At 45.6% G+C, this 144179-nt stretch overlaps 1 protein-coding gene across 1 annotated transcript; it reads left to right on the forward strand.

Moving 5' to 3' along the window:
* The first annotated feature begins 15012 nt into the window (after positions 1 to 15012).
* HSPB8 (heat shock protein family B (small) member 8) lies at positions 15013 to 88706 on the forward strand. Its single transcript, XM_075341854.1, has 3 exons — positions 15013 to 15804; positions 33279 to 33342; positions 87693 to 88706. Exons 1-3 carry the CDS (start codon positions 15426 to 15428, stop codon positions 87850 to 87852), a joined length of 603 nt encoding a protein of 200 aa, XP_075197969.1. The 5' UTR covers positions 15013 to 15425; the 3' UTR covers positions 87853 to 88706.
* Positions 88707 to 144179: the final 55473 nt, after the last annotated feature.

Consider the following 144179-nt stretch of genomic DNA (forward strand, 5'->3'; position numbering starts at 1 on the left):
GAAGGTAACACCAAGGAGTGTGGGTTAGCAGCCAGTAGCTGCTCGGATTACCCTTAGCTAGCAATACTGTAGAAAATGCAGTGGGAGCCCATGCATTTTTTTTAAATTATTTTTTTAAAACAACTAAAACAAAATAAAAAATGGGATTCTTTGTATGTTGATTGCCAGCCAAGGTAAAGATAGGCAGATGTGGGTGGCAGCCCATAGCCATCTGCTTTATATGCGCTGAGAACCAAAAATACAGAGGAGCACTATGTCATTTTATTTAAATATCTATTCATTTTTATACAATTATATATTGTGTGTGAATATATATACAGTTCAGACCAATTGTTTGGACACACCTTCTCATCTCTAGAACAACTATTAAGAGGAGACTTTGTGCAGCAGACCTTCATGGTAAAATAGCTGCTAGGAAACCACTGCTAAGGACAGGCAACAAGCAGAAGAGACTTGTTTGGGCTAAAGAACACAAGGAATGGACATTAGACCAGTGGAAATCTGTGCTTTGGTCTGATGAGTCCAAATTTGAGATCTTTGGATCCAACCACCGCGTCTTTGTAGAAAAGGTGAACGGATGGACTCTAGATGCCTGGTTCCCACCATGAAGCATGGAGGAGGAGGTGTGACAGTGTGGGGGTGCTTTGCTAGTGACACTGTTGGGGATTTTTTCAAAATTGAAGGCATACTAAACCAGCATGGCTACCACAGCATCTTGCAGCAGCATGCTATTCCATCCGGTTTGCGTTTGGTTGGTCCATCATTTATTTTGCAACAGGACAATGACCCCAAACACACCTCCAGGCTGTGTAAGGACTATTTGACTAAGAAGGAGAGTGATGGGATGCTACGCCAGATAACCTGGCCTCCACAGTCACCAGACCTGAACCCAATCGAGATGATTAGGGGTGAGCTGGACCGCAGAATGAAGGCAAAAGGCAAACAAGTGCTAAGAATTTCTGGGAACTCCTTCAAAGACTGTTGAAAAACCATTTCCGGTGACTACCTCTTGAAGCTCATCAAGAGAATGCCAAGAGTGTGCAAAGCAGTAATCAAAGCAAAAGGTGGCTACTTTGAAGAACCTAGAATATAAGACATAGTTTCAGTTGTTTCACACTTTTTTAAGTATTTCTTTCCACATGCTTTCGGTCATAGTTTTGATGTCTTCAATGTGAATCTACAATTTTTAGAGTCATGAAAATAATGAAAACTCTTTGAATGAGAAGGTGTGTCCAAACTTTTGGTCGGTACTGTATATATACTGTATATATACGGCTCTGGCAAGAATTAAGAGACCACTGCAAAATTTTCAGTTTTTCTGATTTTTCTCTTTATATTTTTGAGTAAAATGTAAATCGTTCTTTTATTCTATTATGTCGCCCAATTTCCAAGCAATACATTTTGGATTTATTTTATCAAAATATATATATATATATATATATATATATATATATATACATATATACATATATAACACACAATATGTAGTTGTTTAAAAATAAATAATTAAAAAAAATAATGTTCCGCGGTATTTTTCATTCTCAGCGCAGATAAAGCAGACAGCTATGGGCTGTAAACCTCACCCCAATCTTCCTGGCTTTACCTTGGCTGGCAATCAAAATATAGGGAAGCCCATTAATTTTTTTTTATTTAGAAAAATAATTAAAAAAAATATGCCTGGGCTCCTGCTGTATTTTGATCGCCAGTTAGGTAAAGCGAGGCAGCTGGGGGCTGGGAATCTCGTCAGCTGCCCCTGGAAATGGTGCATTGTTTCTTAGCGCCATTTCTAGGCGCTTTACTCGGCTTGTCCAGCGGCCCTGATAGTGGTGGCACGCTGGGTAATAAAGGGGTTAATACCAGCTTTGTATTCTCATATGGTACTAAGCCTAAAATTCATTGTGTCACACTAAATTAGACATGGCTACCATGAATTTCTAGTAAACAGTAAAAGAAAAACACAACAAAGAGAATTTTTTTTATTACAAATAAAACAAAAAAACATTTAGAGACTCCATCTTTATTAAAAAAAATCCGTAGTCCACAGGTACAGCAATATAATTTCTGCTTTCTGCTTCATCACACTGTACAGACAGTCTATACAGTGTGAGAAGCAGAGAGAGCAATGAGCAATGTCAACTCTGCTGCATCACTCTGTACAGCAGTGGCTATACAGAGTGAGATGCAGGCTGACACTGAGGCCGGAGTTCCATTTACATGTGACTTATGCAGTCTCGCATGGGCATCTTCCCGAACGGACTGACACTCTCCAGACACGAGCGCCGACCACTTCTGTCAGGAGAGTGTACGTGCATGCCAGGTGATGTCGATGTGACACTAGCACAGTGACAGTCAAGGTTCAGATACCAGGACCTTCGAGACGTCATAGTCATGTGACAATTGCTATTGAGAAAAAAGACTGACTGGAACACCTATATGTGTGAAGTAGGTGCTAGCCTAAAAATAAATGACTAGAATAAGGATAATAAGCTGCACAGTAAACACTATCAAAATATAAACATGAAAAATGTTAAAGCATTACTGCTATAGGGATACTATAAACAATGAAAAATACATTTAGCTATCTGGAAAAAATGAAATACATGAAAAATGGTATTGTAAAATATTTGAAAATAATCGAGATGTTTAGCAAATGTATTGATGAATGCAAATGAGCCCGAAAACCAAAGACAAGGTAATCTCTAATTTTTCGAGAACCCACAACCCTGCTGAATTACCAGACTCTATTCATGATCCTATATAGCCAGGAGCCTGTCTGCCCATACTTGCAGATTTTTAATAGCACATAGAGGCATTAAGGTTAGGTTCCCGAAAAATTAAAGATTACCTTGTCACTGGTTCGGGCTAAACATCTCTATTACTATCACCTGATTCCTGACACCACTATTCATCACCGGCTGTGGCATTACAGTGTGTGGCACCCAATCCCTGCATGTGAGCTGACTCTGTAAAAAGCGCCAACATGCAGGGAGGGGGAGCCGAGCATGTGCCAAAGCATCTCGCCGCTACACGGTGCTCACCGAGTATACCGAGAGTACTGAGATGCTCGGGCGAGCACCGAGTACCGGCGAGCATGCTGACACTACAGGACTTTGCATGACGTCATAGTCATGTGACTAGTCTGTAGCCAATGACATAATACAACATTCACATGTGACTAGTCACATGCTATGACATCTCGGAAGGTCCATCGGTTACCGAGCGGCACAGCGATGATCGTACTCAGAAGCAGAGTCTGCAGGACGCGTTGCGGGACCTTTAAGTCTAATTACAATGTTTATTATTAACTATATTCTTTATTTTACAGCCCCCGCCCCATCACATAACTGTAAAGTCCAAGATCGGTAATAGGACGCAAGATTGTATTATTTCGATCCCGATCTCGATCTTTACAAAATTATTGGGCGAGTCTCCCCGATCCCGACCATTGGGGGGGATCGCCCATCACTATTCCTTTGGTCTTCATGATGCTATCTGCATTTTAAACAGAACACTGAGACTATCACAGAGCAGGTGCCTTTATACGGAGACTTGATTACACACAGGTGGATAAAATTTATCATCATCAGTGATTTAGGACAACATTGGATCATTCAGAGATCCTCAATGAACTTCTGGAGTGAGTTTGCTGCACTGAAAGTAAAGGGGACGAATAATATTGCACGCCCAACTTTTCAGTTATTTAGTTTTTTAAAAAAGTTTAAAATAAGCATGACAAAGATTGTATGTGATTTGACTGTTCTTGATTTCAATAAAAATTGATTTTCCTAAAATAAGCAATACATTTAATTCAACTTCACAATTGTGTCCCACTTGTTGATTCCTCACCATAACATTAACATTTTTATCTTTATGTTTGAATCCTGAAATGTGGGTAAAGGTTGAAAAATTTAAGGGGGCTGAATACTTTCACAAGGCACTGTACATACTATTATTGTACAGTATATAGTTGCATAATTATATAGGTTAAAAAATGGATACCTAAGCAGCAATGCCCTGCACATGAGGTAAGAGACATAGTTAATCAGACATTTCTAATTGGAGGTATTTGCTATTATTATTATTACACCTACTACATATTGGCAAGGGATCTTGTAGAGGGTAATACCCCCTTTAAGTACAATGATAGACAGACCGTTATTTCTATTCTATGCAAGGATTCTATAATACGAAGGTCTGTACCACAGGACTGGTGCAGAGCAATGTGGTGCCAATACTCTCAAAGGTGACAAAAACTGACTTAGGAAACTATAGGACTGTAAGTTTAACCTCTGCTGTGGGTATAATCGTTTTCTAAGAGGTGCTATCCTGGAGAATCTCAATAAGGGCAGAGTCACACTGGCGTATGACTCATACAAGTGCAGTGTGAAAATCTCACATTGCACTTGGCCCCATGTAAGACAATGCTGCAGCTCAGATCTGCAAGTTTTTCCTCAGACTAAGGAAAAATTGCAGCATGCTGTGATTGTCTGCGAGAGCCGTGTCACTCGCACCCATTCAAGTCTATGGGTTCGAGTGAAACATCGGACTGCACTCAAATGACATCCAAGTGCAGTGTGATATACGCATAGGATGACAATGGACAGCTGTGATCCAATCTCAAGATCACAGTCACAACAGAGCAGGAGCCGAGGGTCATCAGTATATAACAACCAATGCTCTCGCATCGGATGCCATATGCTAATGTGATTCCAGCCTAAGAATAACCTTATGATCTACCATCAACATGTTAATGAGGATTATGAGGTATTGGTATTGAAAGACTAATCTAATTATCTTTTACAAAGTGGTACAGTGTTATGAAAAAGTATTCATATCCCATGAACTTTTTTTTTCACTTTACACCCACAATCTTGTGGGGTTTTTTTTGAGATTGCATGTGCTATACCAACATAAAGTAGCAAGTATTTGTGGAGTGTAAAGGAAATTATACATGGTTTTCAAATATTGTAAATGTAAAAATTGTGATGTGCATTCAGCTTCCTTGAGTCAGTACTTTATGGGACCACCTTGTACTGTAATTACTGTTGCAGGTCTTTTGGGGGATGTCTCTACCGACTTTGCACATCTAGACACTGACATTTTTGCCCATTCTTCTTTGCAAAATAGCTATAGCTCAGTAAGATTGGATGTAGAACGTTTGTAAACTGCACTTTTCAAGTCTTGCCACAGATTCTCAATGGGATTTAGGTCTGGGCATTTACTGGGCCATTTACACACATGAATATCCTGCTAAACCAGAGGTGTCCAACTTTTGACCCAAGGGCCACATGTAGCCCAGAATGGCTATGAATGGCTATGAATGCGGCCCAACACAAAATAGTGAGCTAAAAATATTATGAGCTTGTTTTTGTCATTATGTATCGCAATGTTGTATACACACATATGCTCTCACTGCTTTTATGTATGCCGCAGGAATACAGCTTCCAGTGTGTTATCTTTCAAGGTCATATAATTACATGTGGTCATGGTAACTTCGCCATGAGGCAGCAATTATCAAAAATATTTCACCTTACCACTGTGACATTTTATGTTATTTAGAAGTCAAGTACACATTCTTTTTTGTTTATTAAGGATACTTCCACACACTGGTGGACACAGACAGAAAAGAGTCCCTGTGTAAGAACAATATATGGGCCCTTTAAAGCCCAAGAACTCATAAAAATACACAATACATCCTGATTTGGAGGTTGAAATTCCCCCCCCCCCCTTACCTTTTGGGCCCCTGCGCCAATGATATCTCTGCCCCTGCTTCCACACTTCGACAGCACCTCACACATTTCCGTTACACTTTACAATCGTCGCACTGACTGCACAGTGGCGTCGCTAAGCACTTTGATTCTGGGTCATGGCCCTGATTGATAAGTCCATCACCCAAAATCTTACTAATACCACAATTTTTCATCATGATGTGGTCCCTCTTATTCATTTGGATCCACATCCTCCATACAGCCAATAACACTTGGTAACTATACTTAGACTGATATTGGCTGATGATCAGCTCAGACAGCTTTATATTATAACCCATATTTATTATACTGGTGGCTGGATCATTCATGACAATCATGTTGTACCTATTGTATCCACCCCATTCCTTATAGCTTGAAAGTTTGTGAGCAGAGACCAACTCTTCTTGTAACGGTTGAACTATCGTGTTTTTCCAAAAAAAAGACACTGTCTTATAAATTTTCTGCCCCCTAAAAAGCACTAGGGCTTATTTTTGGAGGAGGTCTTATTCTTGGAGAAACACGGTTGGGGGGTACGTTTACCCCCCAAAAAAGCAGACCCCCCACTTCCCAGGAAACTCATACTCACCAGACCCAGATGTCTGTGTGGCTCCCAGGTCCTCCTGTGATCTTTGGTGGGTGCTGCACACCATCCTCCCCTGCTGCTCGCTGACAGGCTGACCCACACACACAGCAGATCGCAAACACACACAGCAGATCGCAGACACACAGCCGATCGCAGACACACATAGCAGATCACACACACAGCCGATCATGCAAACGCGCACACAGGTGTGCGCGCACACACACACACACAGCACACACACACACAGCAGATCGCTCACACAGCAGATCGCACACATCATATCACATGCAGTGCTTCCGGCCGAAGGTAATGATGGGAGTAAGTCACGTGGCCGGCCGCAAGTCCTGTTCTGCAGGTCCTTGCGCTCCACCGCACTGCCTCTCAGGATTCTGCCGGTGAGAAGAGATCGATGTCGCTGGATGTTGTGAGTGTGTATTCGATCCGATGTGTGTGCTATCCGATGTTTGTGTGTGTGATTTGATGTTGCATGTGATCTGATTGTGTGTGTGAGATCTGCTTGTGGGTGTGAGATCTGATTGTGTGTGTGTGTGTGTGTCTGTGTGTGTGTGTGTGTGTATGAGATTGGATGTGTGCGGGTGTGTGATCACTGCAGGTCCTGCCGCTCAGCGTCGGGTGAGTGTGATTGCGGGTGCCCGCTGTCTGTAATGAAGTATTCTGCAGTATCTGTATCTTTTTTAGCTGCATGGACATTTCATTATTGGTTCGCGTCTAGGGCTTATTTTCGAGGGAGGGCTTATATTTAAGCCTTGCTCCGAAAATGCTGAAAATCCTTGCTAGGGCTTATTTTGGGGGGAGGTCTTACTTTTGGAAAAACACGGTACTAAAATAAAAGTGGTGTCAAACCCTGTTTTCTTTTAGGGCTGAAAGACATTCCAACATCTTTGTCGACTCCTCCAAGTGGTACTTTGTCCAATAAAGGTACCTTGTGATTTTTAGACTTACAGAAACAGCTATCATGGGAAACTATTAACACAAGTTTAACAACCTGGCATCAGTGTTGTTCCACTGCCTATACAAAAGGTCATGTTACAGTAGTCACCTTCAAATAATCAAACCAAAAAAAAATGGGAAAAAGAGGCGGTAAGGGCCGTGGACGAGGTGGTAGTGACAGTGGTGGTCGCCCATGCAGTGTGACCGAGCCAAAGAAAAAGGTTCATGCTTTATCTATTTCTGCCTTGCTATTCCAATTTTCTTGTCCACGTGGGAAACCACTCTTGCACCCTGAACAGTGCGAACAGGTAATGAGCTGGCTAGCAGAAAATGCTTCCAGTTACTTGTCGAGTAGCAAATCTCAAGGGTCCACACAGACAGACTTGAGTAGCCCAGAGGCTGGGCCATCAAATCCTCAGCCTGGTCCTCCTTCCTCACAGCATCAGTATTCTAAGGAAACATATGACCTCAAAGCAGGTTACTCTGAGGAACTGTTTGCGGGACCCTTTGACCTTTCTTGCCTCTCACCGCGTAACACCACCAACGCAGGTGATGCCGTGGTGTGTAGTGATGCACAGATCTTTGAGTACCTAAGGCCACAAGAAAGCCATGTTGTTGGCTGTGACATGCTGGGCAATCAGGTGGAAGTGTTGGAGGATGATGAGACATAATTGCCCTTAGGTCAGCCTGAAACCTCCATTACAGAAGATGTTGACCTTCAGGAATTTGAAGATGACCTGGTCGATGATGAGGTGACTGATTCAACATGGACGGATGGCATGGATTGCGAGAGCAGCAGTGCAGAGGAACATGTGCCCACAGTCCGCAAAAAGGCTGTAAGAGATAGGGTTTTGACCACTGCCAGAGATCAACCAACTGTGCACATGACACCACCTGTGGCATCTCAGAGTCCAAGGGTATGTGTACCACCTGTGTCATCTCAGAGTCTAAGGGTCCATGCACCACCTGTGCCATCTCAGAGTCCAAGGGTCCGTGCTGCGATTGTGTGGGAGTTTTTTTCCAAGAGTCCTTCGGACCAAACGGTTGCAATTTGTCAAATCTGTCAGACCAAGCTTAGCAGAGGCAGAAATACTTCCAGCTTGGGCACCTCCAGCATGAGAAACCATATGGTAGCCAAGCACACCACTGGGTGGTTGAAAGCTCTAGGTGAAAAACACGATTTCCAGACTCAAAACACGGGCACTTTCCCTGGGCTGCCTGCTTCCCAAACTGGTGTGCAAGAAGGTGGAGCTGATGCCTCCTTCTCCCAGCCTGATGCTGGCCAAACTCAATCATCAATGACCACATCCGCTTCGGTGTCCCAGCATTCCGTTCAGTTGTCCATACCGTAGACCTTCGAAAAGAAGCGAAAATACCACGTTTTTGCACCCAAGGGCAGAAACCATAACTGCACACATTGCACGATTGAGAGCCCTTGAGATGTTTCCGTATTGGCTTGTGGGAACAGAGGCTTTCCGCGACCTTTTGGAGGTGTTAGAACATCGGTACTCTGTGCCTAGCCGCAACTATTTTTTTCGTTGTGCCGTCCCCGTGCTCCACAATCACGTGTCCATAAACATCAAATGGGCTCTGACCAACGCCATAACAGGGAAGGTCCACTTAACCGCAGACACGTGGATAAGCGGAAGTGGACAGTCACGCTACATCTCACTGACGGCACACTGGGTGTACTTGGTGGCGGCTGGTACAGAGTCTGAGCCGGAAACATCCCATATAGTTACATAGTTACTTAGGTTGAAAAAAGACCTAGGTCCATCTAGTTCAAACTTCCCACACCCAGAATAGCGGGCCTCACTTCAATCACATTTTTAGTAGCCTCCTATACAGCAACAACTCCCTCCTCCTCCTACTCTTCATCTGGCTCCTGTCCATCCTCCTCAACATCCGCCGGTGTCCAACCGTCAACATCATTCCCCAGCTGGGATCTCTGCAGCACTGCCTCGGCTAAGTGCCAACACACTCTACTGAAGCTCATATGTATCGGTGACAAATTGCACATGGCACCTGAGCTTTTGAAAGCAATACCGTATTTTTCGGACTATAAGACGCACCGGACCATAAGACGCACCCTGGTTTTAGAGGAGGAAAATAGGAAAAAAAAATTTAAGCAAAAAATGTGGTCATGACACACTGTTATGGGGCGAGGATCTGCTGCTGACACTATTATGGGGGTAATGTCCCCAAATTCTCTGCTAAGGTACCCCATCCTGGTATATGCCCTCATCCTGCTATATACTGCCATCCTGGTATATACCCCCATCCTGCTATATACCCTCATCCTGGAATATGCCCTCATCCTGCTATATACCCCCATCCTGCTATATACTGCCATCCTGCTATATGGCCCCATGCTGCAATATACCCTCATCCTGCTATATTACCCCATGCTCCTATATTACCCCATGCTCCTATATGGCCACGTGCTGCTATATTACCTCATGCTCCTATATGGCCCCATGCTCCTATATGGCACCATGCTCCTATATAGCCCCGTGCTCCTATATAGCCCCGTGCTCCTATATGGCCCCGTGCTCCTATATGGCCCTGTGCTCCTATATGGCCCCGTGCTCCTATATTACCCCATGCTCCTATATGGCATGTATCCTGTATCATACAAAAAACAATAAACATTTATACTCACCTTTCCTCACTCCATGCAGCATCGCTCCTCCTTACCTGTGTGGAGCCATCACCGGTCACTTCCGTGCAGCATCACTCGTCCTCCAGTCTGTGGCGGCAGCAGCACCGCTTACCAGCGTGGAGCCATCACCGGTCACTTCCGTGCAGCACGCGATCTCCTCCAGTCTGCCGGTCAGCTGACCTGCGTGACTAGCGGCGCACAGCGATGACGTCATCGCTGTGCTCACTGCTTTCTACACAGATCAGCTGACTGGCAGACTGGAGGAGATTGCGGTGCTGCACGGAAGTGTCCGGTGAGTATGCCGTACTTATTCACTGCTCCCCGCGCTGATGATGATCATCATCAGCGCGGGGGGCAGTGAATACAGCCGCACATGATCACTCCAGGCTGTAGTTGCCAGGGGTGATCACGGCCGGCTGTTAATTATGCGCGCACCCCCCGCCCATCACCCCGCCCACCTGTCAGTGCCAGCTTCAGAGCTGAGAGATGGGCGGGAGGATGGGCGTGCCTATGAAATGAGCGGGCCCACGTGGTCACGGCAGGCTGCTACAGCCTGCTTGTGCCCCCGATGGCCCGCTCCACCGCAGCCCCCTCATTCCTGGCCGCAGCCCTATAGTCAGACCATAAGACGCACCCCCAACTTTCCCCCAACATTTGGGGGAAAAAAAGTGCGTCTTATGGTCCGAAAAATACGGTAACTTAGCAGACAGATGAGTGGCTTGCGCCGTTGGACCTCCGTCCAGGGATGGTAGTGTGCAATAATGGTTGTAATCTGGTGGCGGCTTTAAAGCTTGGAAAGCTTGTACACATTCCTTGTATGGCTCACGTTATAAATTTAGTAGTTCAGCACTTTCTCAAAAAATACCCTGGGATACCAGACCTACTTACCAAGGTACGACGTATTAGCGCCCATTTCCACAAGTCATCTCCCTCTTTTGCTGGCCTGGCAGTGCTGTAGCAACTCTTAAGGGGGCTTTACACTTACACGGTAGCGATATCGCTAGCAATTTCTAGCGATAGCGACCGTGTAAGTACCCGCCCCCGTCGCGCATGCGATTGTTTGTGATCGCTGCCGTAGCGAACATTATCGCTATGCAGCGTCACACATACTTACCTGGTCGGCGGCGTCGCTGTGACTGCCAAACAATCCCTCCTTCAAGGGGGAGGGATGTTGGGCATCACAGCGACGTCACCGCAACGTCACTAAGCGGCCGGCCAATCAAAGTGGAGGGGCGGAGATGAGCAGGACGTAACATCCCGCCCACCTCCTTCCTTCCTCATTGCGGCCGGCGGCAGGTAAGGAGACGTTCCTCGCTCATGCGGTGTCACACATAGCGATGTGTTCTGCCGCATTAGTGATGAACCACAACGCTAAACAACCCTTACCGATTTTTGACTTTGGGACGACCTCTCCATGGTGAACGATTTTCACCATTTTTGAGGTCGCCTAAGGTCGCTGGTAAGTATTACACGCTATGATATCGTTAATGACGCCGGATGTGCGTCACTAACAACTTGACCCTGGCGACCAAACATTAACGATATCGTAGCGTGTAAAGCCCCCTTTACACTTGCCTCGTCACAGACTAATATGTGCCTCCCTACAACATAGAATTACACCTATCATATGTTTACCTCCAGTAAACAGGAGGAGCTGGTACGTACAGGAAGGAAACACATCATTCATGTTTTTGTGACAGATTGCCCTGTCTGTTCCATTAATATTTGAATCCATCACTTCCAGCACCTCTCTGGCCTGCCCTGGATTTCTATTTCCATTCTTACTGGAGCAGTCACTACCTTGCTTTAAAGGGAACCTGTCACCAGATTTGGGGCCTATAAGCTGCGGCCACCACCAGTGGGCTCTTATATACAGCATTCTAACATGCTGTATATAAGATCACCGGCCGCTGTGTAGAACATAAAAATCACTTCATAATATTCACCTAAGGTGCAGTGCGGTGCAGACTGGTCGGATGGGTGTCTCCGTTATCAGGTACCGGCGCCTCCTCTTTCGGCCATCTTTGTCCTTCTTCTTCTGAAGCCTGGGTGCATGACGCATACTATGTCATACACACTAGCCGGCATTGAGTTCCTGTGCAGGTACACTACAATACTTTGATCTGCCCTGCCCTCCACGACTCAAATACCTGGTCCTGGCTGGGTGTGTGAACTTCAGCTGTGTGGGTTGGGAACTCATGTAGGCCGCATGCTGCCGCTGGTGTCAGCTGGTTAGGACAAGATGACGACTCACACATACAAGGAGAACAACTGTTCATTTTAAACCACAACTCTTTACTGGATGGTTCATTGTTGTTCACAAACTTACACTCCAGAAAATGGGCATATATCTTCCAGTAAGTTAAATTTTTACTTTGCATTAGCAGACACCATTCAACTTCCCTGTGGGTTGTATCTAATCTAACTGGGCCAGTGAGTCCAAACCCAATGGTACATTACAGTGTACACCATGACAGTCAAATTCCCTTACTGTAGTCCCTTGTCCAGTCTCCTCAGGGGTCCCATAATGACTGGAGTAAAGCTTTACACACCCAGACGTCTAGTGGGACACCATTTGGTTAGTTGACTACGTCACACACCAGTAGAGGTTAAGTTGGTACTTTGATGGTTAAGGGGCCTAGCCACTATAGTCCTGCACCAATAGAAGTCACACGATACCTTGATGGTTGAAGAACTTGGATCTTAAGGTGCATGCCCACGATCAGTGTTTGCAGCGTTTTAGATGCAGCATGCTTCAGCTGCATCCAAAATGCTGCGTTGTACAGTACAAGCATAGTCAACTGTATTTCTAGAAATCCTGTGGCCACTGTGCTTCTTTTTAATGCAGCAAACACTGACTTGCGGAGCGTCTTTCCAGACCGCAGCATGTCAATTGTTTGCTGCTGATTCGCATGTGTGACGCCCCAGGGCTCTGGGGTACTCGGTCCCAGGCGTGCGGTGCGCAGGGGGGAACAGTTGTGATCGCGGCCGATGCCCGGTTCCATGACCCCGTTGGTCGGTCTGACAAAAAAGGGCGGAAAAACAGAAGAAAAATAAAATAAAACAAAATATAAGAGTTCCCGACTACGCCACTTGTGGTGTGCGGCCACGTTACTGAAGCCACCGCTGCAGGGTCCTGCTGGGGCTGGTGGAGTAGTGCAGCTTAGGTGGTTTGGGCTCTCCGCAAGCAGGGCTAGGCCACAGTAGTGGATAATGAGGGGGCAATGGTAGGAGACAGTCAGTGTACGGGTACGAAGGTGAGAAGGAAACAGTCCACACCGGTACTACCGGTTTCAACTTGCCTTTTACTTGTGGCTGGTACCTGGACCCGCTGTTCCCACTCCCCTTGTTCTCCGTGCCAGCTGTGACCTGGGTTAGCTGTCCTCTGTGCACACTTGTTTGTATTGGGCTACCGTGGCCTAGAGCTTCTGGGGTACCCCTCTGTTTCAGTCTTGGTTCTATTGTAGGCAGCCTGGACTATTTAAGGGGTTCAATTCCTGGGCCCCTCTTCGCTGCTGATGCTTCAGACTCTTTAGGTTGGTGAGGGACCCTGGAGATCTCCTCACCTGGCAGAATTAACAGTTGACCATAAAGTGTCCCACTGTCCTAGGGTCTACACCCCAACTTGTACTAAGTCCTGTGAGGTTTGGTTCCAGACTTCCACAGGTGTCCCATGGTTCCTGGAGTATTACACTTCCACAGGTAACCCACGGTTCCTGGAGTCCTGGTTCCTTACTCCACAGTCCCAGAACACTTACAGTGTTCCATTGTTACTTCAGGTCTTTTCCATTCTTTCTGTACTTTCACTCTCATCTCTCTACTTCCACCTCTCCTTGACGTCTTCCTCCACACTCCTTCCTTCCAACTGACCACACACCCCTTCCCTTGCTGGGTCTCTCCCTACAGATTGGGTGGCAATTAGCCAATAAGTGCCCACCACTTTTACCTGTTGCTAGGCAGTCTCCTAGTCTGGAATTGGTGTTATGTATGTGGCTTGAGGGTGCTGGTGTGTTAACTGGCATGGATATTCCGGGGTTTGGGTTTCTACGGGTTACAATTTGTGGCACCTGATACCTCAGGGGTGCTACACATGCGTCCTCCATAGAACACAAGTGAGAGACTCCAGTGCACTGAACCCTGGTATGGGTACGAGCAGCTGCGGTCTCCTGCATTCTCCTGCGGAGGAGACTCCTGGACCCACAAGTCAGGACCCGCTGCGTCCATGACGCAGGGAGTCCTGATCGTGGGCACATACCCTTAGGGTTTTGTCCTCTGGCTCCCTTTATATAGGGACTCTCCATTTGACGATCGGTCTCTAGTTAGAATGCTGTTAGCACTCTATGTCTCCGGCTTCTCTCGAGATTCATATTATCTTGCCTTCGATCTCCTTTGCTCCATTGTGACAAACCACCCACTGTATGCGACCTTCACAACAAACCAACTATACTTCTGTCGCATTAGCTTACTAGGCCTTCACTGACTATTTCTACAATGAACCTTCCTTTTCCTCTCAGCTGACCCCTCCCAGGGTGGGCTAGTCCCAACACTTAACTGTTTCTGTCCTTGTGATCTGTTGCTGGTCAGACTTAACCTTCTACCTACATAAACATTCTAATATAAAGACTATACATTTCACATTCATTACATTATACACTACGCATTATACCTTACATTACACAGGAACATATCACATTGCAATACAATACAATAAACTTCACAAGACACAATCATTACAAAAGGCGCAATACTTTATTTACATTAAGCAACATTGACACGATTGGTGTCTTCAGGGTCAGTGATGCAGCCACCATTGTCCACCACTCTCAAAGATATAAAACATCAGATCAGATAATGATTCTGGAAATTTAATTGAAGTTGGATTAGAATAAATCTTTTTAATTCCACTAAGGTACAGTCACACAAATGTGTTCAACTTCAGACTCAGCCCTGCCTAGCAGAAAAAGGGTGGATGACAAAGAAGAGGGGGTTGTAAAAAGGAGAGTGGTAAAGGAGGGACCAGCAAGAGAAGGCAGTCTAAAATTGGACACCCTGAGTAACAAGTTCAGTGTCTTTTGGGAGTCATCAGCTGTTAGAGAAGCAGATTCTTAGAGGGTGTTTCATAGGCTCCAAATACCCAGCTGACAGGCCACAGGCTGCAAGAATGAACAGGGAGATATAAATAGGAGCCATTCACTGCAGCACAGAAGTTTACAGAACTTTCTCGGCTGAAGGTAGTGATGTTTATTACTGCTGGTGCAGGCCATTTGCAGACTGAATCCGCAGGATTAAGACGCTGCTCTCACTCCCAATGACTCTGCTTAATTCCCCGAAGAATTTATAATACTTGTTTTTCTTGGCTCAGCTTCATTCTCTTTGCATATCCTTTGCTTGGACGTAACTGATCAGAGCTACGTACTTTATCAGAAAAACTATTCATTTCAATTGGAATTAATTCTTTTTTTCTTTTATTCTTTGTGCGGATATGGCTGACAGTCAATTGCCCTTCCCTTGTCATTATCCTGCAAGTAGACTTAGCAGACCCCGGGATCCTTTTCGAGAACAAGGCCTTCCTACGCGTATGCTGGATGATGACTTTGGATTTCCAGATGAGTTAACTATGGACTGGCCAGACTGGGCAAGACCCAGGCTAACTGCCTCTTGGTCAGGGCCTTTAAGATCAGGCCTGGCACGGACATCTGGTATATCCCCTCCTGGATATAGTGCTAGATACACTGGATACCCTGAACCTCGTAATACTGTGGTCACCCCAAGCCAGCCCTGGAAGGTGTGTGTTAATGTACAAAGTTTCAAGCCAGAAGAACTGACAGTAAAAACCAAAGATGGATATGTAGAAGTGTCAGGTGAGTGAATGGTAAACTAACCTTGACATAAAAAAATCATATGGCTGCCCAGACCATGTCACATTCTTTAGGACCATAATTTAGATTGACACTGATAGCTGTGGATGCCTATCATACCGGATCAGTGCTGTTATCCGTATACAGCAGTTTATAGTAATAGGAGTGTTTGAGAGTACACATGAAGTACAGAAGTGTATGTATATGTATGTGTTTAATTTGGCCATTCTCAAACCAAAATAATCTTAACTATTTCAAAGCCTAGAGCATTTTATCTTTAGTTACTGACCTTCACACACAGTCACAAACCATTAAATGTTTTACTTCAGTTAACAGCCCTGTAAATGTGATCATAGGAAGGGATTCTTAAAGATATAGCACAATAATTCAGATTAGATACAATGTTATATTGTAAGGGGTCTTTTAAGTCATAGGAAATCTCATTCCAAATTATTGGCTTGTGTAAACATGGAGATCACCTGACAAATGTGCAAAATGCTCGATCATCTGGTGATCATATCATTTATATCAGCAAAAATGCTAATTGTTATGAACAGCGCAACACCCCATGTTACCAGACAATGTGCAGCCCATAACATGGCACTGTAGATGGACAGGACAATCCCCATATTGCGATCATTCTGTCTTCATCTTTGTTCTTGAGTCTGGGTAAACAGCAAGTCAACAAGCACTGTTGATCTTATATAGTTGATCGTCAGTTATGAGAAGAGCATTGACGAGTAGAGATGAGCGGACCCGTAGAAGTTCAGCTTCAGCAGGTTCAGTCGGACTTTAAATAAAGTTCTGACCTGGACCCGGACTTGACCTGATCCCCAATAAAAGTCACTATTGGGCAGTTCAGCTCTACTCCCACATGAAGCCAATCATAAACAGTTCACTTCCGAGGGAGGGGGGGTTTTCACATTTTTTTTGGAGCACACTATATTCAATAACACTGATCTTACCCACAGCGCGGGCTGTGCTGATCACTGAGCATACCCGAGCACAGCAATGCTCACGCGAGTGTTTAGCACAAAATAAAGCAAACAATGTCAAATACTTTTTTTTGTAAAGTCTGTGTTTGATACGAGCACCGAACTTTACTGTTCGGGTTCGTTCATCTTTATTGACAAGGCAAAATTGGCACATCTAATGGCTGGGGGGAGGGGGGGGGGTCACATACAGATGTAGCAAAAGTTACCTTGACTCGCCACATCATTGAGAAATTACAGTACAAAAATAAGTGTAATTTAACACCTAACTTCTATGACAAGTTATCAAGATGTTTTTTGAGGCCTGGTAGGCTTTACTACATTTGTATATCAGTTGCATAAGGCTCTATCTAAGGCCAGAGTCACACTTACTTGTGACTTGTGTGTGACTCACGTGAGGATCGAGTCGCATCACCCGGCATGGCTGCCTGCTTTCTGGGCAAGGAGCATGCAGCTGCACACTCCTGTGTGGAGAGTGGAAGGCCGTGCCAGGTGATGATGAGTCTTGATCCTTACGCAAGTGTGACTCTGGCCTAATGCAACTTTTCAAATCACAACTGATACCATAACGCCAGGGCCACACGGGGATCTACTGCGATCCTTTCATGACACTTGGCTCACGCTGGCAGCACAGCAAGAGCCGAGTGTCATGCAAGTGTCACTGCGACTGAGGTCCAATAATGCGATCGGACCTCAGTTCCGGGGGGCGGGCCAGCAATGAGGAGGGTAGGGCTGGCACTGCAAAGGGGAGGGATTTCTCTCCCTCTCTCCTCCGTTGCCGGCTAATGCCATTCTCGCCCTGCACTCGTGGTACACTGGTGTACTGCGAGTGCAGTGCGATTTTTCTCTCACCCCATAGACTTGAATGGGTGCGAGATAAACAATGATCGCATTACACTCGCAGCATGCTGCGATTGTTTTCTCGGTCCGATTAGGGCTGAGAAAATAATTGCTCATGGGTGCTGGGACATAGGCTAATATTGGTTAGAGTGGAATGCGATAAAACATTGCATTCCACTCGCTCCGATTGTCATGCCATGTGGCTTAGGCCTAATACCGTACATTGGTTGTCATCAGTATTTTTCAAGATGTTCTAGTAAGTGCTGGTCCAGGGCCAGATTTTGCTTCAAACATTGCGATAAGCCTCCAGATCGGTGCCTGCTCCCATCTGATTCAGCATCTGATGTGCAGTTCAGGTGGAAAGCTTCCCCCATGCAAAGAATGGGATCAGATCCACCATCAGTTTCCAATTGGTTTAGTTAATAAATGATAACACTATGCCAGTTATAAATGCAGGTCACCATTAAGGGAAAATGTATGTATTAAGGTTTTGGGGTAAAAGGGCTGAGTACCCCTAGGGTTTTCTGCATGCTGTGTCTATATACATAGCTGTAAGGATGAATGGCGTACATACAGTTGAATATACCCAGTAATCTTAAGAAGCCCTGTTCTCTCCTTCGCCATATTCTAAAGCCTGCTTTACACCAGGCAATCTATCGTGCGATAGATCGTCGGGGTCACGGTTTTTGTGACGCACATCCGGCATCGCTGGCGATGCCGGCCTGTGTGACACCTCCTAGCGACGCAGTATCACTCACAAATCGTGAGTCGGGTACTGCTCGTTAGGTTCCATAATATCGGTTACTTTAGTCACCCATCGTTTCCGTGGTAGCACACGTCGCTCCGTGTGACACCACGGGAACGATGAGCAGCTCACCTGCCTCCCGCGGCCGCCGCCAGCTCTATGTGGAAGGAAGGAGGTGGGCGGGATGTTTACGTCCCGCTCATCTCCGCCCCTCCGCTTCTATTGGCCGGCGCCCGTGTGACGTCGCTGTGACGCCGAACGTCCCTCCCACTCCAGGAAGTGGACGTTCGCCGCCCACAGCGAGGTCGCACGAGAGGTAAGTATGTGTGACGGGGTTTAGTAACTTTGTGCGACACGGGCAGCGATTTGCCCGTGACGCAAAAAGGACGGGGGCGGGTACGATCGATTGTGAAATCGCACAATCGGTCGTACCGTGTAAAGCAGGCTTAAGTCACAAGGCCCCTGCATTTATACTGGTTTTAGAGCATTGCATACTGTATATTCTGCAAATCCTATATGTGTGACCTTAGCACTAATAACTTTAAATGCACAGTGGATTTTTTGTAATTATTTTTCAAATTAACAAAAAGAAACTGACCGTTTTAGCAGATATATTATGTTTTCAGTACACAACTTGAGGTAAGAAGCTATATAACTAATGCTGTTATACAGGTGACTTTTTCAGACTTGTCACCACCAGCACAATTAAGGCCGCTTTACACGCTGCAACATTGCTCAAGCGATCTCTTTGGGGTCACGGAATTGGTGACGCACATCCGGCCGCTTTAGCGATGCTGTTGCGTGTGACACCTATGAGCGATTTTTGCATCATTGCAAGAACGTGCAAAATCGCTCATCGGTGACATGGGGGTCCATTCTCAAATATCGTTGCTGCAGCAGTAACAAAGTTGTTCCTCGTTCCTGCGGCAGTACACATCGGTACGTGTGACACCGCAGGAACGAGGAAGCTCTCCTTACCTGCCTCCCGGCCACAATGCGGAAGGAAGGAGGTGGGCGGGATGTTATGTCCCGCTCATCTCCGCCCCTCCGCTTCTATTGGGCGGCGATTCAGTGACGCAGCTGTGACGTCGCTGTGGCGCTGAACGAACCGCCCGCTTAGAAACGAGGGGTTTCGCCGGTCACAGTGACGTCGCAGGGCAGGTAAGTAGTGTGACGGGTCTGGGCGATGTTGTGCGCCACGGGCAGCGATTTGCCCGTGTCGCACAACCGATGGGGGTGGGTACCCACGCTAGCGATATCGGTACCGATATCGCAGCGTGTAAATTGGCCTTTACTCTGAATTAGCTAAACTATTCTATCATTTTTGCTTTCTACTTTTGCAGTCACTGCTCATACATTTATTGAATACCTACAGGAGCTCTGATCACTGTTTTACAGTTGGTATAGTTTCAGGTGAGGCCTGTATGATAGTTTTCTTTATTATTCTTTATGCAAGTGTTAAAGCGGTATTCCCATCTCAAAAATCCTATCCCAATATATAGTAGATGTAATAATAATAATAATATAAGCAAATACCTCCAATTAGAAATGTAGTATAGTTCTGATATAGCCATGTCTCTTACCTCATGTGCAGAGCATTGCAGCTTAGGCATCCATGGTTACAACCAGAGCAACTAGCTGTCACTATATGAGAGGATGTAACCATGGATACCTAAGCTGCAATGCCCTGCACATGAGATAAGTGACATGGCTATATCAGAAGAACGATATTACATTTCTAATTGGACGTATTTGCTCATTTTATTATTATTACACTTACTACACGTTAGGATAGGATAGGAGATGGAAATAACCCTTTAAGGTTCTTTCACACACACAGTTGGTTTCCATTTACAACAAAGAGTTTTTCTTTTAGATATTTTTAATAACTGCACTTTTTTTTTTTTTTTTTTTTTTTTAAATAAAACCACTGCAGTTTATTATTTTTTCTGCCAAACCCAGAGGTGGATGAAAACATATGGGGAAATATAAGTCTTTCCTTTTTATCTCACTTTTTGTTTATCCACTTCTGGCTTTGCCTCAAAACCCTACATAAGAAAACCACAGAGGCTTCTTTTCCCAAAATACCAATGTCAATGATTCAAGAACGTATAGTGCCGTCCATGTATCTTTATAAAAAGTACAAGTCATCATAGTTATAATCATTCCTTACTTATCACATTAAGATGTCCGCATTTCTTTTATTTTTAAATAGATTATTCTGTATAAGATAGTTTAAAATAAAATCTGCTTTTTTATAATAAATTATATATTTTCATACTTCGGGAACTGTCCTATCTGCAGAATTCATATGAAAGACGCATGATGAAATCCGCAGCAATCAGCTGATATTATATCACACAAACTGAACCCCCATTAAAATATAGAATTTTATTAGTTATGCATTAAAAACAAAGAGGAAATGTGTTACAGGCAGCAAATGAAAAATAAGGGGAGTTTTTAAAGATGCCCACTTTCAAACAGAAGCATGTATAGGGGAACTAGTAGGACATTGAAACACGAATATTAGAACTGGTCAATCTGTGAACTTTCATTAACCCAGCATAAACAAAATTACCCAAAATAACAGCATGCCAAGGGTAAAAGGGAAACCTCAAACATAAGTCCAAAAATGGTCAAACTACACAAAGCAACATTGCCTTGAAAAGGGTAGACATAGGTAGTCCAGCCATTGGAAAATCATAACTCCTACCTGACTGTGGAGGTTGGCACCCAAAGATGATAAAACGGGTGTGTCACGATTGACAGTCATATGGTTTCTGCCAGTAGAAGGTCATACCATTTGGCAAAATGCTCCCTGACTTTCTGTTGTTCCTGCTGTTAGTATTCATTGTACTAGGTAGATTTCCTGCTGGATTTTCATCTATTCCCCTTTAGGACCCAGGGGAGCTCTCCTTCTGTCCAGCTGCTGATTATTAGTATTCCCCTTGTGCTTAAATACTCCCATTTTCCCTGAACTGGTCCTGGTGATATTATTCAGTTCATTCAAGCTATAGTTGAAAGCAGGTGGCTTGTACTCATCTGTGAGATCGTTGCTGAAGCTTTGCTTAACTTCTACTAGTATGATCTGTGGATAAGTATTTCATGCATTTTTCCCCATGTGTCCTCTTTGTGTCTTCCTTTAGCATTTAGTGGGGTTGACGAAAAGCTCATCCCACCCATTCCCTAGGGTCAGGTATCCGGCTCGGTGCATACGTGAGGAACCTATCTTCCCCTTCCCTTGATGCAGTGGTCCCCTTCCCTTACCTTTCGCCGCTTGCTTGGTACTTCCCCATACATAGCGTGTCAGTTGAGTATATGATATGGCGCCCCCGCTTGGACATCGACTTACCCTATATGCACACCTATGCTCAAAATAGAGGAACTGCTGCTGGCAAATATATAGCAAGTGTAAATACAAGATAGCAGCTCATGAACATCACAACAAACGAACAACAGCTTAAGGTCCTGGATCCAGTGAAAAAGGGAAGTATAAGTCCTTGATTTATATCTTACATTTATTTTACAACTATTTTTTGGCTTTGGCTCAAAAACCTGCACAAAAAACCACAGAATTTAAAAAAAAAAAACAAACAAAACCTACACCATGTCAAAGATTCAAGAACCTATAATGCTGTCACTGAACCTTTAGGCTATGTGCGCACGTTGCGTTTTTTTCTGCGTTTTGGCTGCGTTTACAACTGCACTGTGTCATTGACAAAATGCATGCATTGTGCTTCCCCAGCAAAGTCTATGAGAATCATACAAAATCTGTGCACACGATGCTTTTTGAAACACAGCGTTTTGATTGTCAAAAATTTGTCTCTGCGTTTGAAGAAGCAATATGTCAATTGTTTTTGCCATTTTGCCTGCGTTTTACACTCATTGAAATCAATGAGTTGTAGAAAAACACTGCCAAAATGTGAAGCAGTGCGTTTGCATTGCATTATTGTTGCGATTCGCATGTTTTTTTTAACATAACTAAGGCAGGTCTTTCGTCTTTCTCTCTCTTTCGGTCTCTCTGTCGGTCGGTCGGTCTGTCGGTCTCTCTCTCTATGTCTCTATCTCTCTCTCTGTCCATGTCGGTCTCTACCTCCCACCCCCTCTCTCATACTCACCGATCCATGATCACCGGCGTGGCGCTGCACGGCATTCACACTGTGGCGGCTTCTCTTCTTTTGAAAATGCCGGCCGCTCCTTAATCCATCATGTATACCCTGCTTCCCCCGCCCACCGGCGCCTATGATTGTTTGCAGTCAGACCCGCCCCCACGCTGAGTGACAGTTGTCTCACTGCAACCAATCACTGCCGCCGGTGGGTGTGTCTATATCGAGCAGTAAAAAAATAAATAAATAATTGAAAAAAACCACATGCGGTCCTTCCCAATTTGGATACCAGCCAGGGTAAAGCCACATGGCTGAAGGCTGGTATTCTCAGGATGGAGAGCACCACATTATTGGGAGCCCCCCAGCCTAACAATATCAGCCAGCAGCCGCCCGGAATTGCCACATCCATTAGATGCGAGAGTCCCGGGACTTTACCCGACTCATCCCGAATTCCCCTGGTGCGGTGGCAAACAGGGTAATAAGAAGTTAATGGCAGCAGCCCATAGCTGCCACTAAGTCCTAGGTTAATCATGGCAGGTGTCTCCCCGAGATACCTTCCATGATTAACCTGTAAGTTAAAGAAAATAAACACACATCCAAAAAATCCTTTATTTGGAATGAAAGACAAACACCCTCTTTCACCACTTTATTAACCCATCAAAAAAACCTCCAGGTCCGACGTAATCCACAGAAGGTCCCACGATGCTTTCTGCTCTGCTACATCGGAAGCTGACAGGAGCGGCAGTAGAACACCGCCGCTTCTGTGAGTTCCATGCAGCAACTGAAGTGAGTCGCGCGATGAGCTGTGCTGTCACTGAGGTTACTCGCGGCCACCGCTCTCAGGTAAAGGACTGCAGCTGAGGCCGCGAGTAATCTGAGTGAAAGCACAGCTGATTGCGCGGCTCACTGCAGTCACTCAGGGGATTTACGATCACAGGTGAGTCCTTCACCTGTGATCGCAAATCAAGCCACGGCACACGCACAGAGCCGCGTGATCACAATGAAGTCGGGTGAAGTTCATCCGAGTTTAGTCTGATCTCTCAAAGCCAGCCATACTCTTTTTGACAGTGCGGTCCCAATCGACTCTGCTGCAAGTCTATGGGGATGCTGCAGAGCCGAGTGGGACCGCACTGTGAAAAATGTGTGTTCTGGATGCTTTTCCCACTCTGTCTATGGCAAAGCAAGCATCCAGAACGCATGATTTTTCCAGGAATGTGCGCACGTTGCGTTCTGCCGAATGCGTCTCAGAACGCAGCTTTTTCAGCTGTGTTCTGAGACGCACAGGCAGTGACTTACATGCTGCAGGCTTGTTTTACGAGTTGTACTTTTAAATAAAACCATAAGTTTTACCATTAAGTGTACTGGAAAACAGCAAAAAAATAGTTTTTGGGATATTTTATTCACCGTGTTCACTATATGGTAAAACTGATGTGTCATTGGGATGTCTGAGGTCGGTGCGAGTTTGCAGACACCAAACATGTATAGGTTTACTCGTATCTAAGAGGTTAAAAAATTCACAAGCTTGTCCAATAAAAGTGGCGCACGTTTTGCGCCATTTTCCGAAACCTGTAGCGTTCACATTTTTTGGGCTCTATAGCTCAGTTATGGCTTATTTTTTGTGTCTCGAGCTGACGTTTCTAATGGCACCATTTTGTGCAGATTGTACGTTTTGATCGCCTGTTATTGCATTTTGCGCAAAACTTGCGGTGACCAAAAAAACTAAATTTTGGCTGTTGGAATTTTTTTGCCGCTACGCCATTTACTGATCAGATTAATTGATTTTACAGTTTGATAGAGCGGGCATTTCTGAACCTGGCGATATCAAATATGTGTATATTTTTTATTTTTTTATCCTTTTAATTTTCAATGGGGCGAAAGGGGGGTGATTTGAACTTTTAGGTTTTTTTTAATTTTATTTTTTAAAACTTTTTTAACTTTTTTTTTAATTTACTAGTCCCCCTAGCGGGCTATATAGATCGATAATCCAATTACTCTGCCTGCCCTATCTGCTGATCACAGCTATACAGCTGTAAACAGCAGATATAATCACTTTCTGCTTCACTCGGCTCCGGGCCGAGTGAAACAGAAAGTGACTCATGTTACCTACAGGCGTCATCACATGACCCTGTGCTACCATGGCAACCACCGAAAGTCACGTGATCACGCATGTAACTTCCGGTGGGGTCGGTGGTAAGTAAAAGTAATGGCCGCGTGCATATACATCTCGCTGCCAGACTTTGGCAGCGAGATGTATGGGGTTAAATGTTACAGGTGAAATGCGATTCCACTCGTAACATGCAGGCACACATGTCAGCTGTTGAAAACAGCTGATATGTGCACGGATCGCCCCAACCTGCCCACGACAGGGGGTAGGGATTAACGTCACATGATCCATGACGGATAGATCCGTCATTGGTCATGAAGGGGTTAAAGAAGCACTCCCATGTAAAGTTTTTATTAAATGTGTGTATGTGTGCATATAATGTTTTGTGTGTTTATATTATATGTATCTATCACTGCTCTCTTCAGTGTCCAGCGCTGTTCTGCTCCTCTTCTCAGTGACGCCACCTCTCTCCAGACTGTAGATCACACTGCGCTCTGCGTGACCTGGAAGTAACTTTTACAATGTTACTATGTATCATCAGAACAAGGCTCTATAGACTTTCATTGTAAAAGAGACTTCTGGCTTACGCATAGAGCAAACTCAGAAGCAAAGCAGAAACGGGTCTGGACACTGGAGAGAGCAGCGGTAGGTGATAATATTAATACACTCATACAACACTACTTGCACACATGCACACATTTAATTAAAAAAATATATACATAGGAGTGCTTCTTTAATAATTCCCTAGTAATCACACTAAGATGTTTGCATTTATTTTATTTTTAAAGAGCATCAAACAGCAGGATTTTCCTATATAAACTAAAGCCAGTGCTATACTGGCGCTATCATGCTAATTCTATACATACCTTACCCTACCCTACCAGTTGTTTGATTGGATGCAGAGTTTCTGAAATATAGGCAAGTAAAGTTTGTGAAATTCACTGTTACTTGATTGATAGAAGCTCCAGAATACCTAATAGGTGGGTCGGATTTGCTACATATTCCCACCCTCATCTGCCTGCCTGTCATTCCTCACCCTGTCTCTGTTATTACAGGAGGAGGAGGAAGGAGGAAGGAAGGTCAGGGGGAGGAAGGACAGGCAGCAGACAGGGACGGGAATAACTAGCTCTGGTTTTCAGCCTTTCTTACCTTGGCCATGTCTTTGAGCACTGAATACCTGGTACTTCTGGGCACACCAGGAAGGGTAGAGTTGTGGAATTTGACACCACTGGAGGATAGTGGAATTCTGGTCACTTCACATTTGATTCTTCCAAAATCTTTGGCAGTTAATGAACAGTTATTTTCTCCACACATTCTTTGCAACCGTGTTCACTATTTGCAACAAATCTTTTGATGGTTCTGGGATTACGATCCAATATCTTGCATACAAATCAGAGTGAAGAGGGGGTTAATGCCGCGCATCAGCCAAAATGAAGATGTAGCACATTGATGTTATAAACGTATTCTTTTATTCCATCGGTCTACGCGTTTCGAGGACATACCTCTTCTTCAGGACCAGTGCATCAACATAGTATATCAACATAGATATACTATGTTGATGCACTGGTCCGGAAGAAGAGGTATATCCTCGAAACGCGTAGACCGATGGAATAAAAGAATACGTTTATAACATCAACGTGCTACATCTTCATTTTGGCAGATGCGCGGCATTAACCCCCTCTTCACTCTGATTTGTATGCACATCCACGTGGGGCTGCAGCAGACGCCATCATCCTATGCTCTATCAGTGGTTGTGACTATCACAACCTTTTCAGGTGAGTGTATTTTTCCTGATCTACCTCACTGATCTGTTGGTATTACACTATCAGCGCTCCTTATTTTTCAGTTTATAGATCCAATATCTTGGCATTTTCAAGAATGCTGCCTCCCCTGTAACACTTAACACATTTTCACATTTCACTGTCAGATAAATCTCTTTTTTGGCCCATTTTGCCTGAAGAAAACAATTTGCCTAATGATTTTTATCACATTGATAAATGGTATTGATATCCTTAGGCTACCCTATCCTCATTACACAAATACAAATCACTTGACTTTCTTCACCCAATAAGCATTCAAGTTTATACATCTTGGAGATGGAAAATCTGCATACAAATGTCAATATGGTCAAAATATTCACATGCTTTAGAATTGTGCATAGTGTAATGGATGCGTGTCCTATCTGTGAAAAAACACATACATAAGAATGTAGGCTTAAATGAGGCCTTGGAACAATAACTAAACTCAAACGTTCAAGAACTTACATAGTTACTGTGAAGACAAGAGGGTCAGTGGGTGCTTTCCTCCACATGGACCAGGGATCATCTAACTGAAGGCTTGCACTCCTTCCCCATGGGCAGAACACTACTCAGACAACACAGGGTGAGGGAACCACACATTGGTAAGACTCTATTTGTTCACCAGCAAGCAAAAAAATATTGTACATTTCCATCAGGAACAAGTACCAAAATATGTATCCAGGCAACTGAGTTGTCCCAACCTGGGTTCTCTATTCATGTGTTCAGCATTGAGCAGTGAAATAGTTCTGTGATCCTCCAGCTGGAACCGTGGATTCTACGCTGAAGTCCTGTAGAATATGGCTGCACGAACAAGGCCTTTTCATACACCTCAATTCTTATTTTAGGGTATTGTGTCTTACAGGATTTATGGGAGATGCCTGTTCTCTCATTGGTCACTATTTCAATCCGACTGCATAATTTCCCTCTAATTGATGTAGCTAAAGGAGCTGAAGCAATAGACATTTAACAGGCAGAAGGGCTCCGCTCAGTCTGACATTAAACAATGGCAAACGTCTCTTGATTTACCGAACAAAAAAGCAATATGCCTGGCCTAATTAAGAACAGATCACCCTCCACACAAGTGGCCAGACACTGAGTCATCACAATTACTATGTACAGTAAAGGTCCAGTCACACTAAACAACTTACCAGCGATCCCAACAACGATAGGGATCGCTGGTAAGTTGCTAGGAGGTCGCTGGTGAGATGTCACACTGCGACGCTCCAGCGATCCCACCAGCAACCTGACCTGGCAGGGATCACTGGAACGTCGCTGCACGAGTTGCTGGTGAGCTCACCAGCAACCAGTGACCAGCGCCGCGTGGAAGATGCTGCGCTTGGTAACTAAGGTAAATATCGGGTAACCAACCCGATATTTACCTTTGTTACCAACGCAAGCAGCTACACGTGCAGAGAGCAGGGAGCAGCGCACACTGAGCGCTGGCTCCCTGCTCTCCTAGTTACAGCACACATCGGGTTAATTACCAGATGCGTGCTGCAGCTAAATGTGCACAGAGCAGGGAGCAGTGCACACTGCTTAGCGTTGGCTCCCTGCTCTCCTAGCTACAGCACACATCGGGTTAATTAACCCGATGTGTCCTGCAGCTACATGTGCACAGAGCAGGAGCCGGCACTGACAGTGAGAGCGGCGGAGGCTGGTAACAAAGGTAAATATCGGGTAACCAAGGACAGGGCTTCTTGGTTACCCGATGTTTACTGTGGTTACCAGCCTCCGCAGAAGCCGGCTCCTGCTGCCTGCACATTTAGTTGTTGCTGTCTCGCTGTCACACACAGCGATGTGTGCTTCACAGCGGGAGAGCAACAACTAAAAAATGGCCCAGGACATTCAGCAACAACCAGCGACCTCACAGCAGGGGCCAGGTTGTTGCTGGATGTCACACACAACAACATCGCTAGCAACGTCACAAAAGTTGTTCGTTAGCAGCGATGTTGCTAGCGATGTTGCTTAGTGTGACGGGGCCTTAAGTTCAAGACTTTAAAATGATGAGCGCAAAAAGGTTCTGTTATTAATATTTTATATAATAAGGGTGGATAAACAAAAACATTTTTTGGGTGAAAATATTGTAGGTGAGATACTTTGTGGCATTTGCACAGTAATGGCTTTCTTCTGGCGACTCGACCATGCAGCCCATTTTTTTTTCAAGTGCCTCCTTATTCTGCGACCTGAACCAGCCACACCGCTAGTTTTCAGTGAGTCCTGTATGTCAGCTGATGTTATGTATGGGTTTTTCTTTGCATCCCAAACAAACTTTTTTTGGTCTACGTGATAGTGGTTTGGTTTTTACAGAGCCCCTGATTTTCCATTTGTTAATCACAGTTTGAACACTGCTGAATGGCATTATCAATTTCTTGGATATCGTTTTGTATCCCCTTCCTGTTTTATACAGTTGAACTCTCTTTTCCTGTAGATCCACTGACAATTCTTTTGCTTTCACCATGACTCACAATCCAGAAACGTCAGTCATTGGATGAAAGATGCAAGAGTCTGTCTGGATCCCAGACACTCACTCAGCTTTTATGCACACACTGATTACAAGCGAACAGATCATAGGTGAGGATGTTACCTTTATTAGCCATTCAAACCCATTTGTGTAAACTTCTGTGCATGTTATCAGGTCAAAATCACCAGGGTATGTCAACTTTTGATCAGGGTCATTTGGATGTTTTTGGTTGTCATTATGATTTAAAAAGATAAAACATAGTAGTTTGACATTAAATGGCTTCACCCAACCACTAACCATGAGTGGAAAAAAAGATTTTGTGTTATCATTCATATTCTCTGAAAAAAGGCCAAGAAAGCAAAAAATCTGCCAGTGTATGTAAACTTTTGAGCACCATTGTACGTCTTTGGCCGTATCACTGCCTTTGAAGTAAGCTCACACAATAAACTCACATCTTTCCTGACACTTGATAGCTGATTTAATCAGCCATCAAGTGCCTCTAACAGCCATTGATGGATCAGAGAGATCTACCCGTGGCTGTTAACCAGATAAATGCTGCTGTCAATCTTTGACACCTACATTTAACATGGGCAGAATTACATCACTGGTCCAGCCCATGTGATGGCAGGGCACCAATTGGTTGCCATCACATCCAGCAGTTCCTGATTTTCTCCACACATACCGCTTAGAATTATCACCAAAATGTTTTATCTTCATCTCATCAGACCAGAGAATCTTATTTCTCATAGTCTGGGAGTCCTTTCTGTGTTTTTTTGCAAACTTTGTGCAGGCTTTTATATGTCTAGCACTGAGGAGAGGCTTCCATTGGGCCACTGCGCCATAAAGATCCGACTGATGGAGGGCTGCAGTGATAGTTGACTTTGTGGAACTTTCCCCCATCTCCCTACTGCATCTCTGGAGCTCAACCACAGTGATCTAGGGGTTCATCTTTACTTCTCTCACCAAGGCTCTTCTCCCACGATAGCTCGGTTTGGCTTCTTCCATTTATGGATTATGGAAGCCACCGTGCTTGTTCCGGGGGGACCGGCAGATTAGGACCAGGGAGTATATATCCCAATCGCCAGTTGGGGCCTACCGTGCTCCAGATGGCAATGGAGCTGCTGGCACCCTGTGGGTTAGGTGGAGACTATAGAGCTGATGACTCAGAGATAACCCAGGAGACCTGGGAACCGGTCACGTGTCTAGGGACACATCAGACCGGATGACAACCCAGTTAGCGTTTGGGTGGAACGAGCGCTACTCCGACCACGTGTGCAAGGAACATGTCAGGCCAGATGGTGACCAGGTAGCGTTGACCGAGAAGACCGTCGCAACAGCGCCCTGTCGGCCACATGTGTAAGACACGAGAGACTGAGCGGTCCTCCGGTTAGCGTTTCTGGTCACCACTTGACTGGGCACGTGTGTGAAGGACACGTCAGACCAGGTAGTCACACCAGTAACATTTGACTGGGAAGCCGAGGAGGGAAAAAGGGTTCACACACCCAATCCAGGAACACCCTGTTAACTCCACAAGGGTTCTGGGATACGCTGTCCATGCGCGTAGAGGGCACAACCGGACAGGTGGCGCAGCAGGTATGCTGTCCGTGTGGGTAGAGGACAACCGGACAAGTAACGCAGCAGCCGCAGCCCAGTTAACGCCACTGAACTGCTATAGCACAACTGGAACAGCAGCAAGAAAGCATGGTGCCTGACCCTGATGTGCTGAGCCACGAATCTTGGCGTAACAGGCACCGTTCGCCTAGCCCTACCTACCTCTTCCAACAAAGCTTATGCCACCATGAACTCTAAGTGAAGACTGCGCCCCTCCATCTTGTCTCCAGCCCCTTTTATAACCTGGGTAGGCCCCAAACTCAGGGTGGAACCACCAAGGTCCAATAGCAGAGTGCCATGTCATCAGCGACGTCACCAGCAGCCTATCCGGAACCGCCACATCATTGATGACATCATGGCAGCCACGCCCCAAACACTTCACCAGTCATCGTCTGATGACCAATGGTGAGGTGCCAGATCATTGGGGCGGGCCTCTGGAAGCCAGTCCGGAGTGGTCACGTCATCAGGACACCTGACACTCTCTGCCCTATCAGGGCCTGCCATCTCATGGACCTGCTCAGTGAGGTCCTTACTGGACCTAGCCTCTGATGCACTAAGTGCTTGAGCATGCTCAGCAGCTTGCACAACAGACTCAGAAATCAGACTATCTGCCTGAGCATGCTCCGAAGGCACATGCTAGAACTTAGACACAGCACGAAGTCCAAGTACCTGTGCAAAGAGGCTGTTAGGATTAATTCTGGGAGCATGCTCAGTAGCCTGAACTGAGGACTTAGTCTCAGAAATGACACCATCAGGCCGAGCATGCTCACTAGGCAAAACACCGGACTTAAGCTCTGGCTGGGGTGAATCGGCGCGTGCATATGCACTAGACGCCTCTCCACACCCAGACGTGGTGGAAGGAGCAGCCAGCTAGACGACCCGAGGCACGGCCAAAAACTACAGCCGGCGCCTGGGCGCAACAGGAACCTCAGCAGGCTGCTTGTGGCTATGACAGCACCAGTTCGTAACAGTGCTCTTAGGAACCTTAAGTACTGCAGAAATTATTTTGTAACCTTGGCCAGATCTGTGCCTTGCCACAATTCTGTCTCTGAGTTCCTTTGGCAGTTCCTTTGACCTCATAATTCTCATTTGTTGTTACATGCACTGTGAGCTGTGAGGTCTTATATAGACATATGTGTGCCTTTCCAAATCAAGTCCTATCAGTTTAATTAAACACAGCGGGACTCCAATGAAAGAGTACAACCAACTCAAGGAGGATCATGGACAGCATGTGACTTAAATATAAATGTCTGAGCAAAGGGTCCGAATACTTATGACCATGTGATATTTCAGTTTTTCTTGTTTAATAAATTTGCAAAAATTTCTACATTTCTGGTTTCGTTATGTCAAGATGGGGTGCAGAGTGTACAATAATGAGAAAAAAAATGAACTTTTTTGAAATTACTAAATGGTTGCAAAGAAACAAAGAGTGAATACTTTCCGTACCCACTGTAATTTGGTGACAGAGGTGATGTTATGCAGCAGAGACTTTATGCTGTCCGTACCCACAAGACCAGCCTAACAAAAATGCAGGAACTGTACTCAACTACGGTATACATTTTTGTCAATGGTCAAGAACCAGTTAATGTGTCAAACTTACTAGGCCCATGATATCGACTAGACATACGGTGAACATTTCATTCTTACTGACTAACATAGGCTGCATTATGTTGATGTATCTGAACAGTTAGTTTATTTTTAGATCCTTGGAGAATAATACTATTTGTAAGTATATTCAGACAACTGGAGTGTGAATATTTCAGAGCTGCAAATGACCCTTTTGACATCTCCAGTAACAGCTGCACCAAAGGGCCATGTGCATGAGAATAAATTAAGGAACAGCTGATAGGGAGGGTTGAAAGAAAGCACAAAGTAACAGCTCAGATCATTTTTATAATTAATATGCATTAAAGAACCTAAGTAGCTTATTGCCATATCATTGACTCTTACTTGTAACTTTTTAATCCAATTAAAGAATTACGGTTCAAAAGTGTGTAGGCAAATAACGCAGATAATTTCCAGTAACGATTGAATCTACTCACAGATTTAATTGCTGGCTCCAAAGTAAAAAATATTAACATAAAAATGACTTATGATTAACAAAAAAGCTAATAAAAGCCTCAGATTTCTCAGTTGTCATGAAATATGTTATAAGGTCAGGCTGAAGAATAAGATAGTTAAAATATGTAAATGAAATCAATATTTCCCTATTACATTTGAGTAATATAATAAATAGGCCCCTTGTTCTGAAAATTAATTTCCTGTTTCTACATAGAGCTTAGAAGGATTCAGCTAGTCAGTTTTTAATCTCATGATGTCATAGACCTAATGGGAAAGAGAAGAATTAACTGGGAACAAATTAAAAATTGTAAGTACACAGTGCTATATAATATGATGATTGCAATATATTAAGAGGATAAAAACTTTGCTGGGAGTAATTCTTTAAATACACAAAACTTTTCTGGAAAGCGACGATCAGTCATATATAATTCATTGTTATTGTTTTCTGCTTTCCACACCAAGGATGCTGGTTCTGATTTAGACATGGAGTCATATTTTTTTGGTTTTAAATAATTTGATCGAGTCATATAGAATTTTTAATCCATGTTACAATACTGACGGACATAATATCTGTTTTGGACAGATATTTCAGCGTTTACAATACTTACATCAGAATTTGCATGTTTTGGTAGAATTTACCATACCTGGGTTATAATATTGCTACATGTGTAGCTTGAGTTTAGGGATTATGTACCTGTACAATACATTGGGCGTGGATTTGTATCTTATTGTGTGTTCTCTGTTGTCTCTAATTGTAGGGAATCACGAAGAACAGCAGAAGGAGGGGGGAATCGTCTCCAAAAACTTTACCAAGAAGATTCAGTAAGTGCTCTTCACTGCTGATCACAGCTGCTGACCCAAGACTCGGTGTCATTTAGAAAATTCCAGCAATGATCACTATCTGAATGTTGCTAGTAAAGCTGCCATGGCAATTATTAGGGACAGTAAGCCAGGTTGTAGGAAAACGATACAAGAGTTAGTGTATTCAATCCATTAACATGCTGGTAAAATTCACATTGCCTGTATGTTAGACAATTGCATGATAAAGAATATTTTCCTGTTTATAAAAATGATTGGCTTTACAAGCAGCAGCAATGCAATTATAAGGCAGGTTATCAAATTTATCATTTTTATTTTGTAAACCAATTAGGATGCCATATAAGGATGATATACATATAATAGCTGTAAAAGAGCTGCCACTAGCCCCTTTCTGCTTGTAGGTTCCTTAGAAGCTTTGCAACCTGACACGTAATCCCACTCATAAAGGCAGCGACTCCGAAAATAGCAGTAAAATGTATTATAAAATTGCCATGAAGATAATTGCCTTACATACACACTTGGCTTAGGACAGGTAAACTTATGCTTTATCCCTAGGAAGAATACACTTATTGATTTCAATGCAAAAATGAGCTGCGCATTTCCTCATTTTTATATTCACTCACAATAGAAGAGAAGATTTTCAGATATGTTCTCTGCTCATCAGATCTCCACACTGGCGTTGTACAAATGCTAGGCTTAGCACAAAGTAGAAATGTAGTTTTCATTGTAAAGACTTAGAAGAAAAGTGAAGCATACAGACAAGACAGCTATGATAGTTATGAGACTAATGGGCCTGGAATAGTGATGAGTGAACTCGTGGAAGTTCGGGTTCGGCTGGTTGAGCCAGACTTTAGATAAAATTTGGTTTGGGACCTGGACTTGACCCAAACCCTATTGGAAGTCACTGATTGGGCAGTTTGGGTCTCCGCCCACATACAGCCAACCATAAACAGTTCACTTTCGGTGGAAAGAAGGCGGGGTGGTCTCTTTTTTTTTTGTACACACCACATCCAATTACGCTGCTATTACCCCCAATGTGAGCCGATCAAAGACTGCAAGTTGCTCAGCTCACACTGGATCGAGCATCGAGCGTACCCGAGCACAGTGATGCTCGCGCGAGTGGATTGCATACCTAAAGCACCCAAACTCGAACACCAATTTTTTTAGTAAAGTCTGTGTTCGGCCTCACTCATCTCTAGTCATGATGTTGCTATATATATATATATATATATATATATATAACTTGTATTAAGTTTTTCTTCCTGCATAATGACAATGACCCGATTCATTAACAATGTTTTTGTAGATGCCAGCCTTAATGAAATTAGTCTGGAGCATCATATCAATGGTGTATCATCAGCAGTTTGTCGCATCATATTAGTGTCTTGAGCCTCTTTGTAAAGGTCATACATCAGGGACTGGAGTAATATTTCTGTCATGAAAATGCCGCCACCATTGATAAACTTGCTTTGCAGGCGGGGCCATACACCCCCCCCCAGATCCTCTTCCATTCCACCATTATGGTGGAGCTGAACAAAACTGTTATGACGACGACAAGTTACACAAAAATTGTGCAACTTTACAAAGCATTTTATGCATAGAACCTTTGAGGAATTGCCCCCCAAAGAGTAAAAAGTTGCAAAGTGCAAGCATAAAAGTCATACGTATAATCCCTGCTAAAAGGTGAGAAGACAATAGCAATGTATGTAAAAACAGAAAGGAGAGAAGTCGTGGCCAGAAATGATGGGCGTATTACCATGGAGGGGTGAACATTCATGAATCTAATGATTATATACAGAATAAAAAGGTGAAACGTTAGGTCACTTCATAAAACAAAACAATAATTTTTGGTTTAAAGCACCAAATATATTATATAAAACACATTTTTCTGCATTTTCAAGGGATAAATATTTAGTTGTGTTGTAATATCGGAGGCAAAATACATGTTCAAAGCCTCCAGTTTCTTCCTTCTGGGACAATTTTTTATCAACTTGTATTTTAAAGCTTCACTCCAGCATCTTTTTTATTTTACCATTGGAGTGGTGCTTCTAAGATAACTTCCCTGCATTTAGTCTGATAATTACCCGCCACAATCTTTACATTCTATAACCGCCGCTCCTGTCAGTCTCCAGCAATTTGTGACCTGCCGGCTGCTTCAGTGTTTGCTGCAGCGAGCCTGAGGTCACTTTTTAATGCAAGTCTATGAGAGCCTCGTTCTTGCTCGCATAGACTAACACTGAGAGCTTGTGATCATTTCCTCTGACTTCTAGCAGTCAGAAGTTACGGTCACAAGATGGTGTCACAGAACCAGCGCGCCCACCGCTTTTATAAGCTTAAGATGTCAGTGGTGAGTATAATACTAGGGTCAGGAACATTAGATTAAAAGCACCACTCCAGCTGAAATAAAAACCAAAACAAAACACTGGAGAGGTGCTTTAAGAATACTTTTAGTTTTTAGTAAATTAGTACATCTGAAATTTACATAGGTTTCTTTAAATCCTCACCTGTTGGGTGTCCTTGGGGTCTGGAGTTGAGAAATGCTGGTCTAATGGCCCCTTGGCAGCACTCTTTGTACTGCGTATTGGCTGCACATCTTTATCATAAGCACACTAAGTCATACGGACACTAGTTTGGGATTTTATTGCACTGTGTGTCATTTTCCTCAACACTTGTTTTTTAAGTAATAAAGTGCAGCTACTGAGATATAAAGCAGAAAGGTGGAGGACGTGGATACTAAATACAGTGCACATATTATATTAATATGTGTGGATCCAAATCACCACCCACAACAATGACCATATGGAGCAATCCACATGGCAGAAGTCAACTAACAAAGTATTGGAAAACAGGTTTGTCATAATACAGCTAGGACCATTTATTAATGAACACTTAATGGGATATTCCAGTTTCCAAAAATTATCATCTGTCCACTAGATTTTCTGTGACTTCCACTGATCACAAGAATAAGGGAATTATGTTCCTCAAGTCTCCCCTAGTTCTTTCTTGGCTCCAAAACTGTGACCAAGAGAAGTGGAATGAAACACTCATCCACATGTGCACCCTTCTGCTCCATTCCTTGTCTATGTGACTGCGGTACACAGTGAACCCACACTGATCTGACAATTATCACCTATCCATTGGATAGGCCATCATTTTGGAAAGTGGATTACCACTTTAAATTACATTTTGAAGCTTCTCCTTAGGATAATGACATTAAACGAGACTAGTTTTGCAAGACAATTTTGACATCTAGACCTAGTATTAAAGTGAAGTATTAAAACAATATTACAACACCCCTACATGTTAAAGGGAATCTGTCAGCAGGCTTTTGCTATGTAATCTGAGGACAGCATGCCGTAGGGGTTAAACAACAGAAATCAACTGTGCCTCTATTATAAATCTGTGTGATGTTGTTTACTTAAATTAAAGGCTTTATCACCTAGTGATTGCTAGACAACATTAACGCCTACGTGGCAGTCCACATGCCCCTACTGTGATTGACACCTCAGTGTCAATGTAAAATCTCTGTAGAGAGCCTGGTGTGGGCAGGGTAGTGCTTTCCGCTCTGCCGTTTGCTAAATCTAAAAGCTCTGATTGTATCAGAAGGGCTGCAGCCAGTAATCTAAGTGATACACTGTTGGATTCAGATTACTCAGCCTACATCATGCTGCTTTCAGATGAAGTAGTAAAAACCTGCTGACAGATACCCTTTAATTGCACATCTGAGTATTAGACAAAAGCTAAATCAATATAAACAGAAAAAACAAACCGAAGAAGTAAATCTCAATGTTTATGTCACTGATTTTGATTTAGATATATAGATAGTTTTATTAGTTATATTTAGTAATTATCCACAGCACCTTTAATTTGTTACTAATTGCAGCTTGTCAAGAATTTTGCTCACATGCTATGACTGATAATGTATTATTTTTGCACTGTGCAAAATTTTAAACTGTTTACTGGCTTAAGGCCTCTGAAAGAACTTATAGATTATGGGAGTAAAGGCCCTGTTACACGCAACGACGTATCTAACGATATATCGCCAGGGTCACGGATTCCGTGACGCACATCCGGCATCGGTAGGGATGTCATTGCGTGTGACACCAATGAGCGGGCATTAACAATGGAAAATACTCACCAAATAGTCCATCGTTGACACGTTATTCATTTTCAAAAAAATCGTTGATTGTTGAGGATGCAGGTTGTTCATCGTTCCCGAGGCAGCACACATCACTATGTGTGACACCCCGGGAACGACAAACTACAGCTTTCCTGCAGCCGCCGGCAATGAGGAAGGAAGGAGGTGGGCGGGATGTGACGCCGCATGAACCGCCCCCTTAGAAATGAGTCGGTACGCCGGCCACAGCGACGTCGCTATGCAGGTAAGTCCGTGTGACGGCTCTTAATGATATTGTGTGCCACGGGCAGCAATTTGCCCATGATGCACAAACAACGGGGGTGGGTACGCTCGCTAGCGATATCGCTAGCGATATCGCTGCGTGTAAAGCCCCCTTTATGGTCTTGAATCTTTCACCGATCACCCAAGCCCCGATGCAGAAAAACACACTGCACAATAGAGACCCATAGGCTTTATATTATGTTAAAGCAGATCTGTACCCAAATTTCCCAATACAAACTACAGACATTATTAAACAGATCTAGTAAACCTGATGAGTCTGGTGTACTTACTTTGAAAATCCATTTCAGAATAGCCATATAATTCTGCAAATTAAAATAAGCATTTTAATATTAAGCACTAAGGAATTATTGATCCATTCTTGCATTAAGTAGATGAGATCTTTTTATAATGTACTAGCTGTAGTACCCGGGCATTGCCCGGGATAGTAACTGTCTCTCTGTCTCTGTCTGTGTGTCGCTGTCTGTCTGTCTGTCTCTTTCCTTGTCTGTCTGTGTCTATGTCTCTGTCTGACTATTTCTATCTATGTCTGTATTTGTATCAGTCTATCGGTCTCCGTCTCTGTGTCTGTCTGTCTGTCTCTATCTCTGTGTCTGTCTCTATGTGTGTGTGTCTGTCTGTCTCTTTCCCCGTCTGTCTCTTTTCCGTCTGTCTTGGTCTGTCTCCTTCCAGGTCTGTCTCCTTCCAGGTCTGTCTCTTTGCCCATCTGTCTCTTTGCCCGTCTGTCTCTTTCCCCGTTTGTCTCTTTCCCCGTCTGTCTCTTTCCAGGGCTGTCTCTTTCCAGGGCTGTTTCTTTCCCCGTCTGTCTGTTTCCAGGGCTGTCTCTTTCCCCGGCTGTCTCTTTCCCCGGCTGTCTCTTTCCCGGTCTCTTTGCCCAGCTGACTCTTTCCAGGACTGTCTCTTTTCAGGGCTGTCTCTTTCCCCGTCTGTCTCTTTCCCCGTCTATCTTTTTCCAGGGCTGTCTCTTTTCAAAGCTGTCTCTTTCCCCGTCTGTCTCTTTCCAGGACTGTCTCTTTCCCCGTCTGTCTCTTTCCAGGGCTGTCTCTTTCCAGGGCTGTCTCTTTGCCCGAATGACTCTTTCTAGAACTGTCTCTTTTCAGGGCTGTCTCTTTCCCCGTCTGTCTCTTTCCAGGTCTGTCTCTTTCCAGGTCTGTCTCTTTCCCGGTCTGTCTCTTTCCCCGGATGTCTCTTTCCCCGGATGTCTCTTTCCCCAGCTGTCTCTTTGACTATCTGTCTCTTTGACCGTCTGTCTCTTTCCAGGGTTGTCTCTTTCCAGATCTGTCTCTTTGCCCGTCTGTGTCTTTGCCCGTCTGTGTCTTTGCCCGTCTGTGTCTTTCCAGGGCTGTCTCTTTCCAGGGATGTCTCTTTCCCCGTCTATCTGTCTGTCTCTTTCCCCATCTGTCTCTGTCTGTGTCTCTGTCTGTCTGTCTTTTTTTTGTCTCTCTATCCATCTCTCCACCGACATCATATAACCTCACGCATAAGCTTCAACCAACAGTTTATTTTGTTCCTATAGCAACCACTGACAGTTGCTATTAATAACCTATAGCTCCCACCTCCATTCAGTTTAATGGCGGCAAGATTTTAGAGACTAACTGTAAAGCACAGGGTTAAATTTTTCTGTCAAACCATAGTCTACCACGCTTCCTGGGTCACATGAGGCGTCTGTGCAAAATTTCCTGATTGTAAATGCGACGGTTCGGATTCCTTTAGCGGACATGCATACACACACACACACACACACACTCAGCTTTATATATTAGATGTAATTTGTATTGTGAACACTGGTGACAAATCTGCTTTAACAGTGGGTTCATCTGTAGATTTCATGTTGGTATTCATGTCACATTGTATTAGGCCATGATGTTAGAAATCCCTCGTGACTTGCCGTTAATGTGGTTTCATAATTTACTTTGGAATGGATTCATTCTCCTTAGACAAGGTGAAGAGCCTCTGTGATCTCACATTCTCTGCCATACGTGCTATTGTAAAGCCTGTGGAAGGCCTTTCCAAAAGTCCTTGTATGGATGAAAACTTATCGTTACATAGAACTGGCTGCGTGCCATAATTGCTGCTGATTCCCGTCTTCCGCTCGCAGAAACTTTAAGAAGTTTCACGACATGCACTTGTGAACGTAGTCCAAGCTCTGCAAATTAAACAGAAAGTTCCAATGAGGTGGAAGGCAAACACTTTGTCAGCTTATTTATACACGGCGTCCTGGAAGAACTTGTGCTGGGATCATTTGTTCCCAAAGATATCGTAGACTGCTCAGATGAGATGTGGCTATGGTCATACAATCCATCCATGCGCCATAAACCCAATCATGTATCCTTAGAATGCCAGACTATGGATTTGGTGAACGTTGTCTGAGTATTTTAGTTTGTCTTTTATCATTTTCTTGTTACAGTAACATTTTTCAGACATCAAAACCTGAAGGAAAGCGTTTACAGATTCATAGCTGTAGTGATCCAGGCGCCCTTTGCTGAGAATTTCCAGAGACTGTTATTTTTACTTGTCTCTGGATAAAATACAAGTTACGTGTTATTTATTCTGATTATATTAAAAGGAGCTTGAGCTTTGATTAGTTACAGAGAAGGATTATGAAGATCTGCGAAAAACAGGTTTAGTAGGCGGTGAGGTCAGAGCGAGGCTTGCGAATAAGTAAATCTTAGTCTCTCAGCGTAAAGATTAGTCAAATAATGAAGGGTGTGGTGGAGATTTGCCGGGATTGGATTTCATCACTGGAGCCAAAGCTCCGTGAAGGTTCTACAAGTGGCTGTAATCACTAGTTACGATCATAGTAATCCTTGCTTGGTTCAGTAATATAGATTGTAGAAGTTACAGGATGTATCCAGCACTTTTACTTTGATGACCTATGGCTGGGGTAGGTCATCAATATCTGTTCGGTGGCGGTATGACATCCAACATTTCCACTGATTAGGCTGGTTTCACACTACGTTTATTTAACATCCGTCCATAACGTTATTTTAGCGGAAATACAGATCCAGTGCAAATGCGTTTTCACTTCAATGCATTTGCAATGGACTCGCGTCCACCTGCGTTCGCATGCGTTTGCGTGCGTTAGACACAGGATCCGTACTTTTGCGTTATTTTAACATGTTTCAAAAACGCTACTTGTAGCGTTTTTTACCTTTGTCAAAATAACGCATCTCACAGGATCCTTCACATTGCGCCGCGAGCTGCAATGCATTTCAATGAGCGCTGGATCCTGCCTAGCAGAATGCGTTGAGTTGCGTTGTAACAGGATCCTGCTTTTGTACTGAGCATGCCCAGAAAGTACTGAGCATGCCCAGAACCAGTCTCCCGTGATCTGTCTCCCTCACCCTCTCTATCTCTGTCTCTCCCCCTCCCTCTCCTCCCTCTCTCTCCCACCTGAGAGCTGCGGACACTCGTAACCAAGGTAAATATCGGGTAACCACTTCTCTTAGTTACCCGATGTTTACGTTGGTAACATGTGCAGGCAGCCCTGCTCCTAGCAGCTGCAGACACTCGTAAAGATAAATATCGGGTATCCAAGGCCGATGTTTACCTTGGTTACGAGCGTCTGCAGCTGTCAGAAGCCGGCTCCCAGTCTGGCACGTTTAGTTCCCCTCACTCCCGATCACATGACTCCAATGCCAGCCCCTAAACAGCCAGTGACAGGATCCTGCAAAGTAACACATGCGTTTGCATGCGTTTTTTGCTGTAAAAGCAGGATCCGCTTTTGCAGCAAAAAAACGTTATGTTCGGATGTTAAATAAACGTAGTGTGAAACCAGCCTTAGCTGTTCCTATTTCTGGCTGAAACTGATCAGTTGTGGAGCTGCACAGCCAAGTTCCATCAACCATATGGTGGCCGCGGCCGGGTACAGCCCATACACCACCTATTGATTTGAATAGGAGTGGACATGCAGTACCCGGCCTCGGCCTCTACACCATTAAAGGTGTTATCCCACAAAATTAATTTTAATAAATAACAATTTATTAATAATAATAATAAAAACAATTTCCAGAATTGGATGTGTTTAAGAAAAATGTTTCTGTGCTGAGATAATCTTATATATGTGTTCCTGCTATGTACTGTGTAATGGATGTGTCTGACTGTAAAGGGACATGGTCTGATCATACTCCAGCTCCAGTACAGGGGAGGTAGTAAAAAACTATACAGACATTACAGCATGCAATAGCAAAAAAATCTTTCTTTGAGGTGTAACATTTTTAAAAAAACAGGCAAGGAAATGTTTTACTTCACAAAAAGATTCAGCCGTGATCCCATGCTGTCCTGTCTGTATACTTCTCTTATGCATCCTCCGCTGCCCAGGAGATGTGGTATAATGAGACCATGTTCCTATACAGTCACTCTAAAATTTATTTTGTTGGAGGAAAACCAAATTAACGGAGCTGTGCAGCTCAAAACTGAGCAGTTCTAGCCACTGCTGACACCAGGAATAGCTGATCAGTGACAGTGATGGGTGATGCACCCACACCGATCAAATATTGATGAACTATTCTAAGGGGTACTTTGCACGCTGCAACATTGCTAGCCGATGCTAGCGATGCCGAGTGCAATAGTCCCCGCCCCCGTCGCACATGCGATATCTTGTGATAGCTGCAGTAGCGAACATTATCGCTACGGCAGCTTCACACGGACTTACCTGCCCTGCGACGTCGCTCTGGCCAGCGATCTGCCTCCTTCCTAAGCGTCACAGCGACGTAACACGGCAGGCAGCCAATAGAAGCGGAGGGGCGGAGATGAGCGGGACGTAAACATCCCGCCCACCCTCTTCCTTCCGCATTGCCGTCGGGACGCAGGTAAGGAGATATTCCTCGCTCCTGCGGCTTCACACATAGCGATGTGTGCTGCCGCAGGAACGAGGAACAACATCGTATTTCCTATTGGTGCGACATTATGAAAATGTCCTACGCTACACAGATCACCGATTTACGACGCTTTTGCGATCGTTTATCGGTGCTTCTAGGCTTTACACGTTGCGACGTCGTTACCGGCGCCGGATGTGCATCACTTTCGATTTGACCCTGACGATATCGCAGTAGCGATGTCGCAACGTGCAAAGTACCACTAAGGATAGGCCATCAATTTAAAAGCCCTGGACAACGCCTCTAACATTGCTGGCTACCTGCATTTACCAGTAGAGATGATCCATACTGTCTTATTATTACATTCAATATACAGTTACTGCTACAGGCCGCCTGTATTTTATATTATAATATTAATAGTCACACTTCATGTTGATTGGCCATGTCAGAACAAAAAGGAAAACATTAAAAAGTATCTAAATGTATCCTAACAAATTCAATGGACAACATAGTCATTCAAGGACCACTACTAGTAATAACTGATATGGTGCCATCAAGAACCTTACCAATCACAGCACACATGTGCAAACAATCTCATCAGACAGTACATCATAATATGATTCTACAATTCCAGAAAGAAAAGCAAGGGTCCTGCTCAAAAGCTTAACTAAGTGGTAAAAAATGCTTGTATTCTACGCTGCAGCCATGTGTATAATAAATATGATAATTAATTAAAGCTGCATGAACCAATCTCTGGAGAGTATCTTTACATGTACAGATAAAAATCGATAGTGATTGCATTTGAAAAATAAATTTAGAAAAAGGGAAGTGTAATAAAAAGAAACACACCACACCATACTCTACATTGCATATAAAATGTTTTTGCGTATTAAAGAGATTGGCCACTATAATAATAATAATAATATTAATTCACTTACATAGCGCCATTAATTCCACAGCGCTTTATGTCGCGGGCGGAGGGGCCGTGCTCGCTACGCTCGGGTCCAGGGCTGCTGCTGCTTGGTGGCTCGAGCGGTGGGCCGGACCCGGGGGACTCGAGCAGCACTCCTCGCCCACGAGTGAAAAGGGATAGTTTGTTTGGAAAGATAGTTTGTGACGCCACCCATGGGTCGTGGTGATAATGGGCACCACCACTGCTGGTGACGGGGATCCCGGGAGCGATGGCAGGGAGCAGCTAGGATGTTGGTTCCCCCTCCGTGGGTAGGGGTTGGTGATCCTGGGGCCCGATGGTGGTAGGGGGAGGCAGGGTAGCTGGGGTGCAGGGTTGCGGAGGCAGCGCGGCGCGGTGTCGGATGGCACTGTTGTACTCACTCAGGCATAGATTTACAGAGTCTCTGGTAAACGAAACAGCTGGATGGACGGGTCCCGCAGCCGGCTGCAGTGTCTTTGCTCTCCCCGGACAGGTTGATGGTGGCTGTCTTTCCCTGCACCGCTGTACAATGTATTGACTCCGATGGTTTCCCACTGGTAGTCCGCTCCCCGGCGTGTATGTACCGAAGGAGCCCCTTTTGCACGCAGGCGCTGGCCCTTGGATCTCTAGGCTATGGCGGTGGCTTGTTATCCTCACTGTGTGGACGGTTACCTTCTGTCGGGTCTTGGGTGTGAGGGAACCCCTGAGGTCCCAGTCACTATTTGATTTGACCGTTGTCGGCGGCTCCTAGCCTGGTCGGGGTCTGATGGCCCTGCCTTTGTGCTTGGTTCAGATCTGCTCCCCGGCTCGGTACCGGCGGGCCACCGCCCGTCCCCGGTCCTACGGTTCCGCTGACCTGCGCCAACTCCTGCAGACGGCCACCACCGTCTGCCGACCTTGCTGACAGTGCCTGGGCTCCGACCCAGACACTAACAGTTTCTCTCCTGTCACTTTCAACTCCAAAACTGCACTAATTGCTTTTCCTGCCTCCAGGCCTGTGAACTCCTCGGTGGGTGGGGTCAACCGCCTGGCTCCGCCCCACCTGGTGTGGACATCAGACCCTGGAGGAGGCAACAAGAATTTTGTTTGACTGTTGTTGACTATCCAGGGGAGGGGGTGTGTGTGATGTTGTGTTTGTGACTACCTGGCTAGTCCAGGGCGTCACATTTACATACAATGGCAACTCTGTCCCCATTGGGGCTCACAATCTAGGTTTCCTATCAGTATGTTTCTGCAGTGTGGGAGGAAACTGGAGAACCTGGAGGAAACCCACGCAAACACGGGGAGAACATACTTGCATATGTTGTCTTTGGTGGGATTTGAACCAGGACCCCAGCGCTGCAAGACTAACCACTGAGCCACACTTTTACTTAGAATAGGTCATCAATGTCTGATTAGCAGGGGTCCAACGCCCGATACTCTTGCTGATCAGCTGCTCTTGGTGCCACCGCTGGCGGTAGTAGGCGGCTGGAAATGCTCAGTTCCAGAGTTGCCCCATCAAGTGATAGCAGCCGCTGCCAGGTACTGCATGTCCCCCTCCTGTTTATATCAATAGGAGGCGGATGTACTGTAATCGTCCGCTATCAGAATACGGCGCAGCTTCGGAAATGAGCATTTCTGTCTGCCTGATGCCGCCGGCACCAAGGACGGGTGATCGACGAGGATGCCAGGTGTCGGACCCAGAACGATCAGACATTGATGACATATCCTAAGGTTAAGCTATCAACATAAAAGTTGTGGATGACCTCTTTAAGTATTCAATTGCACATTACCAGATGTAAACACTTTTACAACAAATATTTTCACCACCCATGGTGCATGGCAGTCCAAATCCAAGGAATGAGCTGGAGTTCCATAATATAATAATACAAACTCTAACATGTTTACCATGCTGTGTCACTGCAAGGTGGATCAGAGGTCCTGAACACAGGAAACCCGGCTCTTACCTTCCACCTGGATTGCCATATACTGTGGGCGAATATTGTAAAAGTATCTGTTGTAAAGGTGTTTACATTTTCTATTCTAACAATATTACAAAAAGATCTGGATAAGATGTCAGAATGGGCAGATACTTGGCAAATGAGATTTAATGTTGATAAATGTAAAGTAATGCACCTAGGACGGAGTAATCCTATAACTGTGCATACATTAAATGGAAGTAAACTCGGGACTACAGAACAGGAGAAGGACTTGGGTATTCTCATTACAAATAAGCTGAGCAGCAGCACTCAATGTCAAGCAGCAGCTGCTAAAGCAAACAAGATTTTAGGGTGTATAAAAAGAGAGATTAGATCCCGTGATCCCAACGTATTGTTACCCCTCTATAAATCACTTATAAGGCCACATCTGGAATACGGGATCCAGTTTTGGGCTCCACATTTTAAAAAGGACATTCAGAAGTTAGAGTCAGTTCAAAGGCGGGCAACTAGACTATTACCAGGAATGGAAGGCCTCCCATATGATGACAGGTTGAAAAAGTTAGATATGTTTAGCTTAGAAAAAAGACGTCTCAGAGGAGATCTCATTCATATGTATAAATACATGTGTGGTCAATATAAAGGACTGGCACATGACTTATTTCTTCCAAAGACAGTACTAAGGACCAGGGGGCACTCACTGCGAGTGGAAGAAAAGTGATTCCGACACCTAAATAGGAAAGGGTTCTTTACAGTTAGAGCGGTCAGACTGTGGAATGCCCTACCACAAGAGGTAGTAATGACAGATACTATAACAGCTTTTAAAAAAGGGCTGGATGATTTCCTCAGTACACAAAATATTGTTGGTTATAAATGACTTAGTGACTAAATGTAGAACTGGTGGAGGAAGGTTGAACTAGATGGACCTAGGTCTTTTTTCAACCTAAGTAACTATGTAACTATGTAACTATGTAACTGAATACTTAATACACCGAATGCACAGAAGGGCATTGTGTGACATGTTTCTTTTTATTATGGTCTGTTACAAGAAATGACAAAACCCAAGTTTACGCGCATTACATGGCTGGTGCTAAAAGTTGCATTTTGTAAGAAAAGGAGAATTAAGCAGCATTGGATTAGTGAGGTGATGTGATAATCCTCCCTAAATATATGTGTTTTCGGGACATGTTTAGAACTGTGGACACTGATATTAGCCTTATTGATTGCATTCCAGAGGATTGATGCAGCACAAGAGAATTCTTGAAGATGAGAATGGGAGATAAGGATTATGGGCAATGTTTCTTTTAGATCATTAGCAGAGCAGAGAGCACAGATACGGTGGTAGACACAAATAGGGGAACAGATGTAGTCTGATGCAGCACTATATGAGTGTATTAAGTATATGATGTATTTTTTAGCAGATGGACAACCAGTGTAATAGCTGGAACAGGGTAAAGCATTTGTTTGTTTCATGTATGCTTCAAATGTATGCCTATAGCGGCATAATTGTATTAGCATCCATATTATAAATTTTATCTTAAAGTGAATCTGTCAGCATTTTTTTGCTATATAATCTAAGGACAGCATGCTGTAAGGGTTAAACACATATTTCAGCTAGGTCTTGTGCTGTTGTTTACTTAATAATTGTTTTAACACCAAGACCTTAGTAATGCTTGGACTACATCAGCCACACCAAACTTAGCCCGACCACAGCTTGTCCTGTGATAAGCATCTCACTGTCAATGGACATTGTATAAAGAAAACCTGGCTTGGGTGGAGGCAGCTGTCTCAGCTCTCCTCCAAACTACATCTAAGAATGCTGTTAATGTCAAAACTGCTGCACCCAGCAAACTAAGTGACACATCATTGGAATTATGCTCTATTTTCCTACATCATGTTCATCTCAGATGATCTGTCAGCTGACAGATTCCCTTTAGGCCTCTGCCACACTTCCGCAAAAAACATGTACGTGTCTCACGTTCCGTTTTTCGGGTCCGTGTTCCGTTTTTAATGGGCGTTTCTCCGGTACGTGTGACATCCGTGTGATGGCATATGCTCGCCGTGTGTGCGTGTGGAATGTCTGTGTATGCGTGAGATACGTATGTGTAATATCCGTGTGGTGTCCATTTGAAATGATCCGTGTGTGTGGCAAAATGTCATTGATACATACCCGCTGACAGCAGACACAGACAGAGACGTGCGATGAAAATGAACTCGGATGAACTTCACCGACTTCATTGTCATACCATGGCTCTGTCTGTGTGTGGCATCCTGATTAGCGGTCACCCATGAAGGACTCACCGGTGACCGGTAATCCCCTGAGTGACAGAAGTTAGCGGCGTGATTATCGCTGCCGCCACTCAGGCTACCCGTGGCTAGCTGGAGTCCTCCACCTGAGACCGCAACTCACCTGTGACTTTTTTGCAGATTGCTCAGCTCACTTCAGTCACTTGGGCGACTTGCTGTCACAGTTAGAGGATCCAGCGATGGCCGCGAGTAACCTGAGTGACGTCATAGCTGATTGCGCGGCTCACCTCAGTTGGTGCGTGGAGTTGACAGAGAGCGATCATGGTATGTGGCTGCTCATGTCACCTTCATGTAGCAGAGCTGAGAGCGTCGTGGGACCATTGTGGATTACGCCGGACCTGGATGGGTATTTGTGGCTTAATAAAGTGGTGAAAGAGGGTGTTTGTTTTTGTGTATTATTCAAAATAAAGGATTTTTCGTTGTGTGTGTTTATTTTCTTTAACTTGTAGGTTAATCATGGAAGGTATCTCAGGGAGACGCCTGCCATGATTAACCCCTTATTATCTTGATTGCCACCGCACCAGGGCAATTCGGGATGAGCTGGGTAGAGTCCCGGAAATGTCGCATCTAATGGATGCGGCAATTCTGGGTGGCTGCTGGCTGATATTGTTAGGCTGGGTGGCTCCCCATAACATGAGAATACGAGCCTTCAGCCGTGTGGCTTTACCCTGGCTGGTATCAAATTTGGGGGGGGGCCCGCACGTCGTTTTTGCTTATTTATTTATTCATTTTACTGCATGATATAGACCCGCCCGCTGGCGGCTGTGATTGGTTGCAGTGAGACAGCTGTCACTCAGCGTGGAGGCGTGTCTGACTACAACCAATCATAGGCGCCATTGGGCGGAGGAAGCAGTGAATACGAGATTGAATAATGAGCGTCCGGCATTTTCAAAAAAGTAAAAGCCGCCGGAGGTTTTTGACAGCTGTGCAGCGCCGCACCAGTGATCGGGGATTGGTGACTATGCGAGAGGGGAATAGACCGACCGACGGACAGAGAGAGGGACAGACAGAAAGAGAGACAGACAGACAGAGCTACCATCTGACAGCGAAAGATACCGACCGACAGAGGGAGATTGACCGACATCGCATCCAGAATTCACCAAAAAAATGCACACGGACGGTACGGGTAGAACACAGACATGCTACGTGTCACATACGTGCAGACACGGACCCATTGACTTTAGCGGGTCCATGCCTGCGTGATGCCGGAGAAAAGCGGACATGTTGAGCGTGTGGAAAAATGCACACACGTACAAACGACACGGACACATGTTCCGTGTGTTTTTACGTGTGTGTGCATGTTACCATAGGGTAACATTGGTGTACGTGTCTCCGTGCCGCCGGTACGTGCAAAAACGTACCAAACACCTACCGGCGGCACTGATGTGTGTCGGAGGCCTTAAATGGAGTTCTAACATATAAGCAACAATATAATCAACAACCAGCTACATGTTCATGTGTATGTGGCATAATAGAGATTGCTATTGGCTGGATAGCTGTCTGAGATGTATGTCACTTTTACACACACTTTCCCACAAATGTACATCTTATAAGCAAAAGGGTAACAATATTTTGAAGTTTTGAATTTGAGACTCCATATTTCACCATACACTAAATTTCGAACATGAGACTACCATAATTTTATAGACAATCATCTTGGCTATCTCGAGTCATATATAAATTTGTCTGGCAACTATTTAGCACATGATTGGTTATGCAGATTCTTATCATGTCACTACATTGCTAATGTTTTGCTCCTAGTGGTTGAAACATCTTTTTCCTCCAGTATACTACAAATTACAAACTGTTCTTACATTCCCTAATAGCTCAGTTTGTTATTAGATCGATTCCCAAGAGAAAGGTCACTAGTTCAAATCAATGAGCAGCCATGAAGATTTCCCCAGAAACGAAAAACTGCATCATACAGCTCATCGATAGCGATCTCTCGTCAAAGAAAATAGCCAAACTGCATCTTCTTCCCACCATAGCATCCAAGATTTCTCCTGTGCCTCCCCCATACTCTGGAATGCTCTGCCACAACATATCAGACTCTCGCCTACCTTGAAAAGCTTCAAAAAGAACCTGAAGACCCACCTTTCCAACAAGCCTACAACCTGCCGTAACCCTAGGTCCACTATACTGCCGCACGACCATCTTTACCCTCACCTACTGTATCCTCACCCATCCCTTGTAGACTGTGAGCCCTCGTGGGCAGGGACCACTATCCTCCTGCACCAGTCTGTGCCTTGTTTTGTTTATGATTATTGTACTTGTCCCTACTATGTATACCCCTTTTCACTAGTAAAGCGTCATGGAATAAATAGCACCATAATAATAAATAATAATAATGAGAGTGCCATCACAGTTGGAAGAATACAAAATGAAGTCTGTCCATCCATTTAAAAGTCAAGAGGTGACGTCCAGACAAAAAATCGGAGTCAACAAGTCAGCTCATCAAAAGGTACATCAGTTCTGGCGACAAACAGGGCAGTGGAGGTGGCTAATATGCTTTGTAATATTGGTAACATTGAGATCACAGATATCCATGCAAGCACCATGCGATGCACATTAGATAAGTCTGGAATGATGGCCCGAAAAAAGTGAAAAAGCCTCTACTTTAGTATTATCATTAGAAGTGTCAGCTTGCGTTTTCAAAAAAAGTACTAAGAATTAAACAGTAGTATATTGGAAACAGGTGTCTTGGAGCGATGAGATAAAGTCAATAGACTAGGCTCTGATCGGTGCAATTGGATCTGGAAGAAATAAGGGGAAAAGGAGCTAACGGATCAAGAAATTGATGGAACTGTCAAGCTTGGAGAAGGAAGCCTGATAATATTGAGTTGTTTCACAGCCAAGTGCATTGGATACTTGACCAAGGTCAATGGTGGTCTCAATGCTGAGCTATATGTCAGTATCCTACAAGACGAGTTACTTCATACACTCGAGTACTGTGGGTATGAAAAGTATGATATAGTGTTCCAGCAGGAAAACAACCCAAAGCATTTGTTGAGGGTGGCACAAAAATTGTTCAATGAAGTAGAAATGCTAGATTTGACCCTGCAGTACCCAGACCTCAACCCAATGGAACACTTGTGGGTAGAGTTGAAGAAAAAGCTGTATATATAACCAAGTGAGTCGATCAGTATGCACCAACATTGGGAACATGTAGAAGAGACCTGGGATCAGATTTCGGTCAAGTAATGCTTGAATCTGATCAAGAGCATGAGAATTTATGCAGAGTGGAAAGCCAAAGGTGGATTTACAAAACACTAACAATATAATAAAAAATAAAATTTAGATTATTTTTTTTTTGGAGCAAAACAGTAGCAATGCAGTGAATGACAAGAATCTGCATAATGAATGGATGGTGAGTAATGAAGCTTGAAAATCAAAAGTTCAAAACATTGCTACCCTTTTCCTTTTAAGTGTATATATGTGTAGGCCCTGATTGATCAAAGTGTTTAAGGCAGATTTCTAGCTTAAACACTTTGAAAAGTCGCAAAACATTTGCGCAGCTTGAAGTTGCGCAAAAATGTTATGACTTTTGGCATTTTCACATCAGTTTCGGACAGAGCCACCAAAATGGGTGGAGCATTGTTGGGACTGGGTTAAAACAAAGTTTGCCAGACAAATTCGTGAAAAGTTACAGCACTTTATTGTCATAACTTACAAAAACAAATTAACTCCAGTCCCATGTCAGTGCTTACATGTGCCTAATTAATTAAAAGGGTTGACCACTAAAAGGACATCCCCTTCTCATTTCCCGTGTTTTTCCCCGTTAAAATAAAAAAAGGCTTATACTCACCTCCTGTTTTGCCACTGTTACAGCGGAGCTGGGACTCGCCCTCCCATGGCTCAAATGAGATTGTCACATGAGCCCATGGCCCAATCACTGCTGCCTTCACGGTCCCACCTTTGGATGTACAGTCATATGAAAAAGTTTAGGCACCCCTATTAATGTTAACTTTTTTTCTTTATAACAATTTTGGTTTTTGCAACAGCTATTTCAGTTTCATATATCTAATAACTGATGGACTCAGTAATATTTCTGGATTGAAATGAGGTTTATTGTACTATCAGAAAATGTGCAATCTGCATTTAAACAAAATTTGACAGGTGCAAAAGTATGGGCACCTCAACATAAAAGTGACATTAATATTTTGTAGATCCTCCTTTTGCAAAAATAACAGCCTCTAGTCACTTCCTGTAGCTTTTAATGAGTTCCTGGATCCTGGATGAAGGTATATTTGACCATTCCTGTTTACAAAACAATTCCAGTTCAGTTAAGTTTGATGGTCGCCGAGCATGGACAGCACGCTTCAAATCATCCCACAGATGTTCAATGATATTCAGGTCTGGGGACTGGGATGGCCATTCCAGAACATTGTAATTGTTCCTCTGCATGAATGCCTGAGTAGATTTGCTGCGGTGTTTTGCATCATTGTCTTGCTGAAATATCCATCCCCTGCGTAACTTCAACTTAGTCACTGATTCTTGCACATTATTGTCAAGAATCTGCTGATACTGAGTTGAATCCATGCAACCCTCAACTTTAACAAGATACCTGGTGCCGGCATTGGCCACACAGCCCCAAAACATGATGGAACCTCCACCAAATTTTACTGTGGGTAGCAAGTGCTTCTCTTGGAATGCCGTGTTTTTTTGCCTCCATGCATAACGCCTCTTTGTATGACCAAACAACTCTTTGTATGACCAAACAACTCAATCTTTGTTTCATCAGTCCACAGGACCTTCTTCCAAAATGTAACTGGCTTGTCCAAATGTGCTTTTGCATACCTCAGGCGACTCAGTTTGTGGTGTGCTTGCAGAAACGGCTTCTTTCGCATCACTCTCCCATATAGCTTCTCCTTGTGCAAAGTGCGCTGTATTATTGACCGATGCACATTGACACCATCTGCAGCAAGATGATGCTGCAGGTCTTTGGAGGAAGTCTGTGGATTGTCCTTGACTGTTCTCACCATTCTTCTTCTCTGCCTTTCTGATATTTTTCTTGGCCTGCCACTTCTGGGCTTAACAAGAACTGTACCTATGTTCTTCCATTTCCTTACTATTTTCCTCACAGTGGAAACTGACAGTTTAAATCTCTGAGACAACTTTTTGTATCCTTCCCCTGAACAACTATGTTGAATAATCTTTCTTTTCAGATCATTTGAGAGTTGTTTTGAGGAGCCCATGATGCCACTCTTCATAGGAGATTCAAATAGGAGAACAACTTACAAGTGGCCACCTTAAATACCTTTTCTCATGATTGGATACACCTGCCTATGAAGTTCAAAGCTCAATGAGGTTAGAAAACCAATTTAGTACTTCAGTAAGTGAGTAAAAAGTAGTTAGAAGTATTCAAATCAAGAAATTGATAAGGGTGCCCATACTTTTGCACCTGTCGAATTTTGTTTAAATGCAGATTGCACATTTTCTGTTAGTACAATAAACCTCATTTCAATCCAGAAATATTAATGAGTCCATCAGTTATTAGATATATGAAACTGAAATAGCTGTTGCAAAAACCAAAATTGTTATAAAGAAAAATGGTTAACATTAATAGGGGTGCCCAAACTTTTCATATGACTGTATGAGTAATCAACAGGCAGTGAGCGACCAGCTGCAGTTCTCACTTCCTGTTGATTACTTATACGTCTGAAGGCAAGTACAGTGAAGCCGGCAGCAAATGGACGTAAGGCTTGCCAGTAAGGCACCGCTGGAACAGTGCTAATCCAAACCAGGAGGTGAGTATAAGCTTTTTAGGGGGGCAAACACATGGGGAATAAGAAGAGGTTGTCTTAGTAGTGGACAACCCCTTTAAATGGAGTACGAAATGCCAGTCTTAATGAATCAGGCTAATAGAGCCTATAGATAGTGCTGTATTAATGAGTATCTATGAAAAAAATATACACAACACAATTCTTGAATTCAGTGATCATAATAAGTAAATGGTAATTTTAACGTGGTGGATGGTCAGACACTGGAGTAGACATAATTGTGTAAGCTTGATTGCACTACTCACTTTGTGTTAAAATCTAATTACATAGTCCACACAGTCTCTGAAGGTGATTAGAGAGCTCATTTGGTCATCGGCTATCTCTTCAGATTCACTAAAACACCTAAACAATCTTTTTGGCTGAACATTCATGTGTTTTCAAAGGGGAGAATTAAGAAAGATACTGTCAGATGTCTACTGAAAAACAAAAGAATTAGGCATTGAAACTGCTGGATTCATCTTGCACGACATCATCTCTCTTGGGAAAGTCAGAAGGCCCCATACACGTCAGATTGTCAGCTGATCCCACTGATATCACCTGATTCTGTTAGTCTAAAGTGTATGGGGGTCTTGACCACCTATATCCTTATGTTGCCACAAAGAAGAAGTGATAGTCTTATTTTACCGTATAAATCTTCACTAAAAACTTTAACTTTAATAAACAATATATATATATATATATACAGTTAGGTCCAGAAATATTTGGACAGTGACACAAGTTTTGTTATTTTAGCTGTTTACAAAAACATGTTCAGAAATACAATTATATATATAACATGGGCTGAAAGTGCACACTCCCAGCTGCAATATGAGAGTTTTCACATCCAAATCGGAGAAAGGGTTTAGGAATCATAGCTCTGTAATGCATAGCCTCCTCTTTTTCAAGGGACCAAAAGTAATTGGACAAGGGACTCTAAGGGCTGCAATTAACTCTGAAGGCGTCTCCCTCGTTAACCTGTAATCAATGAAGTAGTTAAAAGGTCTGGAGTTGATTACAGGTGTGTGGTTTTGCATTTGGAAGCTGTTGCTGTGACCAGACAACATGCGGTCTAAGGAACTCTCAATTGAGGTGAAGCAGAACATCCTGAGGCTGAAAAAAAAGAAAAAATCCATCAGAGAGATAGCAGACATGCTTGGAGTAGCAAAATCAACAGTCGGGTACATTCTGAGAAAAAAGGAATTGACTGGTGAGCTTGGAAACTCAAAAAGGCCTGGGCGTCCACGGATGACAACAGTTGTGGATGATTGCCGCATACTTTCTTTGGTGAAGAAGAACCCGTTCACAACATCAACTGAAGTCCAGAACACTCTCAGTCAAGTAGGTGTATCTGTCTCTAAGTCAACAGTAAAGAGAAGACTCCATGAAAGTAAATACAAAGGGTTCACATCTAGATGCAAACCATTCATCAATTCCAAAAATAGACAGGCCAGAGTTAAATTTGCTGAAAAACACCTCATGAAGCCAGTTCAGTTCTGGAAAAGTATTCTATGGACAGATGAGACAAAGATCAACCTGTACCAGAATGATGGGAAGAAAAAAGTTTGGAGAAGAAAGGGAACGGCACATGATCCAAGGCACACCACATTCTCTGTAAAACATGGTGGAGGCAACGTGATGGCATGGGCATGCATGGCTTTCAATGGCACTGGGTCACTTGTGTTTATTGATGACATAACAGCAGAGAAGAGTAGCCGGATGAATTCTGAAGTGTACCGGGATATACTTTCAGCCCAGATTCAGCCAAATGCCGCAAAGTTGATCGGACGGCGCTTCATAGTACAGATGGACAATGACCCCAAGCATACAGCCAAAGCTACCCAGGAGTTCATGAGTGCAAAAAAGTGGAACATTCTGCAATGGCCAAGTCAATCACCAGATCTTAACCCAATTGAGCATGCATTTCACTTGCTCAAATCCAGACTTAAGACGGAAAGACCCACAAACAAGCAAGACCCGAAGGCTGCGGCTGTAAAGGCCTGGCAAAGCATTAAGAAGGAGGAAACCCAGCGTTTGGTGATGTCCATGGGTTCCAGACTTAAGGCAGTGATTGCCTCTAAAGGATTCGCAACAAAATATTGAAAATAAAAATATTTTGTTTGGGTTTGGTTTATTTGTCCAATTACTTTTGACCTCCTAAAATGTGGAGTGTTTGTAAAGAAATGTGTACAATTCCTACAATTTCTATCAGATATTTTTGTTCAAACCTTCAAATTAAACGTTACAATCTGCACTTGAATTCTGTTGTAGAGGTTTCATTTCAAATCCAATGTGGTGGCATGCAGAGCCCAACTCGCGAAAATTGTGTCACTGTCCAAATATTTCTGGACCTAACTGTATATATATATTTACTAGAAGGTGGCCCGATTCTAACGCATCGGGTATTCTAGAATTTATTGTGTAGTTAATGTATGTTTTTTGTTATATATATCGATGTTGTTGTGTGTAGTTGCCAGTGTTTGTGTAGGGCGCTGTGTGTCTGCAGTGTTGTCTGTGTGTGGTGCTGTGTGTGTTGCGTGGTTTGTGTGGGTGTGGAGTGCGTGTGTGTGTTTTGGGGGAGGTATGTTTTGTGCAGTGTGTGTGTTGCGCGGTATGTGCGTACATTTGTGTATGCCGCGGTGTTTGTGTGTTGGGTGTTGTGTGTGTGCGGCGTTGTCTGTGTGTAAGTGTCTGTGTAGGGTGGTGTTTGTAGTTCCCAGTGTGTGTGTGGTGTGTTGTTCGGTGTGCGTGTGGCGCTGTGTGTGTGTTTTGGGGGGAGGTGTGCACCCCAATCGTGCTCCATCCCCCATGCTGCGCACCCCCCATCGTGCTCCATCCCCCATGTTGCGCACCCCCCATCTTGCTCCATCCCCCATGCTGCGCACCCCCCATCGTGCTCCATCCCCCATGCTGCGCACCCCTCATCGTGCTCCATCCCCCATGCTGCGCACCCCCCATGCTGCGCACCCTCATCGTACTCCATCCCCCATGCTGCGCACCCCCCATCGTGCTCCATCCCCCAACGTGCTCCATCCCCCATGCTGCGCACCCCCCATCATGCTCCATCCCCCATCGTGCTCCATCCCCCATGCTGCGCACCCCCCATCGTGCTCCATCCCCCATCGTGCTCCATGCCCCATGCTGTGCACCCCCCATCATGCTCCATCCCCCATCGTGCTCCATCCCACATGCTGCGCACCCTCCATCGTGCTCCATCCCCCATGCTCCGCACCCCCCATCGTGCTCCATCCCCCATGCTGCGCACTCCCCATCGTGCGCCACAGTCACACATCAGACAGTATACACGCACACATCTGATCGCATACACTCACACCCCTCTTCTCCCTGTGCCCTCCGGTGGGCGGTCCCAGCAGCTATGCTGCACGCCGTGCTCCTCTGCCTTCTGCCGTCACTCACAGATCCGATCGCATACACTCACACATCAGAACACACGCACACATCCGATCGCATACACGCACGCACGCACGCACACTCACAACATCCGGAGATACCACATGCTTCCGGCCATGTGATCCTCCGGCAGGTCCTGGAAGGTCACTGCACGCACAGTATCGCCGCCGAGAAGTAAGCGATATCACTGGATGTTGTGAGTGTGTGGATGCGATCTGATGTGTGTGTGAGAGTGAGTGAGTGTGATCTGATGTGTGTGTGTGTGTGTTCCGCCGCTGCAGGACCTTGATGCGCTCACCTGCTCCCGGTCGGCATCTGGTGAGTATGACTGCGGGGTCTTCTTTCTTCTGTCTTCTCTCTTCTGGGGATGCCCGCTGCCTATAATGAAGTGTCTTGCAGTGTCTCTAACTCTTTCACCGCTGCATGACACTTTATTATTGACCGCAGCGTATGCCGGCTCCCTGCACATGTGTACCGGGAGCCGGTGTTCACTGGTAACTATGATACACATCGGGTAACTAAGGGAAGCGCTTCCTATAGTTACCCGATGTGTATTATGGTTACCAGCATAAACCGGCTCCGTCACGATCCCAGCATCGCAAGGTTATGTCCGCCGGGGGCGGGGCCGAGTATGCCAACGTGTGGCCGGGGCGAGCGGGCGAGGCGTCAGCGTATGCCGGCTCCCTGCACATGTGTACCCAGAGCCGGTGTACGCTGGAGCGGGCTATGCGTGCGGAGGGCCGGGGCGAGCGGCTAATCCATGCGGGGGGCGGGGCCAGGCCAAGGCGAGCAGCCAATCCGGGTAGTGCGGGGCCAGGCCGAGCCCAGCGGCCAATCCGACAGTTGTCACGCTAACGACACTGTCACGGTGACACTGGACAGACAGACAGACAGACAGAATAAGGCAATTATATATCTATATATATATATATATATGTCACCTTCTCATTGTGATGACATTAGCATCATACTATAAACAGTTGTGTACATAATTATGTACACTGTGTGAGTAAGAGCAAGAACTGTCATCTGTATATCAAACCACTCCGGGTTCTTCTAATCATCATATATTCCTGCAATATAATTGATGAGCAAAGAAGCATACCCTCCCATATTCTTTAATGGATCAAGATAATTAGTTTAAATTTTTGATATAAATGATAATTACTTATCACTTATGACATATAGTTGGGTGGGGCTACAAATATGAATTCTTGTCACCTTCAGTTTTACAAAAACTTTATAACTTGTTTGCTTTTTTGTCTATTTCTTGTAATTTATATAAACAGAATAGACAGTAATTGTTCTATGTGAATATCCAACCTCTAACAACATTGTGTTCTTTTTTAGCCTCAGTAGGTCCATATTCTGTTCTGTTTTATTTCCTAATATATTATTTAAAGCGATTCAAGCTCCGTTTTTCTACTATTGACCTCCAAATCCTCGGCATAGATTATACATGTCTGGCTACCGGCAGTAGATGCTCTCAAGACTCTAGGAGATTACTCCACAGTTTTTTTTAAGCACAATATACTGTATATGCAACACGCAGTAGGCTCCTAGACTTACTTTAGACGATGCAGCCAAAAGTTGAACAATTAACTCTAAGCAGGGGATTTCAATCTCTGTATAACAAAAAGAAAGAAAAACTAAATCGATCTACAAACCTTCACAGTTGTTGTCCCCGATTCGTCAAATACGTTTCACCTGAATTCTGTCTTAAAATTGAAGTGTTCCAAAATTTTTGAACAACATTCGAAAAAAACTGTCCAAGTTTCATCACAGATTGTGGTCAGAGTTTCATCAGATTTTCTCGTATGTGTAAAAAATAATGAGGTTTTTCCACCTTCTCCTAACGGTCTGTGAAAATCGGACTACAGACCAATATCATTAGAATGTTGCCCAATTTTTTCACAGACCCATTGGCTTGCACTGATGATTTTTTAAACCCAGCACCATTTATTGTTGGAAGTACGAGTGCTATCAGTTAAGATCACGAATACCACTCATATGAGAAAAACGGATGTGTCAATGAAGCATAAGGATGGGTGCACATAACATTCTTGTTCTGCAGGCAGAACACGACTCCTAGACATAATTACAAATACACCCCCTTCCCCATATTTACACTATATCATTAGACATAATATTTTTTCTTTATTTCCTGACCCCTGAGTATTTCTATTCTTTAGCTACTTGATCTACACTCCAATGCATCTAGTTTTTATTGTACACTGTTTTTAACATATATTTAATAATGCTATTGTTATTATATTTTTATTTTTTTAGGTTGGTAATTGTAGTAGGACTACTTATATAGATCCATGTTTATAGGGTTTTTTTTCTAAATGAGTATGAGCTTGCCAGCTGTTTGTTATACAGCTTTCAAGCACCGTTCGGAAGATGTGCAGATTAGTGGATCCAACAATCTGCAATATCCCTGAGCTCTTCTGATGCTGCAGAGCCAAAGCTGGGAGAGCGCACAATTCATGTGATGGTTCAGCCTGAACTCCTCAAGCTTCAAGAGTGCACCACCCTGAAAGTAGGAAAACAGGAGGTAAAGGAATATATTTCAGCCAAACTATCTCACAGTATGAGTTTCGAGGATTCCCAAGTTTCCCGATTAGGCTTAGGCACTCCTTTTGATCTTGGGGAAACAAACAGCCCTCAATGAAGTTTACCAGCACTAGAGTTGAGCGCGGTTCGTGGTTCATGGTTCTCCAGTTCGCGGCTCGAGTGATTTTGGGGCATGTTCTAGATCGAACTAGAACTCGAGCTTTTTGCAAAAGCTCGATAGTTCTAGAAACGTTCGAGAACGGTTCTAGCAGCCAAAAAACAGCTAAATCCTAGCTTGGTTTCTGCTGTAATAGTGTAAGTCACTCTGTGAATCAAACTATTATCACATTTCAGTGTATAGTGTGCGTGAACAGCGCCTTCAGATCACTGCTGTTTCTATAATGGCGATCGCCATTTTTTTTTTTTTTTTTCTTGTCTTCCTTCCCTAAGCGCGCGCGTCTTGTGGGGCGGGCCAGCATGTCAGCCAATCACAGACACACACACACCTAAGTGGACTTTGAGCCAGAGAAGCAACGGCATGTGTGATAGGATCTGCATGTCACATGTCCCTGCATTATAAAACCGGACATTTTCTTCACGAACGCCATTATCTGCCTTCTGCGTCTTTGGTGTCAGACATCAGTGTCGCAGCTCCGTCCTCCTGAGTCCTATAGCCGATACAGCTGTATGCGCTGCATACACAGCGTTAGACAGCTTAGGGAGAGCACATTCTAGCAGTCCTTTTAAGGGCTCAAAGCGGCAGGGTCAGAGAGCCATAAGTGACAGGTCCTGCAAACAGCAACAGCGTCTGTGTAGCCCAGGTCAGGGATTTCCTCCCTGCATTTCACCATTAGGAGGGAATAGAAAGGCAGGCTTCCATTCCTCTACCAAGAGCACCACAATCCTGCCACTGTACCCTCTTGTCCTCTGCACACTCCAACTCATTATAACTAAGCCATTATACTAGCAAACATTCAGTGTACCTAGTGGCATCCTATACGTGGCTATTGGACTTTGCTATAGTCCCACTAGTGCAAAGACATTAGCAGAGCACATCTGCCTGCATTGCACACTCCAAGTTTTTTAAACTAAGCAATTTTACTAGCAAACACTCAGTGTACCTAGTGGCATCCTATACGTGGCTATTGGACTTTGCTATAGTCCCACTAGTGCAAAGACATTAGCAGAGCACATCTGCCTGCATTGCACACTCCAAGTTTTTTAAACTAAGCAATTTTACTAGCAAACACTCAGTGTACCTAGTGGCATCCTATACGTGGCTATTGGACTTTGCTATAGTCCCACTAGTGCAAAGACATTTGCAGAGCACGTCTGCCTGCATTGCACACTACAACTTTTTTAAACTAAGCAATTTTACTAGCAAACACTCAGTGTACCTAGTGGCATCCTATACGTGGCTATTGGACTTTGCTATAGTCCCACTAGTGCAAAGACATTTGCAGAGCACGTCTGCCTGCATTGCACACTACAACTTTTTTAAACTAAGCAATTTTACTAGCAAACACTCAGTGTACCTAGTGGCATCCTATACGTGGCTATTGGACTTTGCTATAGTCCCACTAGTGCAAAGACATTTGCAGAGCACGTCTGCCTGCATTGCACACTCCAACTAATTATAACGAAGCCATTATACTAGCAAACACTCAGTGTACCTAGTGGCATCCTATACGTGGCTATTGGACTTTTGTCAATTCACAGTATTGGAACGTTATTTGCATGACATCTGCCTGCATTGCACACTCTAACTTTTTTAAACTCAGCCATTATACTAGCAAACACTCACTGTACCTAGTTGTATCCTAAACGTGGCTATTGTACTTTTGTCAATTCACAGTATTGGAACGTTATTTGCAGGACGTCTGCCTGCATTGCACACTCAAACTTTTTTAAACTCAGCCATTATACTAGCAAACACTCACTGTACCTAGTTGTATCCTAAACGTGGCTATTGTACTTTTGTCAATTCACAGTATTGGAACGTTATTTGCAGGACGTCTGCCTGCATTGCACACTCAAACTTTTTTAAACTCAGCCATTATACTAGCAAACACTCACTGTACCTAGTTGTATCCTAAACGTGGCTATTGTACTTTTGTCAATTCACAGTATTGGAACGTTATTTGCAGGACGTCTGCCTGCATTGCACACTCAAACTTTTTTAAACTCAGCCATTATACTAGCAAACACTCACTGTACCTAGTTGTATCCTAAACGTGGCTATTGTACTTTTGTCAATTCACAGTATTGGAACGTTATTTGCAGGACGTCTGCCTGCATTGCACACTCAAACTTTTTTAAACTCAGCCATTATACTAGCAAGCACTCACTGTACCTAGTTGTATCCTAAACGTGGCTATTGTACTTTTGTCAATTCACAGTATTGGAACGTTATTTGCAGGACATCTGCCTGCCTTGCACACTCAAACTTTTTTAAACTCAGCCATTATACTAGCAAACACTCACTGTACCTAGTTGTATCCTAAACGTGGCTATTGTACTTTTGTCAATTCACAGTATTGGAACGTTATTTGCAGGACATCTGCCTGCCTTGCACACTCAAACTTTTTTAAACTCAGCCATTATACTAGCAAACACTCACTGTACCTAGTTGTATCCTAAACGTGGCTATTGTACTTTTGTCAATTCACAGTATTGGAACGTTATTTGCAGGACGTCTGCCTGCATTGCACACTCAAACTTTTTTAAACTCAGCCATTATACTAGCAAACACTCACTGTACCTAGTTGTATCCTAAACGTGGCTATTGTACTTTTGTCAATTCACAGTATTGGAACGTTATTTGCAGCACGTCTGCCTGCATTGCACACTCAAACTTTTTTAAACTCAGCCATTATACTAGCAAACACTCACTGTACCTAGTTGTATCCTAAACGTGGCTATTGTACTTTTGTCAATTCACAGTATTGGAACGTTATTTGCAGGACATCTGCCTGCCTTGCACACTCAAACTTTTTTAAACTCAGCCATTATACTAGCAAACACTCACTGTACCTAGTTGTATCCTAAACGTGGCTATTGTACTTTTGTCAATTCACAGTATTGGAACGTTATTTGCAGGACGTCTGCCTGCATTGCACACTCAAACTTTTTTAAACTCAGCCATTATACTAGCAAACACTCACTGTACCTAGTTGTATCCTAAACGTGGCTATTGTACTTTTGTCAATTCACAGTATTGGAACGTTATTTGCAGCACGTCTGCCTGCATTGCACACTCAAACTTTTTTAAACTCAGCCATTATACTAGCAAACACTCACTGTACCTAGTTGTATCCTAAACGTGGCTATTGTACTTTTGTCAATTCACAGTATTGGAACGTTATTTGCAGGACATCTGCCTGCCTTGCACACTCAAACTTTTTTAAACTCAGCCATTATACTAGCAAACACTCACTGTACCTAGTTGTATCCTAAACGTGGCTATTGTACTTTTGTCAATTCACAGTATTGGAACGTTATTAGCAGCACGTCTGCCTGCATTGCACACTCAAACTTTTTTAAACTCAGCCATTATACTAGCAAACACTCACTGTACCTAGTTGTATCCTAAACGTGGCTATTGTACTTTTGTCAATTCACACTACTGCAAATCTATGTGCAGCACCTCTGCATGACAACCTCGTGCTCTGTTTTTAATAAGCTATAATGATAGCACAAAATACTGCCATTTTGTGGCATCATAGAACTGGCTGTTGTATTCCATTAGTGCCCCACTGGTGACAAGCTATTTCTAGCACCTCTACATCACACCCTCATGCACATTTTGCTACGCTATTGTTATAGCAAACTCATGGAATTCATTGCTGCATTTCATAATTCGGAGGGATAGAAAGTCAGGCTTCCTTTAGCTTTTCCTTCTGTTCATAGACAGCATCTCCAAGACAAATTTCCCCTCCACGTCTAAGTGTGGAGAGGCAGCTAGTGCGCATGCGTGTGCCGATGTACCCCAGCTGCAGCATAATTACAGTGTTTCGCCTAGTGAGTATGCTCAGCCTGACTGTGCCATTCCTGACGCTAAGTTTTCATTTCGGGATACAGCGCATGCTCCCACACTAAGTGTGAAAAGCCTCTTTGCACAGGTGCTTGCATTCCGTGCCGGGTATAAGTCCTGTTTTGGGCATAGACACCATGCTAAAGCTGATAGTCTTTTTTCAGAGACTGTATTTCATGCTACTGAGCATGCTCAGGCACTTCCTGCATCAGAGACTAGGTCCGGTAATGAACTCTTTGGCCCTGGCCCTGATGTGGGGGTCCCATATAGACCACAGGGCATCAGGTGTCCTCCCAAATGGCTTGCAGAGGCCCACACCTATGACTTGTCACCGCATTATTGATGCTCAGACGATGACTGGTGAGGTGTTTGGGTCATGGCAGCCATGAGGTCATCATTGAAGTTGCGTTTCCAAATAGGACGCTAGTTATGCCACTCATGACGTGTCACTCTACTTTTGTCTCCAGGAGGTGCATTGTGGTTCACCCTGGTTTGGGGCGGACCCAGGTTATAAAAGGGGCTGGAGCCAACAAGGAGGTGCGCAGTCTTCTATTATGCTCCGAAAGAGCACACCTCCATGTGTTGAACCCATTGCGGCTTTAGGCCAGAGGTAGGCAGGGATCGGGTGGTGGATGCAGGCCACCACCACAGTTGGTAACGCAGAACGGTTAAGACCAGCTCCTGTCCTAACAGTCCTGCTTGTGCAGCCCAGTGGCATTAACAGGCCTGCTGCTGCTGATGCGCCTGCTGTCCACAGGTGTGGCCCCTACGCACACGGTCAGCGTACTCAATGGCCCCTGTGTTGTTAACAGGGAGTTCCTGGGCTGGGTGGGCATGTGGACCCTGTGACGCTAACAGGGCTCACAGTCTCCAGATCCGAATGGCGTCTAACTCGGTTCAGGCTACTATTAGTTTCATAGCCACACAGCTCTGTATCCTCCACCAAACCTTCAAGTTGCCAACCTCTCCTTTTCCAACTGGGAGCACGGTGGACACTGACTGCTGATGGGGATATATACCTTTCTCTTTCTTTTCTTATTAATTTTCGTTATATAGCGGTCACAGATTATATACCACTTTATCCAAATCTGCCAGTCCCACTGTAACAGATGTTGTTTCTTCAGCAAATGTTACAGTTGCTTAACCACCAAATCCACGGACCAAAACTTTTTTCCCCTTTCCAACACACCTGTTCCCCTTTCCAACAGCATCTGTCCTTTTTCAACTCATTTTGGGATATGACCAAAAGTGCAACTGTGCAGGGACACCGTACTCAACGCCATCTCAGCACAGCAGCCATCCCTCGGTCCCTCCGATGTGGACAAGTAAAAGACCATTTCCTCCTATCCATGACAAAGCGTTGAGATTCACTCTGTGCAGCACTGGTGTTTAGTGGACAAGTAGATCTAAGATTGCGTACCACATTCTGCAGATACTCCTGTATACGTGCGTCTATTTCTATGGCAGGAATTAGTTCGCCAAATTTTGTCTTGTACCGGGGATCTAACAGTGTGGCAACCCAGTATTCAGGATTAGTTCAAATTCATACAATCCGAGGGTCATGTAGGTAGTGCAGCAAGAAGGCGCTCATGTGTCTTGTGCATCCAGGAGGACCAAGTCCTTGGTGTGTTGGTGGCAGAGAGGTGAGAATCGTGCATCCTTCCTCTGCCCTCTCCCCCCAACCTCGCACAACCGAAATGTGAGCAAGCTCTCACTCATCTGCTGAGTCTTCCATGCCCATCGCCAGTTCGTCCTCCATTTCCTCATGGGCTCCTGCACTTTCATCAACACTTTTTGCTGATACTATGCGCCCTTGTTAATCCCTCTCCCTCACCATGACTGCCGCATAGGTGCCGCTGACCATCTGGACCTCGTAGATCTTGTTATCCCTTCCGCATATGACTCCTCCTGTACTTCCTCCCCTTCCTCTTGTCCCAACACCTGACTCCGAATAATAATTACAGTGTGCTCCATCATGTAGATGACCAGAATTGTCACGCTGAGAATGACATTGCCAGTGCTAAACATCTTCGTCGACATTTGGAAACTGTGTAGCAGGGTGCATAGGTCCTTGATCTGACACCACTCCAGCAGCGTGATCTGCACCACCTCTGGATCAAGTTATCCCAGGCTATATGTCTTACCGTATTTCAGCAGGGCTCTGCGGTGCTGCCACACACGCTGCAACATGTGCAGATTCCAATTCCTGCGTGTCGAAACATCGCATTTACGGCGTTTAACTGCCAGACCCTAAGACTTCCGGAGTGATGAAAGTTGTTGAGCTGCTGTGTGCGCACGATGGAAGTGAGCACATAGCGAGCGTGCCCACTGCACAAGGCCATGTAGGCCGTGATGGTGTTTTAAAAATTGCTGGCGAATTCGGTTCAACACGTGAGCCCTAAAAGGCACGTGTGTCACATTGCCCTGAGGATGGCCCGCAGCCAGGTTTGCATCATTGCCGCACACGGCTGTTAAGTCACCAACGGAGTCCGCTCCGTCAATTTGTACTCCGGTCGCCAGGTGACAACGTGTTCCTTTCATGAATAGTGCTGATGATGGGAGAGTAGTCGATGCCAGCGGCGCAGGTGGACGCAGGTTATGCTCACCCACTGGGCTGCATTACCTTGACAGATGCAGAATCTCTGGCTGAATGTAGCTGGTGGGTATCTCACAGATGAAATACCATCATTCAGCTACAACCAATGGGAAGACACCACACCCTTTTTTATGCCCATCCTGTCTGCAGACCACTGCCAGACATAGCTATGAACCTCTGGTTAATTTTACCCCCAGTTCAGTTTTATGATTTTGTGTGCTTGTTACCTGACTACTTTTCCTGCTTGCTGTTTATGTACCTTGTTGGCCGATACGCATTTCACCTCTGCTTGTTTTCTGATTCTTTCCTGGCCGTCCCATTCTGTTCCTGTTCCTCAATTAATGTTTTGACCCTGCCTGACTACTATTCTCTGTAATAGCGGTGTGACTCACATTTCCCATACATTTCAAAGTAAAACTTTGACCGCCTGATGGCATTGAGCTCTGCTGCCAGCATAGTAAGGAGGTGTGTGGTAGTCCTTGTGCGCAGTTGCAAGGAAGGGTGGCCTGACCACACAGGGTTTGCGCCAAGGTAGAGGACCCACACGAGGTTGAAGAGGCAGAAGCAGTGTATTAACTTCTACATACAGAACAAGGATTGAAACAACTCGTGGGGACGGCAAGACTTGTACAGCAGACCCTTCTCCATCTCTCACCATAGTTTGCCAGTGCCCAGTCAGTGACATGTAATGACCCTGTCTATGCTTACTGGTCCAAGTATCTGTGTTGAAATGCACCCTGTCGCACACAGATTTTCTCAAGGAAGTGGTGATGTTGTGTGCGACATGCTGGTGTAGCGCGGGCATGCTTTTCTTGGAGAAGCAGTGGTGATTGGGCATCTGGTACTGGGGCACAGCGACAGACATAAGGTCTGTAAAATCCTGTGTGTCCACTACGCGTAAAGGCAGCATTTCGGTAGCCAACAGCTTACAGAGGGATAGAGTCAACCACTTAGCTTTGTCATGGGTCGCAGTAAGTGGCCTTTTATTTGACCACATCTGAGGGACAGAGATCTGGCTGCTGTCTGTAGACGGTGTTGAGTAGGGTGTCCCTGGAAAAATGCAGGTTTGTGAGAAAAGTGCAGGCGGAGACATGATGTTGCCTTCATCTTGCCTTCAGATCTGTTCATCTTGTATCATTTTTAAAAAACACAGCAAGCAAGGGTTACTCCAAGCGGAGTCTACCTTTTTTCCCCAAATTGGGCACACAGACACCCCATCAGTGGCAGGACTTGTGCCCTAGTTGCAAACAGGATGTTTTGATTTGCATCAAGCACATTCCAAATCCACAAGCATTTACTCTCCCCAGGATGACACAGGGGTAGTAAATTCCTTCTGGATCCATGACTTGTTCATTTTGATGAACGTCAGTCTGTCCACATTGTCACTGGACAGACGCGTGCGCTTATCTGTCAGCACACACCCAGCAGCACTGAAGACACGTTCAGAGACAACGCTGGCAGCTGGACACGACAAAATCTTCAAGGCGTAACTGGAGAGCTCTTGACATTTTTCTAGATTTGAAGCACAAAAGGAGCAAGGCTCCATTTGCAAAGTCATTGCATCGATGTTCATTTGGAGATACTCCTGTATCATCCTCTCCATCCGTTGACTATGTGACACACTTGATGTCTCTGGTGGCCTTGCAAAGGAGGGTCTAAAAAAATTATGAAAAGATTCCATAAAATTGCTGTTACCAGCACCAGATACGGTCCTACTGGTACGGGTAGACTGTTGAAGATGACGAGGCCGTCCCATGTTTGTCAAGTTACAACTGGGAGAATCACTCCCTTCACCTGCACGGTTGTTTGGTGGAAAAGCCGAGCTAAGATCGAGTAACAGCTTCTGCTGATACTCCTGCATACGTGCGTCCCTTTCTATGGGTGGAATTATGTCACAAAATTTGGACTTGTCCCGGGGATCTAATAGTGTGGCAAGCCAGTAGTCATCATCACTTCTAATTTTGACAATACGAGGGTCATGTTGGAGGTAGTGCAACAAGAAGGCACTCATGTGTCTTGCGCAGCCATGCGGACCAAGTCCACGCTGTGTTTGTGGCATAGAGGTGCTAACCGTTCTTTCTTCCTCTGTTATCTCCCCCCAACCTCTTTCAACTTAAATTTGACCAAGGTCCCCCTCATCAGCTGAGTCTTCCATGTCCATGGACAGTTCGTCCTCCATATCTTCATGTCCTCCTGCACCTTCCTCAACATCTCGCCTGCTACCATGCGCCCTTGTTGATCCCTGTCCCCCATGGTCCCATGCCTGCCGCGTTGGTGATGATGAACGTCTGGACCTTGGTGATGTTGTTGTGTCTTGCGCATATGAATCCTCCTGTAGTTCCTCCCCTTGCTGTTGTCCCACCCCCTGACTCCGAATAGTGTTTAGCGTGTGCTCCAGCATGTAAATGACTGTAATCGTCATGCTGATAATGGCATTGTCAGCGCTAAACATATTCGTCGCCATGTCGAAACTGTGCAGAAGGGTGCATAGGTCCGTGATCTGAGATCACTCCATCAGGGTGATCTGCCCCACCTCTGCATCTCGTTGGCCCAGGCTATACGTCATGACGTATTGCACCAGGGCTCTGCGGTGCTGCCACAGTCGCTGTAACATGTGGAGAGTTGAATTCCAGCGTGTCGCCACATCGCATTTCAGGCGATGAACCGGCAGGCCGAAAGACTTCTGGAGCGATGCAAGTCGCTCAGCTGCGGCGCTTGAACGGCGGAAGTGAGCACTGCAGACAGTTTCCGTGCCCTGGTCAGAAGGCCATCTAGGCCGGGATAGTGTGTTAAAAATTGCTGGACAACAAGGTTCAACACGTGAGCCATACAAGGCACGTGTGTCACCTTGCCCAGGCGAAGGGCCGCACCCAGGTTTGCAGCATTGTCGCACACGGCCTTACCAGGCTGCAGGTTGAGTGGAGACAACCATTTATTAAACTCGGACCGCAGAGCTGACCACAACTCCTCAGCTGTGTGACTCTTATTCCCAAGACATGTCAAGCTAAAGACCGCCTGATGCCGTTGCGCTCTGCTGCCAGCATAGTAATGAGGGGTGCGTGATTCCTTCTGCGCAGTGAGAACGCTGGTGGCCTGACCAGGCAGGCTTGGGGCGGAGGTGGAGGACCCAGATGAGGTGGAGGATGCAGAAGCAGTGGCGGAACTTGGACAGACAGAGGATTGACACACAAGTCGTGGGGACGGCAAGACTTGTGCAGCAGACCCTTCACCATCTATCACCATAGTTACCCAGTGCCCAGTCAGCGACATGTAACGTCCCTGTCCATGCTTACTGGTCCAAGTATCGGTGCTGAAATTCACCCGTTCACACACAGAGTTTCTCAAGGAAGCGGTGATATTGTGTGCGACATGCTGGTGTAGCGCGGGCACACCTTTCTTAGAGAAGTAGTGGCGACTAGGCATCTGGTACTGGGGCACAGCGACAGATATAAGGTCTCTAAAATCCTGTGTGTCCACTAGGCGGAAAGGCAGCATTTCTGTAGCCAACAGCTTACAGAGGGATAGAGTCAACCTCTTCGCTTTGTCATGGGTCGAAGGAAGTGGCCTTTTATTTGACCACATCTGAGGGACAGAGATCTGGCTGCTGTGTGTAGACGGTGTTGAGTAGGGTGTCCCTGGAAAAATGCAGCTTTGGGAGGAAAGTGCAGGCGGAGACATGATGTTGCCTTCATCCAAAGTTGGTGCTATCGATGTCTGAGAGAGCTGTACACACTCACTTGTTTCCCCTTCCAAACCAACTGACGACCTACCAAGCAAACTGCCTGTTGCGGTTACAGTGGTGGAAGTTGTGGGTGGAAAAACAGGTGTGACAGCTGTCCCCACAGTCCTAGAAGATGACGAGCGCGCGGATGCCCTGGAAGGGGCAGGCGGTGGATGGTTGGCTCCACTAGGCCGCATTGCAGCACGGTGAGCTTCCCACCAGGCCATATGATATTTATTCATGTGACGATTCATGGAAGAAGTTGTCAAACTGCTGAGGTTTTGACCTCTACTAAGATAACCATGGCAAATGTTACAGATCACATAATTTGGCCGATCTTTTTTTATGTCAAAAAAGGACCAGGCTAGGCAAGGCTTAGAGGCCATGCGACCTGTTGATCCACCCCGAATAATGCTCAGAGGCAGAGTGGTGGCTGAGGATGCAGTTGTAGGCGTGCTACCAGTGCTCCGACTGTGTCCAGGAAGGCGCCAGGTTACTTCGACGTCGGTTGCATCCTCCTCCACCGCCTCTATTGACCTCCTCGAGTGTCTGACTGTGGGTTGACAGTAGGTGGGATCTAGAACTTCATCATCAATTGTTGTGTTTGCACTCCCCTCCCCCTCAGACCGAGTTTCTTCTTGCCCTGACCGAATATTTAAGTTGTCATCCCAATCGGGTATCTGCGTCTCATCTTCATCAGTATGTTCCTCATTGCCTATAACCACAGTTGTTGGAAAGGCAGCATTTTGGTAGCCAACAGTTTGCATTTTATGAAAGTCAACCTCCAAGCCATGTCATGCCCTTCTAAAAGCATGTATAACACAGCGAGGGGACTCCAACCACAGTCTCCCTCGTTGCCACTCACTGGGCCACACACACCCCACTTGACTGGCATCGGTTGAGCCCCCTTTTGAAAAAGAAAAAGATGCTTTGCATGAAGCACTCTCAAAAATACGCGTGCCTTTCCCGTCCCCTGGCTGACCCCGGGGAAGAAAAGTCCTCTGAGAGCCATGACTTGTTCATCTTGGTTCTTTTAGAAACACAGCGAGGGGACTCCAACCACAGTCTCCCTCGTTGCCACTCACTGGGCCACACACACCCCACTTGACTGGCATCGGTTGAGCCCCCTTTTGAAAAAGAAAAAGATGCTTTGCATGAAGCACTCTCAAAAATACGCGTGCCTTTCCCGTCCCCTGGCTGACCCCGGGGAAGAAAAGTCCTCTGAGAGCCATGACTTGTTCATCTTGGTTCTTTTAGAAACACAGCGAGGGGACTCCAACCACAGTCTCCCTCGTTGCCACTCACTGGGCCACACACACCCCACTTGACTGGCATCGGTTGAGCCCCCTTTTGAAAAAGAAAAAGATGCTTTGCATGAAGCACTCTCAAAAATACGCGTGCCTTTCCCGTCCCCTGGCTGACCCCGGGGAAGAAAAGTCCTCTGAGAGCCATGACTTGTTCATCTTGGTTCTTTTAGAAACACAGCGAGGGGACTCCAACCACAGTCTCCCTCGTTGCCACTCACTGGGCCACACACACCCCACTTGACTGGCATCGGTTGAGCCCCCTTTTGAAAAAGAAAAAGATGCTTTGCATGAAGCACTCTCAAAAATACGCGTGCCTTTCCCGTCCCCTGGCTGACCCCGGGGAAGAAAAGTCCTCTGAGAGCCATGACTTGTTCATCTTGGTTCTTTTAGAAACACAGCGAGGGGACTCCAACCACAGTCTCCCTCGTTGCCACTCACTGGGCCACACACACCCCACTTGACTGGCATCGGTTGAGCCCCCTTTTGAAAAAGAAAAAGATGCTTTGCATGAAGCACTCTCAAAAATACGCGTGCCTTTCCCGTCCCCTGGCTGACCCCGGGGAAGAAAAGTCCTCTGAGAGCCATGACTTGTTCATCTTGGTTCTTTTAGAAACACAGCGAGGGGACTCCAACCACAGTCTCCCTCGTTGCCACTCACTGGGCCACACACACCCCACTTGACTGGCATCGGTTGAGCCCCCTTTTGAAAAAGAAAAAGATGCTTTGCATGAAGCACTCTCAAAAATACGCGTGCCTTTCCCGTCCCCTGGCTGACCCCGGGGAAGAAAAGTCCTCTGAGAGCCATGACTTGTTCATCTTGGTTCTTTTAGAAACACAGCGAGGGGACTCCAACCACAGTCTCCCTCGTTGCCACTCACTGGGCCACACACACCCCACTTGACTGGCATCGGTTGAGCCCCCTTTTGAAAAAGAAAAAGATGCTTTGCATGAAGCACTCTCAAAAATACGCGTGCCTTTCCCGTCCCCTGGCTGACCCCGGGGAAGAAAAGTCCTCTGAGAGCCATGACTTGTTCATCTTGGTTCTTTTAGAAACACAGCGAGGGGACTCCAACCACAGTCTCCCTCGTTGCCACTCACTGGGCCACACACACCCCACTTGACTGGCATCGGTTGAGCCCCCTTTTGAAAAAGAAAAAGATGCTTTGCATGAAGCACTCTCAAAAATACGCGTGCCTTTCCCGTCCCCTGGCTGACCCCGGGGAAGAAAAGTCCTCTGAGAGCCATGACTTGTTCATCTTGGTTCTTTTAGAAACACAGCGAGGGGACTCCAACCACAGTCTCCCTCGTTGCCACTCACTGGGCCACACACACCCCACTTGACTGGCATCGGTTGAGCCCCCTTTTGAAAAAGAAAAAGATGCTTTGCATGAAGCACTCTCAAAAATACGCGTGCCTTTCCCGTCCCCTGGCTGACCCCGGGGAAGAAAAGTCCTCTGAGAGCCATGACTTGTTCATCTTGGTTCTTTTAGAAACACAGCGAGGGGACTCCAACCACAGTCTCCCTCGTTGCCACTCACTGGGCCACACACACCCCACTTGACTGGCATCGGTTGAGCCCCCTTTTGAAAAAGAAAAAGATGCTTTGCATGAAGCACTCTCAAAAATACGCGTGCCTTTCCCGTCCCCTGGCTGACCCCGGGGAAGAAAAGTCCTCTGAGAGCCATGACTTGTTCATCTTGGTTCTTTTAGAAACACAGCGAGGGGACTCCAACCACAGTCTCCCTCGTTGCCACTCACTGGGCCACACACACCCCACTTGACTGGCATCGGTTGAGCCCCCTTTTGAAAAAGAAAAAGATGCTTTGCATGAAGCACTCTCAAAAATACGCGTGCCTTTCCCGTCCCCTGGCTGACCCCGGGGAAGAAAAGTCCTCTGAGAGCCATGACTTGTTCATCTTGGTTCTTTTAGAAACACAGCGAGGGGACTCCAACCACAGTCTCCCTCGTTGCCACTCACTGGGCCACACACACCCCACTTGACTGGCATCGGTTGAGCCCCCTTTTGAAAAAGAAAAAGATGCTTTGCATGAAGCACTCTCAAAAATACGCGTGCCTTTCCCGTCCCCTGGCTGACCCCGGGGAAGAAAAGTCCTCTGAGAGCCATGTCCACATTGTCAGTGGACAGACACGTGTGCTTATCTGCCAGCAGACCCACAGCAGCACTGAAGACAGGTTCCGAGAGAACGCTGGCTGCAGGACACGACAAGATCCCCAAGACGTACGTGGCGAGCTCAGGCAATTTATCAAGATTGGAAGCCAAGAATGAGCAGGGCTCAAGTTGCACAATAATGGCATGTTTCCTTGCATATACTCATATATCTGTGTGTCCTCCTCTTTTTCCTTGTCCAGCTCTTTTGTTTTCGCATGAGTATATGTCCTTGTCACTTTCCCATGTGTTGTGAGTTGTTTGTGACCTTTTGGACACCTTTGAGGGTGTTTTCTAGGTGTTTTTCTGTGTTTGTGATTGCCTGCCATTGTTTCCTATGCAGTTCGAGTTCGGTTCGTCGAACGTTCGACGAACCGAACTCGAACGGGAGGTCCGTTCGGCGAACCAACCTCGAGCCGAACCGCGACCGGTTCGCTCATCTCTAACCAGCACCATCTTCCCTTACCTTATTCAGTATGCACATGTGTTAGGGATTTGGAGAGATAGCTGTTGGCCGATAGCGGCATACTAATGTGTATAACCAAGTTAGGTTTTGTTATGTGGTTTCCAACAGGGCTAAAGTGTATCTACATATCTATTTAAAGGGAACCTTTCACCAGATTTGGCGACTATAAGCTGTGGCCACCACAAGTGGGCTCTTATATACAGCATTCTAACATGCAGTATATAAGAGCCCAGGCCACTGTATAGAATGAAAAAATCACTTTATAATACTCACTTGAGGGGCGGTGCAGTGCAGACTGGTCGGATGGGTGTCCCGTTCTCTAGTACTGGCGCCTCCTCTTTCGGCCATCTTTGTCCTCCTTCTTCTGAAGCCGGGGTGCATGACGCATCCTACGTCATCCACGCTAGCAGCAATTGAAGTCCCGCGCAGGCGCACTACAATACTTTGATCTGCCCTGCTCAGGGTAGGTCAAAGTGCGCCTGCGCAGGACCCCTGTGTCGGCTTGTGTGGGTGACGTAGGTTGCATCATACACCCAGGCATCAGAAGAAGGAGGACAAAGATGGCCGAAAGAGGAGGCACTGGTACTGGAGAACAGAGACACCCATCCAACCAGTCTGCACTGCACCACCCCTTAGAGGAATACAATGGAACCTTGGTTAACGAGAACAATCCATTCTGGGAGTGTGCTTGTTAATCAAGTTACTTGTTCAGCAAAGCAAGATTTCCCATAGGAAATCATTGCAATGCAGACAATTCGTTCCACAATTTGTTAAATGTCCCATCCTAGTGCCCTATTGTGCCATTCTACACACGTACAAACACGAACAAACACGCACAAACATACACAAACACACACGCACAAACACAGATTATGCTCACCTTACCTTCCGTTCCCTCGCCGGTCTCCTGGAGCTTGTAGTTCGCCCGTACAAGACGTGTATCGGGTAACCAAGGCGACCGATGCCGGACCTTCCTCACTCAGCGCGCTGACATCAAAAGCAGGAGCCGCTTGCCTCTGATTGGCCAGCGTGCTGCCTTTGAGTAGCGCCTGACAGGGGAAGTTCCTCCCTCGTCGCGATGGTTACCAGATACACATCCTGTGGAGGGAGGACCTTCCCCTGTCAGCCACTCAAAGGCAGCGCGCTGGCCAATCAGAGGCAAGCGGCTCCTGCCTTAGACGTCAGCGCGCTGGGAGCTGAAGGTCCGGCAGCGGTCACCTTGGTTACCCGATACATGCAACTTCCAGGAAGCCGGCGAGGGAATGGAAGGTAAGGTGAGCATAATGTGTGTGTGTGCGCGCGTGCGTGTTTGTTTGTGTGTGTTTGTGCGTGCTTGTGTATGTTTGTGTGGACTGCAAGAGCGGGTTAGAGCTTCGTGGATGTACGGAACCGGAAGTTTGTGCGGTGAGTATTTTGCTCGTACAGCAAGGCTTTCTCGTAAACCGAGTTAAAAATTTACAGAAAGCCTTGCTCGTTAGGCGAAATACTCGCTAACTGGGTTACTCGTTAAGCAAGGTTCCACTGTATTATAAAGGGATTTTTACGTTCTACACAGTGGCCTGGGCTGTTATATACAGCATGTTAGAATGCTGTATATAAGAGACCACTGGTGGTGGCCACAGCTTATAGGCCCCAAATCTGGTGACAGTTTCCCTTTAATAATTTCATGAATTATCCTTTATACACACTTTTATGGTAAATTGTCTGCATATAAAATTATGTTACTTGAAAAAAGACATCATAGTTCTTTTTGTTCAAAGTAAATATCTCTCCCTAGGTAGAGTTCTACAATTTGGGGGTAAATATTGTAGATGCAGTTTTATTTAAACTATGTTACATTTTGTATAAAACAAGCTTATTTCTTCAGTACTTTGTCTTTAAAGCTTTGCATTGGCACTGAAAAAGTTAACATTGAATAATTTCAATCCATCTGTTTCAATTTCTAGTTACAACAGCAAATAGGGCATCATTCACAAGTGGTGCCATAAAAGAGGAAGATAAAAGTGATTTAAATTCCTTACAACTTCATGACTACACCATAGGATGCATCTGTTGTACACAGTGACTTGTATAAATCAAGGAATTGGGAGGCCCAGATCCATTAACTGCTAGCACAAGAAGGAATAAAGTACTGATTCCAAAAATTCATTATACCTCTCTTCCTCGGGAAGCCTAAATTCATCAAATATACATGTGAAAATGTAGGTTAGGAGTCAGTGTCTACTGTAATATTAAGGTAGCACATGAAAGCTTGGTAAAAATCAGTGCCAGTGTACATACTATATATTGAATGGTTCAAAATAGTAGTTTCTTTTAAAGGGAACCTGTCAGCAGAAATTTCGCCCAAAAGCTAAAAGATTCCCCCTCTGCAGCTCCTGGGCTGCATTCTAGAAAGGTCCCTGTTATTATTGTGCCCCATGTGAGACCAAAATAAAGACTTTATAAAGTGGTACCTTTTTGTATTCAGATACTGTAAATGTGACACGGGGGCGGGCTTTCTGGCGTCCGTTATTCTGCCTCCTGGTCCTGTATGCCGCCCCCATCGCTCCTTTCCATAGCTGATGCACCGCCCACTGCTCCAGCCATCCCCGCGCATGCCCAGTGCCAGTCTCACGGGACTGAGCAGTGTGACCGCTGGTGATGTGTGCGCAGGCAAGTGATTATGAGCGGGGCTGTGATTGTTATCAGCAAGTACCCGCCCATAATCTCGTGAGGGCGCAAACCTCACCAGCGGTCACACTGTGCTCAGGGTAGTGCTAGACTGTATGGGCTGCTTCCAGGGATGACGTCCCTTTTGTCACGTGATAGGAGCGTGTTCAAAATACTATCACGTGACAAAAGGGACGTCATCCCTGGAAGCAGCCCATACAGTCTAGCACTACCCTGAGCACAGTGTGACCGCTGGTGAGGTTTGCGCCCTCACGAGATTATGGGCGGGTACTTGCTGATAACAATCACAGCCCCGCTCATAATCACTTGCCTGCGCACACATCACCAGTGGTCACACTGCTCAGTCCCGTGAGACTGGCACTGGGCATGCGCGGGGATGGCTGGAGCAGTGGGCGGTGCATCAGCTATGGAAAGGAGCGATGGGGGCGGCATACAGGACCAGGAGGCAGAATAACGGACGTCAGAGAGCCCGCCCCCATGTCACATTTACAATATCTGAATACAAAAAGGTACCACTTTATAAAGTCTTTATTTTGGTCTCACATGGGGCACAATAATAACAGGGACCTTTCTAGAATGCAGCCCAGGAGCTGAAGAGGGGGAATCTTTTAGGTTTTGGGCGAAATTTCTGCTGACAGGTTCCCTTTAAAGCACCACTCCAGTATTTTGGGGTTTTTTTCAGTTCTGGAGTGACATTATAAATGTAGTCCAAAAAAACCTGTAGTGCCCCTGAAGCCATCAGGGAGCTACAAGGTACTGCATCCCCACCAGGATGCAGGCCTACCCCCTAGGGACCCAGAAAACCAGTGCCGGTAACACACAAACACTCCAGGAAATCCCAGTTTTTCCCCCAATTATCCCCCATAGAATGTTACAAGGCTAGGGTTGGACCAATGGATGGCTGCCTAGAGGTGGAGCTTCTCCAGTCCACTAGACAACCAGGTGGGAGGGGCAGACAATGCACAGTCAGTGTGAGGAGTCAGAAAGAGTTTGACAGTGAAAGTGAGCAGACGGACTGACCGGAGTGAACAGTAACCTGAGGGCCCAGGCGGTTAGTTGCCGGTGGAGTACTCCCGGAACTACGCACCAATGGGGTACAAAATCCTATGTCAGGCAAAAGCTCCAGGCAGACCTGAGAAAATCTGCACAATGAGGGGACCATCAAGGACCTCACTGATCTTGAAGTTTGGAACTCAGTAGCAAAGGTAGAACCGGGGACAGGACCAGAGACTCCAACCCCACAGGGTTTACGCTACCGCCATATGGACTGCTGAAGCAGACAACCAGGAGGGGACCCTCAGCCGCTCTATGCCACGGGGACCCACCAACCAAAGACAGGTGCAGGGGAAAGAAGCCACCAGGTAACTAAACCGGAACTCGGACTAAGGGGACCTGCATTTAAGACCAACCAGCCTCGGGTGACCAGTTACCCCAGAAAGTGAGTAAGGAACCAGTTGGTGGTCTACCTTCTTCCGACACCCGTCATATCACCTACCCTCTGGGGCCCGGCCCTGCTTGCAGAGGGCCTAACATCCAGGCTGCGACTAACACCAGCCCCAGTAGTGAACATTGTGCAGCGGTGACTCTATCCCTATAACCGCAACACTGCAAATGGATTCACGTATAAACTTTATTCAACAATCCCCTGTAAATATCCCCCTTTTCAAAAAGCACCCAGGGCACGGAACCGGGCAACAGCCACCAAAGTGACATTCCCCAGTTATACACTGCCCGGGACCGAGTACCCAATAACCCTGGGCGACACAAATCCAAGAAAAATCCAGCAATCCCAAATGATAAAAAATTCCAAAACTTTATTTCACATTTTAAAACTCCATGGTTAGGACTCCATTAAAAGGGAAACATATGACGCATTCGGATCCAACAGATCCTTACTCATATCACAGCTGGTCACCAGAAGAAGCAATCCAAAAAAATCCAAGAAAAATCTAGCAACCCCAAACGATAAAAAAATTCCAAAACTTTAAATCCCCAAAAGTCCAAGAAAAATCCAGCAATCCCAAACGATAAAAAATTCCAAAACTATTATAAATGTAGGCTTCCTGCCCCCTGTCATAAGGCTTCACCTGTTACCAACATCACACCTGTCCAGCAGCGCCATTTTGTGACTGTAACTTCTGAGGGGCTGGAAGACAGACATTAGATCCCAAGCTCCCAATGCAAGTCTTTGAGAGCCAGAACAAGGCCACATCGAGGCTCTTATAGAGCTGTACTGAGTTGTGATCTCTGGCACACTCCAAGAAACACTGGAGCTACCAGTAGGTCACAAATTGACAGAGACCAACTAAAGCGGCGGCAATAGGAGGTGAAGCCACCATAAAATGAGTATAATACAGGGGCAGGGGACTTACATTTAAAGCACCACTCTAGCAGTACAATAAAAAAATGCTGGAGTGGTGCTTTAAAGAACACAATTGACCCCGAGTAGATGACTAAAGGCCCCGTTATACGCAACGACGTATCTAACGATATATCGCCAGGGTCACGGATTCCATGACACACATCCGGCGTCGTTAGCTACGTCGTTGGGTGAGACAGCTCCGAGCGAGTGTTAATGATGGAAAATAATCACCTTATCGTCCATCGTTGAAACGTCGTTCCTTTTCAAAAAATCGTTGATTGTTGAGGTTGCAGGTTGTTCGTCGTTCCCGAGGCAGCACACATCGCTACATGTGACACCCCGGGAATGACAAACAACAGCTTACCTGCGGCTGCCGGGAATAAGGAAGGAAGGAGGTGGGCGGAATGTTACGGCCACTCATCTCTGCCCCTCCGCTTCTATTGGGCGGCCACTTAGTGAGGCCGCTGTGACACCACACGAACCGCCCCCTTAGAAAGGAGGTGGTTCGCCGGCCACAACGACGTCGCTAGGCAGGTAAGTGCCGTGTGACGGGTCCTAACAATGTTGTGCGCCACGGTCAGCGATTTGCCCGTGAGGCACAACCGACGGGGGCGGGTACGCTCGCAAGTGATATCGCTAGCGATATCGCTGCATGTAACGGGGCCTTAAGACTATCTAATCTGTTTACATAACTTTACGTAACCATTATATAACTTTTAGACAAAAAGTTCACGAATCATTTACAACTTTCACAAAAACTGTGCTGGTATCGAGAGTCATGGTCATCTTAAGATCACAGGGAACTTTCAAGTCTATTATTACATTTCAGAGAGTAGCTGAGTCAGTGTTGGCTGCTGGACTCCTTTTTGTTCCAATAAAACATGAACCTAATAATTTGCACAATAGGGATTTTGGTAAAAGACATGTAATAAATAGCTTAAGTAATGTTATGGAATGTTTCAATAGAATGGTAGAAATTTTGCGTGGGAAGGTATGTGCCTGATGGAAATTAAAAGCAGGGAGGAATAGCACTGTACATCAAGCACACAGCAGCAAAATAGCTTCCCTGACGTGTTTATTGCAATAATTGTTTTCCTCCTCTAAAGCACCTTGAGCTCTCGCAGATGATCACTGCATTGGCTGAGCTGGATTTGATATCATGTGTCTACATACATAAAGCTACTACAGTTATTTATTCATAGTTTATGCTTATAATTGTTTTCCCTAGGTCCTTATGATCAAAGGTGAACTTAATTTTGCAACCCTTGCATCATTAAAAATGCCTTCCCTTATCCCTTGCTAAAAATACTCACTAGTTTGGAGCTAAAGTCTTTCCTTTCACCAAGTCTTCCTTTTCATTTAATGTATAGATATTAAATTGCTATAGTGCAGGGAACGGCAGTCATGTGACCGCAAGTTTGCGATATACATGTTCCTGGCCAGAATCTGACTAGAGGGCGTGGCCTCATTGAATATAAGTGTATGGAATGGGCGCGTCTGGATAGTATGTCCAAAAAGATAAGGGAGGGTCCAGCTCACCAGGGACTGACCTGCTGGTTATAATCAGGAGTCCTGCGCACGGAATGAGGCTCGGCAACCATCCAGATTTGAAGTAGAAAGAGAGATTTCCAGCGCCAGGAATAGATTAAAAAATCCTTTTTTATTGAAAATAAGGCAGTAAAAATCCAGCAGATACCATGATAGATGTCAGAAAGATGGCAGAACAACGCGTTTCGACACTTCAGGTCTTAGTCATGTTCTCAAACATGACTAAGACCTGAAGAGTCGAAATGCGTTGTTCTGCCATCTTTCTGACATCTATCATGGTATCTGCTGGACTTTTACTGCCTTATTTTCAATAAAAAAGGATTTTTTAATCTATTCCTGGCGCTGGAAATCTGTCTTTCTACTTCACGTCGGGATAGTAGGTGCAGCCGTCCTGTGGGCGCGGTGTTGCAAAATATATTTGTATTGAGCGAGACCACAACCAATAGTCGGGTTCAGGCCGGGAACATGCATTGCACAATTGTGGTCATGTGAACGCCGTTACCGGCTCAGAAACCGGTGAATGCTCGCAGCACACAGTGCATGTGCTGGGAGGATTCACACATCTGCAGTCACATAGAGTGACACATAGAGTGACTGCAGGCTTATCATTTTAGACTGGACAACACCTTTAAGCCCTGCCATAGGATATGCAGTACAGCACATAGGAGTATTATTTAGCAGTTGCACATATAAGCCCTTTAATGGTTAAAAGGTAAATAAAATATTTTAATAACATTTTGTAAAATGGTTCGAAATTAAAATTAAAATCAATAAATATCGTTGTAATGCTTGCTAGGCGAGAACGGGATTATTGGATCCACTTCCCGATAACACATGGAAGGCGATTCTCTCTGTATGCAGCATTCCTACCCAAAGGACAGCTTGCTCAGTGATGAACTGGACAGCCTCGGACAGGAACTTTACATCCATGGATAACACAGCAATGGGAGTTTGAAGCTGAAGGACGGGAATCTAATACCGATCCACAATGGCCTGCTGTATGAAATTCCCGGAGAAACCAAAGTCCAGTAAGGCCATTTCAGAGAATCGGGTGTCTCCGCTAGTCATGGACAAGGTCAAATGTAGGGGTGGAGAGGACTTCCTTCCACCCAGGGTGGCCTCACCAACCGACCCAAGGCTGAACAGTTTCCCGGCTTCTTCAGAAAGAAGCAAATTAGGTGCATTAGACTTCTACAGTAGAAGCACCCTTAACTGGTGCGATGAAACTCACAGCAGTGACTCGCCGGATGCACTTGATGCCTCCATGGGCTCGGAGACAGTAGCAGAAGCTACAGGTTGCAGCTGGATGGGTATCTGGAATGAAGGCGCCAAGTGCAACAACCTCTTCTCCCAGTTCATTTCTCTGGTTCGTTCTTGGATCCAGAGAATAGCTGGCGGATAGCCAGCGATACCAGCTCGTCATTTATCCTTCCAGACAATCCTTCACAGAATATAGTCAACTATGCTTTGTTATTCCAGCACAGTTTCGAGGACAGGGTGTGGAAACGGATGACATATTAGCCTATGGTGAAGCTCCCTTGGCTTAGTCTGAGCTGTGAGGATGCGGCCAAAGAAACTCAGCCCGGCTCCAAGAAAAGCAGCAGGTTCTAGATGATTGGATCATTTCTGTTCTATAGTGGATTTATCCAAGCCAGGGCTTTGCCATTCAGGTGCGACATCATAAAGGACACTTTAGTCCAAGGAAAACAGATGCGGCAACAGCTCAAAGTGCAGGAAGCACTGGTTAATAAAGCCTTTGCATAATTGGGGATCACTGTTAAACCTTGGAGGAGACAACAGGTGATGACCTGAACTTGGAGCCGGATTTATTACTGCAGTACCACGTTCATCTGGGACATGGCTTAAAAGCAAGTATCCAGTGACCGAAGATGAGTCAGCATCCAGTCCTGTTGCTCATGTTGCCCGGACCACCTCCTGCTGCAGGCTGGTGAATTGAGCAGCATTAGGGCCAGCGGGATCCATGACCTTGGTAAACTGTAATGCTCACCAGGCAAGCGCAGTATTAGTGGATCCACTGGACCAAAGGTACTGATCACTGGCCTGGAGGAGTGAATTAGATCGGCTACCGAGTCTTCACTAAAGCCACAGAAGGTGGTGATAGATACACACGCTCAAAGGTAGCCAAGAGAGGGCAACCCCAGGGGATCAATGGTACCTCAGCAGCTGGCGCACTGGACTAAAACAGTCTCTGGTTGTAGAAGCAGCAGCATATATCAAAGGAGGCAGCAGCGGAAATGGATATCGTAGGAGGCAGCCGGCGTGGATAGTTGCAGCAGTGGCAGCGGATACCATAGGAGGTGGCAAGCGAGGACAGTTGCAGCAGCAATGGACTTGATATGCACTAAAACAGATAGGAATCAGCAACAGCACACAGCACAGTAACAGCAGCAATAGCACCAAGGGACCTGAGAACTAGTATTGTATAAAACACATTGCCCTGGCACCTCCCTAAAGGGGAAGGGGTCTTAAATAACTGATGTCTTACAGCCATGCTTATAGGCACTATGGGTCAAGGCATACTGGCCCTTTTAAAAAAGGGGCGTGTACGCACACCCTACTGTCACGCTAGGAGTATGGGGGAGTACCAAGCAAATGGCGAAAGGGACAGAAAGGGAAGCTTAGCATCTAAGAAAGGGAGAGATGTTGACCCTTGACCTAACCTACCGCTGGCCCCTGGGGTCCCTCACCAAGCTAGGAAGGTTCTGCACCTATGAGCTGAGCCGGATACATGCCCCTAGAGCTGGGCCCTAGGCAGAGAATGGATGGGATGAGCTCTCTATCAAAGCCACTAAACACTTAAGAAGACACAGGAGCACACACACGGGGAAAGCAGATCAACCTATCTCCAGATGCCTCAGGAAGAAGTTCAGCTAAGAGCAGCAACAATAATACTGATGAGTGCAAGCCACCTGCTTACATCTAGACCTTCTGAAGGAACTGAATATCACCAGCCCAAGTCCAGGGAAAATTAGTGTATTTAAACCCAAGGGAAAATATAGATGATTAGCAGGTGAAAAGTAGAGGAGCTCCGCAGGGTCCTAGAGGGAAAAGGATGAAAACCCAGCAGAGCAGATACCTAGTACACTGAATACTAACAGCAGGAAAAATAGAAAGTCAGGTAGCATTTAGCGCAGCCAACACTGCGACCTATACATGTTTTGTATCTTCGTACTCATATTGATCTGGAGAATCATAATGCCAGGTCAGTTTCACCATATAGTGAACATGCTAAATAAGAAAAAAAAAATAACTGTGGAATTGCACTTTTTTTGCAATTTCACCAAACTTACATTTTTTTTTCTAGTTTTCCAGTACACTATATGGCAAAATGTATGGTTTCATTCAAAAGTACTCGCAAAAATCAAGCCCTCATATGGCTATATTGACGGGAAAAAAAAAAAGTTATGGCTCTTGAAAGTAAGGGAGGAAAAAGCGAAAAAATGGAAGATTACCCTGGGGTGAAGGGGTTAATATTTAAAAACGACAATACGGAATAAAAGCTGCACTGTATTTGCTAGGGGCAAGCAAGACAATTTTCTTTTATTAACATTTCATAAACTTCCGTCAGGTTATCTGCTTTGCCTGGAGTGTTCCTATAAGAAATGTTTGAGGTCTGGTGCTCACTAAATGAGCAAATACATAGTTTACATGAATAGAAAAAATAACATAAAGCTGCAAATGAAGTACATTATTTTTATAGCCATACAGAAGAATTAAATAAGAATTTCATTTGAGCCGTTCCTACATACTGAACTGCCCCCTGTAAAATGCGAGCCACTTTTCACTGCCCTTTTTGTAATAAGCTCTCCATAATCTCTGCTTCTTTATATCAGTGGCCATCTATGCCAAGCATATGTCATGACGTTTTATAATATGGATTCAATTACTCTTGTATGAAGCAGTCAGAAGACAAAGAATAGGAGCAGATGATAAGTTTTACTGAAGTTGCTCCAATCCAGAGAGAATCATGATTCTTGTGTTTAACTGGAAATTGGACCTTTAAGTGAAAATAAGTATTATCTGCAGTAAGATAAAACTGCATTCACTGCTATTTAAGTGGTAAGAGGTTTTTACTGTGTTATTATAGTGAGAAAACCCACAGCTTTATATTTTATGTTTATAATGTGGTCTAGATGGGGGTATAGAGAAATTCCTCTGTAAAGGGCATATCTATCCTTGATACCAAAGCTTGGTTTCTTAAAAAATGTTAAACCTCTGAGTGCTTTTTAAGTTTATTTTCATTAGCAGTAATGTCTGTCCAAGTTCCTATATTCAATGCCTGTGTACGTTAGTGTTTCAGAGTGCAGCTGTTTATTTGTTAGTTTATTCATGTTTAGTATGTACCTGTTTACACTTGTCTGTTAGGAAGGGCAGTCAGTTTTCTTAATTTGGATTATGGGGTCATGCCTTCTGACTGAGCACTCCTTTCCCATCAGCTTAGGGCGATTTATAATTTCCTCATAGCAGGTTCCTGCCCACCCATCACATTGTAGGCTGTTCAGCCCAGATAGAGGCATCATTAGACAGGGACACAACATACGAGATAAGTTTTGACGCTGGCTGCTGGGCTTGCATAAAACTGCCCTTTTAGAGATGTTAAGTGTCTCAATTTTTACATTTATTTCCTAAGGAGTAATGCATGTCCAAGTTTCTATATTCAATGTCTGTATAGCTTAGCGTCTCAGAGTGCAGCTGTTATTTGTTAGTTTATTCATGTTCAGTATGCACCTGTTTACACTTGTCTGTTAGGAAGTGCCATCAGTTTTCTTATTTTGGATTATGGGGTCATGCTTTCTGACTGAACATTCCTTTTCCATCAGCTTAAGGCGATTTTTAATATCTTAATAGCAGGTTCCTGTCCACCCATAAAATTGTAGGCTGTTCAGCCCAAATAGAGGCATCATTAGACAGGGACCCAGCATACGACATATGCTTTGATGCTGGCTGCAGGGCTTACATAAAGCTGGCCTTTTTTATACGCTGAGTGTCTCAAGTTTTAAATTTATCTTCTTAGGAGTAATGCATGTCCAAGTTCCTATATTCAATGTCTGTATACCTTAGCGTCTCAGAGTGCAGCTGTTTATTTGTTAGTATAAATCTTGTTCAGTGTGCACTTGTTTGCACTTGTCTGTTGAGAAGTGCCATCAATTTTCTTATTTGTTTACACATACCAACCGGTGGAACAATGCGACCACCGTTCGGAAAGCTTTTAATAATTGGTGATCATTTGATTGCCTGTTTACACAAGCAGACCAAGCAAATTATGCACACTATGTGTTCTACAGCATTCTAAGTGGGGTGTTACACGCTACGATATATCGGGTGATATGTCGCCAGGGTCACGAATTCTATGACGCACATCCGGCATCGTTTGAGATATCGTAGCGTGTGACTGCTACGAGCGACGATGAACGAGCAAAAATACTCACCTTATCGTTGCTCGTTGACACGTCGTTCATTTTCATAAAATCGTTCCTCTTCCTGCGCGCCGGTTGTTCATTGTTCCTGAGGCAGCACAGGTCGCTCCGTGTGACACCTCGGGAACGATGAACTGCAGCTTACCTGCGGCCGCCGGCAATGCGGAAGTAAGGAGGTGGGCGGGATGTTATGTCCCGCTCATCTCCGCCCCTCCGCTTCTATTGGGCGGCCGCTGTGTGACGTCGCTGTGACGCCGAACGTCCCTCCCCTTTCAGGAAGAGGATGTTCACCGCACACAGCGAGGTCGTTCGGGAGGTAAGTGCGTGTGACGGGGGTTAACGACTTTGTGCGAAACGGGCAACAAATTGCCCTTGACGCACAAACGATGGGGGCGGGTGCAATCGCTCATGTGATCGCACGATATATCGTCCCGTGTAACGCCGCCTTAAATCACTCAGTGCACAGAAGATGCCATTGTTCTTGGCAGCACAAGTCCTGTTTACACAATGTGCTGCTGAGAATGAGGATTCTTTTTTGCTGCATAAAAGATCATTTCACCTGATGAACAAATGTTTTCCACATTTATCAGGTAATTGGTAGCATGCTTACATGGCAAGAAAATTGTAAAATGGGTGCTTTTAACAATGCTCTTCACAATTATTTTGCCTTCTGGTAGTCTCTGCCAGTCCTCCAGAGATGGTGTCACATCACATCCATCATTCATCTGACTATGCAGCTAATTACTGTACTGTCCACTAAACTACTGTAGTCATCTACTTATGTCCATGGTGTTTAGAAAGTAGCACAACACGGCTGCACTACTCAGCAGATGCTGTCACTAGACTATAGAGGTAATTTATGAAAGCTTGGAGCTTCTCAGTGGCCTTCTTTGTTCTGTGTTTATGGTCATTGCACATCTATATTCTCATATTCTACCAGTGTCACAAGTAGTGCAGTTGAGGATTTCAATTTTCATGCAGTTTTGAAGAAAATAATCCAGCTCACTAATATAACGTTTAATATGAGTCAAAAGAGGAGCTTCTGTTTAAGGAGAATAGTAGAACTATACAGAATACAAGATGGTTTACATAATGTGTCTGGTGCATATTGGCACTTATTGTAGCCTTTTTGTGTCCATAAACAATTGCTATTGTTTTTCCTATATTTTAAGCATACTAAAATCACTCTCCCCAAGGATTTGTGTATTGTCCTTCTTTATTACTTTGATCACACAAACTTCACTAGCTCCAGTACACTGACAAGCAAAAGAGTAACAGTGTTTTGAGCTTTTGAATTTCAGGCTCCATATCTCACCATCTATTACAGCTTTGAGCATGAGACTATCTTCATTTTATAGCCAATGATCTTGGCTATCTCGTACATAAATGTGACTTACAACTACTTAGCATATGATATGCAGACTCTTATCTCAATGCATTGTTCCTGTTTTGCTCTTAAAAATCTAAATGTTAATTTTTAATATTTTATTCGTTTTATATAAGTCCACCTTTGGCTTTCAACAGCGCCTGAATCCTTTTGGGCATGTTCTGGAGCAGATTCAAGCATATCTTGATCCCATGTCTCTTCTACACATTTCCAATGTTGGTACATACTGGTAGCAGATGGGGAGATATGGAGCCTGAAATTCAAAAGTTCAAAACAGTGTTACCCTTTTTCTTGTCAGTGCTTATTAGTCAATGATCAATAATAAGACTGATCATTTTTTTGTCCTCATGGGAGTACTATACTAAAATAATTGCATTACTTATATGTATGATGCAATATTTTGCAAATGCCTTAATAGCTATGTTTTTCTTTATTTCTCTAGCTATGTTTTCTAAAGTCATCATAGGGAGTAATGATTGGGCAGTATGTATTGTATGAAATGATCACTATGTATTTACTAAGTGCATATGTCCTATTTCTTTTTTAGATTGCCCCCAGAAGTGGATGCCATGACTGTGTTTGCCTCTCTTTCTCCAGAAGGGCTACTTATAATTGAAGCACCTCTAGTCCCTTCCTACAACCAGCAAGGAGATGAATCTTACACCTATGAGCTTCCTCTAGACCCCCAAGAAGTTACTACTTCGTAATCTAAACCAAGGAATGCCTCCTCTGGAGAATTTCACTTGAATTCCACATAAGGCTGCATTAGTGACCCAGAAGAGTACAATGTATCTTGTATGTTTTCATTTATATATAATCAATCCTCGGTTCGGAGTTCTGAATCCTCTCTAGATTTAGACATACAATATCTCTCCATTTTATGAACTTGATATGTCTTGGATAGAGTGACAGATGAGTAGCTACATGTCCAATACTCATTTTAGATTATAATATATACCATTTTGTCAGTACTAGGAAATCCTATAAATAAAACAAATAAAATATTGTTACCATGTGACAACCCCAGCATAAACAAAGGAAATATTATCTTTAGAAATGTACTATATAACATTAAGTTTATATATTGAAGTCAGCAAGAAATGAGTTTCTTGACCTAAATTGTTGTGTAATATTTAAACAAATTAATATATTATAGCCGTCAACGTTGGACAACACATATAGACGTCTAGATTTCTGCGTATTTGAAGCAATGCCCATGTACCCAGTTTACATTAATCACAAATCACTAATGATCCCACTGCTATGTGTCATTTAATGATGCCTTTGTTTCCTAATTAATGAAAACAATAGACCAACATGCAACACTGATTTGTATTCTTGAGGTCTTACATGTTCTTTGATTTGTGTCAGTCTGTATTCTTTATCGGAGATCACAAAAGCTGAGCTTTTCCATTGTGCACTGTTGGTAGAAAACTAGAAATATAAAATGAGCTTACTTACCTGGTTGTGATATAACTTTAGGTTTCTATGTATATTGGAGAATTTAGAGGGTGTTTTCCATTTGATTGTGTTGGGTATATTAAATATTTGTAACCAAGAATGGTGAATTTGCGTCTTTATTCATTTATATTCATCTTATTGCTAAGAACATAATACATCTTTTTAGATGATTATAATTAAAAAAAGATAGGAAATGAAGAACGCTCAATTACAGACGTGAAAAAAGTACAAATCTCTGTGCCCTCCGAGAGGAAATGATGCTGTGATAACCATTCATATACACAGAACATGTTCATACCCACTTTTAAATGGAGGATTCTCTGCTAAAGTGCTAAAATATATTGAAATAAAAGTAATGTGCCAAATAACAATTAGTCAACATTTAAGAGGCTATCTCGTAAAAACAACTGCACCCTATCAGCCAATGTAGAGGCTGATAAACTCAAGAACTTGTACACTTGTGGTTTAGTATCTTGTTTATCAGCAGTAATGAAAAAAAAAAGATTTGCTTTTGGCACCAATAAAATATTCACTTTATTGCGGAAATAAGTTACGAAATCCCAAGTAACACTAAAATGAGTGAGTGCTGCCTATTATTCTATTGAATATGTATTGCCTCTCTACCAACAAGGCAACAGAGACTTCCCGGATCATACGCTTCTTATGAATCTATTCATCATGTACGGATCCACAGTCCTATGATCCCTCTTGGCTACTGTTATTGACTCCAGTACAGATATTACCATAACCCATGGAAATCACCACCTCCATGCTTCATAAATAAGCATATACATTGTAGACGCCTTCTAAAAGTCTTGCGTTAAAAGATACTCTACACTTCTTAACTTTTATTGTAGTTTTACAGATTATAGAATATGAAAGAAAAAAGGCAAAAGAATATGGAAAAGTGAGCAAAAGAAGAAAATGATTCTTATAATTGAAAGTTGTTGCAAACTATCTTTAGTGATAAATGTAGAATAAAGGGGGCTTTACACGCTGCGACATCGCTAATGCGGAGTCGTTGGGGTCACGGAATTTGTGACGCACATCCGGCCGCATTAGCGATGTCGTTGCGTGTGACACCGATGAGCGATTTTGCATCGTTGCAAAAACGTGCAAAATCGCTCATCGGTGACATGGGGGTCCATTCTCGATTATCGTTACTGCAGCAGTAACGATGTAGTTCATCGCTCCTGCGGCAGCACACATCGCTATGTGTGACGCCGCAGGAACGAGGAAGCTCTCCTTACCTGCCTCCCGGCCGCTATGAGGAAGGAAGGAGGTGGGCGGGATGTTACATCCCACTCATCTCCGCCCCTCCGCTGCTATTGGGCGGCAGTTCAGTGACGCTTCAGTGACGTCGCTGTGACGCCGCACGGACCGCCCCCTTAGAAAGGAGGCGGTTTGCCCGTCACAGCGACGTTGCCGGACAGGTAAGTACATGTGACGGCTCTGGGCGATGTTGTGCGGCACGGGCAGCGATTTGCCCGTGTCGCGCAACAGATGGGGGCGGGTACCCACACTAGCGATATTGGGACCGATATCGCAGTGTGTAAAGTAGCCTTAAGTCAACGTAAGAGAAAATATTAGTATTTTAAAAACAGATTTTCATAAATGTATTGGATCATATTTTCATCAGTGTTGGGTAAAGGGCACTTTACATGCTGCGATATAGCTATCGATATCGCTAGCGAGCATACCCGCCCCCGTTGCTTGTGCGTCACGGGCAAATCGCTGCCCGTGGCGCACAACATCGCTTAAACCCATCACATGGACTTACCTTCCCTGCGATGTCGCTGTGGCTGGCGAACCGCCTCCTTTCTAAGGGGGTGATTCGTGCGGCGTCACCGCGACGTCACACAGCAGCCGTCTAATAAAAGCGGAGGGGCGGAGATGAGCGGGCGGAATATCCCGCCCACCTCCTTCCTTCCTCATTGCCGGTGGACGCAGGTAAGGACATGTTCGTCGTTCCTGCGGTGTCACACATAGCAATGTGTGATGCCGCAGGAACGACGAACAACCAGCGGCATGCACCACCAACGATATTATGAAAATGAGCGACGTGTCAACGATCAACGATTTTTGACGTTTTTGTGATCGTTGATCGTCGCTCCAAGCTGTGACACACTACGATGTCACTAACGACGCCAGATGTGCGTCACAAACAACGTGACCCCGACGATATATCATTAGCGATGTCGCAGCGTGTAAAGCACCCTTTAGTGTGTCAGTTAAACAAAACGTCCATGCTGCTTTATTAAAACTCCATAGAGCAGCACACACAAACACACAAAAGGAAAATAATGGCACTTCTGGGTTAAACCAGCATACCAGTCCCAGTATGGAGACTTCACAGAGGTGGACTTTTTACCTCCACACACAGACAGCTAATAAATCCACCTAGACTTTCATAGCACACCAGTCCCATCTATCTCTGACTGCTCGTAAACCTGACCATTGTCAGCCCTATTAACCCTCTCAGTGCTATACGTACTGGAGCTAGCTTCCAGGCTAATATCACACAGAATAATTACCTCTGTGACACATCTGCCCTCCATGATGCTTCCCATGGTCCTCCACCTGTGACTGCAAGTAACCTGATCTCAGGTGACTATATTAAACTCAGTGACCTTACCTCAGGGGAAGTCACTGAGTTTAATGAAGTCTCCTGAGGTCAGGTTATCTGCGGTCACTGGCAGAGGACCATGGGAACCTTCAGCTGTGGCCAGAACTAACCTTAGTGACGTCACCACTCACTGCTGCTCAGTCTCTGCCTGAAGTTTACAGCGAGTGGTCATGCTCCATGATCGTACATTGTGACTTTGTGTGGATTACGTTGGACCTGGGGGTTTTGGGGGTTAACAAAGTGGTGAAAGAGGGTGCTTTTTTTTTGTAAGTTTAAAAACCTTTTTTTCTTTTCTACTGTATTACTAGTCCCCTAAGTGGACTTGAAGTTGCGATCATCTGATTTCTTGTGCTATACAGAACTGTACACTGCTCTGTATAGCAAAAATCACAATCTCCTATGAAAGCCGGCTCAAAGCTGACACTGATAGGAGGATCTTCATGACAGACACAGGGTTCATTAGCTGACCACTGGCTGTCATGACAACTCATCGATGCCCTGTGATCATGTCACGGGAGCACCAATGGGAGCAGGAAATGACGTGCCCCCACCTGCCGGTGTATGTTAAATCTCACTGTCATTTTTGAAGAACAAAATGCTGGTAATATGCTCAAAAAGACCCCTGTGCATCTTTAAAACCTTCCCATTGACCTGTTAGTCCATTCTCTTCTTTTAACTGTGTGCTGTTTTTTGAAACCTGAAGTAAATCCTTCAGGTTCCCAAGAACACCAAGCAGTTAGAAAAGAAGCTCAAAAGACTGAATTTAAAAACATCAAGTTTTTACATAGTAATGTATAAATGCATTGTTTTGAAAGCTGAGTTAGCAGTTTATCAGTTGTTTTTTTTAGTTTAATGGGCTTAAACAAGACTTTAGACCTAATTTATCAAGACAAACAACACTGCTGATTCAAGAAGAAGTGCATGCCTTTTCATGAATCTGGATCATCTAACGAGCAGCGTGCACCTCTGTGTTCTAAGCTAGAAATCTTACTCCAGTCAAGTACACAGAATGCCACAGATAGTCAAAAATTACATGAGCTGTTATGTCCACCCCCATGGTACCCTCGTCCACCAATTTTGATGAAGCTGTGAGAAAGTGGCGTTAAAATGCTTTTCAAAATATTTTATGCCAGAAATTGGGCTTTAAAGGTTTTGTGAATCGAGCCTCAAGTATGCACACACTTTTAAGGATGCTTCCAGAATTAGTATATTTAGTTCTCTCTCATGGATGTGTGCCGCCCCCGTGCCAGCAGCCTGCGCTGCTCGGATCCGGGCCTGCTGGGGTAGTAGCTCGAGGGTCTCCGGACCCAGGGGTCTCGCGGACACGCCGGATAAATGTGGAGGACATAGATGTACGGGCTAGGCCGTATTAAGTTTGTGACGCCACCCACGGTGTGTGGTGAAGTGACACCACCGCTGCTGTTTTGACGGCATCCGGCATGTTGTGGCAGCTAGTTGGGTAGAGATGGTTGCCCCGGGGCCTGGTGTCTCTGTGAAGGGTATAGCGACCGCAGGGAGTGTTTGTTTACTCACAGTTAATAAACCACACAGGTCTCTGGTAAACCAAAGTGCTGGTGGCCGGTGCAGCGGCTAGTTGTATTCGGGTCCCCCACCTGGCTGGTGGTCTCTATCCTTTTCCTCTGCACTGTTTTGTGTAAGGTGGACTTCCTACTCAAACTCAGGAGTCCGCTCCCAGCTGGATGTGGCCTAAGGAGCTGTGCCCACGGATGCTGGCCCGTGGGATCTATGGGCCCTGGCGGTTACCTCCTATCCCTATTGGTGGGCTGTTGTCTTCTATGAAGGACTTTGGGTGGGACAGGACCTCTAGTCCTGGCCTCAATTGGTGAATTAACCAGTCCGCTTGTTTCTGGTTCTGACTTCAGGGTCCGAGTACCCCCCTTTGTGCTATGGTTTCCGGGTCGGTTCCCCATGTCGGTACCGGCGGGCTACAACCCTGTCTCGGTCCACCTTGGTTCTGCCGAGCTCTCTTCCTGTCTCCTGCTGACAGAGACCATCATCTGCCTCCTAGCCAAGGTACCAATTTGAACTTCCTCTGCTGGAGCTACATTTAGCTCCAGACCACACTCCTCTCCAAACTGAACTCTAAGCTAGACTGCTTGTTTTCCCGCCCCGGGCTGTCTAGACCCCTGGGTGGGCATGTCCCAACCGCCTGGTCACGCCCACTGGTGTGTCTGTCTTTCCCTAACGGGGGGTGACTAGGGTTTCTAGGTTGGCTGTGCGTTTCCTAGTGAGGGAAGGTGTTATGCAGGGGCCTATCTGTGACTACCTGGTTTTGCCAGGGCGTCACAGATGGACTGCCAGATTGGCACTCACTATTCTTCTGATAACTTAGAACCCAAATCTATTTCCCACTTATGGATATAAGACAACTGTGCATGTTATGAAGTATGAACTAGATCAGAGTAGGCTTGTGTTAAAAGTCCTATTGAAGAATGATGGCAGAGATAGTAAATCTCTCTACTAGGCTCTATTATAGAGAGGGACACAGTAAAAATGTAATTTATACCACATGTATGACAGCCTAGAACTGACGCCGAATCAGTGCAGGGAACTAATGAAAGGACATGGCAGCAAGGTATTAACCTGTTTGGAATGGGAGATGGAGAGGGCTTAGATTTGAGTAGGAAGATCAATAAAGGGGGTCTGGTATGGTAATAAAAACCTTTGTGGGTGGGGCTTCTAGCTAATTGGGTTTATATACAGGTTTTTGGTGGTTTAAGACACCATTTTACAGTGAGGACTATTGGTGTCACATCATGTCTGACCTAGACCACTTGTTGGCTTACATCAGAAGTCAGGCAGCTTTACAAGGATCTGCTTGGATACAAAAACAGCTTGCTGCTGTAGCGACTGCTCAAAGTACCACTCTAACTACAAGAGCACCTACAGCACGTCATTCTCGACCCCCTGAGAGACTTAGTTCATCTTCAAAACATATTCTTTGTCAGAGGATGTGTAGTGTTTCCTTACCTACATCTGAAAAAAACACCCAGGAAGTTCAGGGAACTCAAGTCCTGAAGTCGGTGAGTGGAGTAGAAGTTTGTCATGGAGAAGATCACTCCAGAAGGTCTGTTTACAGGACACAGAGGAGGAGTGCTGAAAGAAAGAAGCCTGCTGGAGCCCACGACCGGCATAGAGAAGTCAAGGGGGACGCATGTATTCTCCATGCAGAGGGGGCAGTAGTCTTTTGGTGAGTGCTTGTCCACATCTTCAATCCAGCAACTAAGAGATGTGTGTGTCACAGAACGGTGATGGAGGGAAAAGAGGGAAGTAGGCCCACTGTTCCCAAAACCCAGCCTATGCTAAGAGGGGCGTGGCTAAGTGTCTACCTAGCCTTCACCAGTATCTCTGATGGTGATGGTGGACTTGTCTGAAAATACCACTCCAGGGAAGGTCCAGAATGTTGCGCTCCACCAAGGTCAGCACAAGGCAGGATGGGAGAAGGGATACAATGCATCTAAGGAAGGATAGGTAGGGGGGGGGGGCAAACCCTGACACCGTAAGCAGCCCTGAGATCCCTGACATCCCTAGATGGGTTCTTTCACCCTGTGTGGCAAGCATGCACCTATTGCTGTCTTTCCCTGTACACAGCTTTGTCTAGTGAGCAGGGCAGCGGGAATGATTGTAGGTTAAAGACACAGAGTGGCTAAGACACATAGAGGTAAAATAAGCAACAATCATACAGGCCACTCCAAACAACAGGAGGGAGTAATGTGGAATGGACCAGACAGGCAACACCAAAAAGGATAAAAAAGGGAACAATATAACACAGCTTTCAAAAAGCAAACTTCAGCAATGAATCTCAGAGTGAGAGTTCCTTGTCCACAGTTCACAGATTCCTTCTAGAGGCAAGCTTAGCAGAAGCTATAACTGGCAATTACCTGGGCTGGGAGAGGCGTCTTTATAGCAGAGGTAATGAGAAGCTGAGAACAATTTATTACAGCATTCATTCAAAACAAAGGTGACCAGAGGAACTACTTAACTCTAGCAACACCGGATAAAGGAGAACCAGCAGTATTGACCTTAGCAAGTGTGTATGTAGGTCTGTGCTGCAATCTCCTAACAGTAGAAATAGGAGGGACCACTCTGCGTCATGGTACTCTTATGACAGCATGATCAGGCAGTTAGGAGGCGAAAAGTTATGGCTGACACTGCCAATCAACTTGTTTTAGCTGCTACTTCCAGATGTTTATCTACCCTAGAGGCTGGGTCTTCAGAGGAGTGGGCCTGAGCTGTAAGCAGTGGCAGGAATGAGGTGTCACCGCCATATGCTGGCCTGTTTGAGAATGTCAGCTTTAGAGTAGAGGCTGATGCTGCTGTTTTAGCGCCACCTGCTGGTGGTGTAGCACAGCATACTGGTGTTTCTTGTTGCTTTCTTTTGCAGGTGCAGGGTTCTAGAGATGTGTAAGCCAGAAAAGGTTTTACAACAGGAACTAAGACAGTCAGGAGGCAATTTCAATCTAGTTGTTGCTGGTGGAACAAGTGCAATGGTCCCACGATTAGGAATGGACTTCAAGGGATGCTGGACAAACGTGTCTCCATTAGTATGCGGTGGACACCCTTTTGGTGAGTCATCAGCCTGCACAACTACACATGTGCAATCAACAGTACCTAATAGAAACAGTGGTGTTGTTGGGGTTGAGTCTAATTCTCAGCAAGCTAACATCTTTGTGGGTTTTCTCACCAGTCTTCAGCAGTTTTTATGATCATTCAATAGTGTTTCGGGGTCTCAGCTTAGAGGGCTTGCTAGTGCTTGGACACCTAGTGGGCAGACAGTCGGGAGCAGTGGGATTTGTCATTGCGGGAACCTACCTAGAGCGCATGTGCTCCAACGGTGTATCCTCATTCCCTGAGCTCACGGTGTACATGGTTGCTAGGTTTCTATACCAGTAACTAGCACCGCGGACTCGGGAATATTTTACTGACCGGAACACTACTGGGATATCCATGCGCCGCATGTGGAGTTGATTCCTCGTAATGGCTGGGGTATTTAAGACCCATTCCCTCTACCCTGTACATACGCCCCCTGAGGAAAAATACATTGAAACGTACGTCGGGGTAGAGGGACGATAAAGCACTGCACTTTAGGTAATTACCATTGCTCTGTAGCACGTTAGCACTTTTAATTTCATTTGTCTGCTGCTTGTTTGCCTTTTTAAACTGGATATGTTGCCGTCTTTTTCTGGCACAGCACATGCACCTTGGTCTGATCCACTGTTATTTGCACACTGCACCTTATTACGTGGAAGACCTCGCAACATTTACTGTGTTAATTTCACTTGTGCCCTTTCACTATTTATGTGGCTTTTTTCTAAATTATTTAGGCGGTTATTTATCTGTTTCTATATGATCCATGATTAGTTGAATTTTTTCTACTTAGTAGATACCTCTTTTATCTAGACATCTAGGAGGTTTTTTCAGTGCTACATTTAATGATATCCGGGAGATTTTTTGCAAGTTAGCACTATGCACTTTTTTCACACTTTTTTCATATAAAATATATTAGTACTGTGTAGCACTTTGCACTTTATTTTTCAGTTTTGTGTCATTGTAGCCCATTGCTCTCCAATTTATTATTGTGAATTCTGAGTTATTAATATTTTATACCAGTCACTCTGTGCCTCTTTTTTACAAACTTTTTTACACTGATTTTGCTTGATACAGCGTTTTTTTGACTATTGTGTCTTTTTATATTTATTTTTATTTATAGTTTTTTCACTGTTTCACCTTTTTTGTTATATCGCACATACACCTTGTAAGAATTGGCTGGCAGGCCTTCTATTGGATTGATACATATTCTCAATATTAATATTATTCTTTATTCATACAGTCACAATATCCTTTTCTTATTACACATCCTATTCCCTGGATACATTAGTTTCACTGTAAAAATATTTTAAAGATTCTTTAGTATGTCTTTTCTCAAAATGATATAGAAGGAAACAAATATTTTTATTATCTTTTATTTTTAATACAACAAACAAGTCGGCCCCATATGTAATTTTGTGCACTAATTATTGTCATTATATTGCTTATAGATCGTCCCTCGTGTTTTGAAGTACCACTACTATTTTATGAATTTTGACATGCATGTTTTTATAATAATTATTCAATAAACTAATTTTATATATTGAAATCACTGTTTTTCTTGTTGAGTATTTTTTTACTCCACAAATGTTGTCTTGAGCTTTCAAGTTTAGCAAAAGGTAGTGCGTATGTTTGTTTTGAATGACTTTAGAAGCACATATGTAGCAAGAAGGAAAAGAAAAATTTTAGAAGATGGAGAATATCGATATTTTTGCTTTATTACTGTTGCAGAGAATAAGTATTGAGCATTAGGAAAAAATGAAAGAACATAGAAAAGAGGAGAATGAGGAACGACAACCGTATAGGTTAATACCTTGCACGTTCAGTAATTGGCTTCAAAGATTTTCTATTTTGGAAAGTGTGGATGCCGAAAAGCTTTCAGAATGTTGATGTCAGTTAGCTTTGGGGACCTTTACTACCTAATAGACCCGTGTGTTTCTATTGTGATAATTTGACAGTAGTAGGTGCAGTAAGTAGCCAATCAGCACATTCACCTCCAGTTATTTAATTAAAAATGTTATTATTAGACATTTAGTTTTGTTGTGCTTGTGTTGGAATATTGTATTTAGAGAGAGGCATGTACCAGGGATTCATAAAAATATCATGGATGCCTTATGTCGACAGCAGATAACTTGGTTCAGAATATTGGCCACAGAGAAAAGAACCCAATGCAGTGCCCAGATTATTTGTGTGAGATGGTTTCACACAGTTCTTAACTTGGGTCCAAAGGTCATTAACACTATCAACATGGCCTTCATATGCTATGTTATGGAAGCAATGGTTGGAGTTAGAAAATTCATTGCCAGTGGACGGACGGTGATTGGTTGAACATCTTGGAGGGTATGTTTTGTTTCTTAGCATGTCTAATGGAAGGTAATACAGTCAGGGCCAGAAATATTTGGACAGTGACACAAGTTTTGTTATTTTAGCTGTTTACAAAAACATGTTCAGAAATACAATTATATATATAATATGGGCTGAAAGTGCACACTCCCAGCTGCAATATGAGAGTTTTCACATCCAAATCGGAGAAAGGGTTTAGGAATCATAGCTCTGTAATGCATAGCCTCCTCTTTTTCAAGGGACCAAAAGTAATTGGACAAGGGACTCTAAGGGCTGCAATTAACTCTGAAGGCATCTCCCTCGTTAACCTGTAATCAATGAAGTAGTTAAAAGGTCTGGGGTTGATTACAGGTGTGTGGTTTTGCATTTGGAAGCTGTTGCTGTGACCAGACAACATGCGGTCTAAGGAACTCTCAATTGAGGTGAAGCAGAACATCCGGAGGCTGAAAAAAAAGAAAAAATCCATCAGAGAGATAGCAGACATGCTTGGAGTAGCAAAATCAACAGTCGGGTACATTCTGAGAAAAAAGGAATTGACTGGTGAGCTTGGGAACTCAAAAAGGCCTGGGCGTCCACTGATGACAACAGTGGTGGATGATCGCCGCATACTTTCTTTGGTAAAGAAGAACCCATTCACAACATCAACTGAAGTCCAGAACACTCTCAGTGAAGTAGGTGTATCTGTCTCTAAGTCAACAGTAAAGAGAAGACTCCATGAAAGTAAATACAAAGGGTTCACATCTAGATGCAAACCATTCATCAATTCCAAAAATAGACAGGCCAGAGTTAAATTTGCTGAGAAACACCTCATGAAGCCAGCTCAGTTCTGGAAAAGTATTCTATGGACAGATGAGACAAAGATCAACCTGTACCAGAATGATGGGGAGAAAAAAGTTTGGAGAAGAAAGGGAACGGCACATGATCCAAGGCACACCACATCCTCTGTAAAACATGGTGGAGGCAACGTGATGGCATGGGCATGCATGGCTTTCAATGGCACTGGGTCACTTGTGTTTATTGATGACATAACAGCAGACAAGAGTAGCCGGATGAATTCTGAAGTGTACAGGGATATACTTTCAGCCCAGATTCAGCCAAATGCTGCAAAGTTGATCGGACGGCGCTTCATAGTACACATGGACAATGACCCCAAGCATACAGCCAAAGCTACCCAGGAGTTCATGAGTGCAAAAAAGTGGAACATTCTGCAATGGCCAAGTCAATCACCAGATCTTAACCCAATTGAGCATGCATTTCACTTGCTCAAATCCAGACTTAAGACGAAAGACCCACAAACAAACAAGACCTGAAGACTGCGGCTGTAAAGGCCTGGCAAAGCATTAAGAAGGAGGAAACCCAGCGTTTGGTGATGTCCATGGGTTCCAGACTTAAGGCAGTGATTGCCTCCAAAGGATTCGCAACAAAATATTGAAAATAAAAATATTTTGTTTGGGTTTGGTTTATTTGTCCAATTACTTTTGACCTCCTAAAATGTGGAGTGTTTGTAAAGAAATGTGTACAATTCCTACAATTTCTATCAGATATTTTTGTTCAAACCTTCAAATTAAACGTTACAATCTGCACTTGAATTCTGTTGTAGAGGTTTCATTTCAAATCCAATGGGGTGGCATGCAGAGCCCAACTCGCGAAAATTGTGTCACTGTCCAAATATTTCTGGACCTAACTGTATGTCCTCATCTTTGTTAACTGTTTGCTTTCTCATTTTTGTTTTATTTAATTGGGGGAGAAGACATCACCATTGTTTTTGTTGTCAGGCAAGCTGTTAGGGGTTCCATAAGGGATTGCGGATATTGACACCAGGAGACCTGTGTCTTTTATTATGTTAGTGGGACTTTTTGACCAAATAGGGAGGGTGTGTATATCTCACCAAGAGCAATAACTTTTTAAGTGGGCTTTTTCCTTAGCATTTTATGGTGCCTTTAGGATAGAGAAGCTGGTAAGCCCTTGTAGATCTTTCCAGCGTGGTCTTCAATGGCAACTCTGAAGAATGAGGTCTTATGTATAAGATTCTTTGGGTCTCAGCTAGAAAATTGTATAGGGGTACAGTGGTTAATCTTTCAGAAGTTCCCTATAATGTGTCATGCCCGATTCAATGCTTCCAAGATATTGTAGCAATTCGCCAAGCTGTGTGTTCTTCTTGGTCAGTCCATGTGAATGGGTCTGCTTTATCTACAGTAGGTTCCAATTTATTTCTGTTTTTAAAATCTGTGTGCAGAGTTTGAGTTTGCCTCAAAGAATTATGGTTCTCACTCTTTTTGCATTGGTATTGCAGTGGAGGAAATGCCTGGGGAATGGATGAAATAGCCATAAAATGCATTTGATGCTGGGAATCGAGCCATTTTAAGAGTTATGTGAGGCAATACTTAATGAACTATCAATTCTTTCTTTTTAAATTCTGAGTGGTGTACCATTTGGATACTTGGCCACTCGTACATTTATTGGGCTGACAAAACGTCAGGGTCCATATGGGTGGCAGTTATTAGGGTTTTCACAAGGAGGCAGTGAATATACATTGGATGGGTTTACGGAGTTTGACATGGGATCAAATTCGACCTTGTTTTCGAAGCAGTTAGGCCAGACCTGGGCAACGGGCGGCCCGTGGGCCACATCCGGCCCGCCTGCTCTCTGTGACCGGCCTGCCCGTCTTCAGCCGGTGCAGTGGAGCCGGGCTGCAGCGTGCCGAGTAGGGAGAGATCCTGTGCAGGTCCGCACAGTCAGTGCAGGAGAAGGAGCAGCACAGCAGAGCAGACGGAATAATTCATCTTCCAGGACCTGCGATGATGTCACGCCCATGTGACTGTGTGGGAGGAGACAGGATTGCCGGGGAGAAAGCAAGACATGCTGAATGCTGAAGGAGATGTGGACACATGATGACTGGTAATAAGAAAAGAGGGGACATGAGGGGGAGGGGGGCTGCAGGGTGAGTGCATATGAGGGAAGATGGAGCTACAGGGTGAGTGGCATATGAGGGCTGCAGACTGACAAAAGGATGTGAAGGGGTGCAGAGTGTTTGAGAGGGGTAAGTTGGGGTACAGGCAGGGTGAGATATGTGGGCAGGGTGTGTGACATATGGGGGTGTAGTGTGTGTGATATGGGGGTGCAGGCTGTATGGGGTGTAGTGTGTGTGATATGGGGGTGCAGGCTGTATGGGGTGTAGTGTGTGTGATATGGGGGTGCAGGTGTAGTATATTACAGGTGTGCTATATGGAGGTGTATATAGTGGTGTAGTATATGGGGGTATAGTGATGTAGTATATTACAGGTGTGCTATATGGAGGTGTAGTATATTACATGTGTGCTATATGGAGGTGTAGTATATTACAGGTGTGCTATATGGAGGTGTAGTATATTACAGGTATGCTATATGGAGGTGTAGTATATTACAGGTGTACTATATGGAGGTGTAGTATATTACAGGTGTACTATATGGAGGTGTAGTATATTACAGGTGTGCTATATGGAGGTGTAGTATATTACAGGTGTACTATATGGAGGTGTAGTATATTACAGGTGTGCTATATGGAGGTGTATATTACAGGTGTGCTCTATGGAGGTGTAGTATATTACAGGTGTGCTATATTGAGGTGTAGTATATTACAGGTGTAGTATATGGGGTGTAGTGATGTAGTATATTACAGGTGTATATAGGGGTGTAGTGATGTAGTATATTACAGGTGTATATAGGGGTGTAGTGATGTAGTATATTACAGGTGTATATAGGGGTGTAGTGATGTAGTATATTACAGGTGTATATAGGGGTGTAGTGATGTAGTATATTACAGGTGTATATAGGGGTGTAGTGATGTAGTATATTACAGGTGTATATAGGGGTGTAGTGATGTAGTATATTACAGGTGTACTATATGGAGTTGTAGTATATTACAGGTGTGCTATATGGAGGTGTAGTATATTACAGGTGTGCTATATGGAGGTGTATATTACAGGTGTGCTATATGGAGGTGTAGTATATTACAGGTGTGCTATATAGGGGTGTAGTGATGTAGTATATTACAGGTGTGCTATATGGAGGTGTAGTATATTACAGGTGTGCTATATTGAGGTGTAGTATATTACAGGTGTACTATATGGAGGTGTAGTATATTACAGGTGTGCTATATTGAGGTGTAGTATATTACAGGTGTATATAGGGGTGTAGTGATGTAGTATATTACAGGTGTATATAGGGGTGTAGTGATGTAGTATATTACAGGTGTATATAGGGGTGTAGTGATGTAGTATATTACAGGTGTACTATATGGAGTTGTAGTATATTACAGGTGTGCTATATGGAGGTGTAGTATATTACAGGTGTGCTATATGGAGGTGTATATTACAGGTGTGCTATATGGAGGTGTAGTATATTACAGGTGTGCTATATGGAGGTGTAGTATATTACAGGTGTGCTATATAGGGGTGTAGTGATGTAGTATATTACAGGTGTGCTATATGGAGGTGTAGTATATTACAGGTGTGCTATATTGAGGTGTAGTATATTACAGGTGTGCTATATGGAGGTGTAGTATATTACAGGTGTGCTATATAGGGGTGTAGTGATGTAGTATATTACAGGTGTGCTATATGGAGGTGTAGTATATTACAGGTGTGCTATATAGGGGTGTAGTGATGTAGTATATTACAGGTGTGCTATATAGGGGTGTAGTGATGTAGTATATTACAGGTGTGCTATATGGAGGTGTAGTATATTACAGGTGTGCTATATAGGGGTGTAGTGATGTAGTATATTACAGGTGTGCTATATGGAGGTGTAGTATATTACAGGTGTGCTATATAGGGGTGTAGTGATGTAGTATATTACAGGTGTGCTATATTGAGGTGTAGTATATTACAGGTGTGCTATATAGGGGTGTAGTGATGTAGTATATTACAGGTGTGCTATATGGAGGTGTAGTATATTACAGGTGTGCTATATTGAGGTGTAGTATATTACAGGTGTAGTATATGGGGTGTAGTGATGTAGTATATTACAGGTGTATATAGGGGTGTAGTGATGTAGTATATTACAGGTGTATATAGGGGTGTAGTGATGTAGTATATTACAGGTGTATATAGGGGTGTAGTGATGTAGTATATTACAGGTGTATATAGGGGTGTAGTGATGTAGTATATTACAGGTGTACTATATGGGATGTAGTGATGTAGTATATTACAGGTGTGCTATATGGAGGTGTAGTATATTACAGGTGTAGTATATGGGGTGTAAATGATGTAGTATATCGGAGGTGTATTATATAGTGGTGTAGTATAATACAGGTGTATATGGGGGTGTAGTATATTACAGGTATATGGAGGGAGTGTAGTATAATACAGGTATAGTATATAGGGGTGTAGTGATGTAGTTTATTACAGGTGTAGTATATGGAGGGGGTGTAGTGATGTAGTATAATACAGGTGTAGTATATAGGGGGTGTAGTGGTGTAGTTTATTACAGGTGTAGTATATGGAGGGGGTGTAGTGATGTAGTAATATTACAGGTGTAGTATATAGGGGTGTAATGATGTAGTATATCGGAGGTGTATTATATAGTGGTGTAGTATAATACAGGTGTATATGGGGGTGTAGTATATTACAGGTATATGGAGGGAGTGTAGTATAATACAGGTATAGTATATAGGGGTGTAGTGATGTAGTTTATTACAGGTGTAGTATATGGAGGGGGTGTAGTGATGTAGTATAATACAGGTGTAGTATATGGGGGGTGTAGTGGTGTAGTTTATTACAGGTGTAGTATATGGAGGGGGTGTAGTGATGTAGTATAATACAGGTGTAGTATATGGGGGGTGTAGTGATGTAGTTTATTACAGGTGTAGTATATGGAGGGGGTGTAGTGATGTAGTATAATACAGGTGTAGTATATGGAGGGGGTGTAGTGATGTAGTATAATACAGGTGTAGTATATGGGGGTGTAGTGATGTAGTTTATTACAGGTGTAGTATATGGAGGGGGTGTAGTGATGTAGTATAATACAGGTGTAGTATATGGGGGGGTGTAGTGATGTAGTATAATACAGGTGTAGTATATGGGGGGGTGTAGTGATGTAGTATAATACAGGTGTAGTATATGGAGGGGGTGTAGTGATGTAGTATAATACAGGTGTAGTATATGGGGGGGTGTAGTGATGTAGTTTATTACAGGTGTAGTATATGGAGGGGGTGTAGTGATGTAGTATAATACAGGTGTAGTATATGGAGGGGGTGTAGTGATGTAGTATAATACAGGTGTAGTATATGGGGGGTGTAGTGATGTAGTTTATTACAGGTGTAGTATATGGAGGGGGTGTAGTGATGTAGTTTATTACAGGTGTAGTATATGGAGGGGGTGTAGTGATGTAGTATAATACAGGTGTAGTATATGGGGGGTGTAGTGATGTAGTTTATTACAGGTGTAGTATATGGAGGGGGTGTAGTGATGTAGTATAATACAGGTGTAGTATATGGAGGGGGTGTAGTGATGTAGTATAATACAGGTGTAGTATATGGGGGGTGTAGTGATGTAGTTTATTACAGGTGTAGTATATGGAGGGGGTGTAGTGATGTAGTATAATACAGGTGCAGTATATTGGGTAGAACTGAGGTAATTATATTAGTCCGGCCCTCTAAACCAATCCCAATTTCTCATGCGGCCCCATGGGAAAATTAATTGCCCACCCCTGAGTTAGGCGTTGGTGTCCTTATTGTTGGTGCATGCTGGGGGCAGTGATATTGCTGCTTTTTCTATGCATATTTTGATAAAAACATGAAGAAAATATTTTGGTGCACCTGGGATTCTTATCCTAAGGTTTTAATTTTTTGGTCAGAAAAGATAGAATTCCACCACTTCTGTTATTGTATTTTCATATCAGCACTTAATAATGCCAAGATAAAGATAAATAAATCAATGGACAACTTTTTTAGCCTGAATGGTGGACTAGTGGTTATCCATTTGCTGCTGGAAGCAGATGGATCGTACCTCAGAGATGGGGGGATGGAGTTCACCTCACAGATGTGGGGCTTGATGTTTTAATTTTTGCCTTCATGAGGTTTTTGATTTCGGTTTGCAGGTTTATATACAGACTTAAGGGGCTAACCTCACATACAGTGGCCGGTTCTTGGTAATAAGAAGGGGGCTCTACTGCATACCTATTGACACTTACCAGTTTGTATGTTTAATTCAAGATTATAACCTCTAATGGGCAAACCCTGGGGTGTGAGGTCTGATGATTTAGTGGCCATGGTAGCAGAACACTGTTGTACAACACTGCAGCTGGTCGGAGGTCTTAGCAGCTAGCGGTGGAGACTGATGCGGCACGTATCTGTGCTCATTGGCATATACATGGACTGGAGACGTGTGCATAATTCTGTGATTTAGTAGTTGATGATGGAGCCAACATCGCCAAGGACTTTCATTACCAGTTATGCATACAATTATGTAATTTTGTATTTGCACTTTATACATTTTACAGGTTATTTGTGTTCTTAAATAAAAGCTGTGACCAGTCACCTTCCAACTCATGAAGCGTGTCAGACTGATTATTGGGGAAGGTGGGTGGTTGTGTGTTACTTATTTAGCTACATCTTCGGGCTCTGCACTTATATCATGTGTCATACAAGGTGAGTCCATGGTTGCTTGTTCCCACTCCAACGTACTCCTCAGGGATTTCCTCAGTCAGAAAGTAATAAAGATGAAGCAAAAAATAGACAATTGAACAGTCTAAATTACACTTTTTGTCTTCATTTTAAAATAGTTGTGTGTGCGCTCATTGAAATTTTATCAAGGAGTGATAATAACTTCTTAGTCAATTATATTACGCTTTATGGGTATGTAGCAATTATTCTAGATGTTTATTGAGTTAAATGTATTAAGTTTTATGTGTTTCTATTTCTTTTAATACATAGCTGTTTGAGCGTAGAATTTTAAGCTAAATGCCTGAGAGTAATAAGTAGCTAAAGTGTAGTAATAATTGAGTTACTGCAAAATATTAACCTATTAGTACCTGCATTTTAATATTTTTTTTTCTTTTTTAACCCCTTCACCCCAGGGCGATTTTCCGTTTTTCCACCCCTTTTTCAAAGAGCTATAACATTTTAATTTTTCCGTCATCTACTGTATATCGCTATAGGATGACAGGATCTTGTGATATGCCTCACTAGGATTAGATGGATCACTATCCTTGGGCATTATGTCTCCATTGGAAGACTGGTTGACAGGTAATATATGGGTTTCCCCCTTGTACTGAATCTATCATTTGGTGAGGGGAATCCAGGTCCTTTATATTTCTCTATATTCTTTAAGTTGGCCTTCATTAGGGGACACTTTTTCAGTCCCTCGACTCCGATGAACCCCAATTCCTGGGGGGAAATGCGTCGGGTCGGTGAGGAATATCTTTGAGGACCTAAGGCCTGGAGTATCCATCTTAGGATTACACTTACTTGATAAGTATCCCTCTTTGGGTCTTTGATATAAGATATTTGTTGACAGTGCTTGATGTACTTATTGTTGCAAATCTATGAAGTACACCCAGTGGTTACAGTAGGCCTGAATGCTGACTGATGACTGAGGTCCCCATTAAGGTCATTACTTATCAATTCATAGTTTCACCAATAACCAATTGTGTAGGGTTCTTCTGATATATAGTAATGGTGATTGTCTACATTGCATGTGCATACTAATTCTTCCAAGTATACCGGTATGTGTGTACATGTTTGATGTTTTTTATCTGCACTTCTGAGGTCTGGTGGAGGGTGATTTATCAGTGATAGATCAGGGTGCAACAAAGATAGCCGCCGTGGAACGGGGGCGCCATACAATCTAGGGCGACTTTAACCTCCGTTGTCAGGCAGGTTGAGGCTAGGGAGAGTCCCATGCCACTTTTTGACTATATTCAATAATATTCTTCTATAAAGTCACTCCCTGTTGCCCCCACTGTTCACCAGTCACAAATTACCCTTGTGTAGCATCTACACACCACTATTTTCTGTGTATGATATGTTTGCTGGTGATTTTAGTTTTATGAGGTTTTTGTTTTTGGTTGTCTTCATTTGTACACCTCTGGTACCTTGAGTACATTTTGGTTTGGAATAAAATTCTTTTTACCAAGTTCTGGCGTGGAGAGAGGGAGTCTTTCACAGCTTCTGGTGCAAGTGTTACTGTATGCTTGCTGTGGTTATGGAGTTACCTTTTGTCTTGTATTTTCTTCCCTGCTTTGATTTTTTTACCCTTACCATTTGTTATCTTATACCTCTGTGTTTTGGTGCAGTGTGACTGAGTTTTGGTTTTACCCCATTTGTCTATTTTCTGTGCGGTTACCTCTCAAATCCCGGCCCCTCCTTGGGTGGTAGGAGGGCGGTAATAGATCAGGGCTGTTTAGGAGCAAGGCTAGGGTGGCGGCCCAGATGTCCTCCCTTTCAGAGGTAATTCTGGGATCAGGGATAGCTAGGGCCCCCCCTGAGGGTCAGTCCAGGAGCTCTTATTCCCCGTTACCTCCATTCCTTCCCGTGACAGTATGTTTAGGGTCGTTGTCCTGCTGTAAGGTGAACCTCTTCCCCAGTCTTAAGTCTTTTGCATCCTGTAACAGGTTTTGCTCCAGGATTGTGTCATGTAGTGACTATCGGACTGCCAAGTACATGGGAACCCCCGGCAAGCACCGCAACACTCAGGGTACATGATACAACGGTGGGCGCTGGTTCTAGGGAAAGTGGAACAGGGTCCCCTCCTAAAGGCTGATCCATGCACTCCCTAATGTTTCTATAAGGGTTCTTTCACCCCGTTGCCAATCACTTGCCTATCCCTGTCTTTTCCTGGACTCAGCCCTGTATACTGTGCAGGGCAGTGGGAACACTAGTCCCGCTGTACGTTAAAGACACAGAGAGGGTTAGCCAGACAAGGTTAAAATAAACAGCAATCATACAAAGCCCTCCAAACAACAAGAAGTAATAATGAGGAATGGATCAGAGGGGAAACACCAACAAGGACTAAGGAAGGGAAAAACTCAACACAGCTTTCCCACAGCAAATGTTCTATGATTGTCTTCCTGGTCCATAAGTCATGGGTTCCCAATAGAGGCAAGCAAAATAGAAATTATCAGCAGCTATTACGTCTGCTAGGAGGGAAGTCTTTATAGCAGAGCTAATTAGTAATAGAGAACAGCTGGCTATAACTTTCATTCAGAGTTCAGGAGACCAAAGGATTTACTTAAAACTAGTAGCGCTATATTGAGGAGAATCTGCACAGCCAGCAGTATTAACCTGAGCAAGTGTGTATGAAGCCCTGTGCTGTGATCTCCTGACATCAGAAATAGGAAGGACCACTCGTGTCAGATTGCCTTGTATTTAGCTCCATGCATCTTGTCATGAACTCTGACCAGCTTCCTTGACACTGTTGAAGAAAATCATCCCCACAGAATGATGCTGCCACTATCATGTTTGACAGTGGAGATATTTTCCACCACATATAGTATTTTGCATTAACCTCCAAGAATTCTACTTTGGTCTCATCTGACACAGCACTTTTTTCCACATGTTAGTTGTGTCCCCTACATGGCTTTTGTACACTGCTAAATACACTTTTTAAAGCTTGATTTCAAAAATGGCTTTCCTCTTGTCACTCTTCCAAAAAGGCCAGATTTGTGCAGTATACAACTAATGGTTGTCTTGTGGACAAATTCTCCCACCTGAGCTGTAGATGTCTTCAGCTTCTCCAGATTGATTGAGTCTCTTGACTGCTTCTTTAATTAGTACTCTCCTTCCTTGTCATGTCAGTTTAGATGGATGGACAAGTCTTGGTAGGTTTGCAGTTGTGCAATTCTCCTTCCAATTTTGGATGATGGATTCAACAGTGCTCCAGCAGACGAGCAGAGGTGACAGGTTCTTCATTTATTTCTAACATTGCAGTTACCTGAACTGCTAGATCATTTATCAAGTAGGTTGATGAACTGTACTCAAAAGTTAGGAACAAATGCCTTAGGGAACAGACTTTAGTGGCTATATACTCTAAATAGAAAGTGGCTTACATTTTAGCGGATTCTTCAGTGGGTGCCCTTAGATTTTAAGCCTATCCTTGTGATTTGTCAAATTCTGTCCATACGTCTTTCTGGCTCAAGAATTGGGCAGTGGATTTTCAATCTAAAATTATGCTTTTTTTTCTATCTAAAAAGATATTTTTATCCTTTTTTCCTAGGTGTTGGAAAGCCCTTTTGCAATATGAGTGGGCACAGTCTTGAGTTAGAATTATTTTCCCATCTTCCAGTAAGTTTTTAGAATCAAAGGTGTTTCTTTAAGATTAGACCATGCAGCAATGAAATTGGATGTTCTAGACCTCAAAAGGAAAAATGTTCTTGTCCACATTCCAGAAACAGAAGTTGGGTAAAAATTATAAAAGGACTCTTGTTCAGAGTCTGTACTCAAAGGTCTTGTACAGAGACCTTTCCAAAGATCTTTTTACACCTAGGCCTGCGACTGGAACACGGGGGCATCCGCTACGTCTTGAGGAAAGAAGGTTTAATCATAATCACAGACGAGGATTCTTTACTGTACGAGCAGTGAGACTATGGAACTCTCTGCCGCATGATGTTGTAATGAGTGATTCACTACTAACATTTAAGCAGAGCCTGGATGCCTTTCTTGAAAAATATAATATTACCAGTTATGTATATTAGATTTTATGACAGGGTATTGATCCAGGGAACTAGTCTGATTGCCGGATGTGGAGTCAGGAAGGAAATTTTTTCCCCATTGGAACTTGTTTGCCACATTGGGGGTTTTTTGCCTTCCTCTGGATCAACATGTTAGGCTACGGGTTGAACTAGATGGACTTAGAGTCTCCCTTCAACCTTAAAAACTATGATACTATGATACTATGATGATTTTGTTGTAAAAATGCCAGGCGGCTCCTAGAGAACAATAATAATTTTGAACATACAGAACCACTTCTTAGGCCGCAGTCAGATGGCCATATAACTAAGACGAGGATCACATTGTAGTGCACGTACTGACCGAGGCTCTCCTGACCCGAGTGTGACAGCTTAATATATTTCTATGCAGCTCTCACTCTTGGGTCAGGAGAGCCGCCGGTCAGTCCTGTCATTTTGATGTGATCATTGTCCATGTTATACAGCTGTCTGAGCCTGGCCTTAATCTAATTAAGGATGAAATGGATAGTATAAATACAATAGTAAGACTTTTACCCCTCCTGTTTCAAGGTGGCTGAAATTACATGTACCATCATACCCCGGTTCATCTGGATCATCAAAAGTTTCTCAGAATAGCAGTAAAGCCCTCCATACATAACCAAACAGTCAATATTGAGGAGTTTGGTCCACAGTATAATGTGTATATGGATGCTATTTCCGATTTCAGACTGGTGATGGCTTTGTAATTCTGGTGATAAACCGCTAGCAGACAAGTCTGTCAGCATTCCTGTGCATGGGAGAGATGGCCAAGATGATAGTCAGCTGAACGATAAGCCTATCAGCCATTTAATGTATACGGGGGGCCTTACGAGTGGGCTGGAGGGCTAGTCACTTGTGTTAACTTTTTGATATTTGCATGGCACTGACAGTATTACCAAAATCATTGTAGAGGTGTCTTCCAATGCAAGACAAAAGGATATGCTGTTTATCCCATACTTTGTTCATCCCATACTTTCCTGACAGAACTATTCACTACATTGAGGCAGATGAAGTCACTTTGCCCTCCTTCTGGCCTGTGTTCCAGTCATTTTAGGCATCTTTTAAGCACAAAAAAACCTGTGATCGACTATGTTTGTGTGCACGCCTAAATAGACGGAACACCACAGAGGCAGAGGTGAGAAGGAATCCAAAGTGACTCCATCGGCCTCATTATTATGCCCAGTTGATAAAAAATGTAACACATTAGACACCAACAACACCCGGCTCACTGTATCTTTACAACAAATTGAAATAAAATGAAAAAAAAATAAAAAAAGTTATTTACATATCTGCTGTTATATACAATACTGTTCATAAGGTTAAAAGGTATGAAAGATCCATTTAACCCTTTAAGGAACAAGCCATTTTAGGCCTTAAACACTATAGGTTTGTCTCAGAAAACACTAATCTTACTGTTGTGATTTTTTTACCATGTCCCTCCCTATAGATTCTTTTTTGTTCTGAACTCTCTGCAGTAACGTCGATGTGTAGGGAAAAAAAAATGAGAATTACCAGTAATTTGATATTCCCAATCCATGACCGCACAGATTCTTATTTCCTCCCTATTTACTCCTTGTGGTTTTTGGGTGTTATCTCTCCTTCAGCATGGAGTACTGAGAGGTTCCTCCTCTGTACTGTTCTTGTGGTGCTCTCTGCAGAAAATCAAACTACTAGTAAGTAATTATTATCTTTAATGCAGACAGGATGGGAAAATAAAAAAAATATAAAACATTACCAAAAGATACAAAAAGCTTAAAACAGGAGGTCATTTTCTGATGACTCATTACTTTAACCCCGCACAGAAATTTGCTTTACATATACAATGCAAATTGGTCATGCGCACTACTTCAGTTTGAAGCCGGGACGCGTACACCAAGCTTCATAATGCGCATGACCCAAACTTCAGGCTCATGCACACTGAGCCGAAATCCAGCACCAGACAGAAATGGCAGCGGAGAGGCGAGTGAGATCATCCTCTGACGCTTCGCATTCATTAGCATGATAGCACGCCCACAGGGGCGTGCTAACATGCTAATGGGGCTAACTAGCAAGCGAAGCAAGGCCCTTGGGACTAGCCGCCAAGTGCATTAGCATACGATAAAAGATTTTTAGAAATACTTTTTCTAAAGATCCCTTTATCTATGCTAGTGTATACAGGGACTGTTAGGCAGGGATTAGCAATATGCACCCAGAACTGCTCATGGTCCTGGGTGCATACTACACCTGACAACTTCCCTTTAACAGTGAGCCAGCATGGGGGCGCAAAATTGTATGCACCAATCGGTGTTCCTGTGATGCGATCATGTGGCGCCAGTGGTTTGCTATGATAGTTGGGGATCTGTTGAAGATGCATGTGCCTGTCAGTGCGGAGCTGCTTTGAAACCCTACCTGTGGCCAGGCTTTAAAGGAAACCATGACTTTTACTATAGGCAGTAATACTGTGGTATTGTTCTTTATAGTATAAGCGATCAGACGACAGGAGTTTCAAGTCCCCCAAAGGAACTAATAGATACAGTGAAAAGTAAAAAAGAAGATGGGAAAAAACTGTGAACAAAAAAGTTCAAATTTCCTCCATTAAAAATAAAGATAATGAAATAAAAAGAAAATTATGTGTGTATTATTGCTTCATCCAGAATAGTCTGATCTATTAAAATATAAAACTAATTAACCCAACACTAGAGATGAGCGAACCGAAAGTTCAGTTTTTGGTACGAACTCAGACTTTTCCAAGAAAACAAAATTCAGGTACTTTACATCTGCTGACCACTCGCACTAGCATTGCTGCGATCAGGTACTCTCGGTGCTCAGCCCAGTGCGAGCTGCTAGCAGTTTTTGATCGGCGCACACTGGGGATAACAACAGCATGATTGGATGTAGTGTTAATGTGGCGCCCTGGGCAAGACAGGGGCCACAGGTAACAACACCAACACACCCCACACTCCCGGTCAGGCACACCGAAGTCAGACAAAAACCCTTGTTGCCTCCCTCCAGGGGCTGATGTCCACACCAGGGGGTGGGCCAGGCGGTTGGCCCCGCCCACCGAGGAGTTCACAGTCCTGAAGGCGGGAAAAGTAGACAGATCAGTTTGAGAGTGGAAAGTGGAAGGAAGGAAAGTGGTAAAGGAGCAGACTGAAGTTGGTCCGGGTGTGTGGCCCGGATGGAACAGCAAGGTTGGCAGACGTTGGTGACCGTCTGCAGGAGTGGCCTATTGGAGCTATCCGTAAGGACCGTACCGCGAAGTACCGGACCGGTACGCAAAGAGAAGCCAGCACGATCTGGCAGAGGCTTACGGACCCCGGCAAGGCTAGGAGTCGCCGTGAATTTGCCAAATCCGTTAGCGAAGGGAACCTCCTGGGTTTCCCAGCAGCCAAGTCCCGTCAGAAGGCAACAGTCCAACCGAGAGAGGGAAACACAGTCACCGCCAAGGCTAAAGTTCCCAGGGCCAGAGCCTGCGGGCAAAAGGGGCTCCTTCAGCACCCATACAAGCTGGGGAGCGGGTTACCGGTGGGAACCCATTGGAACCGTACACGTTACACAGGTGCAGGGAAAGGCAGTCACCATCAACCTGCCGGGAGGAGAAACACCGCAGCCGTCTGTGGGACCCGTTCATCCAGCCGTGTGTTTCACCGAGAACTGTGTCCTCATCATTGGCTGAGTGAGTACCACCGTGCCGTGCGGCACAGCGCTGTCCCCGCGACCTTGCACCTCGCCAGGCCCCATAACCCGCCTGCCATCCATCCCTACCCCATCACCGGGCACTGGGACAACCAACCACCTACCCACGGAGGGGAGAACTAACATCCAGGCTGCTCCCTGTCATCGCTCCCGGGATCCCCGTCCAGAGCAGCGGTGGTGTCACCAATATCACCACAACCGTGGGTGGTGTCACGGACAATAACCAAATCCCCACAATCCAATCCCCACCCTTTTCACTCACAGGCGAGGAACGCCGCTCGAGTCCCCGGGATCTGGCCCACCGCTCAAGCCACCACCGAGCCGCAGCAGCAGCCGGACCCGAGCAGTGGGAGAGTGCAGCGTCCCCTCCTCCGCCCGCGACAACTTGGCGTCACGAACAGGATCCTACTGCTCTGCCGTCTGGTAGAGGTGCGCCTTGTTACCGCCGGAAAAATTTGAGAAGCCGCCATCTTGGGCGCGAAAAGTTCCCGCTCGAGCGTCTCCTCGAGTAGTGGAGGCGCGAAGGCCAAAACCCTGCCCCTGTAGAGGAGGAGCCGGAAAGAGACTAAGGGGGATGGAAACAAGATGTCTGCGCCCGACGGAGCCACTGGAGGAGCGGCGGACGCAGTCGTGGGAGCACCCGTAGACGGGAATGGGTCTGCCCAGGTCCTGGCCGCGCTGGCGGGGGGCGCCGCGGCCCCAGTTCTCGCTCAGGTGATGCCGTTCTCTTTGCCCTATGTGCCCGGAGCTGCCTGGCTACCGCAGTACGATGGAAAACCTGATGCCTTGCAGGTTTTCCAGAAAAAACTTAGTCCGCTACTAGAACTGTACCCCCTGACTGATAAGCAACGTGCAGCGCTAGTGCTGGGGCAGCTAACCGGCGCGGCTGAGCAAGAGGCGGAGACTGGGCCGAGGGGGACCTGGCAGCGGCTAAGTTTACCGCTTTCACGGATAATAACCCGCTGACCCACCTGGACACAGCCAAGCTGGGTGCGTTGGAACAGAGGTGGGTGGCTAGGCTAGCCAACTACGATTTCACCATCAAGTACAGGGCCGGCCGTGCCAACGTTAATGGCGATGCACTCTCTCGGATGCCCCACCTGTTGGAAGAAGGGTCCGAGGATGACGACCTTGAAGAGATTGAGTTGCCCGCATTTAATCAGCCACCGACTGAGAAGGTGCATGTCCATCAAAAACGGGTAAACCTGGACCCGCTGCCCAGCCAGGAGTGGCAAGAAGCCCAGGACCAGGCACCCGCTGTCCGCCTAGTCAAAATCTTGGTGGAACAAGGCGCTGCTGGGATAGACCCTGCCGCCCCAGCTGAAGCCCAACACCTGTGGCGAGAACGGACCCGGCTGTATCTGCACCAGGGGAAGTTGTACCGTGAGCTGATTAACCCGAAGACCCATGAGAAGATCCGCCAGTTGGTGATTCCCCAAGCTAACGTGCCCACCGTCCTGCAAGCATACCATGATGGTGCTGGATGTCGCGGGCGGAGGAGGGGACGCTGCGCTCTCCCACTGCTTGGGTCCGGCTGCCGCTGCTGCTGCGGCCTCTGCTGCTCGGTGGCTCGAGCGATGGGCCGGATCCCGGGGACTCAAGCGGCGCTCCTCACCCGTGAGTGAAAAGGGGTTTGGTTTTGGGGAATTATTGTCCGTGACGCCACCCACGGTTGTGGTGATTGTGTGGACACCACTGCTGCTCTGTATGGGGATCCCGGGAGCGGTGACAGGGAGCAGCTTTGTTGTTATTTCTCTCCTCCGTGGGTAGGGGGTTGGTTGTCCCGGAGCCCGGTGATGGGGTAGGGGTGGATGGCAGGCCGGGTGCGGGGCCTGGTGAGGTGCAGGGTCGCGGGGGCAACGCTGTGCCGTACGGCACGGTGGTACTCACTCAGCCTGAGACGTTGACACAGTCCTCGGTGAAACACACGGCTGGAAAGATGGTTCCCACGGACGGTTGCTGTTGCTTTTCCCCGGTAGTTAACGGTGACTGTCTCTTTCCCTGCACCTAGTACTTCTGTTGGTTACGATGGGTTCCCACCGGTAACCCGCTCCTCGACTTGGATATGGGCCGGAGGAGCCCCTCTTTGCCCGCAGGCGCTGGCCCTGAGAAACTGGTGCCTTGGCGGTGGCGGTGTCTCTCTCATACAGTTGGACGGTTGCCTTCAATCGGGACTTAGTTGTTTGAAGACCCGGAGGTCCCCTTCACTGACAGATTTGGCAAATTCACGGCGACTCCTAGCCTTGCTGGGATCCGAAAGGCCCCTGCCAATGGTGCTGGCTTCTCCTTGTGTACCGGTCCAGTACCGCCGGGCCACCACCCGTCCACGGTCCTCACGGCCACTCCGATAGGCCACTCCTGCAGACGGTCACCGCTATCTGCTAACCTTGCTGTCTCAGTCCGGGGCACACACCCGGACTCACTCCAGGCTGCTCTTTTACCACTTTCCTAGCTTCACTCTACCTCCTTTCACTTCCTCCTCCAAAACTCAACTGCCCGTTTTCCCTCCTCCAGGACTGTGAACTCCTTGGTGGGTGGAGACCAACCGCCTGGCTCCACCCCTGGTGTGCACATCAGCCCCTGGGGAGGGCAACAAGGATTTTTGGGTCTAGCTTAGGTGTACCTAACCGGGGTGTAGAGTGTGGTGATGTCATTACCTGTGACCCCTGGCTTGCCCAGGGCGTCACATTCCCCCTTAGCAAAATGCAGACCGTGCGCGGGCTGCCCGTCCAACACCAGTTTTATTTTTCTGAAAAAGATAAAAACACATACAAGTAGAAGAACATCATCCCACAACGGGAGGCACTTTTCTTAAATGTTGCAAAACTGTTTTAAACGGTTACGGCTTCCGCTCTCTCCCACCCAAGCAACCTGGCCCTGATGCTGCCCCTAAGAAACAGGCAGCACCCCTTGACCCCAGTCCAGCACCAAGTTACCCGAGCGGGATCTGTCCTTTCCAGGGGACCCACGTTCATGGGGAGCCCCTGGAACCCCCAGAGGGTAGCCACCGGTTCCGGTGGTGGCTGGGCCCCAGCCTGCTCCACTGCGGGCCCTCCCTCCAATCTGCCTCTCCGGAGGCGGCAATGGTGGAAGCTGCAACAACAACATTATTTACAAGCCACTAACGTTTGTGGTTGCCCTGCAAGTTCACGGGCTTGTCCATAAGGAGTCCCTTACGCAACTTTTCAATCGGTCCCCACGGGGACAACGGTGCCGGCAACGGCCGGTTCAATCAGCAATAATCAGGTGAATCTTCACAGTGTCATTTACTTATTATTTTTGCAAAACTTTCAAACTTTAAGCACACACAAGTGGTCCCAACGGGGACTGTGACAACGGTGCCCCGCTGCCATCACTCAGAGTCCTCGACATCACCTGAGGGAGGGGGTGCGGCGCTCACACGGGCCTCCTGGCTGCCCCTTAAATTTGCATCCAGCGCAAACCACCCCCTCTCCCCACAGTGCCGGGTGTACTGAACCAAGTCGCCCGGCATCAGGTTACGACCGGGGTGCTCTTCTGGCAGGTGAGCATTAACATCCCGCCGGGCTATAAACACTTCGGCCTCCAGGCCCGGTTCATAGATGAATCCATAGCCCCGGCGGACATCAAACCGCCTCACCTGCCCCTCATACAGCGGGCCCCGGACACGGAAGGTCACTTGTCTCAGGCTCTCCTTCTCCCGTATCGTACGGGCCACCATCTCCGCCTTCCTTCTTTCCCTCTCCTCGATTTCCAGGCCCAACGGTACCGGCTCCCTGTCCCAGTACGGCGCTGCTGCGAGCTCCGGCGCACGGGTCGGGCCCCGCGAGACCTTTTGGACACCGCCCACTACTGGTGATCTGGGCGGCAGGTCCCGCGGTGACTTGGCCTTGGACGCCACCTTACAGCGGCAACTCGGCGCAACCTCAGCCGAGGTGTGGGGAATGGGCACAGGGGCTTTCCTCTGCTGGGCCTTCGGCACGGAGCGGGCTATCGGCTCCGGCTCTGGGAACTTCTCGGGGGTACGCCTCCGGTTCAGGCTTTGGGGCTTTCCACGGCAGCACCTCCGGTTGGCTACGGGCTCTGGCTACAGGTCGGCCCGCCGGGGCGGGCATGCTGGGTATCGCTACCGGTTGCGGTGGCAGCGGGCCTAGTGGCGGGGTCACGGCTTCCGGGACGGGTGGCGAGGGAGGCAGCAGGGTGAGAGGGTTTAGACCGGGTCCCGCAGCCGCGATGACCGGCCCTTCAAGGGCATCGGGGCGTGGGTCACTCACCCTCCCTTCCGCAGCTTCCTCCTCGTGTCTCCGCACGGCCGCTATGACCTCCGCCATGTCGGTCTCCCACTCCTCCATGAGGAGCTGCATTTTGACCTGCAGCCTCTGGTAGAGCTGCGCGGTCCGGATCTCCACCCACGCCGCGCTTCCAGGCGTGGGGGCTACCGTGCTTCGGGACGGCATGTACATGTTGCTGGCGGCCTCTCCCAGGAACAAGATGGCTGCAGAGTCCTGGCGTCCCTGCCTTTATAGCCGCGGCTACATGCGACCAGTCGCCATTTCGTCCCCCTTAGCCTCTTTCCGGCCCCTCCTCTATCGGGGCGGGATTTTGGCCTTCGCGCCTCCACTACTCGAGGAGACGCTTGAGCGGGAACTTTTCGCGCCAAAGATGGCGGCTTTTGAACCTCTACCCAACGGCAGAGCAGTAAGATCCTGTTCGTGACACCAAGTTGTCGCGGGTGGAGGAGGGGACGCTGCGCTCTCCCACTGCTCGGGTCCGGCTGCCGCTGCTGCTGCGGCCTCTGCTGCTCGGTGGCTCGAGCGATGGGCCGGATCCCGGGGACTCGAGCGGCGCTCCTCGACCGTGAGTGAAAAGGGGTTTGGTTTTGGGGAATTATTGTCCGTGACGCCACCCACGGTTATGGTGATTGTGTGGACACCACTGCTGCTCTGTATGGGGATCCCGGGAGCGGTGACAGGGAGCAGCTTTGTTGTTTTTTCTCCCCTCCGTGGGTAGGTGGTTGGTTGTCCCGGAGCCCGGTGATGGGGTAGGGGTGGATGGCAGGCCGGGTGCGGGGCCTGGTGAGGTGCAGGGTCGCGGGGGCAACGCTGTGCCGTACGGCACGGTGGTACTCACTCAGCCTGAGACGTTGACACAGTCCTCGGTGAAACACACGGCTGGAAAGACGGTTCCCACGGACGGTTGCTGTTGCTTTTCCCCGGTAGTTAACGGTGACTGTCTCTTTCCCTGCACCTAGTACTTCTGTTGGTTGCGATGGGTTCCCACCGGTAACCCGCTCCTCGACTTGGATATGGGCCGGAGGAGCCCCACTTTGCCCACAGGCGCTGGCCCTGAGAAACTGGTGCCTTGGCGGTGGCGGTGTCTCTCTCATACGGTTGGACGGTTGCCTTCAATCGGGACTTAGTTGTTTGGAGACCCGGAGGTCCCCTTCACTGACGGATTTGGCAAATTCACGGCGACTCCTAGCCTTGCCGTGATCCGAAAGGCCCCTGCCAATGGTGCTGGCTTCTCCTTGTGTACCGGTCCGGTACCGCCGGGCCACCACCCGTCCACGGTCCTCACGGCCACTCCGATAGGCCACTCCTGCAGACGGTCACCGCCGTCTGCTAACCTTGCTGTCTCAGTCCGGGGCACACATCCAGACTCACTTCAGGCTGCTCTTTTACCACTTTCCTAGCTTCACTCTACCTCCTTTCACTTCCTCCTCCAAAACTCAACTGCCCGTTTTCCCTCCTCCAGGACTGTGAACTCCTTGGTGGGTGGAGACCAACCGCCTGGCTCCACCCCCTGGTGTGCACATCAGCCCCTGGGGAGGGCAACAAGGATTTTTGGGTCTAGCTTAGGTGTAACTAACCGGGGTGTAGGGTGTGGTGATGTCATTACCTGTGACCCCTGGCTTGCCCAGGGCGTCACACTGGACACTTCGGATGGAAGAAACTAGAGATGCTGTTAGGAGAGCGGTTCTATTGGAGTGGAATGCGGGAATCTGTAGAGGCCTGGTGCCAAGAGTGTGGCCCTTGCACGCTGAGAAGGAAGGATGAGGCCAGCCAGAAGGCGCCCCTACACCCGATCGTTACACATCAAACGCTGGAGCTGGTTGCCCCGGACCATGTAAAGCTCACCCCCAGCCGAAGTGGGTACACCTACGCTCTAACCATTGCAGACCACTGTTCAAGGTTCATGGTGGTTGTCCCAGTCAAAGACCTAACTGGCCGTACCGCCGCTAGAGCGTTCCAGGCTTATTTCTGCCGACCACATGGATACCCTGAGAAGGTGCTTACTGACCAAGGCCCGGCCTTTGAAGCGGAGGTATTCCATGAATTTTGTCAGTTGTACGGCTGCAAGAAAATCCGGACCACGCCTTACCATGCCCAAACCAACGGCATGTGTGAAAAGATGAACCACCTGGTCCTGGGCCTCCTCAAGACGTTGCCGCTAGAAGAGCGGAACCTGTGGCCGGAGAAGCTACCTGACTTGGTCGATATGTACAACAATATCCCTTCCAGCTCAACGAAATGCACCCCAGCATACCTGATGAGGGCTCGCCCCGGCCGGCTACCGGTGGATCTGGACATGGGATTGGAAGCCCCAGAAGCACTCCCTTCAACAGCTGAATGGGACACTCGGCGGAGGGTGCAGTATCGACAATTTCAGGAGTATGTTGAGAAGAACTTGAGTCAGAGTCGGGAACAAGAGGAGCAGTGCTTCAACCAGAAGGAGTCTGCTGGCCCTTTCCAGCCTGGAGATGTAGTGCTGAAGCCAAAGAGGAGGACCCACAAGCTGAATGATCAATGGGAGCAGACCCCATATGTCATACAGCCCACAGGATGGGAAGATGGGAAGGCCTACCAGATCAGTCGTGACCAAGGGGGCACTTTGGCCACGGTTTCCTGGGATCATCTAAAGAGGTGCCCACCAGCATTGAGGGCAGCGGCTGAAGCTCCTGTTCCTAGACCGGCGGAGAAGGCAAAAGAGGTAATCCACACCGTGATGGGTAACTTTCCAGCAGACTGGCCTACACAGAATGGCGCAGTGATTCTTCCAGTGATACTGTTCCCACAACTCGTGGATGAGGAACTGATGGAAGTGGTCAACCATGAGCCAGTGCCCAGGGATGAACCTGTACCCAGCTCCCCTATGCCTCCGCCTGCCCCACACGATAGCAGGGAAGAGGAACTGATTGTTCCCTCTGTCCCACTGCCTGTCCCCACTGACACCGGACCCCGGAGGTCCACTCGTCCTAACCTAGGTAGACCCCCACTTAGGTACAGGGAAACTACTCTTTAAGGGGGGGAAAATGTGTCTGTATGTGTTGAAAGTACCGTTATAAAAGTTTTAAAGGAATGATAAGTGAGTGATTAACCGAAATGTTACCTGATTGGAAGCCTTGATTTGTGCCGGTCGTTGCCGGCAACTGGTCCCCGTTGGGACCCCTTTTCCACATGCGTAGGAACTACTACGGACAAGCCCGAGAACTGGCAGGGCAACCACGAACTTGTGGTTTGTAAATAAAAATATGTTTTAAGGCTTTACCGTTACCGCCTCTGGAGAGGCTGATTTGGAGGATGGGCCTGGAGGGAAGTGATGGCCCAGGCCCGCCACTACCGCAACCGGTGGCGATCCTCCGGGGGTTCCAGGGGTTCCCCATGGAAGTGGGTCCCCTGGAAAGGACAGAACCCGCTCGGGTAACTTGTGCTGGACTGGGGTCAAGGGGTGCTGCCTGTTTGCTTAGGGGCAGCATCAGGGCCAGGTTGCTTGGGTGGGAGAGAGCGGAAGCCGTAACCGTTTTGCAACGTTTAAGAGTACCTCCCGATGTGGGAAGATGTTATTATAATTGTAATGTGTTTTACCGTTTATCTTTTCCAGTTTGTGAAAATAAAACCGGTGATGGACGGGCAGCCCGCGGACGGTCTGCATTTTACTAAGGGGGAATGTGGCACCCTGGACAAGCCAGGGGCCACAGGTAACAACACCAACACACCCCACACTCCCGGTCAGGCACACCGAAGTCAGACAAAAACCCTTGCTGCCTCCCTCCAGGGGCTGATGTCCACACCAGGGGGTGGGACAGGCGGTTGGCCTCGCCCACTGATGAGTTCACAGTCCTGGAGGCGGGAAAAGTAGACAGATCAGTTTGAGAGTGGAAAGTGGAAGGAAGGAAAGTGGTAAAGGAGCAGACTGAAGTTGGTCCAGGTGTGTGGCCCGGACGGGACAGCAAGATTGGCAGACTGTGGTGACCGTCTGTAGGAGTGGCCTATTTGAGCTATCCATAAGGACCGTGGATGGGCGGTGGCCCGGCAGTACCGGACCGGTACGCAAAGAAACGTCCAGCATGATCCGGCAGGGGCTTTCGGACCCCGGCAAGGCTAGGAGTCGCCGTGAATTTGCCAAATCCGTTAGCGAAGGGAACTTCCTGGGTTTCCCAGCAGCCAAGTCCCGTCAGAAGGCAACAGTCCAACCGAGAGAGGGAAACACAGTCACCGCCAAGGCTAAAGTTCCCAGGGCCAGAGCCTGCGGGCAAAAGGGGCTCCTTCAGCACCCATACAAGCTGGGGAACGGGTTACCGATGGGAACCCATTAGAACCGTACACGTTACACAGGTGCAGGGAAAGGCAGTCACCATCAACCTGCCGGGAGGAGAAACACCGCAGCCGTCTGTGGGACCCATCCATCCAGCCGTGTGTTTCACCGAGAACTATGTCCTCATCATTGGCTGAGTGAGTACCACCGTGCCGTGTGGCACAGCGCTGCCCCCGCGACCCTGCACCTCGCCAGGCCCGTAACCCGCCTGCCATCCATCCCTACCCCATCACCGGGCCCCAGGACAACCAACCCCCTACCCATGGAGGGGAGAACTACCATCCAGGCTGCTCCCTGTCATCGCTCCCGGGATCCCCGTCCAGAGCAGCGGTGGTGTCACCAATATCACCACAACCGTGGGTGGCATCACGGACAATAACCAAATCCCCACAATCCAATCCCCACCCTTTTCACTCACGGGCGGGGAACGCCGCTCGAGTCCCCGGGAACCGGCCCACCGCTCAAGCCACTACCGAGCCGCAGCAGCAGCAGCCAGACCCGAGCAGTGGGAGAGCGCAGCGTCCCCTCCTCTGCCCGCGACATTCACCCCCCCAAAATAATGGAAAAAACCCTGCTTAGCTTCCCCCAGTAAGTGATCTGTTTATGGCTGGCTGCATGTGAGCAGAGACCCGAACTGCCCAATTAGTGACTTCCACTGGGGTTCAGGTCATATCTGGGTCCTAAACCGAACTTTAAGCTGGACCAGCAGAACCCGAACATTCATGGGTTCACTCATCTCTAGTAAACACTTTACGCCCAAAAACTTCAAATTGCCAAAATTGTGTATTTTTTTGTTTGCTGTAACACCACAAAAAATACTGTAAGAGGAGATCAAAATGTCATATCTATCCCAAAGGGATATCAATAAAAATGTCATCTCTCCCTGCAAAAAATAAGAAGCCTTCACACAGCGGAAAAAAATTAAAAAATAGCGACACTTTTTTTTTTTAAATTTCTGTTGTTTTTTTTCAGCACTAAAATAAATTTAAAAAACTGGACTAGTTTAATATCGCCTTAAGCATACTTGATGAAGAGAATCATATTCCAGGGTCATTATTACAATACAATGCACACTGTAAAAACAAATTCCAAGAAACCATGTTAGGATTTTTTGGCAATTTCATCGCACTTGGAATTTTTTTCCCTGTTTTCCAGTACACTATGTGGTAAAATGAATGAAGTCTTCCAAAAATACATTTCATATGTCTATGTGGACAGAAAATTAATAATCTATGGCTCTTGGAAGAAGGGGAGCAAATAACGAAAAAATAAATAAATAAATTGGCTGTGGAGGTAAAGGGTTAAGGAAAAATGCTGCTTACTTTTAAAACATAGTTACAACTTAGCAGACTATACTTGAAAATAGCTAAATTTTACCAATATTTTCTCAGTAAGTAGTTAATCCATCGAAAACAATGGAAGAAATAACTTAGGGTATTCAGTTCCTAACTTTTGGCACATTGATTTACAATAGCCGGAGGCGGAAGAAACGCTAATTAGAAACTTGATTACTTGCATTAACTATCTTTGTCAAAATAGCTATGTTTAAATTTTACTGCAAATAATACCCAGAGGGCCAACTAAATCTAGTGTTATAGATGTTTGTCACAAGCCAATGTTACAAAGCACAAAATTGTGTTAAAATTAACAAGCAATGATTCAGCCACTATTCAATTAGGGTTATCAAAAATTAAAAAAAGGATGTCATTCTTGATTAAAGTGTTCCTTAGGGTTAGGACATCACAGACTAATAAATTAAACAGCTACATTACATTGAATAACCTAATATACTCTATCAGAAATTGAAGCAGGTGCATCGCATTCCTCTGAGCTTTCCTAGAGCCGGTCAACAGGCTGCACATTCTGCAGGGCTAAGTGTGTATATATATATATATATATATATATATATATATATACACACACAGTGGAACCTTGGATTACGAGCATAATTGGTTCCGGGAGTGTGCTCTTAAGCCAAGTTACTCTTATAACAAAGCAAATTTTCCCATAGGATATAATTGAAACACAGACAATTCGTTCCACAACCCAAAAATATTTACTGTATTTATACAAACTTATTAAAGTAATACAATATAATGTACTGTATTAATATAAAATTACAGTACACTAATACAAAATACAGTAAAAACATATCTATATATATAATTGCCTTATTCTGTGTCTGTCTGTCTGTCTTGCTCCAAAATTGTGTCATTACAGTGACAGTGTCGTTACAGTGACGACCGTCGGATTGGCCGCTGGGCTCGGCCTGGCCCCGCCCCCCCAACACGGATTGGCCGCTCGCCTCAGCCTGGCCCCGCCGCACGCATGGATTGGCCGCTTGGCCTTGCCTCTTCCCCCGAATTCTAACGAAGCCCCGACTCCCAGGTGACTGCTGCAGTGCACTCCCAGGAGTCCACACCGGCAACCCAGCCCAGACATAACCTTGCGATGCTGGGATCGTGACGGAGCCAGTGTACGCTGGTAACCATGATACACATCGGGTAACTATAGGAAGCGCTTCCCTTAGTTACCCGATGTGTATCATGGTTACCAGCGTACACCGGCTCCCAGTACACATGTGCAGGGAGCCGGCATATGCTGACGCCTCACCCGCTAGGCCCCGGCACACGTTTGCCCGCTTGGCCCCACCCCCGGCACACGTTGGGCACCTATACACCTCCCCCAGGACTACTCCTCCCATTATACTCCTCTCTCCCCAGGACTACTACTCCCATTATACTCCTCTTTCCCCAGGACTACTCCTCCCATTATACTCCTCTCTCCCCAGGACTACTCCCGTTATACTCCTCTTTCCCCAGGTGTACCCCTCCCATTATACTCCTCTTTCCCCAGGTGTACTCCTCCCATTATACACCTCCCCCCAGGACTACTCCTCCCATAATACTCCTCTTTCTCCAGGAGTACTCCTCCCATTATACTCCTCTTTCCCCAGGACTACTACTCCCATTGTACTCCTCTTTCCCCAGGACTACTACTCCCATTATACTCCTCTTTCCCCAGGACTACTACTCCCATTATACTCCTCTCTCCCCAGGACTACTACTCCCATTATACTCCTCTTTCCCCAGGACTACTCCTCCCATTATACTCCTCTTTCCCCAGAACTACTCCTCCTATTATAGTCCTCCTATTATACTCCTCTCTGAGTATAATAGGAGTACTATTATAGCATGGGGGATGGAGCACGATGGGGGGTGTGTAGCATGGGGGATGGAGCACGATGGGGGTGCGCAGCATGGGGATGGAGCACGATGGGTGGTGCGCAGCATGGGGGATGGAGCACGATGGGGGGTGCGCAGAATGGGGGATGGAGCACGATGGGAGTTGCGCAGCATGGGGGATGGAGCATGATGGGGGGTGCGCAGCATGGGGGATGGAGCACGATGGGGGGTGCACAGCATGGGGGATGGAGCACGATGGTGGGTGCGCAGCATAGGGGATGGAGCACGATGGGGGGTGCACAGCATGGGGGATGGAGCACGATGGGGTGTGCGCAGCATAGGGGATGGAGCCCTACACAGACACCCACACACACAGACAATGCCGCACACACACAACACCCAACAGACAAACACTGCGGCATACACAAGTATACGCACATACCCCGCAAAACACACACATTGCACAAAACATACCTCCCCTAAAACACACACACGCACCCCACACCCACACAAACCGCGTAACACACACAGCACCACACACAGACAACACTGCAGACACACAGCGCTCCACAAACAATGCAACACACACAACGCAACACACAAACAAAACCGCTCTCACCCCCCCCCACACGCAGACAACACCCAGAACATTTACAGCGCCCTACACAAACACTTAGCAACTACACACAACGACATCTATATATATAACAAAAATCATAGATTAACTACACAATAAATTGTAGAATACCCGATGCGTTAGAATCGGGCCACCTTCTAGTAAAGAAAATAGAACAGCACTTTAGCTTAGAATAGAATTGTTGGTGTGTGAGAGGTACAGTATAAGCAATGTGCTGTACTGGTTAGCAGCAGAAAGAGTAGAATACTATAACCACAAATGCAAATTGATAGACATATAGTTTATACTGTACAGTGGTATACTGTATACAATGTACAGTACTTGTGTACAGAAAGTTACCTCTAGAGTGGGTCAGAGTGTGGTGAAAGGGCAGAACTGGAAGTGCGCATGGTAAGGATTTGCTCTTCTTGAGAAGCATTGCTGTTAAACCAAGTTACAAATTTGGAAAAAGCTTTGCTTGTCTTACAAAACCCTCTCAAACCAAGTTACTCTTTAACCAAGGTTCCACTGTATGTATATCTAATATATAAAGCTGAGTGTATGTGTGTATGTATGTGTGTGTGTATGTATGTCCGCTAAAGGAATCCGCACCGTCGCATTTACAATCACGAAATTTTGCACAGACGCCCCATGTGACCCAGGGAGTGTCGTAGACTATGTTATGACAGATAAATTTAACCCTGCGCTTTACAGTTAGTCTCTAAAATCATGCCGCCATTAAACTGAATGGAGGTGGGAGCTAAAGGTTATTAATAGCAACTGTCAGTGGTTGCTATAGGAACAAAATAAACGGTTAGTTGAAGCTTATGCGTGAGGTTATATGATGCCGGTGGAGAGATGGATAGATGGATAGAGAGAGACAGAAAAAGACAGAGACACAGACAGAGACAGATGGGGAAAGAGACAGATGGGGAAAGAGACAGATGGGGAAAGAGACAGATGGGGAAAGAGACAGATGGGGATAGAGACAGATGGGGATAGAGACAGATGGGGAAAGAGACAGCCGGGGAAAGAGACAGCCGGGGAAAGAGGCAGACGGGGCAAAGAGGCAACCCTGAAAAGAGGCAGCCGGGCAAAGAGGCAGAGAGAGAGACAGATAGATACAGAGATTGAGACAGATAGACTGATGCAAATACAGACAGAGAGATAGAAACAGACAGACAAGGAAAGAGACAGACAGACAGCGATACACAGACAGAGACTGGGAGAGAGACAGAGAGACAGTTACTATCCCGGGCAACGCCCGGGTACTATATATATACTGTATATATATAATATATGTGTGTGTGTGTGTGTGTGTGTGTGTGTATATGTATGTATGTGTGTATATGTCGCGGGCGGGGAGGACGGCGCCGCTGCGCTCGCTAACGCTCGGGTCCGGCGCTGCTGCGGCTGCTGCTCGGTGGCTCGAGCGGTGGGCCGGATCCGGGGACTCGAGCGGCACTCCTCGCCCGTGAGTGAAAAGGTTGGTTGGTTTGGGGGATTTAGTACGTGACGCCACCCACGGGTTGATGATGAAGATGGGCACCACCGCTGCTGGTGACGGGGATCCCGGGAGCGATGGTGGGGAGCAGCTGGGATGTTGTTTTCCCCCTCCATGGGTAGGGGTCGGTGGTCCCGAGGCCCGGTGGTGTGACGGGGAGGCAGGGTTGGTGAGCTGCTGGGTTGCAGGGATAGCGCGGCGCGGTGCCTGATGGCATGGGTGTACTCACTCAGTGAGAGATGCACAAAGTCCTCGGTAAAGCAAACGGCTGGATGGACGGGTCCCGCAGCTGGCTGCAGTGTCTCTCCCCGGACAGGTGATGGCGGCTGTCTTTCCCTGCACCTTTGTGTACTTGTTTGACTATGATAGATCCAACGGTAGTCCGCTCCCCAGTGTATGGATGCCGGAGGAGCTTGTTTGCCCGCAGGCGCTGGCCCTTGGGTCTCTAGCCTTAGGCGGTAGCTGAATACCCTCACGGTGTGGGCGGTTGCCTTCTAACGGGTCTTTGGCTGTTAGGAAACCCCTGGGGTTCCTGTCACACTCGGATTTGACTGTTGACGGCGACTCCAAGCCTAGCCGGGGTCCGATGGCCCTGCCTATGTGTGCTGGCTTCACTTCGCTCCCCGGTCGGTACCGGCGGGCCACCGCCCGTCCCCGGTCCTACGGTTCTGCGTTGATTCACCACTCCTGCAGACGGCCACCACCATCTGTCAACCTTGTTGTCAGTGCCTGGGCCACAAACCCAGACACTCTCCACTTTACTCCTCTCACTTCAACCTCCTCAACTTCACTCCTCCACTCCTAAACTGAACTGTCACTTTTCCCACCTCCAGGCCTGTGAACTCCTCGGTGGGCGGGGCCAACCGCTTGGCTCCGCCCCACCTGGTGTGGACATCAGACCCTGGAGGGAGGCAACAAGGATTTTGTGTTTGGCTAATGTTACTGTCTAGTGGGGGTGGGGGTGTATGTATGTTACCTGTGACGACCTGGCTAGTCCAGGGTGCCACACATATATATATATATTAAGCAAAGGGAGAAAAAAGGAACAGCACTCACCGGTAATTGCTGTGAAGTATTAAGGTTTATTTCAAGGTCGGAGGATACATGCTTCGGCGTTACAGGGAGGGAATGAGGATGGTTAGCACAAAAAGACTACGGCCGTTTCGCCCCTGTAGGTGGGGCTTCGACGGGTCTTACCGGGTAAGACCCGTCGAAGCCCCACCTACAGGGGCGAAACGGCCGTAGTCTTTTTGTGCTAACCATCCTCATTCCCTCCCTGTAACGCCGAAGCATGTATCCTCCGACCTTGAAATAATCCTGAATACTTCACAGCAATTACCGGTGAGTGCTGTTCCTTTTTTCTCCCTTTGCTTAATGTCTCATGCTCTGATGCTTTTGGAACAAGCACCCCGTAGCTGTATTCAGTATAGTCCGACCTGGAAGTTTTCTCTTGTCACAGCAGAGATCAATAGCACCGCGTGTGCTTTCTGCAACTAGCCGCTGGTTGTTTGATGTGGACAGTCCTCAGTGGAAGTAGTGCCCCGCAAATCCTTCTTGTTATTACTGCATATATATATATATATATATATATATTGTAGCGGGGTGGGGGTCCCCCAGGACGACAAAGAGGCGGTGACCCAAAACAGTCCGATCCAAACAGCTTTATTGTCCTCGCTGTACAGGTAAAGTCATCCGGAACACAGCCGGGTTACTCACAGTCCATACGGTTCCTGGTCACACAGGCACTGCTTGCCGTAGGAGACGGTCTTACTATACCCAGTTTTGCTATTCCCGGGGGTCCACAGACCTGGGTTATAGTTCCACACAGGCCTGAACTCTCCTCAGCTTCCTGCTCTGCAGCTTACAAAACACGCTCTGCCCCACCCAGGCCTTTACAAAGAACTTTTAAACGAGAACTGTGGCCATGAGCCACCTGCATAACCCGGCCTGGAGGTTACTGGACTGACCACTATGTAGGGCTCTAATATGTTTCTGTACGCATTCTGGGAGATACGTAACGTCCATCACATATCAATGGCCCCACTATCTCACATAACCCCCCCCTTCGTTCAAACCCGAGGGAATGAACGGACACTCCCAAACAGGCCGCCCGAGACAGGGCATCGGCATTGCCCTGGGACGAACCGGCCCGATGTTCCACCGTAAAACTGAAATTCTGAAGGGACAGGAACCAGCGGGTGACCCGGGCATTCCGTTCCTTCGTATTTCTCATCCAGACGAGGGGCGCGTGGTCCGTTATCAACCGAAACTGTCGCCCGAGCAAATAATAGCCCAGGGACTCCAAGGCCCATTTAATAGCCAAGCACTCCTTCTCCACTACGCTATAATTCTTTTCTGCCGGGGTAAGTTTCCGGCTCAAATAGGTAACCGGATGCTCAGTTCCGTTCACCTCTTGCGAGAGTACGGTGCCCAAACCCACCTCGGAGGCATCTGTTTGCACCAGGAAGGTGTTACCGAAATCGGGGCTAATGAGGACCGGTTGACCACACAAGGCAGTCTTCATGGACTGAAACGCTTCCTCAGCCTGAGGGGTCCAGAGTACCATAGCCGCCTTCTTACCCTTCAACAGCTCGGTCAAAGCCGCTGTTCTCCCGGCAAAGTCTGGTATAAACCGCCGGTAATACCCGACAATGCCAAGGAACGCTCTCACCTGTTTAGTGGACACTGGTCTGGGCCATTTGTGGATGGCCTCTATTTTATTTACTTGAGGCTTGATCACCCTGCGGCCAATCACGTACCCCAAATAGCGGGCTTCCTCCTGACCGATTGCACATTTTTTTGGGTTTGCGGTCAACCCTGCCGCCCGCAGGGAGTTAACGATGGCCTGGACCTGGGACAAGTGGGTCTGCCAATCGGTACTGAAGATGATGATGTCATCTAGATAGGCGGATGCGTACTTCTGATGGGGTTCCAACACTATGTCCATCAGTCTTTGGAAAGTAGCCGGGGCTCCATGTAAACCGAAAAGCAAGACAACATAGTGATAGAGCCCCTCTGGTGTAATAAAGGCCGTTTTTTCCTTGGCTGACTCTGTCAGCGGCACCTGCCAATAGCCTTTGGTAAGGTCAAGCGTCGTGAAATATTGAGCCTTTCCCAACCGTTCAATAAGTTCGTCCACCCGGGGCATAGGGTAAAGGTCGAACTTGGAAACCTCATTCAATCTCCGGAAGTCATTGCAGAAACGTAGCGACCCATCGGGTTTTGGAATCAGCACAATGGGACTAGCCCAGTCACTCTTTGATTCCTCGATCACCCCTAGGGTAAGCATCTGTTTCACCTCTGCTGCAATGGCTTGTCTCCGGGCCTCGGGCACCCGGTACGGTTTCATACACACCTTTACCTCAGGCTCGGTGACAATGTCATGTTGGATAACCGAAGTACGGCCGGGTATCTCGGAAAACACATCCGAGTTCTGCTGTACCAACTTCCGAAATTCCCGACGCTGCAGTTTAGTGAGGGTATCGCCTAAGTGTACCCCCCCTTCGGTTCCCAGGATGGGTGGCACTACAGATTCCCCACAGGGCCCCACCGGTGTTACTCCCGTCACCATACAGTCACGGTCTTTCCAGGCTTTAAGCAAGTTAACATGATACAATTGTTCCGGCTTCCTCCTCCCCGGCTGGTATATTCGGTAGTTCACCTCCCCCACCTTTTCCCGAACCTCATACGGCCCCTGCCATTTGGCCAACAGTTTACTCTTGGCAGTGGGCACCAAAACCAAGACCCGATCCCCTACATTATAGATCTGATGGTGGCTCGTGTGTTATAAGTGCGCCTTTGTGCCCCTTGTGCCCTTGTTAGATGTTCTTTTAAAATAGGCAAAACCGCTGCGATGCGGTCCTGCATTAGAGTCACATGTTCAATTACACTTTTATATGGGGTGGGCTCCTGTTCCCATGTTTCCTTGGCTACGTCCAGCAAGCCCCTAGGGTGTCTGCCATAAAGCAACTCGAATGGTGAAAAACCCGTGGATGCCTGCGGCACCTCTCAGAGCGCAAACATAAGATAGGGCAACAGGATGTCCCAGTCCCTCCCGTCCTTGGCAACCACTTTTTTAAGCATGGACTTAAGGGTTTTGTTACACCGCTCGACGAGCCCATCGGTTTGCGGATGGTACACCGATGTGCGCAGGTGCTTTATTTTCAACAGTTTACATAATTCTTTTGTCACCTTGGACATAAATGGGGTCCCCTGGTCAGTAAGGATCTCCTTTGGTAACCCAAGATGATAAAACACGGCAAATAACTCCCGAGCAATAAGCTTCGCGGAGGTATGGCGCAGCGGAATGGCCTCTGGATAGCGTGTGGCGTAATCCACAACCACCAAAATGTGTTGGTGACCGCATGCCGATTTTACCAGGGGCCCTACCAGATCCATTGCAATCCGTTCAAAAGGTTCCTCTATAATTGGAAGAGGCACCAATGGACTCCGGAAACTCGCAATGGGCGAGGTCAGTTGGCAGTCCGGGCAGGATTCACAGAATTTCCGTACATCTGCGTACACTCCTGGCCAAAAGAACCTCTGTAAAATACACTCTTGTGTCTTGGTAACCCCTAAGTGCCCCCCGAGGGGGTGTGTGTGAGCCATGTTAAGCACTGCCTGACGATGGGATTGAGGCACGACCAGTTGTTCTACTATCTCTTCCCTGCTTTTGTCTATTCGGTAGAGTAAATCATTATAAACCGCCATGCGGGGAAAGACAACTTCTGCCCCTGGTTGTTGGGCCACCCCATTCACCTCTTTTACATTCCCCCACGCCTGGGAGAGGGTAGGATCCCTTAGCTGGGCCGTCCCGAAGTCCTCCCGGGACGTTTCCAGCTCCGGGATCGCTACAGTCTCTTCACTTTCTCCTGCCAACACCTCTAGTGGACCCCTGTCAGGTTCTTCCCCTGTCCCAAGGTCGGCGATCCCTACAGCAGGTATCCCCGACTCGGGATCATCGGGTTCCGCACCGAGATTCCTTTTTGCCTGGGAAAAGGTATTATTTCTCTCCCACAGGTACCAAAACAACGGAAAATCCCTTCCCATCACTACCCCGTATGGTAGAGTTTACACCACTCCTACTACATGCGTCACGTCTCCACACGGAGTGGAGAGGCATACCTCTGCTGTTGGATATTTGCGGAGCTCACCATGTATACACACAATCCCAACCTCCCTCTCCGTGGACTCCGACCCCGAAATCAGAGACCCATGAACGAGGGTCACTATACTGCCCGAGTCCAAAAGGGCCTCTGCCCGATGTCCATTTATATACACATGACAAAGAGGAGGTTCAAGAATAGGGCGTGCAGCATACACTGTATTAGCATACATAGACATTCGGCGTGTGTACCCACAATCCATGGACTCCGTAATCAACGGGCAATAAGCGGCGATATGGCCGGGCCCTTGACATCTCCAGCACTTCATAGCGTTGGCCCCACCAGTTTTTGTTACTTTTCTTGGGGGGACTAGTCTTTTGCCACTCTCAGTGTGGGTTGCCCCCTCGATATGGGCTTGGTTTTTGTTGTTCACCAGCACCGTACATGTCTCTCGGCCAGGGTCCTGTGGCCGCCGGGCCTGACGCACTGGGGCAGAGTCTCGTATAAAGTCCTGTGTGGCGGTATATCGCTCAACTAAACTCACCACCTGGTCCAGGTTACCCGGGTCTCCTTGCCCCACCCAACGTTGAATAGCGACTGGCAGAGTCCGCACCAACCGGTCGACCACCACCCTTTCCACCATCTGGGCTGGAGACAACACCTCCGGCTGTAACCACTTTTTAACCAGTTGTAGTAAGTCATATGCCTGAGACCTGGCTGGACAGGTCTCCACATAGGCCCATGAAAACACTCGCTGAGCCCTCACGTAGGTAATGACCCCCAGACGGGCAAAGATCTCACCTTTCAATTTCTTGTAGTCCAGGGCATCCTCCCGGCTGAGGTCGAAGTAGGCTTTCTGGGCGTCCCCTATCAGGAACGGAGCCACCACTTCCGCCCACTGGCCTGCCGGCAGTTTTTCCTGCTCCGCTGTGCGCTCAAAAACTGTAAGGAAAACCTCCACGTCATCCTCTAGGCTTAGTTTCCGCAGGGCAGAGCGAACCCTGTCCCGGGGCACCCGTCGGTCGGAGTCAGTTGCTGCCGGTGTCTCACGCAGGGCCGCAATCTGCTGCCGTAACAATGCATTCGCCTCTTGTTGTTGTCGCTGGGTCTCCTGATGCTGCCGCCGGGATTCCTGATGCTGCCGCTGGGATTCCTGGTGCTGCTGCTGGAACAGACCCAATTGCTCCTGTTGCTTTTGCTGAATAGTTACCAACTGCCGCAAAAGCTCCTCCATGTTATCAGCCGGATTATACTGTAGCGTAGCCGGCCTAATTATGGACATGCAGAGCCGTCACAGACTTCAGCTGGTAGTCAGGCCTGCTTCCAGTGGTGCAGCGGTGGGGTATGCCTCAATGCTCCAAGCCCGCATTCTCCACCATAATGTAGCGGGGTGGGGGTCCCCCAGGACGACAAAGAGGCAGTGACCCAAAACAGTCCGATCCAAACAGCTTTATTGTCCTCGCTGTACAGGTAAAGTCATCCGGAACACAGCCGGGTTACTCACAGTCCATACGGTTCCTGGTCACACAGGCACTGCTTGCCGTAGGAGACGGTCTTACTATACCCCGTTTTGCTATTCCCGGGGGTCCACAGACCTGGGTTATAGTTCCACACAGGCCTGAACTCTCCTCAGCTTCCTGCTCTGCAGCTTACAAAACAGGCTCTGCCCCACCCAGGCCTTTACTAAGAGCTTTTAAACGAGAACTGTGGCCATGAGCCACCTGCATAACCCGGCCTGGAGGTTACTGGACTGACCACTATGTAGGGCTCTAATATGTTTCTGTACGCATTCTGGGAGATACGAACCGTCCGTCACATATTAATGGCCCCACTATCTCACAATATATATATATATATGTGCGCATGTATGTATGTATGTATGTATATATATATATATATATATATATATATATATACATATACACACACACCGTAAGTATTTGTAGTAATGATACCTAGCAAACGTTTGTCACGCACTGTGTTTCAGGTACAGTCACCACACTGCCCCAGCTTAATTGTAGGAAAAACTACCATTGCATTGTATGATTGGCTAATCTCAATGCAATCTCTCATTTCTTTATTCACATAACTACTTTACTAATCTGATGAAAAATGAGATAAAGAGAAACACACGACCAAATATCCAAATTGCAAAGGTGAAAATCTTTATTAACAAAGGGGTAGGTGCGGGGCGGCACGGAACAAGTGAGGGCACGGACCATCAATCTCCAACCATTATGTATTGCAATTAAGAATTATTCTATGCTGACATAGTCTAATCATCTGCACATATATGTATAATCAAACATAAGAATGAACCACAAGAAGTTGGAAAAAGTGGGTATATAACCACAAAAAGAATTCAATCAAGCAGAGATGTATCACTGTAAGATGGAACAAATATTTCATTCATAGTATGTCAGCATAGGTCCTTAAAACCAATTATACACATGTGGTATCCATCATCAATATGAGGATAGCAGAAGATGGTAACAAATTACATGTATGACCACACAAGTCAAAAAAGGGGAGTTGAAGTGTGACACTGTAGGACGGAAAGAAAATTCATTCACATCCTAACAATGAAAGTCCCTGATCAGGGCTGAACTGCAGCTGAAGGGTTAAGGTTGAACATTACCATACCTAGCCTGCGTATACAATTACATCAAGAATCAGGGAATCAATTCAAAGTTCAAATATATAGAAAAAGGGGCAGTGGCACACTATACCTGGGAGACTTGGGGAGGTCAGAGAGAGGCGTCCGTGTCCTTCCCTGGGACACTTCAACTCCCCTTTTTTGACTTGTGTGGTCATACATGTAATTTGTTACCATCTTCTGCTATCCTCATATTGATGATGGATACCACATGTGTATAATTGGTTTTAAGGACCTATGCTGACATACTATGAATGAAATATTTGTTCCATCTTACAGTGATACATCTCTGCTTGATTGAATTCTTTTTGTGGTTATATACCCACTTTTTCCAACTTCTTGTGGTTCATTCTTATGTTTGATTATACATATATGTGCAGATGATTAGACTATGTCAGCATAGAATAATTCTTAAATGCAATACATAATGGTTGGAGATTGATGGTCCGTGCCCTCACTTGTTCCGTGCCGCCCCGCACCTACCCCTTTGTTAATAAAGATTTTCACCTTTGCAATTTGGATATTTGGTCGTGTGTTTCTCTTTATCTCATAGTTATTACAACTTATCCTCAGTCCCCATCCAGTCTCCTATACATAATATGGTTTTCACCGTTTATATATGTATCTGGTAAACTATGGTGTGGCTGTGGCTCTATGTGAATAATCTGATGAAAAATGCCTGGATAAAAATTTGTGATGGCTGTTACTATGTAATATCATAAGCTTCATTTTTTTATTATTTTTATTACAGTTTAGTGATGGGCGAACACAGATTGTAAGATTCAGGATCCGTGCTGAATACCTAGTATCCGTGCACCAACCCGGACACAGAGTTCACAGGGAACTCCATGTAACTATCCAGATTTGGCCACCAGGGTAATTGACAAAAAAAGAAAAAGGAAAAAGAAAAAAATAGGGAATAAAGCAGGAGAATTATATATACCTAATCTCCCGCCCGGCTGTAACACTACTTTCAGTTCCGCTCATTGTCCTCATACAAATTCACTGCTTCCCCCGTCCACTGGCAGTCCAAGCGTCATTGAATAGTTGAAATACATACATGCTATCTGCCTATACATAGTGGTATAAAAATAAATAAATAAAAAATGTAGGGTAAGGTCCACCCCTACTGTGATACCAAAAATTATTAAAAAAAAATAAAATTTAAAAAACTGCCTGCGGTCCATCACAATTTTGATACCAGCCATGATAAAGCCAACAGCTGGTATTCTCAGGCTTGGGAGACCCATGGTTTTTGGTCCCCCAGCCTAAAAATAGCAGCCTGCAGCACCCAAAATTGTCTCATTCATTAGATACGACTATCTCGACATATTACCAAGTTCATGCTGTGTGGTGGCAATTGGGGTAATATAAGAGGTTAATGACAGCTCACAGCTGCCACTAAGTCCTAGATTAGGCATCTTTGAGACCCCCATTATTAATCTGTAAGTGAAAAGAAATAAACACAAAACTGAAAAAAATCCTTTATTTGAAATAAAATACAAAAAATAACCCTCTTTCTAAAATTTATTAACCCCAAACACTCATTTCTGACTTGATCAACACAACAGTGACTTAACCTCAGGTGAACTGAGTTCACAGACCTGCATTATCTGTCAGAAAACTATGTTTTCTTGCCAAAAGATTCAGATTTGGAGCTGAAATTTAGACACCATATTCCTGCGCCAAATCTGCACCTTCCGGTAAAAAAAAACCCCACATCAAAACCAAATGTGGTTTTGATGCGGTATTGATGCAATTTTTTGCCAGGAGATGCAGATTTGGTGCATGAATATGGTGTATAAATTTCAGCATCAAATTTGCGTCTCTTGACAAAAAAAACCCACACAGTTTTTATGTCGTTTCAGTACGGTTTTCTGCCTGCAGTTGCAAACTTGGTGCAGACATTTCAGTACCAAATTTGCATTTTTTATTCCAAATAAAGGATATTTTTTCTGTTTGTGTTTATTTCTTTTCACTTACAGATTATTAATGAGAATGTTCTCATAGACACCTCCTATTTCAAATTTAGAGCTTAGTGGCAGCTTTGAGCTGTTATTAATGCTTTATATTAGCCCGATTGCCAGCACACCAGGGTAGTAGGGATATGCAGTGAAAAGTTCCCGGGATTGATGCTTCTAATGGATATGACAATTCTGGGAGGTTGCAGGCTGCTATTTTTAGGCTTGAGGACCAAAAAATCATGGGTCTCTCCAGCCTGAAAATACCAGCCCCCAGCTGTCAGCTTTATCATGGCTGGATATCAAAATAGGGGGGATTGCGTGCTGTTTTCTTACATTATTTATTTAAATAATTAAAAAAAAAAACCCTACATGGGGTCCCTCTTATTTTGATACACAGCCAAGATAAGCATATGGCTGTGGGAAGCATCCTGTGGCCAAATGCTTTATCTGTGCTGAGTATCATAATATGAGGGGACCCTGAGCCAATTTTTTTTATTTATTTTTAAAACCATTATAGATACACAGACAGCGTGTATGATTCCACGTTGTCACACAAGGGTGGAATGATCTGAATGCAACTAATCAGAGACGCTGGGACTTCCAGTGGGTGAGGGAAGCAGTGAATATGTATGAGGGTTAATGAGCGGCCCCAGAAGAACTGTTACAGTCATGCGGGAGACTCGGTAAGTATAATGCTCCCATTCTAATTCCAATAAACCTTTCTACCACCATTTTAAAACACAATATTCGTGTCCCCATAGACTTATATGGGGATTGGCGTTCGGGCAGATATTTTAGATTAATTCTGGTCCTAAACCAGGTTTTTAAAAAAAAAAAAGAAAGAAAAGAAAAAAGAAATCCAGGTGGGCCTGCCGTTCCTGAATATCTGCGGGCTCATCCATTACTATTAAAGTTTAACAAAGTTAACAAACACAATAATTTGAGAATACAAAATACCGTACTTTTCGGACTATAAGACGCACCGGACTATAAGACGCACCCTGGTTTTAGAGGAGGAAAATGGGAAAATAAAACTTTAAGCAAAAAATGTGGTCATGACACACTGTTATGGGGCGAGGATCTGCTGCTGACACTGTTATGGGGGTAATGTCCTCAAATTCTCTACTAAGGTACCCCATCCTGGTAATGATCCTCCTGCCTTGTATACGATCCTGCTATAAACCCCCATCCTGCTCCTATACCAGCATCCTGCTCATATTCCCCCATCCTGCTCATATACTCCCATCCTGTTCATATACCCCATCCTGTTCATATACCCCGATCCTATTGATATACACCCATCCTATTGGTATACCCCCCATCCATCCTGCTCAAATTCCCCCATCCATCCTGTTCATATACTCCCATCCTGTTCATATACCCCCATCCTGCCTGCTCATATACTCCCATCCTGTTCATATACCTCCATCCTGTTCATATACCCCCATCCTGCCTGCTCATATACTCCCATCCTGTTCATATACCCCCATCCTGTTCATATACCCCCCATCCTGCCTGCTCATATACTCCCATCCTGTTCATATACCCCCATCCTGTTCATATACCCCCATCCTGCCTGCTCATATACTCCCATCCTGTTCATATACCCCCATCCTGTTCATATACCCCCATCCTGCCTGCTCATATACTCCCATCCTGTTCATATACCCCTATCCTGTTCATATACCCCCATCCTGTTCATATACCCCCATCCTGTTCATATACCCCCATCCTGCCTGCTCATATACTCCCATCCTGTTCATATACCCCCATCCTGTTCATATACCCCCATCCTGCCTGCTCATATACTCCCATCCTGTTCATAAACCCCCATCCTGCTCCTATACCAGCATCCTGCTCATATTCCCCCATCCTGCTCATATACTCCCATCCTGTTCATATACCCCATCCTGTTCATATACCCCGATCCTATTGATATACACCCATCCTATTGGTATACCCCCCATCCATCCTGCTCATATTCCCCCATCCATCCTGTTCATATACTCCCATCCTGTTCATATACCCCCATCCTGCCTGCTCATATACTCCCATCCTGTTCATATACCCCCATCCTGTTCATATACCCCCATCCTGCCTGCTCATATACTCCCATCCTGTTCATATACCCCCATCCTGTTCATATACCCCCATCCTGCCTGCTCATATACTCCCATCCTGTTCATATACCCGCATCCTGTTCATATACCCCCATCCTGTTCATATACCCCCATCCTGCCTGCTCATATACTCCCATCCTGTTCATATACCCCCATCCTGTTCATATACCCCCATCCTGTTCATATACCCCCATCCTGCCTGCTCATATACTCCCATCCTGTTCATATACCCCCATCCTGTTCATATACCCCCATCCTGTTCATATACCCCCATCCTGTTCATATACTCCCATCCTGTTCATATACCCCCCATCCTGTTCATATACCCCCCATCCTGTTCATATACCCCCCATCCTGTTCATATACCCCCCATCCTGTTCACATACCCCCCATCCTGTTCATATACCCCCATCCTGCCTGCTCATATACTCCCATCCTGCTATATGCCCCCATCGTGCTCATATACCATCCTGGTATATGGCCTGTATCCTATAGCACAGAGAAAAAAACAAACGTTTATACTCACCTTTTCCTCACTCCCTCCAGCACCGATCATCTTCATCTCTGCGCCACTGACCTGTGTGTGTGTGTGGAGCCGTTCCCCTGCAGCACGCGATGTCTTCCTGTCTGTGCCGATCAGCTGACCAGCTCAGCACAGATCAGCTGACCGGCACAGACAGGAAGACATCGCGTGCAGCAGGGGGGCGGCTCCACACACGGGGACGGGTGAGTGTACTGATTCACTGCACCCCGCGCTGGTAATGACGCGCGGGGGGCAGTGAATACAGCCGCACATGATCACTCCAGGCTGTAATTGCCAGGGGTGATCATGCAGACCGGCTCTTTGCTATGCGCGCGTCCCCGCTCGTCCTCCCGCCCACCTGTCAGCGCCGACTTCTGCACTGAGAGATGGGCGGGAGGATGGGCGTGCATATGTAATGAGCGGGCCCACGTGGTCACGGCAGGCGCTGCTGCTGCCTGCTCGTGCCCCCGATGACCCGCAGCACCCCCATTCCCAGCCGCAGCCCTATAGTCAGACCATAAGACGCACCCCCAACTTTCCCCCAACATTTGGGGGGAAAGAAGTGCGTCTTATGGTCCGAAAAATACGGTAATGGGCAAAGCAGTTTAGTAAAATAAACATGTAGAAATCAAAAGTTTGATCCCTTTCTGCCAAGAAAACCTTACACATGTCCTTGAAGTCTGAAAAGGGATCATTTCAAAAGTCCCTGAAGTAAACTATATACAGATACAAGATCTTATGGGAATAGCACTGATGTTGCTTATGTTAAATTTTGAACTACGAGGAAATAACTACACTTTAAACTCAGAGCTTTGGAAAAACTGCAAGCAACACTCAGAATTAGTGATGGGCGAACTCGAACTGTAAAAGTCCGGATCCGCGCGGTTTCTTCAAAAGTATCCTGTTGCTGGACCGGGGCCCGGAACTCTCAGGGAATTCTTGCTAATTATCTGGATCTGACACTCGGATAACACAAAAAAATAAAGAAAATAAAAATAAAACAAGTGTAGCTATACTTACCGAGCATCCGGAGCGGCTATAACTGCTCCCGTAGCCGCCCATTCACTTCCGGGGCCACTCACTAGGCTCACGCATATGCACTGCTTTCCCCACCCATCAGCATCTGTAATTAGTTGCAGTCAGACGCACCCCCACTCTGAGTGACAGTATGTCTGACGCTTCCAATTACAGACCCGGACTGCAGGTCTATATTTTACATAAAAATACATTTAAAAAATTAGCATAGGGTTTCCCCCATATTATGATACCAGCACAGATAAAGCCTACAGCTACAGGCTGCAGCCTCAGCTGTGTGTTTATCTTGGCTGTGTATCAAAATAGGAACCACATGCAGCTTTTTAAAAAATTATTTAAATAAGTAATTAAAAAAACAGCTTGCAGTCCCCCCCCCAATTTTGATACCCAGCCATGATAAAGCCCGACAGCTGGGGCTGGTATTCTTAGGCTGAGGCGACCGGTGGTGATTGGAAGCCCCAGCCTAAAAATAGCAGCCTGCAGCCGCCCAGGATTGCTGCATCCATTGAATGCAACAATCCTAGCACTTTACTCGGCTCTTCTTGATTGCCCTGGTGCAATCAGGGGGTATTGCATGTCATTTTTTAAAATTATTTATTTAAATAATTTAAAAAAAACCCCACATATGGTTCCTCTTATTTTGACTGGAAGAAGTCAGCTGACACGCTGTCAACCAGGGTGGGGCGTGTCTGACAGCAACCAATCACAGATGCTGGTGGGCGAGGAAAGCAGTGCATGTGCGTGAGCCTAATGAGTGGCCCTCGGAAGTGAATGGGGGATGCGGGAGCAGTTTGCGCTGCGCCAGAGGCTTGGTAAGTATAGCATGGATGCTCCTATCCTCCTATCTATTCTACCACCATTTTAATTGCCAGATTCTTGTCCCCATAGACTTCTACGGGGACTGACATCCGGCCACATATCTGGGATCAATTCTCAGCCGTAACTGGATTTTTTCTTTTTTTTAAATCCGGTTAGGTTCACCAGTCCTGGTTATCTGCCCATCACCACTGCTGATGACTTTGACAATGTAATGCAAGCAAGGGGTAAATGGATCCACTGTGCCAAAGGCACCGATCACTGAGCTGGAGGAGCATACCTGAATGGCTAGCCAGTCTTCACTAAAGCCACTGGAGGTTGAGATAAGCTAACACACGGGTAGGTAGCCGACAAGGGCAGCCTCAAAGGCAAAAGAGGTTTTGAGTTATTTTTGCCCATCTTCATAAAAGGAGATGTGGAAGGGAATGTGTCACCAGGTTTTTGCTACCCCCTCTTGGAGTCGCATAATGTGGAGACAGAGATCCCAATTCCAGCAATATGTGACTTACTAAGCTGTTTGCTGTTATTTTGATAAAATCAATGTTTTCTCTGCTGCATATCTAGCAGAAATGAGGGTTTGTAGTGAAACAACATGTATTTCTATAAAAACTCATATAATTATAACTTATTAAAAATGTATTATTGTCATCATATATGACAGCATGTATGGACTATTCATAGGGCAATGAAGTAGTGCACAAAAAAGGAAGAAAAAATGATCAAATGCCCACTATTTCCACAATATCAAAAGATTTTTATTAAATAATTTAGCGGTATGATAATTTAATACAGCATAAACATAAGTAATTATGCTTTATATCAAATGTGATCCCGGTCCTTGGTAATCTGTGTAATTGATACATATGTATATTGCTCCACCAATGAATTTGGAGTATTATATATAATTTTACATCGTGTATTTAATAAAAATCTTTTGTTATTGTGGAAATATCGTTTTTTCTTCCTTTTTGTGCGCTACTGCCGATCTAGCAGGTATACAGAGCTCATGAATATGCTGGACTACCTGCAAGTAGGCCAAGTAGTCTTCTAATGATAATCTATAGCTGATTAAACAGTGATTTTATCAGAACTACACTAAAGGTACCGTCACACTAATCGACGCTCCAGCGATCCCACCAGCAACCTGACCTGGCAGGGATCGCTGGAGCGTCGCTACACTGGTTGCTGGTGAGCTGTCACACAGGCAGATCTCACCAGCAACCAGTGACCAGCCCCCAGCCAGCAGCGACGCGTGGAAGTAATGCTGCGCTTGGTAACTAAGATAAATATCGGGTAACCAACCCGATATTTACCTTGGTTACCAGCGCACACCGCTTAGCGCTGGCTCCCTGCACTCCTAGCCAGAGTACACATCGGGTTAATTACCCGATGTGTACTCTGGCTACGTGTGCAGGGAGCAGGGAGCCGGCACTGACAGCGTGAGAGCGGCGGACGCTGGTAACGAAGGTAAATAACGGGTAACCAAGGAAAGGGCTTCTTGGTTACCCGATATTTACCTTTGTTACCAGCGTCCGCAGAAGCCGGCTCCCTGCTCACTGCACATTCAGTTGTTGCTCTGTCGCTGTCACACACAGCGATCTGTGCTTCACAGCGGGACAGCAACAACTAAAAAATGGTCCATGACATTTAGCAACAACCAGCGACCTCACAGCAGGGGCCAGGTTGTTGCTGGATGTCACACACAGCGACATCGATAGCAACATCGCTGCTACGTCACAAAAGTCGTGCCTCAGCAGCGATGTTGCTAGCGATGTTGCTTAGTGAGACGTGGCCTTAAGCAGCCCAATAAGTGACACATCGCTGGAATCAGGAATTCTGCCCTTAATTTATGCTGCTCACAGATTAGGTGGCAAAAACCTATTGACAAATTCCCTTTAAGAAGATAGACAGATGGAGTGGAAAAAGATTTAAAGATGTGTCTCATTTATACATGCTACTAAAATGTAACAGGTATTTAGTGGAGAGACTGTCTCCAGTCAGTAATACATAATTGTTTAAAAAAAGGATATTAGAGCTGCTTCATAGCACTGCGTGGCCATTGTCTGAGCAGAAGTCTGTTCCAGTTCCATACTCCGCACTAATGTATTGTATCCAATATCCTGTACGGGAACAAGGAATTCTGAAATCAAGTCAAAGAGCTGCTATTAAATCCACTGCTTTCAGTGATACATTCGCGCTAATGTTGCATTTTATGTTGTTATAAAATGTTTTCCAGATAGTAAAGAAATTAGTAGTGAGGGGAAAAAGAACATTTAGCAGCTACCTATTTACTTCCATATACAATTTATTATTATGGTTATAGAGCAACTGCAAAATCAGTTCTTATGCTGATTCTACTAGAAAAATGTTATTGGAATAAAGGAAAAATAGAATTAAATTGTTTTAGTTAATTGAATAGGTCTTCCACTCTTAAGCCCCCTTCACACGTCAGTGATTCTGGTACGTATGCTGCAGTTTTTATACGTATTAGGCCCGTTTCACACGTCAGTGAAAAACACAGACGTTTTTCACTGGCGTGTA

Source organism: Anomaloglossus baeobatrachus, chromosome 1 (genome assembly GCF_048569485.1).
Source record: "Anomaloglossus baeobatrachus isolate aAnoBae1 chromosome 1, aAnoBae1.hap1, whole genome shotgun sequence".
NCBI classification, from domain to species: domain Eukaryota; kingdom Metazoa; phylum Chordata; class Amphibia; order Anura; family Aromobatidae; genus Anomaloglossus; species Anomaloglossus baeobatrachus.

Excerpts from the sequence above, each read along its gene's own strand:
- HSPB8 (XM_075341854.1), top strand. The coding sequence starts at position 15,426 with ATGGCTGACAGTCAATTGCCCTTCCCTTGTCATTATCCTGCAAGTAGA. Across the intron at positions 15,805-33,278 it reads TGGATATGTAGAAGTGTCAG|GGAATCACGAAGAACAGCAG; the intron begins GTGAGTGAATGG and ends CTCTAATTGTAG. Across the intron at positions 33,343-87,692 it reads AACTTTACCAAGAAGATTCA|ATTGCCCCCAGAAGTGGATG; the intron begins GTAAGTGCTCTT and ends TTTCTTTTTTAG.